A 144,179-nucleotide genomic window follows, 5' to 3' on the forward strand; every position below is an offset into this window, starting at 1 on the left:
ATAGTGATAGACCTTGATAGAGTGAATGTGGAGAGGACGTTACCACTAGTGGGAGAGTCTAGCACCAGAGACTCAGAAGAAAATGACATACCTTTAGAAAGGAGATGAGGAGGAATTCCTTTAGTCAGAGGGTGGTGAATCTTTGGAATTCATTGCCACAGAAGGCTATGGAAACTGTCAATGGGTATCTTTAAGGTAGAGATTGACAGTTTCTTGATTAGTAAGGGTGTCAGGGGTTATGGGGATAAGGCAGGAGAATGGGGTTATGAGGGAAAGATAGATCAGCCATGGTTGAATGGCGGAGTAGACTTGATGGGTCAAATGGCCAAACTCTGCTCCTACATCTTGTGAACATGAGCGGAGATATCATTTCAGCAAAGATCGATGCATCCGTGGCAGTGTGCAACATTGCAGAAGAATCACAGCAGCCGCCAAGTGGGTGGAGAGTTTTACTAACAGCTGATCGCTGACTGCCTTCCCATGCCATTCCCTTCATTAGAACTACAGGTGTCCACCGAATGAAACAAATTTCCTACGGCAGCTTCTATCTTTAACCATCTCTGATTCATTAAGCATATCTGCCCACTAGTTTATTATGCTTCAGCTATTCAACTTCACAGCTGTTCTCTGTTGCGCCTTCCACAGGTGCCACTTCACCTGCTCAGTGTTTCCAGCATTCTCTGTTTTTATTTCAGATTTGCAGCACCTGTGGTTTCTTTATTTCCATCAACTGTTTTAGCCGTGTCGTTTTGACTTTTAGTCTGACGTGTTGTTTCATTTTCCTCAGGGTATGTGTCGGGAGGGCTGTAATTATGTTTTACTTGCTTAGCTGTGCTAGAGGGAGTGGGTGGACATTATAAACATCAAGACTATTTCTTCTCGGGACTAAATGTTGTGCCTGAACAGGCCACCCACGGCACCCACACTGCGTGCTGTTACCATGAATCAGTTTACAAGCGTGTCTGTTCTGAGTTTTCCATCACACCTTTCTTCTACATCTTGTGGAATTTATGAGTCTTACCGTATTTTGTGGCTAAGCATAGTCTTACCCAGCACCCTTGTTCAATAACGAGGGAGATAAAATAAAGACATGTAGGACAGTTAGCCTGAAAACAGCTGCTGGGGATAGTCTGTAATCTCAGTCCTGGTGACAGGCCACTTAGAAAGTTATAAGAGTTACCATGCTTTTATGAAAGGAAAGTGTTGTTTCACAATCCTGGAAGTAATTTAGAAGATGTAACTAGATAAGGGATTTATGGTATATTGTAATTTTTTTAAACATTTGTTGAGATTCCATGTAAAAGTGGGACATGTACCAGTTTAGGCAGCAAGACTGAAAGTCAGAAAACAACTGAAGGTATTGAAAATCTGAAGCAAAAAGCAAAAAAACTGCTGGAAACTTTGAACTGGTCAGATTATATCAGCGTTGCCATTTCAGTTCAGAGACCCGCCATCGGATCAAGCAAGATTGGAGGATTATTTAAAGGTCAGAGAGCAGAAGCAGCTCACCTTCACTCTGGCAGTTTGCTGCGAGTGGAGTGCTGGACATTGCCCGGATCCTCCATATTAAGTTTGATAACAGTACAAAGCTAGTTGGGAGTGATTTCCATAAGGTGAACAGAGTCTGCAAGGAGAGAAGAAACTCTGCCAAAAGGTGTATGTAAGTTAAGCAAAAGGGCAAGAATAATTGTTGAATCGTAGAATGGTTATAACATAGGAAGCCATTCAACACACTGTGTTGGACTAATCGTGTGCACACTAGAGGTCATTGATGTTTAGAGGAATCTGAATGCACTAATTCATGCTATACAGAAAATTAACTTGCAGCAAATTAATACCAGTAATTGGGTACATGAAGAGTGCTAAAGTCCTGCTGGGGCTTTATAGGGCTTTGCTGCAAGCATCTCGATAGCACTGTGGGCACATTTGATCCCCACACATAGGAATGTAGAGGTGCTGCCCAGATCATGACAGGGTACTCATAGCAAAAAAAACGAGACTGGTGAAGGAACTCAGTAATCCGAACAGTTCACAAAACACAAATTTCAGTTGTCCAGCGATATATTTATACAATAGACAATAGACAATAAGTGCAGGAGTAGGCCATTCGGCCCTTCGAGCCAGCACCGCCATTCACTGTAATCATGGCTGATCATCCACAATCAGTACCCCGTCCCTGTCTTCTCCCCATATCCCTTGACTCCGCTATCTTTAAGAGCTCTATCCAACTCTCTCTTGAAAGCATCCAGAGAATTGGCCCCTACTGCCTTCTGAGGCAGAGAATTCCACAGATTCACAACTCTCTGGGTGAAAAAGTTTTTCCTCATCTCCATTCTAAATGGCCTACCCCTGGTTCTGGACTCCCCCAACATCGCGAATATGTTTCCTGCCTCTAGTGTGTCCAATCCCTTAATAATCTTATATGTTTCAATAAGATACCCTCTCATCCTTCTAAATTCCAGTGTATACAAGCCCAGTCGCTCCATTCTATCAACATATGACAGTCCCGCCATCCCGGGAATTAACCTCGTGAACCTATGCTGCATTCCCTCGATAGCAAGAATGTCCTTCCTCAAATTTGGAGACCAAAACTGCACACAATACTCCAGGTGTGGACTCACCAGGGCCAATAACAACACTGGCCATTCAAGAGTAATGTGTAGTTACAGCAGATAGACACAAAAAAATCTCAGCGAGACAGGCAGCATCTCTGGAGAGAAGGGATGAGTGATGTTTCGGGTCGAGATCCTTTTTCAGACTCTCAGGTAGTTACATGTGTAGATACAGCAGGTCATTTAACACAACCATTCAGATTCCCCTGCAATATACAATGGTATTGCTGCAAACAGAGTTCCTGCACTGGAGATAGATGCCTGTAGCCATGCAGCAATTGGTAAATCCATCCTGCCGGTCTCCCGAACATTGTTGGTATGAATGGGATGTAAGTCAGTCAGGTGGTTATGACAAGGAGAGGGAACTATGATTAACAAATCATAGATTGATGGTTGTGTTGATCGTGATACGGTAATTTTCAATTGCAAGAAGGTATTGATGATTTGATTAGATTGATAGACCAATGGCAGGGGAGATTTAATTATGAAAGTGTGAGGCACGGTGGCTTTGGGAGAACCGTTTAATCTCTGATATATGCAATGAATGATGGGGCTTTGGGAAGCACCGAGGGAGATGGACATTGGTGGACACATCCTTGAAGACAGCAATAAGGGTAGATTAAAAAAAAGACACAAAGTGTTGGAGTAACTCAGCGGGTCAGGCAGCATCTCTGGTGAATATGGATACGTGATATTTCAGGTCGGGACACTTCTTCAGACCTTCTTCAGTCTGAAGAAAATTCCTGACCTGAAATTTCACCTGTCCATGTTCTCCAGAGATGCTGCCTGACCTGCTGAGTTACTCCAGCACTTTATTTTTAATGCAAACCAGCATCTACAGTTCCTGTCATTTGAGATAGATGAGATAGTTTCCATTCCTAACCATAGCCAACACATTTTCACCGTGGACCTGCAATCCCATGATACCTCCATCATTCACAGAGACAGCATGAGCACTGTACTCCTGCTCCTGGAGCAGAAGTTCACTACCGCCATCTTCCTCCTTCTGGTGAAACATTCTGATATTCAACTCCGCTCACCTCTCCAGATAAATGTAGTATCAAGGAGAATCAGTCTGAGTGTCAACCATTCTTCTAATTTGGTTGGATACTCCTGGTTTCAGTTTTGCTCAGGCACCTCATCTTCCAGTACATGGATAACTGTATTGGAACAGCCCCTGATTTTCAACCTGGTCAAGAATGTTTAATCACCATTGCTGTTGTTTGATTTTGCCCTCCTCTGACTTTTCCTTCCATTTTTCTATGCAGAGAAGATATACGAGGATTTTGCCATGACTTGTGGGTCTCAGCTATAGAGAGAGGTCGAGCAGGTTAGGACTTTATTCGTTGGAGCTCAGGAGGCTGACGGGTGATCTTATAGAGGAGTATAAAATTATGAGGCAAATAGATAGGGTGAATGCACAGAGTCCTTTACCTAGAGTAGGAGAATCTAGAACCAGAGGATATGGGTTTAAGGTGAGAAGGGAAAGATTGAATAGGGGCAACGTTTTCACACAGAGGGCGGTGCATATATGCCACTTGAGACAAGTACTATAACAGCATTTAAAGGACAAATTGAAAAGTAAAAATTGGAAATATGTTTGTTGGAAGTAGAGATGAGTGGATACTGAAACAGGTGAAGTGTGAGCTGTGGAAGCCTTAAATAGACAGCTCTAGAAGCAGGTGGGTAAAAATACAAAAAGCAATAAAGAGTATGCAATGGAAGCAGAGAGACAAGGGCATGGAATGCAATGAAGAGTGAGTAATGTAGTCTATGAGGAGCAATCGTCAGTAGCAGTATAAGTGATGGCGGGATGCAGTGAAGAATGAACATGGCAAGAAGGGTGAATAATAAAAGTAATGGGGAGTGAAGGTTTGAAGCAGAGAGCAATGTGCATTACAAAAAATAGAGAATGTTAAAAAAGAGACAAATGAGCATCAAAAGCAGTGATGTGTGGGCAGTAAAAGCAGGGAGGAGTGCACAATGGAAGCAGAAGATTCTTCCCTGCTTCCAGTGCTCATTCTTCTCAATCTCCAATACTCACTCTAAACTGCATTCAATTCCCCTATCATGTATAGCGACTCTCGTCAGCAGCGGCCTCTGCAGTCCGTCTGCGTTTTTATTATTTTATGTCTTATGTTTTTATGTAGTTTTTGTTATTTTTGTTGGGGTATGTGTGTGGGGGGGGGGGGGGTGGGGGTGGTGTGGGGAGGAGGGGGTAACTTTTAAATCTCTCCCTGCACGGGAGACCCGACCTTTTCTTTGTCGGGTCTCCGTTGTCGTTGGGGCTGCAACAAGGAGCGGCCTCCAACAGGAAGACCGGGGGCTGTGGTGCCGACTGTGCGGAGCTGGCCGAGTCCAGAGCGGGTGGAGCTGTGGTGGACGCTGCTGCGGCCCGACCTCCGGAGTTCGGAGGCTGCAACTGCGGGTTTGGCGGACAGTGACACCGGGAGCCCGCGGGTCCCTGGAGGGAGACCGCTTTTCCGGGCTCCCGCAGCGGCGACTTCTCCCGCCCGAGTTGCGGGGTTGAAGAGCTCCTGGAGCGGGGCCTTACACCATCGCCCCGCGCGGCTTGGAATGGCCGCGGGACTCTGCGAGCGCGCGCCGGGGGCTCTAACATCAAGACCCGGTGTGCAACCTTGCATCACCCAGCGTGGCTTTAATGGCCACGGGACAATCGCCATCGCCCGCCGGGGGCTTTGACTTTGACTCTGACATCGGGGGGGAGAGTGCAGTGGAGAGAAAAGTTTTTTTGGCCTTCCATCACAGCAATGTGATGGATGTTTATGTGAATTATGTTGTGTCTTGGGTCTATTTGTTTGTAATGTATGGCTGCATAAACGGCATTTCGTTTGGACCTCAAGGGGTCCAAATGACAATAAATTGAATTGTATTGTATTGTATTGTATTGTATTGTATTGTATTGTATATCTCATTTGAAATGTAACTCTTTCACCTTTGACCAATATATATTCTTAATGCTCTTCATTACTGTACCTCTGTAGCCTCTGATCTGATGAAATGTAATTTTGTATAAACTTTTGGATTTGCTCTCAATCCACGGTTTCCACCTTCTCATCCTGCTCTTCACCACAGTTCAATTCTGCCGGCTCATCATTGCTTGGAAAAGCAACTCTCTGCTCTTTAAAATAATACATTCCTTTGTTTAATCAATTTTCCATGTCAAGTGGGAAGTAGCAGTATAAGTGATGGCGGGATGCAGTGAACGTCTTTCCCATTGATTGGGGGCCATCCATTTAATTGCCGCTGTTGGTTTCTATTCTATCCACCTCCTGTGGTCTTAACATTACTCCCTTCAAATTGTTAATCATCACAATTTCTTCCCTCTGTCCTATAGTAATTGATATTAATGACCATTTCCTGTCCAATCTCCCATGTTCTGGTGAGAATAAACCCAGCCTATCCAATGTCTCTTTGTAACTACAGCCCTTCCACCCCAGGCTACATCCTGTCGAATCTCTCCTGCACCTTTTCAATTGCTGCCACATCCTTCCTGTGGTGTGGCAACCAGAACTATACGTAGGGTTGCCAACTGTCCCGTATTAGCCGGGACAGCCCATATATTGGGCTAAATTGGTTTGTCCCATACGGGACCGCCCTTGTCCCGTATTTGACTGCTACTATTCGGGTCGAGGGGACTGTCAGGTCAGAGCACTGTGTCCGGCCCCGCCTCACCCATCCGGATGTAGTGCAGCCCATGGAGTGCAGCAGCACCTCGCCCGTGGTCCCGTCGGTTGGCAGCCCGGTCAGCTGCCCGACCTTTGGACATTCGCTTACCACCGACACCACCACCCCTCCTTCTCATGGCCGATCATTGGTTCATGAGTTGGATGGGGTGCTGAACCAAAACTCCTCCGCTGGCCTGCCGGTTGGGCTTTGTGTGCAGTCCAGCATGCGGGCCAACTCATCATTCACCCAGCCACGGCCGAGTCGGTCAATCAATTGCCGTCGGAAAATTGTCCCTTATTTTGACTTTCTGTCCCTTATTTGGGAGTGAGAAAGTTGGCAACCCTAACTATACATAATGTATAGTTGAAGAATAATCAAACCAATATTTTGCATAATTACAACACAGATAGCACCAGAGATCACAAAAGCATGACAATGGGAGCAGGAGTTCACCACCTGGCCCCTCAAGCCTGTCCCAGCATTCAATATGATTATGGCTGATCGGGCCTCAACTCTTCCACTGTGACAAATCCATGTAACCCTCAAAACTCACATCTTTCAAAAAATTATCTTTGGATCCAAGATGGCGCCAAACCCAGGCGACTCTTTGTGTGTTAGTCACAGAAGTGGATCTGCAATCACACATTACAATCGCTCCACACTTTCAAATCTCTACTCCTACAGCAATATTTCTTCCTTTAACAATGATCTTCTTCACTAAACTTTATTCCCTTATCATGTATCTGTACAGTGTGAATGACTCGATGGTAATCATGTATTGTCTTTCCGCTGACTGGTTAGCATGCAACAACTGTACCTCGGTACACGTGACAATAAACCAAACTAAACTTAAGGACTTTTAATTAGTTAACTTACGTAACGTTCTGAGGTAGAAAATTCTAGAGATTCATTACTACCGTCTCAATGAAAAATAATTTGACATACCTTGATTTTATATACCTGGAAGCTTATCTTGTATTTATATCCCTTTGTCTGAAACCCTTTCACTCATGAAAATATCTCCACATCTACTCTGTAACGTCCACTTCAGAGCTTTAATAAGATCACATCTCACTCTAAAAAGAATACAATTGCCACCCGTCTATTGATAGGAAAATCTTCTCATTCTAGGAATTCACATCCTTTGGGCTCCTCCAATGCTATAACATCCTTTCTTTGGTACTGCCATATTCCAGGCATGGCTTCCCCAACACCGTGTACCATTGTAACAAAACATCCCTACTTCTAAACTCCCAGCCCCTTTGATATAAAGGCCAACGTGCCAATCGGCTTCTTAACTACCTGCTGCACCTTGCCTGCTAACTTTTCACGATTCATGCATAAATACAGTTAGAACCCTCTGCACTCTTTTACAATCTCAGAATAATAATTTGCCTTTTGATTCTTCCCATCAAACTCACACTTTCATGAACTCTCATCTTCCCATGCTGAACTCTGTTTGCCACGTTTACACGTACTCATTCACTCACTCACTGTATTGAACCCTGGTCACTAGAGTAGTGAAGTAACAGCACAACTAGCTGTGCCTCTGCTCTGCCCTTTTCCCACTATTACTAGTTCACATTCACCCATGTCATGGAAAACTAATGGGCCTGTCCCACTTAGGCGAGTTTTTAGGCGACTGCAGGAGAATATGCAGTCGCCACATGGTCGCCACATGGTCGCCACACGTTTGCGGGCGGTTGCCGGGGATTCACCTTCATGGTCGTGAGGAGTTCCCGCATTCTGGGAACTAGTCGTGGCCTCATTATGGTCGCTGCGAATATTTCAACATGTTGAAAAATTAGCAGCGACCAGAATGAAGCCGCCATGGAGAGTAGCGAGAATTCTCATGCCGTAGGTGGGTCGTCAGGAGGTCATAGTGGGTTGCCAGGAGGTCAAAGGTTCTCGTAGGTTGTAGCCGGTGCTGACCAGTGGATTTCATTGGCTCATTGGGGAAAAAAAACGTCAACAGTAGTTTACAGAACCAAGGATAACCGACTGGTAATGTTAAATGTCCGCCGAGCTTCACAGCCGTGTATCTCTGGCTTCTTAAAAGTTGTTTCCACTCCTTCTCCCTCCTTCTCCCCCCTTTCTACCCCCTCTTTTAAAGGGCTTACCATACACTGTGCTTTAGCCATCTTAACTACAGCGCCAACCTTCCTGTTCATCGTGGTGTGTGTCTGTATCACATTGGTTTTGCACCGTGTGAATTTCACTCAGACAGCGCTCCCCCCGCTTGCCCTGTTCCCCACCTGCATAATGGGCTGGTGATGGAAGCGGTGTGTGTGTGTGTGTGTGTGTGTGTGTGTGTGTGTGTGTGTGTGTGAGTGTGTGTGTGTGTGTGTGTGTGTGTGTGTGTGTGTGTGTGTGTGTGTGTGTGTGTGTGTGTGTGTGTGCGTGCGCGCGCACGCGCGCGCTCTACTCTGACAGTCGCCGTTCCAGTTGGCGGTTTTTCAGGCGACTGCCGGCAACCTGACAGCCGCCGGCAATCGCCTGAAAAATCGCCTGTGGGACAGGCCCATTTACTGTTCAAAGTGGTTAACATTCCTCATCTGCATGATAGTACATTTGTGGAGTAAATTGCTGTCATTTATAGCACACCCCACAACCTTCTTTCCACTGATTGGAGTTTACTGTAGATTTACCGCACTGATCGCGACACTCAAACTAACATGCTTGTAATGGTTTGTCAGACCTGGGAAATCTGTGGCCCCCTTCAATTCTCTTGCCTGGAGCAGGTGGATCACTGAGCCAAACTAAATGCTGTTCATCGGTTCACCAGAGATTCATTGGACCAGAACATCATATTGCGGTGGCAAAATACATGCGTTTTTGTGAAACCTGAAAACAAGAACAATGACATGGCGCCATCTGTTTGATCTAAATGTAGATTAGCAAAGGGGAACCATTTAAATCTTTTTCAGAAAAGATCACCAGAAGCCTGCTCTCCTTCCTGCTTCTGTTGCTGGTAGCAGTGCCTATTATGAGGTTAATCTGACAAAGTAGTCAGAAGCGTCATTTTGCTTTGAAATCAACGCTTTGAGGGGGAATTGTTTCGCTTGACTCTGTTTCAGTTTTGTCATCAAGTATGGGAAACAAAACGTCACATCCTTGGGTTTTGGAAACCTGGAATGCTTTCTTCTTGAAATATTTTGATTGATTGAAAAAGTGCAACATGGAAACAAGCCCTTCGGCCCACTGAGCCCATGCAGATCATTGATCATCCGCTCACACTACTTCTATGTTATCCCACTACCTAGACACTCGGGGCAAGTAACCTATAAACCTGCACATCTTTGGGGTGTGGGAGGAGGCCCACATGGTCACTGGGTGAGTGTGTAAACTCTACAGACAGCACATGAGATCAGGATTGAATCTGGGTGCCTGGACAGCACCTGAGGTCAGGAGTGAATCCGGGTCTGGTGCTGAGAGGTGTTAGCTCTACCAGCTGTGCCACTGTTCTGCCCTATTTTGTGCCCAAATTTGAAAGTTTTGAAACAGGACTGATTGGTTAAACAAAAACAGAAAATGAGGGAAATATTAGGTCAAGCTGCATCTGTGGGAAGAGAAACAGTCAATGTTTCAGGTGAAAGACCCTTTGTCAGGTTAAGCAGCCATATCAAAAGTTACAAAACCAAAGTTGAAACAGATCAGTCACAGTCTAATTGGTACAGATACAAAGGGCTAAAATGCTTCCTCTTGTTCCAGTTTTTAGGCTAGGCAACTATGAGAACCAGAGTCAGTACCTTAACTCTCTGTCTCCCGTCAGCTGGAGGTTCAGTGTAAATGTTTAGTTTGGTTCTGGCTGTTGCCAAAGTTACTCTTAACTTTGGCTAATCCTAACTTCATGGATATGTGGGGAATGGAGAGATATGGGTCACTTGCAGACAGAGGATATTAGTTTAACTGGTCATTGTGTTCAGCATGGACAGTGTGGACCAAAGGGCCTATTCCTATACAGTACTGTTCTATGTTCTCAATTTATTTTTCCCAGACTACTACAATGTGACCTTTGACTCAGCTGTGATTCAGACAACATTTCTCACCTCACTCTGGTTGCCAGAGCTTCTGTCACTGGAGAACATTGCAGGTTCTTACTCTGATTATTGCTTGATCTCACAAAGATCTCTCAAAATGATTCAGGGGTCTGACATTTATTGGTAAATCTTTTGATGATTTGAAAGTTATAATGAAAAATACAACTTGGGCCTGGTTGTAACTGGTCTCTGCCCGCACCAGATCTTACTCTCAAATTTAGAAAATTAAATTTAAAGTTATACCTGATTTCAGCTAAGTAAGATCAGCATGCTTATGTGAAGCTTACCAAACCAGCACGGCAATAACACAGTCTCCAAATAACAATCTGCACCATTTTATTGAAAATTATTTTTTTAAATAGAGAACATCTTGGAACTTGATACAGAAGACTTTATAAATACAAGTAAAAACATAATGCTGGGAACATTTGAAGGTCAGGCAGCATCATTACTTACAATCACAAAACTGTCCTCTGTACAAATCATGGAGTGTGACCTTTAAATACACATAGAAGGACATTAAGCATAGTCACCCTTAACAAACAGCCCATGTTATGCAATAGATATATAAGTAATATAAAAGCCTCCTCTTGCTATTAACCCCCCCCCCCCCCCCACCACGTCCCCTGCCACCTAAACAAAGCAGCATTTGTATCCTGAGCAATAGCAGCCCCATGGCATGGATTGTAGTCTATAGCTTGGTAATCTTGGTGAACTGTTTACGTGCCTCCACACTCTGCTGTGTACATACAGCATCACTCACACAAAGATCAGCCTGTAGTGAAGTGCTAGCTCTTCCGTGATATATCTCATAGTCCCCCAGTCAATCCCTGAAGGCACCAAATCATGGGAAGGATTTATAGATAAATTCAGAGTGGGAATTAGGTTGGGCAAATTCCAGATTGGTCAAGGGTGGTAATTTCTGAACTGCAAGTTGTACTGAAATGGCAGGGAATGTATAGCGTTATACTGCTTCTTCATTAGCTTTCATCATCATTTTGTCGGTGTCATCCTATTTTCTGAATTCTGAACTAAAATAATATAGTTGAAAATTATTTACATCTTATTTCATTTCTTGCTTGATTCTGTTTAAACTATGATGGGTAGACTGCAGCCCATATCTTAACATATCAAAGCTTCATCTTGGTGAAATGTAACAGCACGCACATATTTCTCCTATTCATCGCTATTGCTTTATTCAGTAGCTGCACAAAAGATTCTTGGTTGTTCTGATATCCACTCTGTGCTGCCTACCTCCCTCTGGTGGGCGCCATATGCTCATACACAGGATTCACATTGGCAGTCTTCATTTTGCTCTGCAAAATAGAGACATTTACAAAATTATTATTAAAATACATCCAGTATGTAGTTCAAGAAAAACATTAATCTTTGTTATTGCATCGTCTTCAGATGAGGGGGACAATCTCATCGGGGTAGGGGGCAAAGTAAATAGGGGGTGTATGTAGGAACATAATTAAAGATCTTGTTGCAGAGAACCCTACAAGTGGTGGAGAAAAGTGATTCATCAAAATGAATCCTAAATCAAGATATTATTTGACTAGGAGCCAGAAATCAGAGAAACACTTGGTGAATGGGTCTTGATTCAAGCAGCAGTAATTTGGATAAATTCAAGATGTAAAGGCAGATGGAAAACACTGCAATAGTTGCGTCTGGTGGTAATGGAAAATGGAAGTTGTTTCCTGAGGATTGGGGCAATTGTTATGTTGGGCAGTTTAACGGAGGCAGAAACAAGAGTTGAGATAACATGGTTGATTAGATTCCTGAGTCCAGGCAACCAGACATGCAGGGCAAGGGAAGGAATCAGAATGAGAAAACTGTTGCTGATCAGGGGTGAAGACAATGGGTTTGTGTTGCCAAATGTTAACTGGTGTAGAGGGTTTACATCAGGCATGGTGAGTGAAACAAATCCACAATTATGTTAATCTTTGTAAAATGGCACCTTCACCAATAAGGCAGATGTTTCCAGTAAGGACTTGGGAAAAGGGGAGAGAAATCTCTCTCCTCAGTGCATTACCCTTTCACCCCATTTCTTTCCTCTTACCACTGACTATCAACTTTGTTGCCATCTCTATGGGTGGGTGGGGTTGAGCACCGTGGGAAAATCTGGGAAATGGTCTGTAAGTGGCATTACTGATCTTCGTCTGTGAAGGGGCAAGGGGTTGATGGAGGAGTAGCTTGGCCAATGATAACCTCAATCTTTGGCCTCCACCCTTCAGAGGATGGAGAAATAATTACACAGGAGATTGGTTCCTAACCAAAGCATCACCGGGATAAAAAACGCAGGGAAGTGGGGAATAACAGCTGTAGGTAATTACAGGCAAAAGACTTTAAAATTTCCTGCGTGTACACATTTGGCATGTGCCGGTCTAAATTGATGGCAGTGTCCAATATCTGTCAAATGGGGATGGATAAGGTTGGCATAGGAATTCTAATGGGAAGGATGCAATTGTAGAATCTCATAGGACTGGAAACAGGCCAACTCCAGACTACTATTTTCACAAATAATTAAACCCCCTGCTAACAATAATCAAACCTTCTGACACTGTTAACGTAGAAAGTCATGTTTTAACCAAATAAAAAGAATCCAGGAACGGTTAGAAACATAGAAACATGTTCATAGAAACAAGGTCATTTGGCCCTTCGAGCCAGCACTGCCATTCAATATGATCATGGCTAATCATCTAAAATCAGTTCCCTGTTGCTTCTTTTTCCCCATATCCCTTGATTCCTTTAGCCCTTAGCCCTAAGAGCTAAATCTAACTCTCTCTTGAAACCTTAAGAGCTAAATCTCTCTCTTGAAATCATGTTGATTGTGGGTTCACAAATCCATCCCAGGAAAGGAGGCCAGGGGTGTAGTGTTCAATACTGGGTGAGAACATGGTAAAGAGTTTCAGAGATTAATGCTGGAACAGCACACTGATGAAGAGTTCCAGAGGCTGACGCTGGGTATCCTCTACCACAGTTTATAGACAGCATGGAATTGAAGCAACGTACAATTTGCTCCACTGAGAATCCGACAATACTTAGCATTGATATTCTGTTTCTCTATTTGCAGTTGCTGCTTGAACTGATAAGTATCTCGTGATTTTCTGTTCTCACGTTTGAAGCTGTAGGGTGTCGATTCCTGGTAAAAGTCCTGTCTCAGTTCATCTCTGCTTATGCCAGTGATCACAGTAAAGTTTGCTTTGTTACTTACTTTAGTGGTCAGAAAGATTATGTTGATCATGCACAATATAAGCACTGGGGTTAAAATTCCCATGATCAGTAAGAATGAAAACCGAGAACCTGAAACACAAGAAAAATTCATGGATTATAAAACATGATGATAGTTTATCATCCCAGCAGTTTGAAGGCAAGGCGACTGGTCCTTGCTTCAGCATTCCCTCTTAAGGCCAAGTGCCTGACAAATAACCATATAACCATATAACCATATAACAATTACAGCACGGAAACAGGCCATCTCGACCCTTCTAGTCCGTGCCGAACACATAATCTCCCCTAGTCCCATATACCTGCGCTCAGACCATAACCCTCCATTCCTTTCCCATCCATATAACTATCCAATTTATTTTTAAATGATAAAAACGAACCTGCCTCCACCACCTTCACTGGAAGCTCATTCCACACAGCTACCACTCTCTGAGTAAAGAAGTTCCCCCTCATGTTACCCCTAAACTTCAGTCCCTTAATTCTCAAGTCATGTCCCCTTGTTTGAATCTTCCCTACTCTCAGTGGGAAAAGCTTTTCCACGTCAACTCTGTCTATCCCTCTCATCATTTTAAAAACCTCTATCAAGTCCCCCCTTAACCTTCTGCGCTCCAAAGAATAAAGCCCTAACTTGTTCAACCTTTCTCTGTAACTTAGTTGCTGAAACCCAGGCAACATTCTAGTAAATCTCCTCTGTACTCTCTCTATTTTGTTGACATCCTTCCTATAATTAGGCGACCAAAATTGTACACCATACTCCAGAATTGGCCTCACCAATGCCTTGTACAATTTTAACATTACATCCCAACTTCTATACTCAATGCTCTGATTTATAAAGGCCAGCACACCAAAAGCTTTCTTTACCACCCTATCTACATGAGAAATGCCAGAGTTGTCCTCAAAGTGTGCAGTATTCCTACTGAATTAACAAAGACAATCAGGGAATTCATTTAGCAGAGAGAGGTAAATCGCTACCTTCAGGAATAAAATTCCCCAGAGCAAAAAGAAACAACTTTACTATTGGAACTAAGCAGTTCAGAAATAGGATTGGGAAACACCATTCTCAGATGATAGTTAGAGTAAATAGGGAACTTGTTTATAACTGACTATGGATACTGGGACAAATATATTTTACAGACTGAGATTTGTGGACATTGGAGTGTTTTGGGATAAAAATGTTAAATGGAATTGTGATGCAGAAGGAGCATTACTTCATTGAGAGGCAAGTTAGAGTCCCATCTGAAAAATGGTCCCAACCCGAAAAGTAGCCTTCCATTCCTTCTACAGGTGCAGCCTGATCCCTTGAGTTTCTCCAGCATTTTGTCTATGTACAATATTGCAGCATCTGCAGTTTCTTGTCTGTCTGTCTGTCGTCTGTCTGTCTGTCTGTCTGTCTGTCTGTCTGTCTGTCTGTCTGTCTGTCTGTCTGTCTGTCTGTCTGTCTGTCTGTCTGTCTGTGTCTCTCTCTCTCTCTCTCTCTCTCTCTCTCTCTCTCTCTCTCTCTCTCTCTCTCTCTCTCTCTCTCTCTCTCGCTCTCTCTCTCTCTCTCTCTCTCTCTCTCTCGCTCTCTCTCTCTCTCTCTCTCTGTCATATTGATTTTATCTCGCTTCCTTTATTTCCTCCTATGTGAAGTGGTTTGAATTAAGTTCACTTGTGTAGGAAACAATTTGTACAGATCAAATTCCCATAAAAAGCAACTTGATTAACTCTCACAAATAATTTGCTTTGTGATATTGTAGCAATGTTACAAAATTTTGAGATTTTAAAAATCAAGTCTGCAATTTATCCCATCAGATAAAGCATAAAAAGAAGTTTAATTTGACACCTAATTCACTTTCATATCTCAAGTATTTAAAAAGTTATGGCCATTTCCATACTGGGAAATTAGCATCTTGTTCCCTATTGATTTTCTATGGACATAACAAAAAAGCTGTGATCGTGGACAGTCAAAAGCCCATAACCTTCTTAAAAATTAAGAGAACTGAATGAATTTTTCAGTTATCATACATTGAACCATTCTGAAACAAATATAAAATAATCTTACTTGGATGACCTGAAATTAAAGCATATAATTAGTTAGTTATCCAATTGTAGCTAATTTCAAACTTCAATTACTAGATCTAAACATCTATCCATTTCTTAATAAATGATTAACATTTTTAAATAGCCTAAGTGTCCAAATAATATTCACAAATAATTCACAATAAAACATGATTTTTAAATCTCATTTACATTAATTTATAGGCCAAATGGAAGGAATTTAGTGTTCAATTGCAGTAAATTAAAGTCCATTTAAATCAGCTTTCTAGGGGGATCCTGTGAACGCGCTGGTTTAGAACGATCACATTGCGGTAGATTTGTGCCCTCAAATGCCCAGAAAAATACTGCGGGATATAATGGGCCTAAAATTAGCTACTCGCAACATTAAACTTTGTATAAAGGGATCTTAAGAAGCCCTTTTTAATATAAAAATAAACAGCCTACCTTCTGTTGTCCCCTGTATGAGATCTGGCCGTTTGCCGGCCGTCGGGGGTTTAGAGGTTAATTTTTAAACTGCTATAACAATTTGATAAAGCCCTTAAAACTAATAATAGCTCAAGCGACGGAATCTGCCAGCGAATTTTCGTTAATAATTAACTAGGCTGAACATCCTCAATTTGAACAGCCTAGAGAAAATCGCGTTTTAAACCCGCCCCCCTCTAAACGGCGCCAAAATCGCGCACACGGGCTGGGACAGAATTTCAGCGACGCTTCAGGTACGCTTTGCAACATACCTAGATATTGTGTGTGGAATAAATGTACCTTGTGGCCAGTACCCACAAGGAACTGCAGACGCTGGTTTACAAAAAAACCCACAAAGTGCTGGAGTAACTTAGCGGCTCGGGCAGCATGTCTGAAGGACATGGATAGGTGATGTATAGGTTCAGAACTTTTCTTTTCCTTGGTCACTGTTGACCTAAAGGATCTTATCACCTTCAAGGAAGGACTGGGGCCTCTAATGACTCATCCAAAAGGACGTCTAATTGAGTGTAATTATTACACATGAGAGCCAGCCGAAAATATAAGAGTTCAAGCCTTTGGAATTGGATATCTGATCACAACCTGTAACCAATTGATCCACATTTGGCAGACTATCACAAGAGTTAACCGCTGATCTCTAAAACATTGTAGTCGCAATTTAGTTCAAAGATCGCTGGGCTTTTTAAGGTGGCCAATGCTCCCAAAATATTTTATTTAGAATTAAGAATAAAAATACTCAGGATAATCAAGCATGAATGGATTGTGTCTGATCATCTCAAGAGGGAGCATCCAAGCAATGGCCATCCATTCAATCGTGTGCCTCTGTTGCTCTTGCAAACTTCCTATAATGAGAACTGATTAAGCAAGACAAGATTAGAATGATTCTAAAAGTCATTCTTAGAAGGGAACCTAAAATGAAGGTTTATACATTCATTTGGTTCTATTGAATTAATATTTTGCAGCAATTTAATTTTTAAGCTTGCCACCAGCATTCTCGGTGGAAAGACCACGAGACAACAGATTGGGGAAGGGATAAATATACCTATGCAATAAAGGGGGTCATTTTCCTCAAATTATGGCTAGGGACATTGCCTGAACCGAGGAGGACATCTATCTCCCTAATTCTGCTGCACTTTCCCTTTGATAATTATGCCCATTGCGTTAAATTGAAAGTGTTCCATTGCTCAGTAGGTTTGCCTCATGTTGCCAACCACACAGATTAGCCCGGAAGCCAAAAAACAATGGCCAGTTTCATTTGTCCGTTACTTTTTTGCATATCTTTGATTCATTGTTCTTTATCTCAACATCATTGTCTATATCTCTCATTTCCCTTATCCCTAACCAGTCTGAAGAAGGGTCTCGACCCGAAAAGTCAGCCATTCCTTCTCTACAGAGATGTTGCCTGTCCCGCTGAGTTACTCCAGCTTTTTGTGTCTATCTTAACCGAAAAACAATATTAATTAGAAAATGTCCTCACATTTCATGTCCTTTGAACTCGGATAGATGATGGTCCCACTTCCCTCACTGGATTCAAGAGGTGGCGGGTATAACAACTCAATCTTGCAGAAATAAATATCAATCATCGAAGAGTGCAGTCCAGATATGATGACGGAGATTTTATTTGGTATTTGTTGAAACTGACAATTAAGTTGCCCATAGGAGGTTATATATAGTTCGGTTGAAGATATTACACCACGGCAAACTTCAGATTTGTTCAAGCCTTTAAGAATTGTTAACGCCAGTTCAGCAACATCGTCGGAGCTCACATTCGTGGAATGCTCACATTCCAGAGCAAATTCGTTCATGTTTGAAACTCCCAGACATCTAGGCTGAGAGACATTTAGTCCCACTGTAAGGAAAGAAATAAAGGATAAGCAATCACTATATGAATTTGTTATGCTCAGTACAAGCTGGTGGTGTCATGGGTCGTGCTGCTGCCTCACAGCCAGTGACCTGGGTTTGATCCTGCCTTTTGGTGGAGTTTGCACATTTTCCAAGTGCTCTGGTTTCCTTCTACATCCCGAAAATATACTGGTTGATTAATTGTCCACTATAAATGACCTCTTAGTGTATGTAAGCGACCAAAGAAATCAAAAGGAAAGTCAATTGGCATGTGAGAGAGTAAGATACAGGCAAGATAAAGTTAGGGGAGGAACAGACTGATATGTAGGAAGCTGGCATGGACTTGATGGGCTGGATGGCCTCCTGACATGCCATGGCAAGTAACTAACACATCACTTGTTTATAACTGTTCAGACCATGATTTTACACGCACATTACAAGCTGAGAGTTATACACCTCACCTGATTTTTCTCTTAACATTAATAAACACCACCTGGGCAAGGAATAAAGTTTGAGGCTGAACTGAACCTGTTGGGCCGTTTAAATAAATCTGGTCAATCCGTCAGCTTTAAAAAGTTCAGTGTGTGGAGTGAGGGAGTGAGAGGTACTAAAAGGGAACCTGCTAATGCTCTGGTGCAAAACCAGCGTTACAGGATGCCCACAGCTGGGGTGGTGCATTGTGCACTGACCACAACCTGAGAGCAGTCCTGCACTACAATCTACCGCATTGATGACTGTCGGACTATCTTTGATTGGACTTTACTGGTTTTATCTTGCACTAAACGTTATTCACATTATTCCCTTTATCATGTATCTGTACACTGTGGATGGCCCAATTGTTACAATGACTTTCCACTGACTGGTTAGCACGCAACAAAAGTTTTCACCGTACCTCAGTACACGTGACAATAAACTAAACTCAAACTCATGAGTGAACAACAAAGTTTCATATGTCGGTACTGGGTCTTCTTTCATGAAAATACTGAGAGAAGCAGAGGCGAGAATGAAGATATCGCCTGGACTGGGGATCTTGGTGACTAGGAGAGACTGTAGGTTTTTGGAACGGAGGAGGCTGAAGTGAGATGTACAGAATAATGAGAAGTGCGGATGGGGACTTCTTGGCCACATTATTTTCCCTATCTGACAGATCAATAATTGCGCTGGGGTGTCGGGGCAGGGGTGGGGCAAAGATAGAAACATTTTGAGAGGAGTTAAAGAAGCGTTATGTCAGCTAAAGAACGGTTGGGGTCTGGTGTGGTCTAAGTGTGGTCTCCATGCTACTTGACTTCCATGCTATGACTTAATGACTCTCTAGAGTATATTTTCGAGCTCTTGAAGTCAAAGTCAAAAGCAGTTGTAATAAACTGTTGAGACCCAGAGACCCCTTTGCGGCATTTTCCTTCAGTGTAGTGATGCTTTGCAAGCACCTGTAGCAAAGCCCTGCAGACTCTCCAGGCAGGCCGCAACAATCAAACCGCCCAAACATTAACAATCCTATTCTCTAGACTTGTGATAGCATGAGTTACTGATGTCCCAGCAGTGAAGCTATAACCTGGCATTCAAATTTCCCATGTCAAAAGACATTTGGACAAGTATATGGATAGCAAGGGTTAAGAGAGTTAGGGGCCAAATGCAGACAAAGGGGACGAGCCCTGAATGCCAACTTGGTCAGCATGGACAAGTTGGGCCGAAAGGCCTGCTTCCATGCCGCACAGCTCTATGACAATGAGTCTCTGAGTCAAGTGAGACCAGGTCAGCAGGGGACATGTTCACACTACCATCAGAATGGGTGGGTCTGGGGAGAAGCTGCAAGCAGCAATGTCAGGTGCAAGACCTGGCCAAAGAAGAGTTTGTGCACTTCAGAACTATCCAGAGCTCGCTAAACATCAGATAACAATCAGATTTGAATCTTAACCACAGTTTTTATAAGTACATTTTTGTCAGCGCCCACAATTACTCCCACCATTAATGAAAATATCTTAAAACCTGGAGTTGTGGGAAACCTGAAACAAGGACACAAAATGGAAACGCTCAGTCAGGCAGCATCATTGGGAAGAGACGTTTTTGATCACAAACGTTAACTGTTTCTCCTTCCATACAGTAGATGCTACACTGTGAAAGTGTGGCATTGAGCAAAAGCAGATAGTTTCACTCAGAATTGAACCAAGAAGAGAAAACATAGGCCACAAACAACACCTGGTAGAAAGACGCAGAGAGAACAAGGGGGAGGATGCAGAGGCGCATTTCATCTGTTATCACTGCATTAGCTTTGGAAAATGCAACAGGCTCTTTGTCTCTGTGGTGGAAGTGTGATAAGAACAAAGAATCTGTTTTTTGCTTATGTGAGAAAAATTGAGGAGAAATCCCCTGCTTTCAGTAAATGAAATTGAGGAAAAATCCCCTGCTTTCATGAAATCCTTCACACCTCAAGAGAAATAGAACATGGGCTGAGTATAACCATGTGTTAGAAAAAAAGCACCATTAACAGGGCAGCGCAGAACCAGTTTTATGTACCCACCTGGCGTTGGTGTGCCAGTCTTTTTATAAATTTGTCCTGGAACCTGCATCAGGAGCAGGATTGCCACCCACGGAAACAAGTTTGACACCCGTTCACTGCCCCCTGACCTTGGGTGGGAGCCGAGTATGCACATACTGAATGCCTGGTGATAGCAGGTCAGCTTTCACGAGCTTATCACATTTCTACCACTGAGTCAAAGACAATAGACAATAGGTGCAGGAGTAGGCCATTCGGCCCTTCGAGCCAGCACTGCCATTCAATATGATCATGGCTGATCATCCACAATCAGTACCCTGTTCCAGCCTTCTCCCCATATCCCCTGACTCCGCTATCTTTAAGAGCCCTATCTAGCTCAAGAGTCTGTTTAGTTTCCCACCTTTACCCGTCAGCAGCCGCTCAACACTCTGACAGGAGGGAAGATAGCAGTGGGCTGTTGGCTTCTTGTAAACTCACTGAGCTCACCCACAGACTATCAGCCACAGATAAAAACAACACCTGCCAGTCAGCAACACTGAAAATATGAGTGGCAGGTTTCGGTAGCAGACATTGAATGAAAGTCTGCAAAGCAAATACAGTAGATAATGGAATCTGAAATAAAACAGAACATTCTGGGGACATCAGCAGGTCAGACAGCATCTGTCGAAAGAGAAAAATAAGTAAATTTTCAAGTCTAATGATAGCCCACTGTATATCCAAATGTTCCATCAGTTACATTGTGCTGACTGCCCACAACTGGTTTCTTGAGCTGAGAGGCAATGACATTTTCTGATTGTGCACATCCATTGACTAATTCAGCAAATAAAGTTGTATTATCATCTCAGAGCATTTTATTTACTTCAGAAACAACACAGCAACAATTTTACAGATCGTTAGAAATGTTTCTTTCTTGCATGAATTGGAGGTCGGGGTGGAGATGGGCACTGTTGCATACAACTAATTCACTGATTTCTCTGTGTATAGCTGCCTATTCCACAGTCCCTCTCATTGACTCCGAGTGTAGTGTTTTCCTTGTTACAATAATGTCTAGACTTCATTTTCATCCCAGTGCCGAAATGTTTAATTTTTTTTCTTGAGACTCTGATCCCAGTCTGGCCAATTTGAAATATATGTTGGATTTTTTTCTTTTGTTGATATATTTGACCTTAAAACAATATTCATTACAGTGCACAATATAATTTGTCAGCCAAAGATTGATTAGGGTGGTTGACAATAAGAGGAAAGCGTTCAACTTCAGGAGCATAGGCATGGTTTGGAAAATAGGAAAGAAAGAAGGCAAATGGAATGTAATCCAGACAGGTGAGAGCTACACTTATATAATCCAGACCGATGTGAGCTAATGCTTTTGATCCAAAGAAGTGTGAGCTCGTATTTTTGTAGTGGTGTAACAAGACAAGTAGTGAACAATAAATGGGAAACTGAGAAGAATGGAAGAATAGTTGGATTTTATACATAACTACATGGAAGGTGGGTATTCAGCCCATCGAGTTCAATCCAGTGCCCAGGCAAGCAATTCCATTGATCCCACAACCCTACTTCTATTTCCCTGTAACTCCACAACCCCACCAACTTTCCTTTCATTCTTTATGCAATTACAGTCGTAATTATGCAATTCCAATAGCTAACTTACAGTGGATAATTAAGAACACACAATAAAGCTTTTCACTGTACATCGGTACGTGACAATAAATAAACTAAACTAAAACTTGTTACTAACCAAGATATCACTGTGATGTGGGAGGAAACCAGAGCACCCTAAGGAAGCACACAGGTTTACAGGAAAAATGTGCAAATTGCACAGAGCACTGGATGTCAGTAGCAGCACAACCCATGACGTCAGTGTCCCAACCTTGGAAATTATGTACAAAGAACTTTAAAAATAACAGATCAATAACGTGGTTAAAATGACATACAGGAGACTTTCCATTAGTGCCCGGGAATAGTATCTGAGAGATAGCTTTATACAAAATGATTGTCAGGGCACAGTTTAAATATTCCATTCACCACACTACAGAAAAATTGTGAGTACACAGAAGAGATTTATAAGGACACTTCCAGAACTGTAATATTTAGCTATGAGGAAATGGCAGCAAGAACAAATGAGGCTGAGGAATGATTAAATTGAGGTGTATAAAATGTGACAATACAAAGAGCAAGAACTTCTTTCCTCTTAGCAGAGGGAAATCCCTATTCAGCCGGAGGGTCTTCGGATCCAGAAACCACCACCTGTAAGATGGTAGAGCAGAACCCCGTTTAGACTGCCCTGTCATTCTCTTGGTTTATAACTTTTCTTTGATTCCAAACATTTCACCACTATTTGACTGAATTACACCACATGCTAGTGAAGTTCATTCACATAAAGAAATGTAGCGCTTCCTCATATTTATGATCTACTGTTCTGTATTCTCTCGCAACTGGGGACTATTTCCCCACATCCATCCTGCGGTCTATAGTTTTGGGTGATATATTTCTGGATGAGACCAAAGAGTTTGTTCACCCAAGTGTAAGAACTCCTGGAACCAACCAACATTCATCCCACAAACAACAAAAAAGATTGTGTAAGAAGGAAGGGCAGATGCTGATTTAAGCTGAAGATGGACACAAAAAGCAGGAGTAACTCAGTGGGACAGGCGGCATCTCTGGAGAGAAGGAATGGGTGAAGTTTCGGGTTGAGACCTTTTTTTTCTGGTCTCAACCCGAAACGTCAGCCATTCCTTCTCTCCAGAGACGCTGCCTGTCCCGTTGAGTTACTCCTGTTTTTTGTGTCTATCTTCAACATAAAAGGATTATCAGGTCAATCCTGGAGTTCGTGGCATTCTTAGAAAACTGTTGAATCCACTGGAATGTGGACATTGCTTTCAATGCTGGCATTTATTGTTCATCCCTACTTACCCCTGAAGGGCAGAGGCAGAATAGGAATGACCACATTGGTAGGTCTGGATTCACACGTGGACCAGACCGACAAGGGGTTATGAATTTCCTTTGCTGAAGGGCAGATGTGAAGTTGATGGATTTTTCTGACTAGTTTTGGGGTCCATAGCCATACGTGCCTTGGTAATTTAATACTTTACTTGGAATTTCTTAAATTCTGTGAGAGTATCTGCCCGCACCACCACTCAGTAAGCGTATTCTGTGCTCCAGCCACCTTCTGTGTGGAAAAATTCCTCCTTGGATCCCATTAAACCTCCAAGCTCTCGTCTCTTGTCTCAGGCAACCTAGCCATTGGGAAGAGTTTTACTATCTACCCAATACCCCTCATAATTTCATATACTTCTATTATCCCCCCCCCCCCCCCCCCCCCTCCCAGCGGGAGAATAAACAAACTATATCCAATCACTCATAATCGCAATGCACCATTTGGGACATTAATTGCTTGAATTTAAATTCCCTAGTGCTATGGCTGAATTTAAACTTGCATCACAAAGTCAATGGTCCAGACACCGCTTGACTCTGCACCTTCTAGATCTTGCTGTGCACCGTGTAATTGTTAGGGAACTCCTTTATCAGTCACTGCACCACTTAAATAAATCCAAGGCTATTTGGTTTTAATTGCACCAGGCTTCTAGTCTTCTGGAAGACAGACCCATTGCGTGGAAATCCAAAACAAAACTGCAGACGTTGAAAATGCTGGAAACACTCGGCAGGTCAGTCCGCATCTGTAGAGTGAAATAGAGTCAATGTTTAAGGTGAAAGCTCCGTTTCTCTTTCCACGTATACTGCCGGATCTGCCAAGTGTGTCCAGCATTTTCTCATTTTAATGCTAAGTCTGCGTACCTGTGCTGTCAGGGAGAAATCAGAGGGGATGGGGCAGAGCGGGAGAATTGGTTATTCACACTCCATAACCCCGAGGTTTTCCTACCCCGCTCTATCACACCGCCCGCTCCCCAGTCTAGACTTGGGAGCGCAGGTACTTTCGACATTAGATATACCTATGTTGGTATGCTAACGAAGTGTCCAGGAGAAGGCAATTCTTACCACTCGGCCTCCCGGTCATGCACATCCAAAGGAAAGCCAGGAGTAGGCAGCGGAGCAGCGCCATCAGTCTGGAGATCAGGGTCCCAGGCGCTGTCTGCTTCAAATGGCAGTGGATACAGCTGAGTCTATGGTTTAATAAGGTGATGCGCAGAAAGGAAATAGCTTCGCGCAAGTTACGGAAATTACAGCCTGCAAAGGAAGTATTGATGCTGAGGCTTACAATTCTGTTTGTAACTTACACACCCCTTCACTCACATGCTGCGGTACGTCGAGAGGTTGGACTGAGCTCTCCTCTGTTGAACTGGACCAAATCTATATGAGATGCCCAACGCTCCTCCACTCGCAGCCGGAGCCATGCAAACAAGCAGTTCTGAAGAAGAGGATGTCATGGTTCGAAGTCAAAGGGGTATAATATGAAATGCCACGCAAAAAGACAGTATGATAGGCGATAGGAACAAAATAATTATAGATAATGACGGAGATAAATATCTGGTAAATAGCTGAAGTTGATAGCAAAACAAGAGGAACTAACAGGAAACAGAAGAAAGAAAATGTTTTATAATACTTGATAGATAATTGGAGGGGGGGGGGGGGGTAGAGAATGGAAGAAGGTATGTGACAAACACTTGAAGATGGAAAGAACCAATGTGTAAAACAAGAGTGAAAGAAAGATCTTGACAGAGAGCATGAATATGATAGTCGTTGGCTGCAGAGCGAAAATAAAAATTCACGGAAAGAGAATGTGGTAAAATATATCACAGGAGAGAAAAATAGGCAGTAGCGGTAATAGAATGTGGGAGTATCCAAAGGAGCAGAGTAGAGAAAGAGGAACACAAAGGAGACTAGATTAGTTTATGTCATTTACACGATGGTGCATTGAAATTCCGTGTTCCCATAAAGCTCACAGGGTAAACAATACACATGACAAATACTGTGATTATTACAATGTCAAAGCAGAAGATCTATTCAAAAACTGCAATACAATCTAACTTAGTGCAAAAAAAACCCTACTGCAATGACGGTGAAACTGATTGAGGTAGAATGAAGAGTAGGAGCATGTGACAGCACTTCTGGGAATGGGTGTGAACGGAATGATACATTGCAGCGGGAAATAACCTGTTCTTAGACTCAAAGACATACAGCGTGGAAACAGGTCCTTCGGCCCAACTTGCCCATGCCGACCAACATCCCCCATCTAAACTAGTCCCACCTGCCTACATTTGGCCCATATCCCTCTAAACCTACCTTTTCCTTGTGCCTGTATAAACTTTTCTTAAATTTTGCGATGGTACCTGTCTCAACTCCCTCCTCCAGCAGCTTATTCCACACACCCATTGTCTAAAAAAGCTACCCCTCAGGTTCCCATTAAATAATTCCCCCCTCACCTTAAACATATGTCCTCTGGTTCTCGATTCCGCTACTCTGGGCAAAAGACTGAGCATTTACCCAATCTATTCCTCTCATGATTTTGTACAGCTCTATAAGATCACCCCTCATCCTCCTGTGCTCCAAGGAATAAAGCTCTAGCCTGCTCAACCTCACCTTATAGCTCAGACCTTCGAGTCCTGGCAACATCCTGGTAAATCTTCTCTGAACCCTTTCAAGCTTGGTGACGAAAACTGAACACAATACTCTAAATGTGGCCCCACCTGTTAGATGACCTCCCAACTTTTATACTCACGACTGACAGATGGAGGCTAATGTGCCAAAAGCCTTCTTGACTACCCTATCTGCTTGTGACACCACTTTCAAGGAAGTATGCACATGCACTCCTAGATCCCTCTGCTCCACAACCCTCCCCACAGCCCTACCATTCACCGTGCAGGTCCTGCTCATGTTAGATTTCCCAAAATGTTAGACTACCTCACATTCTCTATTAAATTTCAGCAACCATTCCTCCGCCCACCTGCCCAACTGATCAAGATCCTGCTGTAATCATTGAAATCATCTTCACTATCAACAAAACCACTAGTTTTTAGTTTTTAGTGTCATCTGCAAACTTGCTAATCGTGTCATGTATGTTCTCATCCAAATCATTGATATATATGACAACCAATGGCCCCAGCACCAAACCCTGAGGCACACAAATAGTCAGACTTCCAGTCCATAAATACACCCTTCCACCATCACCCTCTGCTTATGTCATAAGGAATAGGAGTAGAATTAGGCCATTCGGCCCATCAAGTCTACTCTGCCATTCAATCAAGGCTGATCTATCTCGTTCTCCTAATCCCATTCTCCTGCCTTCTCCCCATAACCTCTGTCACCTGTAATAATCAAGAATCTATCTATCTCTGCCGTAAAAATATCCACTGACTTGAATTCAATGTCGCAGAATGCTGTAGAGGCCAATGGATATTTTAATGTATATTTAAGTATATTTGATTAGTACGGGTGTCAGGGGTTATGAGAGAATGCAGGAGAATGGAGTTATGAGGGGAAGATAGATCAGCCATGATTGAATGGCGGAGTAGACCTGATGGGCCGAATGACCTAATTTTTCTCCTATCACATATGAACTAAAAAGCACTCAACCATTCCTTCCCCTCATTCTCACTAGTACGCCTATTTGCTCCCACCCACATTGTTCCACTTGAAATAATTCAACTTGCTATTTCACAGCTTTTATGAACCATTGTTTATTCTCCATCTCTAACTTCCTGCAATAATCTATCAACAAGATATCTTCAACAGCAGCTCATCAATGCAGCAACACTCACATCATCTTATCAGATACATTTCCCTTATCTTATCCATTGTCGCCATCTTCTACAAGTTAAAATTAACTTTTCTCTCTTTCCGTGGGTCAATTGAAACATTAATTCAGCTTTCTCTCACCGCAGATGCTGCCTAACCTGCTGAGTGTTTCCAGCATTGTCTGTTTTGTTTCAGGTTTCCTACACCTGCATTGCTATTAGCTTTCTGGTATAATGCACATCTTTGCTTCCTAATCTTCAAGTGATGTTGACTTGCATGCAATTTGTAGGAGTGGTTTAACACTTGTTTGTTCGCATAACTCCCTCAAATTCGCTTATCTATCAGGATTGCTAAAGAGTATAATTTTTTCACAAAACAGTTTGCTTAAACATCTCCCCATATCTCAGAATCGCAGAATGGTTACAACACTTGAGGCCAAAATCCTGATTAACCAACCCAGCGAGTTTCTTTTCCTTCCCTCTCATCATAGCCCTGCATTTTCTTCTCTTTGGAACACTTAGCATTTCCCTTTTTACCACTTTAGCAATGTAGTCCAGATCATAAGCACTTATCACTTCCCTTTGTCTCTTCCAGCTTTCTTTCCCTCCACCATCACAATCAATATAAAGTCTCCAGTTATGAAACATCACCCATCCATGTTGTCTGGAGATGTTACCTGACCCATTGAGTAACTCCAGCACTTTATGCCATTTTTTCAGATTTTTGGTTTTTAATAGCTCCTCAGCACTTAATTAATACTCACCAAAAGTGGCCCCCCTGATAGGACGCCTTTAAACTAAACCTAAGCTTTGATTTTTGTGCCTTCTTAGTTATTATCTCCACCCATAATCAAAAACTCCCCTCACCTGTTTCCACCTATCACCTGTCAGGCTTTGTCCGGCCCCCATCTTTTTTCCAGCTTTCACTCCCCCCCCCCCCCCTTTTTCTGATCTTTTTCTGCTAAGACAAGTCTCATATTTTCAAGATGTATCATCTCAGACATGTTTGTAATCCAGTTTGAGAGTAGGGGCAGATGTATGTTTCCAAAATTTGAGTATTAGCTTTTTCGCCATTATCAGACCATAATTGAGGAAACATATTGATAGCTCAGAGCAGACTTCTGACGTTCTTAGAATAATCAGTTCCATGTCGGGGTCGTTTTGTTTTTAATGTTTTTGAGAAATTTCAAAAATTCCTCTCCAAAAGTTATGTAATTTTATGCAAGAGGCGAAGGAATGTGTTATAGTTGCTTCTTGAAGGAGACATTTGTCACAAATAGGAGATACATTTGGAAAGATCTTATTCAATTTAGTATTTGAATAGTAGAGTCTGTGCAGTATTTTATATTGAATTAAAGTATGTCTAACGTTAATCGAACAATTGTGTATATATAAAAGGTTTTCTTCCCATCTATCTTTTGGAATTTTTAGGCCTAGTTTCTCTTCCCAGTCCCTTCTAATTGCTTCTGATGATGGGATTTCTATATTTAGAAGGGTGTTATACAAATATGATGCTAAGTTGTTTGACTCTGAATTTCTATTCATACATTCGTATAGTATATCTGGCAGCAGAGTTTGGTAGTCATGGGTATGTGTTTTCAGATAGTCTCGATTTTGAAGATATCTGAAATATTGATTACCTTTCAGGTGGTATTTTGACTGTAATTCTTGAAATGAGAGAAGAGTTCCCATCTCGTAGAGATCTCCAAGTTTTTTTGATTCCTAGTCTTTCCCAATAAGTAAATGTTTTATCTATGATAGATGGCTTGAACAAAGGGTTATTGGCTATTGGTGAGAGAAGAGGTAAATTTCTTAGTTTAAAAGTTGATTTTACTTGTCTCCAGATTCGTAGAGTGCTGTGAATAATCGGATTTTTATCATATAGTGTGTTCTTCAAATTTGTTGGGAGAAGAATCGTGCCTATATTAAAAGGTGAGCAATCCTCTCTCTCCATTGTTAACCAGTCTACCTGTTGGCATGAGTTATCCAGTCAGTAAATTACATTTTTAATATTTGTTGCCCTATAATAATAGCATAAGAAGATGGGGAGAGCCAATCTGCCCGTTTCTTTGGGTTTACATAGATGTCGTTTATGAATTCTATGTGTTTTATAATCCCAGATAAAGTTTGTAATCAGAGAATGAAGATTTTTGAAAAAATTCTTAGGAAGGTATATCGGTATTGATTGAAATAAATACAATTTGTGGGAGGAAGATCATCTTTATAGCATTTATTCTGCCTATTAGAGACAACGGGAGTGTTTTCCAAAATTGAATAAGAGCGTTTAATTTAGTAACTAAAGGCAGGAAGTTTGCATTGAATAGAGAGGTATATTTTATGGTTACCTGAACACGCAGGTATTTGAATTTTTCCATAGCAATTCTGAAAGGGAATTTTAGAAGGTGTGTCGACTCTTCAGGTTTTATTGCCATAATTTCACTTTTGTTCCAGTTTATTCTATATCCTGAAAAGGAACTGAATTCCTCTATAAGATTTAATATATTTGGAATACTAACTTGAGGGTTGGTGATATATAATAATACATCATCTGCATATAATTATATTTTATTATTGGAGTATTTAGAATTATAGCCGTGAATGTTCGGATGTACTCTTATACTTTCCGCTAAGGGTTCAATCGCAAGGGCAAATAACAGGGGTGATAATGCACATCCCTGTCTATTGCCCCATGGATAACTGGAATTTAGGAGAGAGTATATGGTTATTCAGTATTCTGGCAGTCGGCTTATCATATAAGAGTTTTATCCATGCAATAAAATTTTCTCCCATCTGAAATTTTTGCAGTACTGTGAAAAGATATTTCCATTCTACTTGGTCAAATGCTTTTTCTGCATCTAATGAGATAATTGATAAGTCTTCTTCTTTAGTTCTGTGTGAGTACATTATGTTAAAAAGGCATCTCAAATTATTAAACAAATGTCTCTTGGGTATAAACCCCGTTTGATCCGAGTGTATTAATTTATTAATGTATTGACTTAATCTTCTTGCCAAAGTTTTTGCATATATTTGCTGATCTGTATTTAACAGGGCGATTGCTCTGTATGATCCCGGGTCTTCTAGATCTTTATCTTTTTTGGGTATAAGTGTGATAGTTGATTCAGCTAGTGTTTGTGGTAATGTCTGTTCTTGAAATGCATATGTATAAAGGTTGTATAAACGCGGAGAAATTACCTCGTAAAATCTTTTATAAAATTCGTTACTAAACCCGTCTGGTCCTGGTGTTTTACCATTCTTCAGTGAATTGATTGTCTCTTCTATTTCTCTAATTGAAATCTGTGCTCCTAATTCATAGAAACATAGAAACATAGAAATTAGGTGCAGGAGTAGGCCATTCGGCCAGGAGGAGGAGGAGCCATCTTGGTGAACGGCTGCTAGCAGCAGCCGTCCGTCTTAAATTCGTTTTTTTTTTAGTTTTTAGTGAGTCCTGTTTTTTTTGTTTGTAGGGGATATGGTCTTTTAATGTGGGGGGGTAGGTGTTACTTTATTTATAGGTCCCTACCTGGTCGGTGTGGCAGCCTTTTTTCCGGGCTTCCCGTCGACCCGTCGTCGTGGCCTACCAGCGGGCTTGGAGCGCCGTTTCTTGGCGGGAACCACCCAGCACCTCGGCCTGCGTGGCGGCACTGCATTGGAGCGCTGGAGCGGAGCGGAGCGGGCGATGCCTTGCCTGGGTCGCCGCGCTGGAGCTCTGGTGAGCTGGACCGCCGTAAGCAACATCTCCGGGCTGCGGGTTTGCGGAGCGGAGAGGCGGCGTGCGGAGAGACGGCGTGCGTAGAGGCGGCAAGGCGGCAGTGAGGAGAGCGGGGCGCCGACTTTTTCATCTGGAGCCTAGGAGCGCCAAACCGGCGCGGCCTTGTCGGCTTCGGCAGCCGCGGGCTCCAACCAAGAAGCGGCCGTTCCAGGTGGCCCAGCCGCCGAAAGGACTCTCCCGACGCCGGGGCAAGACCACCCGGTGAGAACGGCCAGGGACATCGGGCCTCCGTAGAGGCAACTGCGGTGGCCTCAATAGGCCTGACTTTGGGGTGAACATGGGGTGGGGACTGGACATTGTGCCTTCCTCCACAGTGCTATCCACTGTGGGGGGATGATTTTTTTTTGTCTAACTGTAGTCTTGTAGGTCTGTGTCCAAGATGGCTGCCGTGAAGAGAGAGTGGACGCTGGCACGATTTGGTTGCCGCTGCTCTCTCTTCACACTGTGTTTTTGATTTTCTGTTTTTGGATTGAATTCTGTTTTTAATTTGTGTCATTGTGATGTCTTTAATTACTTGTTTTACTCCGATTATGTTTTTATTCCGATTACTATGTAAGGTGTCCTTGAGATTTTGTATGAAAGGCGCCCATTAAATATAAAATTTATTATTATTATTATTATTCGGCCCTTCGAGCCTGCACCGCCATTCAATATGATCATGGCTGATCATCCAACTCAGTATCCCGTACCTGCCTTCTCTCCATACCCTCTGATCCCCTTAGCCACCAGGGCCACATCTAACTCCCTCTTAAATATAGCCAATGAACTGGCCTCGACAGCCCTCTGTGGCAGGGAGTTCCAAAGATTCACCACTCTCTGTGTGAAAAAAGTTCTTCTCATCTCGGTTTTAAAGGATTTCCCCCTTATCCTTAAGCTGTGACCTCTTGTCCTGGACTTCCCCAACATCGGGAGCAATCTTCCTGCATCTAGCCTGTCCAACCGCTTAAGAATTTTGTAAGTTTCTATAAGATCCCCTCTCAATCTCCTAAATTCTAGAGAGTATAAACCAAGTCTATCCAGTCTTTCTTCATAAGACAGTCCTGACATCCCAGGAATCAGTCTGGTGAACCTTCTCTGCACTCCCTCTATGGCAATAATGTCCTTCCTCAGATTTGGAGACCAAAACTGTACGCAATACTCCAGGTGTGGTCTCACCAAGACCCTGTACAACTGCAGTAGAACCTCCCTGCTCCTATACTCAAATCCTTTTGCTATGAAAGCTAACATACCATTCGCTTTCTTCACTGCCTGCTGCACCTGCATGCCCACTTTCAATGACTGGTGTACCATGACACCCGGGTCTCGCTGCATCTCCCCTTTTCCTAGTCGGCCACCATTTAGATAATAGTCTGCTTTCCTGTTTTTGCCACCAAAATGGATAACCTCACATTTATCCACATTATACTGCATCTGCCAAACATTTGCCCACTCACCCAGCCTATCCAAGTCACCTTGCAGTCTCCTAGCATCCTCCTCACAGCTAACACTGCCCCCCAGCTTCGTGTCATCCGCAAACTTGGAGATATTGCCTTCAATTCCCTCATCCAGATCATTAATATATATTGTAAATAGCTGGGGTCCCAGCACTGAGCCTTGCGGTACCCCACTAGTCACTGCCTGCCATTGTGAAAAGGACCCGTTTACTCCTACTCTTTGCTTCCTGTTTGCCAGCCAGTTCTCTATCCACATCAATACTGAACCCCCAATGCCGTGTGCTTTAAGTTTGTAAACTAATCTCTTATGTGGGACCTTGTCGAAAGCCTTCTGGAAGTCCAGATACACCACATCCACTGGTTCTCCCCTATCCACGCTACTAGTTACATCCTCGAAAAATTCTATAAGATTCGTCAGACATGATTTACCTTTTGTAAATCCATGCTGACTTTGTCCAATGATTTCACCACTTTCCAAATGTGCTGCTATCCCATCTTTAATAACTGACTCTAGCAGTTTCCCCACTACCGATGTTAGACTAACTGGTCTGTAATTCCCCGTTTTCTCTCTCCCTCCCTTCTTAAAAAGTGGGGTTACGTTTGCTACCCGCCAATCCTCAGGAACTACTCCAGAATCTAAAGAGTTTTGAAAGATTATTACTAATGCATCCACTATTTCTGGAGCTACTTCCTTAAGTACTCTGGGATGCAGCCTATCTGGCCCTGGGGATTTATCGGCATTTAATCCATTCAATTTACCCAACACCACTTCCCGGCTAACCTGGATTTCACTCAATTCCTCCAACTCCTTTGACCCGCGGTCCCCTGCTATTTCCGGCAGATTATTTATGTCTTCCTTAGTGAAGACGGAACCAAAGTAGTTATTCAATTGGTCCGCCATATCCTTGTTCCCCATGATCAACTCACCCGTTTCTGACTGCAAGGGACCTACATTTGTTTTAACTAATCTCTTTCTTTTCACATATCTATAAAAACTTTTGCAGTCAGTTTTTATGTTCCCTGCCAGTTTTCTTTCACAATCTATTTTTCCTTTCCTAATTAAGCCCTTTGTCCTCCTCTGCTGGTCTCTGAATTTCTCCCAGTCCTCCGGTATGCTGCTTTTTCTGGCTAATTTGTACGCATCATCCTTCGCTTTGATACTATCCCTGATTTCCCTTGTTATCCACGGATGCACTACCTTCCCTGATTTATTCTTTTGCCAAACTGGGATGAACAATTTTTGTAGTTCATCCATGCAGTCTTTAAATGTCTTCCATTGCATATCCACCGTCAACCCTTTTAGAATTAATTGCCAGTCAATCTTGGCCAATTCACGTCTCATACCCTCAAAGTTACCTTTCTTTAAGTTCAGAACCATTGTTTCTGAATTAACAATGTCACTCTCCATCCTAATGAAGAACTCAACCATATTATGGTCACTCTTGCCCAAGGGGCCACGCACAACAAGACTGCTAACTAACCCTTCCTCATTACTCAATACCCAGTCTAGAATAGCATGCTCTCTCGTTGGTTCCTCTACATGTTGATTTAGATAACTATCCCGCATACATTCCAAAAAATCCTCTTCCTCAGCACCCCTGCCAATTTGATTCACCCAATCTATATGTAGATTGAAGTCACCCATTATAACGGTTTTGCCTTTGTCGCACGCATTTCTAATTTCCTGTTTAATACCATCTCCAACTTCACTACTACTGTTAGGTGGCCTGTACACAACACCCACCAGTGTTTCGCAGCTCTACCCATACCGATTCCACATCCTGCAAACTAATGTCCTTCCTTTCCATTGCGTTAATCTCCTCTCTAATCAGCAACGCTACCCCACCTCCTTTTCCTTTCTCTCTATCCCTCCTGAATATTGAATATCCCTGGATGTTCAGCTCCCAGCCTTGGTCACCCTGGAGCCATGTCTCCGTGATCCCAACTATATCATAGTCATTAATAGCTATCTGCACATTCAACTCATCCACCTTATTACGAATGCTCCTTGCATTGAGACACAAAGCCTTCAGGCTTGTTTTTACAACACTCTTACCCCTTATACAATTTTGTTGAAAAGTGGCCCTTTTTGATTTTTGCCCTGGATTTTCCGGCCTGCCACTTTTACTTTTCACCTTGCTGCCTATTGCTTCTACCCTCATTTTACACCCCTCTGTCTCTACGCTCACACATTTAAGAAACCCTTTCCCTTTAACTCCATCCTCCACTAGCCCATTCAACACCCCACCCCCCTTATTCAGTTTAAAACCACCCGTGTAGCAGTGGCAAACCTGCCTGCCAGAATGCTGGTCCCACACCTGTTAAGATGCAATCCGTCCCTTTTGTACAGTTCCCCCTTACCCCAAAACAGATCCCAGTGATCTAAGAATCTAAATCCCTGCCCCGTGCACCAGTTCCTCAGCCACACGTTCAGGTCCCGTATCTCCCTGTTCCTGCTCTCGCCAGCACGAGGAACTGGAAGCAACCCGGAGATAACAACCCTGGAGGTCCTGCAATTCCTCTTGTTCCAGCGGATTAAGTGTTGGAAGTTTACAGTTATCAAGAAAGTTTATAATTTTTCTGCTTTCTGTTGATGTTTTGGATGTGTATATGTTTTGATAAAATTGGGCAAATCTTTCATTAATGTCTTTTGGAAGCGTTAGCAATTCACCTTTATCTGATTTGATTTTTAGGATAGTAAGGTCCTTTACAACTTTTCTCAACTGGCGTGCTAAAAGTTTGTGTGGTTTGTCACCAAATTCGAGATTTTCCTGTTTTGTAATTTCAGTCAGTGGGGTAGAATATATCTCCCCAGAGACTATGACATACCTTCCATCTTAGTCTGCAATGGTGTGGAGGGGGAAGGGGGTTTAGGGAGGAATGGTGGGGGTGGGCAGGGGGTGGGGGAGAGAGAGGGAGGGGGGAGAGAGAGAGAGGGGGGGGAGAGAGAGAGAGGGGTGGGAGAGAGAGAGAGGGGGGGGGGGGAGAGAGAGGGGGGGGCGAGAGAGAGAGGGGGGAGAGAGAGAGGGGGGGAGAGAGAGAGGGGGGGGAGAGAGAGGGGGAGAGAGAGGGAGAGAGGGGGGGAGAGGGGGGGAGAGAGAGGGGGAGAGAGAGAGAGGGGGAGAGAGAGGGAGAGAGGGGGAGAGAAAGGGAGAGAGAGAGAGAGAGAGAGAGAGAGAGAGAGAGAGAGGGGGAGAGAGAGAGAGGGGGAGAGAGAGAGAGGGGGAGAGAGAGAGAGGGGAGAGAGAGGGGGGAGAGAGAGAGGGGGGAGAGAGAGAGAGAGAGAGAGAGAGAGAGAGGAGGAGAAAGAGAGAGAGGAGGGAGAGAGAAAAGAGAGGGAGAGGAGAGAAAGAGAGAGAAGAGGAGAAAGAGAGAGAGAGCGAGAGGAGGGCGGGGCGGCAGCCCGAGCGAGGGTGGGGGGGGGGGGGGATAGAGAGGGGGGAGAGGGAGAGAGAGACGAGGGGGAGAGAGAGAGTGGGGGGGGGAGAGAGAGAGAGGGGGAGAGAAAGAGGGGGAAAGAGAGGGAGAGAGAGGGAGAGGGGGTTGAGAGAGAGAGGCGGGAGAGAGAGAGAGGGGGGAGAGAGAGCGAAGGGGGAGAGAAATGGGGAGAGAGAGAGGAGGGGGAGAGAGGAGAGGAGGAGAGAGAGAGGAGGGGGGGCGGGGTGGCAGCCCAAGCGAGGCACTGAGCGATCTGAGGACGGTGAAAAGCAGCGGGGGGGACCAGCCGATCGTGGCTTCCGCAAAGGAAAGCGCACCCACCAGCGTGACAGAGCCGGGCCAGGAGGGGGGCCTCCCCGGAGAGGAGGTCATCCCCTGTGACGGTAGAGAGGAGAGGGGAGAGAGGGAGAGAGGAGAGGGGAGGAGGGGAACCGGGCGTGTGAGTGGGCTGCCAAATGCGGAGAGACAGAAGCGGCTTCTGACTCTCTGGAAACCCACAGCTGGAATGAGCGCACAGGGGATGGGAGGGGTGGGGCTACACAAGCTGCACGGGCAGCGTGGAGAAGTTTCAGCACGTGAGGTGCCGCTGACCCCAAGATCTGCAGAGCAAGGATCCTTTTGCGGAGCTGAGCTGTTCTGCAGAACTTTCTCAATCTTTCTGCGCCTTTTGAAGAACGGGTGGGTGGGCGAACATACCTCGTGGAAAACTGCGCATGCGCGTTGACAGCAGCTGCATTAATCTACAGCAGCGGGGGGCGGGGCCAGGAGGCAGGTGGGCCTTGATTGGTGGGCATGTGGGCATTGTGATGTCAGCAGCTGGCAAATTAAAGTGAATTTTGTGAACAATTGTATTCAAAACCTGGGGAAATAATTGAGCAAATTTAGAGACGAGTGGATTTCTGAAATCAAAAGTTAAATCCCTACGGAAATATGTAAAAATCTCTGCGTTTTTGTGTCTGGTTTTCGAGAAGATACATTTCAAAGGCAAAATGACACACACCCACACACACAGAGTTTTAAAAGTATATAGATAGATATATATGATATGATAGATATATATGTTAAAAAATGTAAATCGAAGCACAGATTATGCCAAACTCTTATTCAAAGTATTCTGATCACACATACCCCTCAGTGAACACAATTGCTTCTCATCAATTTATTTAACTTTCTCACAAAATGAAAATAATTCAAAAAGAGTAACGTTCTATAATTAACACAATTAGCAGATCAACATTAAAGAGCCTTGTGTCATAAATGTAGAATCCTCTTCAATTCTGGTAATTCCATCCAAGATTAAAACTAATTTGATGAAAAATGAAAGGCAAGGCAACGATTATCACACGTTTAATGGAAGCCTGGAATTATTTCTTAGTGTGATTTATCTTTCTTCACAAATGCTGAAAAGAAATTAAACAAGTATTATAGCAGTTAATTCTTCTTTCCAATGACACATTTCAAATATTCAACTGTCATGAACATAAACACACGTTCTTTACATGCTACCCTAATAACCCTGTGAGTTGTGCTAGCGAGAATATGCAGCGACATTTCGAGAGAGCCTAAAGGGCCTGTCCCACTTGGCCGTCATTTACGCGACAGGCCGGTATTGACTGACGCGCGACGGTCATGCGCCTCATCATACGTACGTACAGCGGTCTGGAGCGCGTGACGTCATTTGAAGATAGACACAAAATGCAGGAGGAACTCAGCGGGACCGGCAGCATCTCTGGAGAGAAGGAATGGATGATGTTTCGCGTCGAGACTCTTCTTCAGTCTGAAGATAGGTCTCGACCCGAAACGTCACCCATTGCTTCTCTCCGGAGATGCTGTCGGTCCCGCTGAGTTACTCCAGCATTTTGTGTCTATCTCCAATCGTCTTGGCCCCGCTCTGGGAGTAGGAGTGGGGGCGGATCCGGGGCCGCAACGGCCGTGAGCCCCAGGCCGAGCTCGGCGATCGTTTGCCTGCTTCTGCTGCTGTTGGAGGTGAGACGTTGCGCCGTGCCAAGGTCTCGGGCCTGTCCCACTTTGGACGTCAGTTACGCGACAGGCCGGCGGCATGCGAAGATTTCGTGCAGGACGAAGTCCACACTCCTCCATGCCACTCCACACTCCTCCACACCGCTCCATGTGCCCGTCCCGCGCTACTCACACGCTAGCAGGTCGCGTAAATGGCGCGCGAATGACTGCCAAGTGGGACAGGCCCTTTAGTCATTCAGCTCAGTCCCTTGTTAATGCTAAATTCACTGACCTTAATTTAAATTGTGGGAGAGATACCATAATTTCTCTCAGCACTCCTATTTTAGTCAAGGGAAACATTCAACTTGACTGTTGAATGAATACATATGAACTGATGTTAATCAGTAGTTTAAAACAGATTCATGGTAAATGAGGGGCACATAGATTGTGACCAAATATATTTTTTAGGGAGGCAGAGTGGCGCAGCAGTTGAGTTACTGTCTTATAGCACCAGAGATCTCGGTTTGATCTTGACTACAGGTGGTGTCTGCACAGAGTTTGTACGTTTTCCCTGTAATCATGTGGGCTTTCTCCGGGTCAGCTCCGGTTTCCTCACCTATTCCAAAAACGTGCAGTTTTGTAGGTTAATTTGCTTTTGGAAATTGTCCCAACTACGTAGGAGAGAACTAATTCCCAGGTCGGCACGGACTACGCTGTACCTCTAAACTAAACTAAATTACTCAAGTCTTCCATTGTCCATTTAATTAATACTTTTCGCTCTATTCTTCAGATTTCAATGGGCTTAATAATTTTTTATTATTTCAATTTAATTAAAAAAATAAAGTACATTTTTGTACACTTGCATTTATTCACATTAATCACACTTACATTTAAATACATACCATTTATTCTTTGCTATTTGGAGATGACTTTTTTTTCAAGATAGCAGATGCCAGTTCAACAATTGTGGTTAGAGCCAAGCCACTCAGCAAACCTTTATTATTTGCCTTTACTTCCTTCAATGCTTGAATGATTTCATTCCTAAGTAGAAATCAAACCATTAATTACTTCACCAATGCAATAACATCAAAATATTCAAAGTTAAATTATACATTGAACTAAACAAAAAACAAAGTGCTGGTGGAACTCAGCAGGTCAGGCAGCATCTGTGGGAGAAATAAACAAATGAGGTTTTGAGTCTGAAGAAGGGTTTCGGCCCGAAACGTCACCTACTTCCTTCGCTCCATAGATGCTGCTGCACCCGCTGAGTTTCCCCAGCAATTGTGTGTACCTGAGGTTTTGAGTCAGGACTCTTCTTCAAACTGGAGCATCAACTATCTATTTCCTTCCACAGATGCAGCCTGGCCAGATGATAGTACTTTGTTGTTTTGCTCAAGATTCCAGCATCTGCATTCTATTATCTTTTATACACTGCACATGTATCTTGTACTCTACTGTAAATCATGCAATACCTAATCTCCCTTAAGAGTTGCAAGGCCAAGATATAATTGTCATATTTAAAAAAAAAGTTACAGCATGGAAGCAGGCCCTTCAACCCACCATGTCCACGCCAACCATCGATCACCCATTTGCACCAGCTCCACGTTCTCCCATTTTCTCATCTACTGCCTACACACGAGGCACAATTTACAGAGGCCGCACCCAGAGGAAACCCAGGCAATCACAAGGAGAATATGCATACTCCACAGAGTTAGGGTCAAACCTGGGTCTCCGGTGCTGTGAGGCAGAGACTTTACCAGTTGATTCAGGTATTCAAAGGTCATAAAGCTCTAAAGCATGGTAACAGGCCAGTAGGCCCTTATGTCCATGACAACTAAATTGCTTAATCAAGGTACTCCGATTTACCTATGCCTGGCAGATCTTTCCTATTTATTTCCCGTCTAAGTATTTTTCAAACAGTAAACGCTGGGCCCTTCGGAGGGCTGTAAAACAGAAAAACCTAGGTGTGCAGGTACATAGTTCCATGAAAGTGGTGATACGGGTAGACCGTGTTGACAAAGGCGTTTGGCATGCTTGCCTTCGTTGATCAGAGTTTTGAATACAGAAGTTGGGATGTTGTGATATAGCTGTACAAGGCATTGGTATGGCCCAAATTGGAGTGCTATGTACATTTCTAGTTGTCCTGCTTCCACCTCCCTTCCAGACAATTTTAAGGCCACTCAAGTAATTATCCCGACATGATTTGAGTCCCTCTCCAGTTCAAATGCAATTGGTTTTTCTTGTAGAGGTCAATTTGTGCTGAGTTAGCCGACCAAAGTTGCAACATGAAGATTACTACAACTGGTCTCTGCACCCTCAAGCTGGAGAGGAGAGAATATGCCAGGAATCTTGCCATTACAGGTTAATTTCCAGTGCAAAATTAGAATGAAAACATCAGGCTAGAACTGACCTGGACTTGGCTACTTTTTCTACCACTACATTTTTAAACAGCCAGCCAAAAATCACTTCTTCATGTGTGCAGAATGTACAAGCATTGCTACACTGACATAAATTCTGGACGTTAATATTATCAAGGAGGAAAAACTAGAGGATACATTTATTATTGTTTCAATCAAAAATTTGCTGATTATATTGAGCATCTATGCTGTTTGCATTGGGACTATGATATGCAAGTCATGACATATTCATGGAAAATTCATAGTGCAAAACTTAATGGAATTGTATAGGTACACAAATTAAAGACTTTAAGAATGCAATAACATTTAAGAAGCAACAATTTATAGCGGTGATATATTTGAGAGTAAGTTTCTTAAAACAAAAGGTGTTGATAATATAGTGCAGGATTCTAGAGCAGGTATTGACTCTAATCATTACAAAATATTTCTGACCTGTTTGCTTCAGGGTACAATTCCAAGAGAGTCTTCATTAGTTTGTTGAAACTACTTAAATTGGCAGAATTTGGGGGGATAAATGTTCCTGTTGCTGTTGTGGTGTTCTGCAAACACTGCATCTGTTTATATTTCCTTCCGCTCATCTAATAAGATGCATACCAATTAGAAACCTCAATAGATTTGCTTGATGGCAAAAATTCTACATTTAAAAGAAAGATTTCCACTCGAGGTTTTTGTAACCTCAATTTCTATAATATTTTGTGTATTTACTGTTTAAATATTAGACATGTGGGAACAATTTAGAGATTAAGCTCCTTAAAACAACAATATGATGACCACCAATCAGCGTTTGGCTGCTAGTTGAGGGTTAAATATTAACATAGAAAATAGGTGCAGGAGTAGGCCATTCGGCCCTTCGAGCCTGCACCGCCATTCAATATGATCATGGCTGATCATCCAACTCAGTATCCTGTACCTGTCTTCTCTCCATACCCCCTGATCCCTTTAGCCACAAGGGCCACATCTAACTCCCTCTTAAATATAGCCAATGAACTGGCCTCAACTACCTTCTGCGGCAGAGAATTCCAGAGATTCACCACTCTCTGTGTGAAAAACGTTTTCCTCATCTCGGTCCTAAAAGATTTCCCCCTTATCCTTAAACTGTGACCCCTTGTTCTGGACTTCCCCAACATCGGGAACAATCTTCCTGCATCTAGCCTGTCCAGTGCTCGCTTCGGCAGCACATATACTAAAATTGGAACGATACAGAGAAGATTAGCATGGCCCCTGCGCAAGGATGACACGCAAATTCGTGAAGCGTTCCATATTTTTTAAAACAAATCTAGCCTGTCCAACCCCCTAAGAATTTTGTAAGTTTCTATAAGATCCCCCCTCAATCTTCTAAATTCTAGCGAGTACAAACCGAGTCTATCCAGTCTTTCTTCATATGAAAGTCCTGACATCCCAGGAATCAGTCTGGTGAACCTTCTCTGTACTCCCTCTATGGCAAGAATGTCTTTCCTCAGATTAGGAGACCAAAACTGTACGCAATACTCCAGGTGTGGTCTCACCAAGACCCTGTACAACTGCAGTAGAACCTCCCTGCTCCTATACTCAAATCCTTTTGCTATGAATGCTAACATACCATTCGCCTTCTTCACTGCCTGCTGCACCTACATGCCTACTTTTAATGACTGGTGTACCATGACACCCAGGTCTCGTTGCATCTCCCCCTTTCCTAATCGGCCACCATTCGGATAAAAGTCTACTTTCCTGTTTTTGCCACCAAAGTGGATAACCTCACATTTATCCACATTATACTGCACCTGCCATGCATTTGCCCACTCACCCAGCCTATCCAAGTCACCTTGCAGCCTCCTAGCATCCTCCTCACAGCTAACACTGCCCCCCAGCTTCGTGTCATCCGCAAACTTGGAGATGTTGCATTCAATTCCCTTGTCCAAATCATGAATATATATTGTAAATAGCTGGGGTCCCAGAACTGAGCCTTGCGGTACCCCACTAGTAACTGCCTGCCATTGTGAAAAGGACCCGTTTACTCCTACTCTTTGCTTCCTGTCTGTCAGCCAGTTCTCTATCCACATCAATACTGAACCCCCAATACCGTGTGCTTTAAGTTTGTATACTAATCTCTTATGTGGGACCTTGTCGAAAGCCTTCTGAAAGTCCAGATATAACATATCCACTGGTTCTCCCTTATCCACTCTACTAGTTACATCCTCGAAAAATTCTATAAGATTCGTCAGACATGATTTACCCTTCATAAATCCATGCTGACTTTGTCCAATGATTTCACCACTTTCCAAATGTGCTGCTATCCCATCTTTAATAACTGATTCTAGCAGTTTCCCCACTACCAACGTTAGACTAACTGGTCTGTAATTCCCCGTTTTCTCTCTCCCTCCCTTTTTAAAAAGTGGTGTTACATTAGCTACCCTCCAATCCTCAGGAACTACTCCAGAATCTAAAGAGTTTTGAAAAATTATCACTAATGCATCCACTATTTCTGGGGCTACTTCCTTAAGTACTCTGGGATGCAGCCTATCTGGCCCTGGGGATTTATCGGCCTTTAATCCATTCAATTTACCTAACACCACTTCCCGGCTAACCTGGATTTCACTCAGTTCCTCCATCTCATTTGACCCCCGGTCCCCTGCTATTTCCGGCAGATTATTTATGTCTTCCTTAGTGAAGATAGAACCAAAGTAGTTATTCAATTGGTCTGCCATGTCCTTGTTCCCCATCAATTCACCTGTTTCTGACTGCAAGGGACCTACATTTGTTTTAACTAATCTTTTTCTCTTCACATATCTATAAAAGCTTTTGCAGTCAGTTTTTATGTTCCCCGACAGTTTTCTTTCATAATCTATTTTCCCTTTCCTAATTAAGCCCTTTGTCCTCCTCTGCTGGTCTCTGAATTTCTCCCAGTCCTCTGGTAGGCTGCTTTTTCTGGCTAATTTGTACGCTTCATCTTTTGTTTTGATACTATCCCTGATTTCCCTTGTTATCCACGGATGCACTACCTTCCCTGATTTATTTTTTTGCCAAACTGGGATGAACAATTGTTGTAGTTCATCCATGCAGTCTTTAAATGCCTTCCATTGCATATCCACCGTCAACCCATTAAGAATCAATCGCCAGTCTATCTTGGCCAATTCACGTCTCATACCCTCAAAGTTACCTTTCTTTAAGTTCAGGACCCTTGTTTCTGAATTAACGGTCACTCTCCATCCTAATGAAGAACTCAACCATATTATGGTCACTCTTGCCCAAGGGGCCACGCACAACAAGACTGCTAACTAACCCTTTCTCATTACTCAATACCCAGTTTAGAATAGCCTGCTCTCTCGTTGGTTCCTCTACATGTTGGTTTAGAAAACTATCCCGCATACATTCCAAGAAATCTTCTTCCTCAGCACCCTTGCCAATTTGATTCACCCAATCTATATGTAGATTGAAGTCACCCATTATAACTGTTTTACCTTTGTTGCACGCATTTCTAATTTCCTGTTTGATGCCATCCCCAACTCCACTACTACTGTTAGGTGGCCTGTACACAACTCCCACTAGCGTTTTCTGCCCCTTAGTGTTTCGCAGCTCTACCCATATCGATTCCACATCCTCAAAGCTAATGTCCTTCCTTTCTATTGCGTTACTCTGCTCTCTAACCAGCAACGCTACCCCACCTCCTTTCCCTTTCTGTCTATCCCTCCTGAATATTGAATATCCCTGGATGTTCAGCTCCCAGCCTTGGTCACCCTGGAGCCATGTCTCCGTCATGAAATATTGATGACAATACCAAGAATGAAAAGTTTTGCTCTTTTGCAAAATGGATTCACTGCGGTCTTTTACAGCCCCAAAGGGCACAGATGGGCCGGCACTCTGTAACACCCTCAGTGCCACACTGGAGCACGAGTCAGAATTTTGGCTAAAATCTCAGCAGTGGAACAAGCCCACAACCTTCTGATTCAGATGATTGTACTACCAACCCAGCCACAGTTATAACTTGGCAAAGGGCACATTCTGAGGAGTATTTGAAAAGGAACAAAAGGTATGGTGGCACAACAAATAGCATTACTCTGTCACAGCTCCGGGAGCCCAGGTTTCATCCCGATCACAGGAACTGTGTGGATTTTGTACATTCTCCCTATACTGGCCTTTCTGTCCTCAGCCTCCTCCACTACCAGGGCGAGGTCCAATGCAAATGCGTGGAATAGCACCTCATGTTCCACCTATAATCCAATGGCATGAACATTGAATTCTCAAATTTCAGGCACCACTTTCCCTTCTTTTCTCTCTTCCATTTTACCCTGGTCCTCACACCCCCTTTTTCTGCCTTACCCCATTCCCGCCCCGTCAACCTGTTTCTTTCCCTCCCATAATCTCCTCCCATTGGACCCTCTCCCCCAGTACTCATCCCTCCCCTCCCTCTGTTCAGTTCCATTCTTCATTTCCCTTTCCTACCAGATTCCAGAATTTAGATTTTTGTTCTCCACTTACCATCCCCCAATCTCTGTTGCTTTATCCATCCACCCTCCCACACCCCCCCCCCCCCCACGACCCACAAATCTGACATTTATCAATCAATCCTTCGTCAGCTATGTCTACCAATTGCATGCTAGCTCATGCCCCATCCCTTCCTCCACCTCTAATGGCTACTTCCCTTATACTCTTTCAGTCTAGATGAAGGGTCTCAACCCGAAACATTTACTGTCTATTTCCTTCCACCGATGCTGCCTGATCTGCTGAATTCCTCCAACAGCTTTATTTTTCCTACGGTTTCCAGCTTCTGCAGCTTTTTGTGCCTCCTAAAAAGTTCAATACTTCTTGCTCTCTTAATTGATTGACTGAAATTGGGGTAGATTGGTACAATGGAGGTATTCAACATGGAGGGATTCCAAAAACCTATAGTTTTTGGTATCGATTGGACTTTTAGATTCAAAGACATTAACTTCATCAGTTTGCTTTTGATCTTTATGCAACTGCATTAAATTTGTTTTTATCCAATGGGTATGTCATTGTATAATAAAAGTTAGTGGTTAATTAATTTGAAATATGTAAGAGTAGTCTGGATGTTGTTAAGTGTAAAGAAACATTCTGGCACAAAATCAGGCTATGATTTGGGTTAACTTAACAGACTTATCAGAAAGAGTCTGGAACTCTCATGTTAGAAGCCCATCTGCAGCCTTTTATTATCTTCATTTATGACATTTGAGCGTCTGACTTTACTTCCACACTTCCCCTCCCTTTTCCTGGCTTCATCTGCCCATCATTCACATTACTACAACCTCCACTGCAGATCTTTCCTGTGTAGCAAGTCAAAGCATTTTGTTTTTAAAATATTCTTGCATTGCAGAAAGTTAAATCTCTCATAGAAACATAGAAAATAGGTGCAGGAGGAGGCCATTCGGCCCTTCGAGCCAGCACCGCCATTCATTGTGATCATGGCTGATCGTCTCCCATCAATAACCCGTGCCTGCCTTCTCCCCATATCCTTTGATTCCACTAGCCCCTAGAGCTCTATCTAAGTCTCTCTTAAATCCATCCAGTGACTTGGCCTCCACAGCCCTCTGTGGCAGGGAATTCCACAAATTCACAACTCTCTGGGTGAAAAAGTTTTTTCTCACCTCAGTCTTAAATGGCTTCCCCTTTATTCTAAGACTGTGGCTCCTGGTTCTGGACTCGCCCAACATTGGGAACATTTTTCCTGCATCTAGCTTGTCCAGTCCTTTTATAATTTTATATGTTTCTATAAGATCTCCCCTCATCCTTCTAAACTCCAGTGAATACAAGCCTAGTCTTTTTTAACTCTCAATTCTAGATGTTCTCTGGATGTCTTTTGCCTCCATTATCCCACAATCAATTTCACCTAAAAAGGATACAATTAGTGGATATCACAGTAAATATTTTTTTCCTGAATTTTCCTTGAAGTGTGGACAACTCAGTGACATTCTAAGCATAAGGATATCAAATCCTTTCTAAATGAAAATAACACATTATAATACTGGAGAAAGTTGAAGGGAGTAAGTTCCAGGGCACTTAAACATAGACTATTGCATCAGCCATGTAAGATTTAACTTCAATATGCCAGCCTGATTTCCTGTCGAACATACATGTTCCTGTAAGGATAATAGAATGGAGACTACAACATTCCTACTGATACATTCATGCTAGAAAACAAACTTGTTGTCCAGAGTACCTGCAGTGAAATCTTGGATCTACATCCCAAGTCTTCTCAGAAGTGAAATTGCTTGTGACCCAAGTGAGGAGATGTTTCAGAGATTAAAAATAGCAGAAATATTTAATGGCACCCCAGAAATGATAACAGAGAATGATCAGATCCATTAACCGACTTTGCATTTGCACAGATGCCTTCCTTATTAGTTCATAGTGCGATTGATGTAATAAGTATACAAATTAGGACAGCACAGTGGTGCAGATAGTAGAGCTACTGCATTGTAGATCCTGTGACCAAAGTTCAACCCATTTTGCCTCACCTCTCTTCTCTGTACCCTACTTGGATTTGCACCCATTTCTCTCTTTCCCCTCCCCTCTTTCCCCATCCTCCTTCTACAATAATTCCTCCGACTCACATTTCACACATTGAAGATAAGACACAAAAAGCTGGAGTAACTCAGCGGGACAGGCTGCATCTCTGGAGAGAAGGAATGGGTGACATTTCGGGTTGTGACCCTTCGTCAGACATCTTCTATTCTTATCTCGTCTCACACGTTTTGTCCTTTGACATGGCCTTTGTCCAACCATCTGCCAATCAAAAATCTCCCTCACCTGTATCTAACCATTACTTACTGGACTTTGTCCCAACCCCACCTCTCTCCCAGCTTTCTCTCCCATATTACATTCAGTCTGAAAAGGGACCCGACCCAAACGTTGCATATTCATGTCCTCCAGAGCAATTGTATGACTTGATGAGCTACTCCAGCATTTTGTTTTTTTTTGCAGATTGGTCTTCCCCTGTTTAACAATTAACAAGCATACAATACATAAAGTATAACGCTAAGAAAAGCCGCATAATGATAGTTAGAAGCGCTGAGGACAGGAAATCAACTTTTCCGACCTTTTATTTGTCAGACAGTCCTCTTGCTGTGTGTGAGGAAATTAAATACCTAGGTCATGTCAATATCCGATGACTGGACGGATGACAAAGACCTCTACCGACAGCGCTGTAAAATTTATCTTCAAGCTAACATGCTTATAAGGAAGTTTTCTATGTGCTCTGACTCTGTGAAGTGTTCCCTGTTCAGAACCTACATCACACCGTTATATACTGCTCAATTGTGGTCTACTTATAAGAAAAAGAGTATGCAGAGGCTCAAGGTAGCATACAATGATGCAATGAGGTTGCTACTTCGTGTCCCTAGGTGGCATAGTGCCAGTCAATTGTTTGTGTCCACTAGAGTGCCAACTGTGAGGCACTCTTAAGACAGCTGATGTTTAGTTTATGTGTCGCCTGGACAAGTCAGAGAACCACATAATTGAAGCCCTAGTCAGCCCTCTGAAAAGCTGCTATAGATTCACTTCTAGGCTAAGACGGCATTGGTGCAATAGCTTGTATATCTTATAGGCTAATATGCAATTTTTAATGTATTTTTGTATCTCCTTATACTGTTTGATGTGTTATATGGACCTGTGTCTGAAATAAAGCTTTAATAATACATATAATATTGAATGAATTTCATATTGAACAAAATATTCCTCAAGGTACACCTGGAGAGGCAGTAAACAAACCATAATTTTATAATGTGTGTTCAATACCTTTTGAGAACCTGCATTAAGAATCTTTGTAGATGCAGAATAAAACTCCTCTTGACTGTCCACTTTGAATTTGGTGTCCTTGGTAACATGATCCTGTATCAAATGCTGCCCCTTCAATGGTAGTTGTGTATGATTTTTAAGCACAAATAACATGCGATCTCCTGAGATTTTTGCCATGTGGACTTTAATGGACTTTCCATGATATTCTCTTCCATTCATTTCATCCACTGCTATCTTGGCAAAGTTGGGAGAGGCAACTCTTAGTACTCCACACCTGAAAAAGCAGAAACACAAAATACTCATACCATTTCCCCATTGTGCCAATCTAATATTAGACTCAAGAAGATTTCTACTATGCCTGAAGTTCCATGTCAAAAATAAAACAAATATCAGTAAGTGGATTTGGTAACCTATCCTTCAGCTTGAAATATTTTTGCCTTTTCCAACTGCAACCTGATATCCAGATCAAGGAAAATAGAACATTTGGAATCTGAATAAATGGGACTATCAAAAGAATGTCTCAATAATCAAATGGAAAGGTTTGTCGAGAAAACGGAAGATGAGTGCGGTGAAGTCGATACACTTGACATGACTTCAGTAAGGTCATAAGTCATAGGAGCAGAATTAGGCCATTCAGCCCATCGAGTCTACTCCGTCATCAATCATGGTTGGTCTATCTTTCCCACTCTACCCATTCTCCTGCCTTCTCCCCATAACCTTTGAAACCCTTAGAAATCAAGAATCTCTTAATCTCCCTGATAAAAATACCCAATGATGGCCTCCACAGCCGTCTGTGGCAATGAATTCCACAGACCAGCCTCTAACTAAAGAAATTCCTCCTCATCTCCTTTCTAACGGTATGTCCTTTTATTCTGAGGTTGAGTCAATAGACAATAGGTGCACCCTTCGAGCCAGCACTGCCATTCAATGTGATCATGGCTGATCATCTACAATCTGTACCCCGTTCCTGCCTTCTCCCCTGTCTTCAAGAGCCCTATCTAGCTCTCTCTATGAAAGTATCCAGAGAACTGGCCTCCACCGCCCTCTGAGGCAGAGAATTCCACAGACTCACAACTCTCTGTGTGAAAAAAGTGTTTCCTCATCTCCGTTCTAAATGGTTTACCCCTTATTTTTAAACTGTGGCCCCTGGTTCTGGACTCCCCCAACATTGGGAACATGTTTCCTGCCTCTAGCGTGTCCAAATCCTTAATAATCTTATATGTTTCAATAAGATTCCCTCTCATCCTAAATTCCAGAGTATACAAGTCCATCCGCTCCATTCTCTCAGCATATGACAGTCCCGCCATCCCGGGAATTAAACTTGTGAACTTACGCTGCACTCCCTCAATAGCAAGAATGTAATTCCTCAAATTTGGAGACCAAAACTGCACACAATACTCCAGGTGTGGTCCTCTGGTCCTAGATTCTCCCAGTAGTGATAATATCCTCCCCACATCCACTCTATCCAGGCCTTTCATTACTCAGTAAGTTTCCCCCTCATCCATCCAAGCTCCAGCGGGTACAGGTTCAGTGCCATTAAACATTCATCCTGCGTTAACCTAATCATCCCCAGGATGATTCTCATAAACCTCCTCAGTACCCTCTCCAAAGCTAGCACATACCTCCTTAGATATGGAGCCTAAAACTGCTCACAATAGTCCAAATGCTGTATACAGTGTCTGGGACAAATACCCATCATTTATTTATTTGCCTCGGTACTCCACAATTTGAGATTTGCAATAGAAAAAATCAAATGTGGTTAAAGTGCACATTGTCAGATTTTATGAAAGGACAATAGACAGCAGGTGCAGGAGTAGGCCATTAAGCCCTTCGAGCCAGCACTGCCATTCAATGTGATCATGGTTGATCATCCACAATCAGTATTTTTATACATTTTGGTTTCACCATGTAGAAATTACAGCTGTGTTTATACATAGTCCCCCAATTTCAGGGCACCATAATGTTTGGGACACATGGCTGCTCAGGTGTTTGTAATTGCTCAGGTGTGTTTAATTGCCTCCTTAATGCAGGCATAAGAGAGCTCACAGCACCTGGTCTTTCCTCCAGTCTTTCCATCACCTTTGGAAACTTTTATTGCTGTTTATCAACATGAGGACCCAAGTTGTGCCAATGAAAGTCAAATATGCCATTATGAGTGAGAAACAAGAATAAAACTGTTTGAGACATCAGCCATACTTAGGCTCACCAAAATCAACTGTTTGGAACACCATTAAGAAGAAAGTGAGCACTGGTGAGCTTACTAATCGCAAAGGGACTGGCAGGCCAAGGAAGACCTCCATAGCTGATGACAGAAGAATTCTCTCTATAATAAAGAAAAATCCCCAAACACCTGTCCGACAGATCAGAAACACTCTTCAGGAGTCAGGTGTGGATTTGTCAATGACCACTGTCCGCAGAAGACTTCATGAACAGAAATACAGAGGCAACACTGCAAGATGCAAACCACTGGTTAGCCGTAAAAATAGGATGGCCGGGATACAGTTTGCCAAGAAGTACTTAAAAGAGCAACCACAGTTCTGCAAAAAGGTCTTGTGGACAGATGAGATGAAGATTAACTTATATCAGAGTGATGGCAAGAGCAAAGTATGGAGGAGAGAAGGAACTTCCCAAGATCCAAAGCATACCACCTCATCTGTGATACACGGTGGTGGGGGTGTTATGGCCTGGGCATGTATGGCTGCTGAAGGTACTGGTTCACTTATCTTCATTGATGACCCAACACTTTCATTGGCACAACTTTGGTCCTCCTGTAGTAGCATAATGAATTCTAAAGTGTATAGACACATCCTATCTGCTCGTTCAAACAAATGCCTCAAAACTCATTGGCCAGCGGTTCATGCTACAGCAAGGCAATGATCCCAAACATACTGCTAAAGCAACAAAGGTAAAAAATAGTCAATTCTGGAGTGGCCAACTCAATCCACTCGATCTGAACCCAATTGAGCATGCCTTTTATATGCTGAAGTGAAAACTGTAGGGTACTAGCCTCCAAAACAAGCATAAGCTAAAGATAGCTGCAATACAGGCCTGGCAGAGCATCACCAGAGAAAAAACCCAGCAACTGGTGATGTCCATGAATCGTAGACTTCAAGCAGTCATTGCATGCAAAGGATACAGTGCATTCAGGAATTATTCAGACCCCTTCACTTTTTCCACATTTTGTTACATTACAGCCTTATTTTAAAATTGATTAAATTCATTTTTTTAATCATCAATCTACACACAATACCCCAGAATGAAAAGCAAAAATAGGTGTTTAGAATTTTTTGCAAAGTAATTAGAAAGAAATATCTGAAATATCACGGTTTCGGCTGCACAAGGTAGCAAACTTGGCTGGGGTAAAGTTGCGGGGAGGGCAGGAGCGTTGAGAAGATAGGGATCGGGGATCATGCCAGCAACTCGCTCAGTAGCTCGGGTAGCTGCCGGGTGGAGGTGTTGGTTGGCGGGTAGCTACTGCTCCGTTCCGGGCTCTCTCTCTCTCTCCGTTATGTGATCTCCCTGAGCCAGGAAGTCCCCGTCCCTCAGACCGGAACCACACAGCACATTGTGGGACAGGCGAGGATGGAGGCTCACCGGTTCTCATTGCCTCCTTGAAGGAGTTTCGCATCTTCCTTTCTATTGACTAAACCAAACCATTGATCCTGTCCCGCCAGCCTTTTTTCAAAATTTAGCAACTCAAAATGGGGGTGCGTCTTTGATGCAGGTGCATCTTCATTGCCTGGAAATACGGTATACTATGCTATTATATATATATAAGTTATTAAGGTTTAAAAATCTTTTAAAAACGCGCATGCGTAAGTTGGTCTCCTCTCCTGTCAGTCACCGCTGCGATCGGGACGGCGATGCCCCTTCCTGCACCATCGCCGCACTGATTGGCCACATCTGCTGTCAGTCAACGGCAGTGCCTGCCTCTCCCGGTGTTGCCCGCCTCGCCCGACATGACGCCCCTTCCTGCACCATCGCCGCACTGATTGGCTCCGTCCGTTGTCAGTCACCGATGGCGCCCGCCTCGCCCGGCAAGGAGAATATAAAGCTGAAGGAGCGGAGTAAGCATCACTAATGCTCCGCTGGGTGGGGAGCGGCTGGGTCTGCTTCTGTGGGCGCCGACGATCCTGGGCGCTGAATCTGGCTCTGAGGCCGATGACTGCAACCTCGAGATCCTGGCAAGGTGACGAGGGAGAGTTGGGGGGGATTGATGGAGAGGAGGGGGATTAAGGGAGAGGAGGGGGTAGGGAGGGAAAGTGGGGGAGTGAGAAGAGAGAGTGGGCAGGCATGAGATTTCTCCACGGATCTGCGGATTTTGAGGTTTGGTGGGGCATCACAGCCGCCGCCGTGGCCCCATGGTCGTGAGGCTTCACCGCTGTTGACGCCCCACTTCACGGCCTTGGTGGTGCCCAGCCGCGGGCTCTGTCGGCCGCTTCGTCCGACCCGGGCTTCTTCCCGCAAGGCCCCAGCTGGGGTTCTATGCGGCGATCCAGGAGGCATCGAGACCACAGCAGTGAGGCCTCGCGATGATGTGGCGGTGGCGGTGGGGTCTTGCCGAATTTCAAAATCCACGGATCCGCGGAGAAATCTAGAGGGAGGTGAGGAGTGGGGGAGGTGGGGGATAGAGGGACGGGAGGGGGTAGGTTGGGGAGAGGAGTTATGGATGGAGGGAGTGACTGAGGGTAGGGGAAAGGAGAGGGATGGAGAGATGGGGAGGGGAGGAGGAGAGGGGGAAGATCATGGGGAGGTGAGGAGGGAGTACGGGGGGGATTGAGGGTGAGGAGGGAGAGTGGGGGAGGAGGGGGAAATAGATGGAGAGGAGGGGGAGTGGGGAATAGGGCGAGGAGGGTAGTGGGAGAGATCAGGAGGAATAGTGGTGGGGTTGGGGAAGGTGAGGAGTGGGGGAGATAGGAGATAGAGGGATTGGAGGGGGGTAAGGAAGGGAGATGAGTTATGGAGGGAGGGCGTGACTGAGGGTAGGGGAAAGGAGGGGGACGGAGGGATTGGGGAGGAGAGGAGGAGAGGGAAATGAGCCGGGCCTGCGCAGTTAGGGGTTATGGGTGAGTGGTGGAATATTGCGTTGGGGGAACGGGCTGTGCTGGGGGAACGGGTGAGTAGTGGAATATTGCGATGGGGAGCAGACCCAACAGGTCTGCACTTAGTCCAGTTGTATCTTAAAAATACAGTCAGTTTCACTGTAGGTGGGCATTGAAATTGACAAGCAATCACTTCTATTGACATGTGCAATGAAACTCTATTAAACAATGTAACATACAGCCTTTAGTACTTGTAAATGTAAGGTTATATAAAAAAAAATTCAAATTCCTGCAGCGGTAAAAAAAAAGTATTTTCTGTAAATCTGAAATTCTCTAGCCCTTAACTCTCATTTTCCCCATTGACACGATTGTTTTTCTAATGTAGCTTTCCATTAGGAGGTTTATTAGCACTCCAATATACATACTTTAGTATGAAACAGTATATGGTTACATGCAAACCCTAACATTTTGATAAATTAACATCTTCCCAAAATATCCCATTAATACAACTTTTCAGAAATAATCTTGTAAAGTATGGTTTCAATATTACTAATGCGATGAAACACCCATCAAGATAAATTTAAATTTTGTTTTTGATTTAATTATCCCGAGCTGAAATGCTCAGCAAGTAGAATTGAGCAAAATAACCAACACTGCAGCTTTCCACAATGCTAAAGTAACTTGGATTGGCTTGAAAAGGATCAAAACACCTTTAGAAAATTGGTATTTTGCTTTTTACATTTGATTTTAGTTTGATGTCTGCAATATTGATGCTGTGTCCTCATTGTTGCTGGCACAATAAACAATATAATTCTCAGCAAAATAAATACCAAGTATTCAGATATAATGCCCTGAATTTTGGAAAACCTTACTTTAATGAACCTCCACCTGAACGTCTTCAATTCAACAAAGATTTTGATTCAGTATCATTGTACTGTTCAGACTGGTAGAGCATACATTCTTCTGAACTCAGCTCCAACTACAAAGAATAAACTGATCACTGAAACAATTACCTGTAATCACTGTGCAAATTGCAAAGCCAAATTCCTGACACCTGATACTTCTGAAAAAGCATTCTTAATTCTACCTGGTAAAAGTGGAAGATAAATTCATTGTTTTATGAATATCATGAGATTGCATACAAAACAATCAATCATCAGTGATGCTCTTCTGCTAGCAATCGGTAAATTTATATCAGATTAACTTTAATGCAACTACTTGTATTAACTGGATCAATATTTTGAATAAAACAACAGTATTTTGTTATGGGTTTACTTTATGGGCGAAATACAATTAAATGGTATGTAAAACATTCAGTACCTCTGTTATTATTCTAGGCAATCCATCCACATAAATGTAACTTGTTTGAGCTGTCTCCCTTTCCACAGATCTATCATCATGAACATCTACAAGAGAAGTACAGATCAATTATTACCCCTGACAAATAAACAGACAAAATTAATAATCAGTGTCCTCTGAATTACATTTTGGAAGACAGCAATGACCTGACAAAGTATTCAATTAGAGAAAACTACTAGTGACAAAAGTTTAGCAACTAAATTTATGAATTCTATAATGGAACAACAGTCCACATAAACAGACCAGTGAAGAAAAACAGAAGTGCTGCACTTAAAGTAGGAAATATATATGAACAGACATATAAACATAGAAAGTAGTCCACTCAGCTCCTCGAGCATGCTCCAGCATTTAATAACATTATAGCTGTTCTAACTGAAACCTCAACTCTGTGCCATATACCTTGGTATACCTTAGTAATGATCTGGACCCACTATAATTTGCCTACTGCCGAAATAAATCAACAGGGGATGTCATCTCACTGGCTCTCAACACAACCACTTGGACAATGAACACATATGCCAGGATACTGTTCACCAACAAACCAGTGTTCAACACTATCGCCCTCTCCAAACCTATGATAAAAATCAGCGGTACACAAAATTGCTGGGGAAACTCAGCGGGTGCAGCAGCATCTATGGAGCGAAGGAAATAGGCGACGTTTCGGGCCGAAACCCTTCTTCAGACGAAAAATCAGCGAACTGGATATCTGCTCATCCCTATGTAACTAGATCCTTAACAACTTATTCGGCAGACCACAATCAGCCCAAATTGGCAACACTTCCTCCTCGAACACCAACAACACAGGAGTATCTCAAGGTTGTGTTCTCAGTCCACATCTCTACTCCCTCTATATCCATGTGTCGTTAGACACAGTTCCAACGCCATCTTTAAATCTGCTGACAGTACCACTGTTGTTGGACGAATAACGGGTAATAATGAGTCAAAGTAAAGAAGGGAGATTGAATGTCTGATTGAATAGAACAATCGTGCTCTCACCATCAGCAAGACCAAGGAGCTGATCGCTGACTTCATGACGGAAATCGAGGATCCACTAAGCTGTTTTCATCGAAGGGACGGTGGTCGATGGAATCAACAGCTTCAAGTTACTGGGTATGCATGTCTCATAAGATCTATCCTGGACCCACAACATTAATGCATTCACAAAGGAAGCTCATCAATTACTCTGTTTCCTGAGAAGATGGAGATCAAATACTTTATTGAAATTCTGCAGGTGTGTGGTAGAGAGGACACTAACTGGTTGCATCACAGCCTGGTTTGGCAATTTGAATGCCCAGGAAACAAAGGAGGCTACAGAGAGTATTAGACACTGCCTGATCCATCACAGGCACTGACCTCACCACCATCAAAGGGATCTACAGGATGTACTGCATCAAAAAGGCAGTCAATATCATCAAGGACCCATATCATTTCGCTCTCACCATCGGGAAGGTGGTGCAGGAGCTCGAAACCAGTGACCACCAGTATCAAGAATAGTCTCTTCCCAGCAGCCATCAGGCTCTAGAACACTACACAACATAAACCTCATTAACTCTTAATTCTCTGTGGACTGTCTCAGGCAGCACTACGGACTTCATTTCACGATAGCCTGTGGCAACTTTTGACTACCAAGGTCGCTGTAAACTCCCAACTCCAAGGACTCATCAATACAGTTTAATTGAGCTCAAAAGGCTACTGCGATAGGACGAAGCTATATTCTTTAGAAAAGCTTTATTCTTTATCTTTACACTGCATTCACAAATATAAGAGTGTTACACCATGCACCAAATGTTCCACGTCATCACCCACACATAGATGATTTCAGTTAAATGGATGTAGCATTCTTCAGTGCACAGAACCATTGTGGCTGAAACCAGATTGCGCTGAAATTAAATCTTGGAAGCTGGTGCAAGCAATTTGAACCTTGGGATAAACACAAGGACAGGGTGAGAATATTTTCTGAGAAGCTGAGATGTCTCCACACCCTTTTCCCAAGCACATGGACTATCATAAGCATAAAATCAGAACAGATAGATGGACTGAATGACAGTAGGGAGAAGCAAAACTTGACCGCACACCAGGAAAGGCAAGATTATTCCAACATCATAGGCTTCAAAAATGTTCTCAAATGGTTACATTTTCTCTGTAAATGCTGGTGAAGTAAAGTGATGAAATTTAGCAAGTCTCAATCTTGGTATGCAAAATGACGCTAAGCTATGAAACAAACCAGACATACTGACTTTAATATCACTGGCTGAAAAATGTCCTCTCATCTTTAAGATCCAGAACATGGAAAAGGCAAATTATGCAGGAGAGGGGCACATTTAAGTTAAATTTACAAAGGGAGGAAGAGAGACGTGTGAGAAAATTCTAATTTGTTTTATTCTATTGGTGATCTGGCACCTCCTTTAATCTGGACAAAATTAATAGAGTGCACTTGAAATCCGCCCAGGAAGTCCCCTCAAAATTGTGTTGCCTAGGCCTGGCAAGGCGGCCGATCTTGACCTCATCGAGATCGGAGGGTCGAGTTTGCCCCGGGTTCTCGACCTCCGGTCAGGCTGGAGACGGCAGATCCGCCCCCATAGCTGATTTCCGAGGCTGTCTTGCGGGCCGGGATTTTGGCCAAGGCGAACCATTCCAGTGCCTCTCGGCTGTTACCTCTGTCGGCCCAGCAAACGGATAATCCAGAAAGGCTCTGGAACCAAGGTTGCCAGAAAGGCAGTGGTGGACTGTAGTTTATATCAATACAACCAATGTCATTTATAATTTGCTTGTAGTTATGTTCAAATATTTACATCACAACTCAAATGGGTTTTTTTGGTTCTGGAAAATACTACAGGTGCACAACCTTTTATCCGAAAGCCTTGGGACCAGACACTTTTCGTAATTCGGAATTTGTCGGCCTTCGGAATGGAAATTTTTTTAGCGTAGATTTTAATGGCTGGCTCAGTGGTAGAGTGCTCGGCTCATATCCACAAGGTCGCGAGTTTGCGCCTTGATCCCGGCAGTTCCTCGGTCGCGAGTTTGAGTCTTCAATGTAGTTTTTTCTTGCAGAATAAATGTCTGTATGAAATGCAGTGTGTTGAATGAATTCCTGAATTTGTAAATGTGACCGCAGCATTGAATCACCTCTCGCACTCATGTCACCCTAGCGGGGCTACATGCCCTTAGGCGGCCTAAGGCGACATTTTCACACTCTTATATCCGTGTGCAGCAGAGGCGACGTGCGTTTGGCGCCAAACGTGAGTTTTGGCGTGCCATGTTTAGCGCCAAACGTGAGCTTTGGTGAGCTTTGGTGTGCAGACGACATCCTGGAAAAAATGTCCGGTTTCTTCCAGGTAGGCGATATACCCTCCCGGGCAATATACCCTCCACTTCTCTTTTATGAAGGGGATTTAGTTCCCCTTTCTTCCAGGACCGACCGGAGGTTCCGCTGTCACCTCTGCGGGCCACCCTCGGTGAACGCTCACTCAACTTTGTCTTGGGATTCCTACTCTCCCGCGCAATGTACCCTCACCTTCTCTTTTATGAATGGGGATTTAGTTCCCCTTTCTTCGAGGACCGACCGGATGTTCCGCTGTCACCTCTGCGGGCCGCCCTCGGTGAACGTCCTGTCTCCCTGTCCATGGGATAGTAGGGGGCGATCAAACAGCACAATTCCCCCCTCCCCCTCCAACTCCAGAGGAATCCGCTCCCCGATGGGCCGCTACGGCGACAAGTGGCAGTTCGCCCACAGCCCGAGCTGCGCCACCCCAAGAACAAGACGTACCTTGCACACCATCAGCTTCTGCCCCTACGGGGAGCGTGTTCCTCTGGAGTTGGAACGGGGCTGGGCTGGAGTTGCTGATCTGGGATCTCCGTGCTTGCAGTGGGCCTGGGGGTCGGTGTCCCGATGAGGGGGCGCAGCTCGGGCTGTGGGCGAACTGCCACTTGTCGCCGTAGCGGCCCATCGGGGAGCGGCATCTGGTGGTCCTGACGTCTCCGGCCAGTTTGCAGTTTTCCTCTGGAGTTGGAACGGGGCTGGGCTGCTGCTGGCTGTGGGTCTCTGGGATCTCCGTGCTTGCAGTGGGCCTGGGGGTCGGTGTCCCGTTGGTCCTGACGTCTCCGGTGACTGGCACTGACCTGCTGGCATTGCCGACGTGAAGACAGTGCAAAGCCCCCGCGCCGGTGCAATGGGCTGTGTATCGTGAGTCTACCGTGGGAACTTTTTAACTCAGCGGGCAGGCAGCAGCATATTGTCAATTATTAACCCTCCCGCGCAATATACCCTCACCTTCTCTTTTATGAATGGGGATTTAGTTCCCCTTTCTTCGAGGACCGACCGGAGGTTCCGCTGTCACCTCTGCAGGCCGCCCTCGGTGAACGTTTTCAAGGACCTTTCTTCAAGGACCGAAAAAATGTCCGCTATTCGGAGGTTTTCGTTATTTGGATCTTCGGATAAAAGGTTGTGCACCTGTACCATCAATATATGGTTCATCAAATCGAGAATCCTAGTGAGAAAATACCACTCAGCACACTGTTCTGGAACAGTTGTGGGAAAGAGTTCATCAAAGCAGCTGTGAATAACCGGGGGGGACGACCATTTTTTGCCTTCTTTTAAAACTTGAATCGTCCATGACATGAAATATAGGATGAAATCTTAAGTGAACCTGATTACTGCGTGGAGGGGAAAAATGTGAGTCAGAATATGTAAAATTTTAAGCGCTACCGCATAGCGTTTTGACGAAGGTAGAAAAACACATAGGGAAACAGGCGCACACACACATGCACGCACACACACATACAAGATGAGACTTTTAGAAGTATACTAGACTAAGTGGGACCCGTTGGGTCCCAGCATCACACAGGAGGGCTGGTCATCCAACGCAATATTCCACCTCTCCACCAATTCTAATATTGGTGGCCAGTTGGGGGGGGGGGGGGCTTTCTGGAGCGCTAGTATGGGTGTTGTGGGCTGAAGGGACTGGTTTCCAGAGGGCTAGTATGCAAATTGTGCGGCAAATGGATTCTTGGGCTGGCGTCCCAGTCAATCAAGCCTGTTGTGCTGGCAACTCACTCACTCACGACTGGTGGGCTGGTAGTTGACTCACGGCTAATCCTCGAAATTCTATTTCAAGCAGGGTATAAGGCCACCAAATTCAAGTGCAGTTTCTTACCACTTCTAGCAGGGTGCAAGGCCACCAAACTCAAGTGCGGTTTCATACCATTTGAAGTAGGGTGCAAAGCCACTAAAGACAGCGAGTCGTGACCTCTCCCTCTTCCATCTTGCAGAGACTGAGCCACACCCACATTTCCGGGTTTTATAACCCCCCCCCCCCCCCCCACCGGAAAAGTCACCATTTGCAGTAAGTAGTACCTTTCAACTTCATGCCACCATTTGCAGTAAGTAATGCCTTTTAACTTCAAGCCATTGCATCCAAGCCACCATTTGCAGTATGTAGTGCCTTTCAACTTCAAGCCAAAGCAACCAAGTCACCATTTGCAGTAAGTAGTGCCTTTCAACTTCAAGCCAATGCACCCACGCCCCCATTTGCAGTCAGTAATGCATTTTAACTTCAAGCCATTGCACCCAAGCCACCATCTGCAGTAAGTAGTGCCTTTCAACTTCAAGCCACACGCAAGCCATCATTTGCAGTAAGTGGTGTCTTTCAACTTCAAGCCACACCCAAGCCACCATTTGCAGTAAGTAGTGCCTTTCAACTTCAAGCCAAAGCAACCAAGCCACCATTTGCAGTAAGTAGTGCCTTTCAACTTCAAGCCAATGCACCCACGCCACCATTTGCAGTAAGTAGTGGCTTTCAACTTCAAACCACACCCAAACCACCATTAGCAGTAAGAGGTGCCTTTCAACTTCAAGTCAAAGCAACCAAGCCACCATTTGCAGTAAGTAGTGCCTTTCAACTTCATGCTACCATTAGCAGTAAATAGTGCCTTTGAACTTCAAGCCAATGCACCCAAGCCACCATTTGCAGTAAGTAGTGCCTTTCAACTTCAAGCCACCATTTGCAGTAAGTAGTACCTTTCAACTTCATGCCACCATTTGCAGTAAGTGGTGCCTTTCAACTTCAAGCCAATGCACCCAAGCCACCATTTGCAGTAAGTAGTGCCTTTCAACTTCAAGCTACCATTTGCAGTAAGTAGTACCTTTCAACTTCATGCCACCATTTGCAGTAAGTGGTGCCTTTCAACTTCAAGCCAATGCACCCAAGCCACCATTTGCAGTAAGTAGTGCCTTTCAACTTCAAGTCACCATTTGCAGTAAGTAGTACCTTTCAACTTCATGCCACCATTTGCAGTAAGTAATGCCTTTTTACTTCAAGCCAAAGCAACCAAGCCACCATTTGCAGTAAGTAGTGCCTTTCAACTCCAAGCCAAAGCAACCAAGCCACCATTTGCAGTAAGTAAATAATAATAATAATAAATACTTTATTGATCCCCTCAGGGAAATTCAGATGTCCAGAAGCTCCCAACCAACAAACCCACAGATTCAAAACGAACGCAGACAGAAAATACATAGAATACAATGTGGACACTACCTGAGAGCAATAAATACTTAAAAAGACCAATAATTAACAGTTAAAAATTAGTAATTGCAAAATGCAAAGTAGTGCCTTTCAACTTCAAGCCAATGCACCCACGCCACCATTTGCAGTAAGTAGTGCTTTCAACTTCAAGCCAAAGCACCCAAACCACCATTTGCAGTAATAGTGCCTTTCAACTTCAAGCCAATGCTCCCAAGCCACCATTTGCAGTAAATAGTGCCTTTCAACTTCATTCCACCATTTGCAGTAAGAGGTGCCTTTCAACTTCAAGCCACACCCAAGCAATCATTTGCAGTATCTTTCAACTTCAAGCCACACCCAAGCCATCATTTGCAGTAAGTAGTGCCTTTCAACTTCAAAGCTCCCAAGCCACCATTTGCAGTGTGGTGTCTTTCAACTTCAAGCCACACCCAAGCCATCATTTGCAGTAAGTGGTGTCTTTCAACTTCAAGCCACACCCAAGCCACCATTTGCAGTTAGTGCCTTTCAACTTCAAGCCAAAGCAACCAAGCCACGATTTGCAGTAAGTAGTGTCTTTCAACTTCAAACCAAAGCTCCAAAGCCACCATTTGCAGTAAGTAGTGCTTTCAACTTCAAGCCAAAGCAACCAATCCACCATTTGCAGTAAGTAGTGCCCTTCAACTTCATGCCACCATTTGCAGTAAGTGGTGTCTTTCAACTTCAAGCCACACCCGCCACCATTTGCAGTAAGTAGTGCCTTTCAACATTCAAGCCAAAGCAACCAAGCCACCATTTACAGTAAGTAGTGCCTTTCAACTTCATGCCACCATTTGCAGTAAGTAGTGCCTTTCAACTTCAAGCCACACTTTGCAGTAAGTAGTGCCTTTCAACTTCAAGCCACACCCAAGCTTTAGAACCAATAGTCATTTTTTTGCAAGCTTTAGAACCAATAGACACTTTTTGCAAGCTTTAGAACCAATAGACATTTTTTTGCAAGCTTTAGAACCAATAGACACTTTTTGCGAGCTTTAGAACCAATAGACACTTTTTGCAAGCTTTAGAACCAATAGACATATTTTTGCAAGCTTTAGAACCAATAGACATATTTCTGCAAGCTTAGAACCAATAGAGACATTTTTTTGCAAGCTTTAGAACCAATAGAGACATTTTTTGCAAGCTTTAGAACCAATAGAGACCTTTTTTGCAAGCTTTAAAACCAATAGACACTTTTTGCAAGCTTTAGAACCAATAGACATTTTTTGAAAGCTTTAGAACCAATAGACATTTTTTTGTAAGCTTTAGAACCAATAGGCACATTTTTTGCAAGCTTTAGGACCAATAGACACATTCTGCAAGCATTGTAGAACCAAAAGAGACACTTTTTGCAAACATTTTAGAACCAATACACATTCTGCAAGCATTTTAGAACCACTAAGGACACTTACATTTGAGTAGACATGTGTTGTGTTATTCACAGCTCAGAGAAACGTGACCCTCTGCCTTCCTCCAGCTTGCAGACACTGATTGAGGCACACCACTTCCTGGTTTTATAGTCCCTCCCCCCTGCCGCCAGCGGGGGCAGCAGAGAGAATGGGGAATTTTGTAAACACATTGATATCTCTGTCATTTTTAATCAACGGTAAAAATCCTCGGCACACATGCGGCGGAGGGGGGCTCTGAGCAAGGTGGCCAAAAATGACGGCCGTAGGTGGCGGCGTTCTCTCGGAAATCGCAGCACAGATGGCCAAAACCGGTCAAGAACAGACTTTTAGTAATATATATAGATAGATTAATCGACGGGAAAAATCCTCGGCACACATGCGGCGGAGGGGGGCTCTGAACAAGGTGGCCAAAAATGACGGCCGTAGGTGGCGACGTTCTCTCGGAAATCGCAGCACAGATGGCCAAAACCGGTCAAGAACAGACTTTTAGTAATATAGATTAGACCAAGTGCAGACCCATTGGGTCTGCTCCCCCAGCGCACCCGTAGCCCCCATGGGAGGCGTGGTCTTCCAAGTCAACCCGTTGCCGAAGGTAAGATTCGAGCACGCCTCAGCAAAGATCATAGTTCGTGAGCCTCCCCCAGCACTGGAGTTGTATAATAGCATCTTCCCAATTGCAATACCAATTGACCCTCCCCCCTCCTGTCCTGCCAGGAGCTATGATGGCAACATTGTTGCAAATGTGCACTTGCTGTGAGATGCCTTTGAGCTGAAATGTTCAGAGTGTTCCTGCCAGAGTTCCTGTCTTGCAACTTTGTATCGAAGTGTGTTGGAAGCTGTGAGAAATGATTTTAACTGAAAAAAAACATTTTAAGTCCAAGTTTTGTCCGATCTTTGTACATTTTCATTAATAACTCGAGAAATAAAGAATGAATTTTTCAGATAAGCAGGGGAAAAATCTCTACCAAAATATGTAATTTTTTTAATCGTTACCGTGTAATTTTTTGCGAAGATGTGATCACACACGAACAAATAAACACATACAAGATCAGAGTTTTAATAGTCACTAAACCAAATGGGACCCATTGGGTCCCTTCCCTGTGGGGGAGAGAAAGGGTGGAGAGAAAGGGGGGAGAGAGAGGAGGGGGAATGAGAGGAGGGGGAATGAGAGGAGGGGGAATGAGAGGAGGGGGGGGGAGAGAGAAGAGGGAGGAGAGAGAGGGGGAGAGAGAAGAGGGGGGGAGGGGGTGGATGAAGAGGCCGGGGGAGGGGGTGGATGAGAGGCGGGGGGGGGTGGTGTAAGAGAGGCTGGGGGGAGGAGAGGGAGAGGTCGGGGGAAGAGAGAGGCCGCGGTGGGGGGGGGAGAGAAAGGAGCCGACCGAGGAGCGGAGAGAAAGCACTCCCAGAGAAAGCAACCCCGAACGTCTTTTGAATAATGAGGGGGAGGAGGGAGAGGTTGGGGGGAGGGAGAGGTGGGGGGTAGAGGAGGGGGGTGAGAGGAAAGAGGAGAGGAGGGGGGGAGAGAGAAGGGGGAGGAGGGAGAAGTGGAGGGGTAAGAAGGCGTTGTCTTTTGAATAACGGGGGGGGATATAGAGGTGGGGGGGGGGACATCACTCGCAGTGCACAGATCCAAGACGGCAGCACGCAGATCCATTGTGACGTCATCAGACGTTTTTTCCCCCTAAGTTTTTTCAGATTTTTGGACATTTTGATTAATGACTCGAGAAATAAAGCATTAATTTTTCAAATGAGGCGATTTCGGAGTCCACGGGATAAATCTCTACCGGAATATGTAAATTTTTTACCGTTACCGCATCGTTTTTTCGCGAAGATGTGATTACACACAAACACACAGACACAGACACATACAAGGTCAGAGTTTTATAGTTATACTAGACCAAGTGCAGACCCGTTGGGTCTGTTTCCCCAACGGCGTTTTGCAGGGGGGAGGGGGGGCTGCGGCATTAAACTCATATTAACCAACCCCCAAACACACAGGTGGGGGGATGGGATGAGGGGAGGGAGGGGAGAGGAGGTGGAGGAAATGGGACAGATTTGGGTGGGAAAGGAGAGCGGGGTAGGGGGTGAGAGAGGGGGATTGGGGAGAGAGATGTGGGGGAGGGGGAGGATGGGGAGGTAGGGGAGGAGGGAGGGAGGGGGAGAGGGGTGGGGGAGAGAGGGGAAAGAGTGGGGAGGGAGAGTGGAGGGGGAAGGGGGAGAGGTGGAAGAGTGGGGAGGGAGGTGGAGAGGGGTAGGGGGAGTGATGGAAGAGGGACAGAGGGGTAGGAGGAAGGGGGTGGCGTAGAGAGGGAAGGGGGGTGGGGAAGAGAGGGATGGGTGGGAGAGGGGTGCGGAGAGGGAAACATAGAACCATTGAAATTAAGTGCTGGAGTAGGCCATTCGGACCTTCGAGCCTACACCACCATTCAATATGATCGTGGCTGATCATCCAACTCAGTATCCTGTACCTGCCTTCTCTCCATACCCCCTGATCCCTTTAGCCACAAAGACCACATCTAACTCCCTCTTAAATACAGCCAATGAACAGGCCTCAACTACCTTCTGTGCCAGTGAATTCCAGAGATTCACCACTCTCTGTGTGAAAAATGTATTTCTCATCTCGGTCCTAAAAGATTTACCCCTTATCCTTAAACTGTGACCCCTTGTTCTGGACTTCCCCAACATCTGGAACAATCTTCCTGCATCTAGCCTGTCCAACCCGTTAAGAATTTTGTAAGTTTCTATAAGATACCCCCTCAATCTTCTAAAATCTAGCGAGTACAAGCCGAGTCTATCCAGTCTTTCTTCATATGAAAGTCCTGACATCCAGGAATCAGTCTGGTGAACCTTCTCTGTACTCCCTCTATGGCAACGATGTATTTGAACATTGGGCATTGTGACATCACACAATGGAACGTTCACCAAGTGCTTGTGCTCCTGCAAAGGCATATGTAAATGAATCCATTCCGATTGGACATCTGTGAGCATAGGGCATTGTGACATCACACGATGGAACGTTCACCAGGGGCTGGGGCTGGTGCTGATTCTATGGGTGAGAAGCCAGTTTATTTTTGAAATATTGGGGGGGGGGTGAAGGATCTGATTAAAAACGTGCACTTAAACACGACGACCAATGGCAAACCCGTCGGGTCTGATCCCCCAACGCAGCCGTTCCCTACCCGTAGCCCCCACTGTGGGGGGGCGGCATCACACACACTAACCACCCCCACACACAGAGTTGGAAAAGTGTATAAACACCGTTCCCAACCTGTAGCCCTCAGGGGAGACGTGGTCGTCGAAGTCGGGTCCCGGCCGTCTTAAAATAGCGTATCTTGAAGTCGTCGAAGTCGGGTCCGTCTCGGCAACTCGGGGGGGGGGGGGGGGGTGGCGGGGCGGCATCACACACACGAAGCATCCCCACACACAGAGCCTTAAAAGTGTAATGCCCCAACGCAGCCGTTGCCTACCCGCAGCCCCCACGGGAGACGTGGTCCTCGAAGTAGAGCAGTTCCCGAAAGGCCGTTTTTAAATAGCGTTGCGTGTGGTTGTGCTGTGGGCGCCAGCAACCGTTATGGTCGCTGGCCAGCAGGAGGCGACAAAATGAGTGGGGGGAGGGGGGGGGGGAGGAGAAGGTACATAAACATAACGAAATGTAATGAGGAGTGGATAGCTGGAAGGGAAAGTGAAATGTCTACCGAAATGGCTGCTTGTATGGGTGAGAAGCCAGTTTTTATTTGAAAAACTGGGGGGGGGGGGGGGGGGGGGGGGGGGGAGGAGGCATTACACTTTTGCGTTGGGGCATTACACTTTTAAGTGGTGAAAGTTCTGACATAACAGGAATCAGTCTGGTGAACCTTCTCTGTAATCCCTCTCTATGGCAACGATGTCTTTGAGCTTCGGGCATTGTGACATCACACGATGGAACATTCACCATTGGCTGGGGCTCCTGCATAGGCATATGTAAATGGATCCATTCCGATTGGACGTATGTGAAGATCGGGCATTGTGACATCACACGATGGAACGTTCAGCAGGGGCTGGGGCTGGTGAAGCTTCTGTGGGTGTGAAGCCAGTTTAGTTTTGAAATATTGGGGGAGGGGGGGGGGGGGTTAGGATTTGATTTAAAACGTACACTTAAACACGTCGAAATGTAATGAGGAACGGATACTTAGAAAGAAAAGTGAAATCTCTACCAAAATGGAAAAGATGTCGGCGATTCAGCGTTCCCCCTTATCCTTAAACTTTGACCCCTTGTTCTGGTCTTCCCCAACATCCGGAACAATCTTCCTGCATCTAGCCTGTCCAACCCCTTAAGAATTTTAAACGTTTCTATAAGATACCCCCTCAATCTTCTAAAATCTAGTGAGTACAAGGCGAGTCTATCCAGTCTTTCTTCATATGAAAGTTCTGACATCCCAGGAATCAGTCTGGTGAACCTTCTCTGTACTCCCTCTCTATGGCAATAATGTATTTGAGCATTGGGCATTGTGACATCACACGATGGAACGTTCACCATGGGCTTGGGCTCCTGCATAGGCATATGTAAATGAATCCATTCCGATTGGACATCTGTGTGCATTGGGCATTGTGACATCACACGATGGAACGTTCAGCAGGGGCTGGTGCTGAAGCTGAATCTATGAGTGAGAAGCCAGTTTAGTTTTGAAATATTTGGGGGGGGGGGAAGGATTTGATTAAAAACGTGTACTTAAACACGACGGAATGTAATGAGGAGCGGATACTTAGAAAGAAAAGTGAAATCTCTACCGAAATGGAAAAGATGTCGGCGATTCTGCGTCCGGTTTCGGAGTTGCAGGGAATCAATGGAAGAAATGTGGCCGGAAGCCAGGCCGGAAGCCGTACATGTAAATGGATCCGTTCCGATTGGACGTCTGCGAGCCTCGGGCATCGCGATTGGACGTCTGCGAGCATCGGGCATTGTGACATCGCACGGCGGGAACGAATCGAAAGGCAGGCAGGCAGCCGGACGGAGTTCCGTTTCGGAATCTGGGGCGAGAGTTTTATATAATAACTAGACCAAGTGCAGACCCGTTGGGTCTGTTTCCCCAACGGCGTTTTGCAGGGGGGGGGGGGGGGAGGGGGGGCTGCGGCATCAAACTCATATTAACCAACCCCCAAACACACAGGTGGGGGGAGGGAGGGGGGATGTGAAGAGGGGAGGGAGGGGAGAGGAGGTGGAGGAAATGGGACAGATTTGGGAGGGAAAGGAGAGCGGGGTAGGGGGTGAGAGAGGGGGATGGGGAGATAGATGTGGTGGAGGGGGAGGATGGGGAGGTAGGGAAGGAGGGAGGGAGGGGGAGAGGGGTGGGGGAGAGAGGGGAAAGAGTGGAGAGGGAGGTGGAGAGGGGTAGGGGGAGTGATGGAAGAGGGACAGAGGGGTAGGAGGAAGGGGGTGGCGTAGAGAGGGAAGGGGGGTGGGGGAGAGAGGGATGGGTGGGAGAGGGGTTTCGGAGAGGGAAACATAGAACCATTGAAATTAAGTGCAGGAGTAGGCCATTCGGCCCTTCGAGCCTGCACCACCATTCAATATGATCGTGGCTGATCATCCAACTCAGTATCCTGTACCTGCCTTCTCTCCATACCCCCTGATCCCTTTAGCCACAAGGACCACATCTAACTCCCTCTTAAATACAGCCAATGAACAGGCCTCAACTACCTTCTGTGCCAGTGAATTCCAGAGATTCACCACTCTCTGTGTTAAAAATGTTTTTCTCATCTCGGTCCTAAAAGATTTACCCCTTATCCTTAAACTGTGACCCCTTGTTCTGGACTTCCCCAACATCTGGAACAATCTTCCTGCATCTAGCCTGTCCAACCCCTTAAGAATTTTGTAAGTTTCTATAAGATACCCCCTCAATCTTTTAAATTCTAGCATGTACAAGCCGAGTCTATCCAGTCTTTCGTCATATGAAAGTCCTGACATCCCAGGAATCAGTCTGGTGAACCTTCTCTGTACTCCCTCTATGGCAACGATGTATTTGAACATTGGGCATTGTGACATCACACGATGGAACGTTCACCAGGGGCTGGGGCTGGTGCTGCTTCTATGGGTGAGAAGCCAGTTTAGTTGTGAAATATTGGGGGGGGGGGGGTGGGTTAGGATTTGATTAAAAACGTGCACTTAAACACGACGACCAATGGCAAACCCGTTGGGTCTGATCCCCCAACGCAGCCGTTCCCTACCCGTAGCCCCCACTGGGGGGGGGGGTGGGGGGCGGGCGCCTCACACACACTAACCACCCCCACACACAGAGTTGGAAAAGTGCATAAAGACCGTTCCCTACCTGTAGCCCCCAGGGGAGATTTGGTCGTCGAAGTCGGGTCCCTGCCGTCTTAAAATATCGTATCTTGAAGTCGTCGAAGTCGGGTCCGTCTCGGCAACGCGTGGGGGGGGTGGTGGGGGGGTTAGCGGTGCGGCATCACACACACGAAGCTTCGACACACACAGAGCCTTAAAAGTGTAAATGCCCGACCTCTTTTCCGTTTTTCTCTAATTTAATTAAGATGTGCAGGTGGTGTTCTTATCGAGGTTCAGGGGTGAATGACGTAAATATTTTCACACAATATGGGAACATCTCATGTTGTCTTGAAGGCTCCTCGGCCCACATCTGACTCTCTGTACTGTCACTATGGCAACGATGTCTATGAGCACTGGGCATTGTGACATCACACGATGGAACGTTCACCATTGGCTTGGGCTCCTGCATAGGCATATGTAAATGAATCCATTCCGATTGGACATATGTGAAGATTGGGCATTGTGACATCACACGATGGAACGCTCAGCAGGGGCTGGTGCTGGTGAAGGTTCTGTGGGTGTGAAGCCAGTTTAGTTTTGAAATATTGGGGGGGGGGGGGGGGGTTAGGATTTGATTAAAAACGTACACTTAAACACGTCGAAATGTAATGAGGAACGGATACTTAGAAAGAAAAGAGAAATCTCTACCAAAATGGAAAAGATGTCGGCGATTCAGCGTTCCCCCTTATCCTTAAACTTTGACCCCTTGTTCTGGTCTTCCCCAACATCCGGAACAATCTTCCTGCATCTAGCCTGTCCAACCCCTTAAGAATTTTAAACGTCTCTATAAGATACCCCCTCAATCTTCTAAAATCTAGCGATTACAAGGCGAGTCTATCCAGTCTTTCTTCATATGAAAGTTCTGACATAACAGGAATCAGTCTGGTGAACCTTCTCTGTACTCCCTCTCTATGGCAACGATGTCTTTGAGCATTGGGCATTGTGACATCACACGATGGAACGTTCACCATTGGCTTGGGCTCCTGCATAGGCATATGTAAATGAATCCATTCCGATTGGACATATGTGAAGATTGGGCATTGTGACATCACACGATGGAACGCTCAGCAGGGGCTGGTGCTGGTGAAGGTTCTGTGGGTGTGAAGCCAGTTTAGTTTTGAAATATTGGGGGGGGGGGGGGAAGGATTTGATTAAAAACGTGTACTTAAACACGACGGAATGTAATGAGGAGCGGATACTTAGAAAGAAAAGTGAAATCTCTACCGAAATGGAAAAGATGTCGGCGATTCTGCGTCCAGTTTCGGAGTTGCAGGGAATCAATGGAAGAAATGTGACAGCCGGACGGAGTTCCGTTTCGGAATCTTGGGCGAGAGTTTTATATATTAATAGATAGATGGATATGATAGATAGATTTTGGTTATGAGCTTTCCTCTTACATTCATTGCTTCTTTGGTCATCTGTTGCTGTCACAGCTTCAAAGTGACTATTTATCTTCCCTTCCATGCAGTCAAGGCCACCAGAGGAAGTGAATGTTTCTTCTGCATCAAACCAATCATCAGTTACTTCAAGATCGTTGGCTGTAACTGCAGAATAGACAGCAGACATATATTAGGAGAAAAAAAAAAAATGAAACTTCACAAAAGCTACAGTACCTTTATTTGAATTACTTAAAATGATCAGGCATAACACAATAAAAAATGTTGTCGTAAATTTCATTATAAAACATTGCCAAAGTTGGTTGGGTCTCACTGACAGGACCCAAGTTGGAGAAAAAAAGTACAGAAACACTTGTGGATGAATTTTTTTGCTCAGTGTTCTACAAATGCCTTTTGAGCAAAAATAGAATGCAACTAAATTGAATTCAAAGCTAACTATCCAATAGAGTTCATTGTTTGATTTGAATACTGTGGAAAGACTCAGGATTCAAAAAGGGTAGGCAATCATTTATCAGTTATTTAATCCTGGAGTTGTCCATGAAAGAACATGGAATATTTAGTCATAGAGTAATACAACATGGAAACAAGCCTATTTTCCTAACTTGCCATCCCATCTAAGCCATTTCAATTTGCCAGTGTTTGGCTCATATCCCCATGAACCCTTTTCTAGCCACGTGCTTGTCCAAATATGTTTTACGTTGTTATTATGTCTGCTAAATCATTTTCTCTAGGAACTCATTCATATACACCGCATCCTCTGTGTGGTCGACCCTCAGATCCCTTTTAAACTCTCCCCTTAAACCTACAACCTCTAGTTTCTGATTCCCCTTCTCCGGGATTCACCCTATCTATGCTCCACGTGATTTTATACAGTTCTCCAAGATCACTCCTCATCTTTTATGTTCCAAGGAATAAAGTCCTAGCCTGCCCAACCTACTCCTATAATTCCTGATAACAATTGCCTTAGAGTGTTTCAAAGTTTTTGTTAATCTTCTTTGCACTCTTTCTAGCTTAACAATGCCTTTCCTATAGTGTAATCAAAGCGCTACACAATACTCCAAGTGCTGCCTCACTAATGTCACCTTCAACAGCATCATAGGCTGAGACATTGAGTAGGGACGTCATGTTGTAGTTGCACGAAAAAATTAGTTCGATCGTACTTGGTATCTATCTTCTATATAACTAAAAGTCTCATCTTGACCACTTCCTGTCTGCGTTGTATATTGATTTTAGAAAAAACGCTACCCTATATCGCTATGATTTTTGGCCATCTTACTCACGTCCTCCTCCGCTGAGGCAGCCCCAAGGATTTTTCCGATCGATGAAAAATAAAAAAGTTATGAGTGTTTAAAAAAATCTTGAGATCAGCTGATTGGTCCTCTCACCTGTCAATCACCACGATGAAGGTAACGCCCCTTCCGGTGGTGGGGGGGGGGGGGGGGGGGGCAGGACTATAAAACCCCGGATGCCTGGATGTGAGTCAGTCACTCTGGAAGATCGCGAGGGAGAGTCCATGACTGTGATTCTAAGCTGTGAATCAACTGAACTGTGAGTCTGCAATGTACTTGCAATAAATGATTATTTTAGCCCTTAATGACGATGCAATGAGTTGTTTGGCAATTTGGTGGCCTGCACTCTGCTTGAAATGCTATGAAATTGAATGTGGTGACCTGTACTCTGCTTGAAATGCTATGAAATTAAAAGTGGTGGCCTGCACTCTGCTTGAACTGTTATGAAATTGAATGTGGTGGCCTGCGCTGCTTGAAATGCTATGAAATTGAATGTGGTGGTCTGTGCTGCTTGAAATGCTATGAAATTGAATGTGGTGGCCTGCACTCTGCTTGAAATGCTATGAAATTGAATGTGGTGGCCTGCACTCTGCTTGAAATACTATGAAATTGAATGTGGTGGCCTGCACTCTGCTTGAAATGCTATGAAATTGAATGTGGTGGCCTGCACTCTGCTTGAAATGCTATGAAATTGAATGTGGTGGCCTGCACTCTGCTTGAAAAGGAATTTCAAGAAATAGCCGTGAGTGAACTTCCAACCCACCAGCCCTGAGTGACTGATCTTCCAGCCCACCAGCCCTGAATAACTGAGCTGCCAGCCCACCAGCCCTGAGTGACTGCGCTGCCAGCCCTCCAGCCCTGAGTGACTGAGCTGCCAGTCCATCAGCCCTGAGTGACTGAGCTGCCAGCACATCAGCCCTGGGTGCCTGAGCTGCCAATCCACCAGGCCTGAGTGACTGAGCTGCCAGCCCACCAGGCCTGAGTGACTGAGTTGCCAGCCCACCAGGCCTGAGTGACTGAGCTGCCAGGTTATGTGGTTATACATATTTATGAAAAAGAAAGCTTCTCACCCTGTGTTACAAATTCTTCACAGACACCCTCTGCTTTATCTGGCATATGTTGATAATGTTCACTGTGTAGCTGTAACACAATACAAGATTTATATTATTAAGTAGTTTCCAAGATGGAATACAGCAAGGGAAATTAAATTACTTCTACACATTGTGGAACTTTAACCAAATATTCCTCATAATTTGAACCTGTTGTGGCACCATCTGGTGGTGAGGCCAGTGATAGATCAAACCCTCGTTAGTAGATCTGGATCAGGCACGTGATTGTGTTTGGCGGGAAGATGACGTCATGAGTCACGGGTGTGCCCAACTGCAACTGCAGGGACTCAGTTAGTGCTCACTCTCAGCGCGCGAGTGTCTGACTGTATCTGTCAATAAAGATCACTTTGTTCTCAAACATTTGTCTCGCTATATTGGTGACCCCGACGATCCAAAATGGTTATTTTGGATTCTCACGATGCACGCAGCCGACAACCTACTTCAGCAACCCGAAGCAGCCGACATCCTGGCTCAACGGGTTGCCGTTTCTCTCAAGTTGCCCATGTTCTGGACATCACAGCCACAGGTGTGGTTTCAGCAAGCTGAGGCCCAGTTCCATGTTCGACGCATTACAGCCGACGACACAAAGTGCTATTATGTGATCGGCGCGCTGGATCAGGACATGACGGTCGCCTCGTACATTTCATGCACCAGACGGCAGCTGCCGACAAGTACTAGGGCCTCAAGGAGCTCCTCCTGCGTACCTTTGGTCTCAGCCGCTGCGATGGGGCGGCGAGGCTCATGCACATGGTGATCGCAAGCCGTCCGTGTTAATGAGCGAGATGCTCACTTTGATGGATGGTCATCAGCCCTGTCTCCTTTTTGAGCACGCTTTCCTGGAGCTGATGCCTGAGGACATCCGACTAGTCATTGAGGGTGAGAACTTCGCTGATCCCTTGCAGCTGGCTGAACGGGCGGACGACCTGTGGCAGACAAAACAGCAGGGCGGTGCTGCTATCGATCTGGTGTCGGCGGTGCCTCGGTGGGCCCAGCGGCGAGTTCCTGCTTCCACCGGGGGTTCGGCTGTGAAGCTGGGCACGATCAACGGCGGTAAGAAGTCGTGGTGCTTCCATCACCAGCACTGGGGTTCGGAGGCCTGTCGTTGCCGCCCACCCTGCACGTTTCCGGGAAACGCCTCGGCCAGCCGCCAGTAGTGGCTGCTGAGGTCGTCCTGAAACATCGCCTCTACGCCTGGGGCCGCTATTCAGGGCGGTACTCCTCGTCTACATGGGCGCAGAGGTCAGCTTTTTGCCCCCGTCGGGTCCTGACACTTGTTCCGGTAAGCGGGGACCTTCCCTTACCGCGGTTAATGGCAACTCCATCTGGACGTATGGAGTCGCACGGTCCCTCTCATCTTCAGCTCCTGCCATTTTACTTGGAGTATTACCGTTGCTGATGTTTCCCAACCATTGCTGGGCGCCGATTTCTTCCGGGCTCAATCTGCTGGTCGATGTGAGAGGGCAGCGCTTCGTTCAAGCAGCAACTTTTTAAGCGATCTCCTTACCCTTGCTGTTTCAGCCGTGTCACGCTGAGACCCAGTATCTTCAGTGGACAATGTGTATGCCCCGAATTCCCCGACATATTAAACCCTCAGTTTCACTCGGCCAGCCCCAAACATGGGGTGGTGCATCATTCTCATTTCTGGACCACCGCTCCACGCCCGAGCGCGACAGCTTTCCCCTGACAAGCTCCGTATTGCCAAGGCCGAGTTTCGGCAGATGGAGGCCATGGAAATTTTCCTTCTCTCCGACTGTCTGAGGTGGCGTCCGGTCCCGAGGCCACTCTCAGCCACCCGAGCTGCTTCCCTCCCCGGCCACAATGCGGTGGCTCTGCGCCCGGAGCTCCGTGGCAGCGGTGAGTGAGTGAGTTACTGGCATGATCCCCGACCCCCTCCTTCTCAATGCTCCTGCCCTCCCCGCAGCTTTACCCCTGGCCAGAGTTACCGCTGTGAAAGGAACTCTCCCCCCAATTGGTCCCTTGAACAAGTATTGTCATTCAATAAGATTACAACTGATTCAACTTGTCCCGGTGTGCTCCCGTTTTTCCCACCATCTCTCCACTTGCTGTCACCCTCCACCCCCCACCCATTCAGTAATTCAGAATTAAGGAGATTTGGACGCCTTGGACAAATTATTTCTTTATTTTTATTTTTTTGGGTGTGAGAAATTCTATGTCCCACCAGCCTTCTTTAAAAATTTAGTATCTCAAAATGGGGGTGCATTTTCATTGCCGGGAAATACGGTACTTTATTAAGAGATTTGGCTTTTGAAGACTTTATAAAAGTGACATCTTACGGAGAGAACAATCTGCACATGCGCGGTTTAAGATTTTTAAAAAGCCGACTGACTGCCTACCCTGAGTAATTACTCACGGCATGTGCCCGTTCACACCATAGGGCAGCTTTGTAAATGAATACAAGCCGTTACGTGTGCTGATAGTCAAATATCGCTGACTTTCCTTGTCGACATTGAGTTGGGCGTAAGCGTGAGACAAATCCAATTTTAGTGAAGACTCTTGCTCCGCTAAGTTCTGCGTACAGATCTTGCGATGTTGGTAACGGATATTGTTCGTCGTCAACGGCTTGGTTGATTGATCATCACACAGTCAAACAGTTTTGTCGGCCTTGGGAACGGCCCCAATTGGCGTTGCCCAGTTGCTCTGGTTTGACTTCACGAGCACTCCATTCTGTTCTAACCTGTCGAGTTCTTCCTCCACTTGTTGCTTTAGTGCATATGGTACAGGTCTTGGTCGACAATACACAGGTCTCACATCTTGCTTGAGTCGAATGTGTGCAGAGTGCTCTGTTATTCCCGTGTAACTGCCAGCAAAAATGTTTGCATGTTTGCTTATGACGTTTTCAAGACGTGATTTGGACAAATTGACGCTGAAAATGTTCTTCCAGTCTAACTCTATTCTACTCAGCCAATGCTTTCCAATGAGGGTTGGTTTATTTCTGTAGCTGGCCACTATGATGGGCAGTGCTACTGACTGACCATTATGATGAACTTTACAGTTCATTTCTCCACATGTCTCCAAAACCTCACCCGAGTAGGTTCTCAGCTTGACCTTACTCTCAAACAATGGTATCTGTGGGAACTTTGTTTCGTACAGATCTTTGCTCATGACTGAACAATCTGCAGCCTTGTCAATACACATATCGATTAACTGTTCATTTATCAATAGTTTAGTTCGAAAGTCCTTGCCTTGGCTGGTTGTAGGCTTATCGATGTTGGTTGCATAAATGCTGTACAACCCAAGTTCATTTCTATCTGGGTTCATCTCCAAGTTATGAACTCCTTTCTGGTGTTGTCGCTTGTTTCCCATAGGTTGTTGGTTTCCTGTTTTAAGCTTGGCCCGACATGCTGAGGCGTTATGGCCTTTCTTCTGGCAGTTGACTAATCTTCTTGAATTTTTTGAAGAGGTTACTCGGGAAATTGATGAGGGTAAAGCAGTGGATGTTGTATATATGGACTTCAGTAAGGCCTTTGACAAGGTTCCTCATGGAAGGTTGGTAAAGAAGGTTCAATGGTTGGGTATTAATGGTGGAGTAGCAAGATGGATTCAACAGTGGCTGAATGGGAGATGCCAGAGAGTAATGGTGGATGGTTGTTTGTCAGGTTGGAGGCCAGTGACTAGTGGGGTGCCACAGGGATCTGTGTTGGGTCCACTGTTGTTTGTTATGTACATCAATGATCTGGATGATGGTGTGGTAAATTGGATTAGTAAGTATGCAGATGATACTAAGATAGGTGGGGTTGTGGATAATGAAGTAGATTTTCAAAGTCTACAGAGAGATTTATGCCAGTTGGAAGAGTGGACTGAAAGATGGCAGATGGAGTTTAATGCTGATAAGTGTGAGGTGCTACATCTTGGCAGGACAAATCAAAATAGGACGTACATGGTAAATGGTAGGGAATTGAAGAATGCAGGTGAACAGAGGGATCTGGGAATAACTGTGCACAGTTCCCTGAAAGTGGAATCTCATGTAGATAGGGTGGTAAAGAAAGCTTTTGGTGTGCTGGCCTTTATAAATCAGAGCATTGAGTATAGAAGTTGGGATGTAATGTTAAAATTGTACAAGGCATTGGTGAGGCCAATTCTGGAGTATGGGGTACAATTTTGGTCGCCTAATTATAGGAAGGATGTCAACAAAATAGAGAGAGTACAGAGGAGATTTACTAGAATGTTGCCTGGGTTTCAGCAACTAAGTTACAGAGAAAGGTTGAACAAGTTAGGGCTTTATTCTTTGGAGCGCAGAAGGTTAAGGGGGGACTTGATAGAGGTCTTTAAAATGATGAGAGGGATAGACAGAGTTGACGTGGATAAGCTTTTCCCACAGAGTAGGGAAGATTCAAACAAGGGGACATGACTTGATAATTAAGGGACAGAAGTTTAGGGGTAACATGAGGGGGAACTTCTTTACTCAGAGTGTGGTGGCTGTGTGGAATGAGCTTCCAGTGAAGGTGGTGGAGGCAGGTTCGTTTTTATCATTTAAAAATAAATTAGATAGTTATATGGACGGGAAAGGAATGGAGGGTTATGGTCTGAGCGCAGGTATATGGGACTAGGGGAGAATACGTGTTCGGCACGGACTAGAAGGGTCGAGATGGCCTGTTTCCGTGCTGTAATTGTTATATGGTTATATGGTTATAGCACTTGGCCATTTTGAACTGACAAAATTGGGATAAGTGATTACCGTTAACAACTATAACAACTGGCTGAACTCGGTTTCCCGCCATACTTTGGTTTTGGTTTAGCGCCTCTTGGTTTGGCCATAGGCACTGCCTTGTGACTGTAAATGGCCACTGCAGTCCGTGGTGGACGAAACACGCGAGCATTCTTTGATGCCATCTCCATTGTGGTAGCAATCTTGCATGCTTTCTCGAATGTCAGAGTGTGCCGTACACTTCAGGACCGATCTCCGTGAGCAGAATCGCTTTCATGCGTTCGCAAACGGCCTTATTTGTTTCAGTCACTATCTCTCCTTCACCACTAATCTCCATTATGTTGTTGGCCGTGAAAAACATGTTTGCTCTCTCCATATAGGAGCTGAACGGCTATCTACTCTTGTCAAAAGTGCCAAGGTTTCCGATGTAGCCCGTGGACGCTGTCATCGTGTCGTTCTATTTTTTTTAAGTCCGGTCAAAAACCCCGACTTTCCTGTCTGTTCTGGTGTAACAATTCACCTAAAACTTAGCTGTACAAAGGCTATCCAGCTTGAGGAACTCGACAAAAAAAAATCTTATACAATCCCAAGGACGGCATCTTGACACGAAGACACAACATAAAGATACCCTGACAAACTCTCGATGATTTGTCCAGCTGCTGTTTTAAACTACAGTCCCCTGCATAGAAGGATCTGCGGCTCGCAAACAACTCCATATTTACTGTTTAAAATGTTAAACAATACTGCATGTTGCAAATCAGTCCTGCACTGTATTTAAAGGATGAGTTCACAAACTCTATCCCATCCTCGTCGCCAATTTTGTTATATTCTGGACGGCTGAATGAATAACAACTTACACGTTGGTTGCCTGGATCGCGAGAGAGATTTATTACCCAACCTTCGCTGCTTATATTGGACACCGACTCATTAACATATACATGAATATGTATGAATACATTACAGATATCTAGTCTTCCACTTGTCCCACGTCTATAGTTATGGATTGCAAATCTCTACACAGCACAACAAAGACTTGCAGAAAAATCAAAATTACATCAACTGCATCACCATTATCTGTTACTCTATCTACAGTGGTTTTTTAGAATTTATTTTAGAAAATGAATTTTGGAATTAGTACTATCTTTCTGATATCCAGATGTCATTTTGTTATGTAACTGAATAAATATTCCACCATCTTTTCTGCCACCAATGTTAACTAATTTGGCCTGAAAGCTTCTGCAGCTTACACAGTGATGCTGAAATTGTAATATTTAACTTAAATATTTACTTCTTCAGATGGCTTTTCAACTTTGTCATCATCTCCGTGATGTTTTCTAAATAGGTCTTCACACGATGGCTCTACATTGAAAGCAACTTCATTGCTAGACAGAATATCCAAATTAATTTTTAAAACAAGTCAAACTTCATCAAAAAACAGATACATTTCTGATATTTTTGAAATATTACATTTTAGCATTTGTATTGCAACAATAGTATAAACAAATCCGAACTAAAACATTTGCTTTGAAAAAAATATTTATTTAATATTTAAGAGGGAGTTAGATGTGGCCCTTGTGGCTAAAGGGATCAGGGGGTATGGAGAGAAGGCAGGTACGGGATACTGAGTTGGATGATCAGCCATGATCATATTGAATGGCGGTGCAGGCTCGAAGGGCCGAATGGCCTACTCCTGCACCTATTTTCTATGTATCTACGTAAATCTGGAAAGTAAGCCGGAGTTACTGTTAAGATTTATAACACAGATGAAGTGTCTCATAAATGGATTTCAAATTCCATATCATGCTGTAACCTCCCCCTTTCCTATCCAGATCACCAATTATTTTAGATACTTCTATCAAATCTTTCCTCATCATTCTCCAAAGAAAATAGTCCCAATATCTACAGTGCATTCAGAAAGTATTCAGACCCCTTCACTTTTTTCACATTTTGTTACGTTACAGCCTTATTCTAAAATGGATTAAATTCTTTTTTTTAAATCATCAATCTACACACAATGCCCCATAATAAAAAAGCGAAAACAGGTGTTTAGAAATATTTGCATAGTAATTAAAAAAATTAACTGAAATATCACATTTACATAAGTATTCAGACCCTTTGCTATGGCACTCAAAATTGACACCCATGTTCATCCCGATTATCCTTGAGATGTTTCTACAACTTGATTGGAGTCCACCAGTGGTAAATTAAATTGATTGGACATGATTTCGAAAGGCACACACCTGTCTATATAAGGTCCCACAGTTGACATTGCATGTGAGAACAAAAACCAAGCTATGAAGCCGAAGGAATTGTCCGTAGACCTCCGAGACAGGATTGTGTCAAGACACAGGTCTGGAGAAGGGTATAAAACAATTTCTGCAGCATTGCAGGTCCCGAAGAGCACAGTGGCCTTAGTCATTCTTAAATGGAAGAACCACCAGGACTCTTAATAGAGCTGTCCGCCCGGCCAAACTGAGCAATCGGGGGAGAAGGCCCTTGGTCAGGGAGGTGACCAAGAACCCGATGGTCACTCTGACAAAGTTCCAGAGTACCTCTGTGGAGATAGGAGAAATTTCCAGAAGGACAACTATATCTGCAGCACTCCACCAATCAGGCCTTTATGGTAGAGTGGCCAGACGGAAGACACTCCTCAGTAAAAGACACATGACAGCCCGCTTGGAGTTTGTCAAAAGGCATGAGAAACAAGATTCTCTGGTCTGATGAAACAAAGATTGAACTCTTTTGACTGAATTCCAAGCATCATGTCTGGAGAAAACCAGGCACCGCTCATAACCAGGTCAATACCATACCTACGGTGAAGCACGGTGGTGGTAGCATCATGCTGTGGGGTTGTTTTTTAGCGGCAGGATCTGGGAGGCTAGTCAGGATCGAGGGAAAGATGAATGGAGCAAAGTACAGAGAGATCCTTGATGAAAACCTGCTCCAGAGCGTTGTGGACCTCAGACTGGGGCAGACGTTCGCCTTTCAACATGACAACGACCCTAGGCACACAGCCAAGACATCGCAGGAGTGGCTTCGTGACAAGTCTGTGAATGTCCTTGAGTGGCCCAGCCAGAGCCTGGACTTGAACCCGATCGAACATCTCTGGAGGGCCTAAAAATAACTGCATCGACGCTCCCCATCCAACCTGACAGACCTTGAGAGGATCTGCAGAGAATAATGGGAGAAATTACCCAAATACAGGTGTGCCAAGCTTGTAGCGTCATACCCAAGAAGACTTGAGGCTGTAATCGCTGCCAAAGGTGCCTCAACAAAGTACTGAGTAAATGGTCTGAATACTTATGTAAATGTGATATTTCAGTTATTTCTTTTCAATTACTTTGCAAAAATTTCTAAACACCTGTTTTCGCTTTTTTATTATGGGGTATTGTGTGTAGATTGATGATAAAAAATGAATTTAATCTATTTTAGAATAAGGCTGTAACGTAACAAAATGTGGAAAAAGTGAAGGGGTCTGAATGCTTTCTGAATGCACTGTATAATCTTGCAATTGCAATACCAGACCCATGAAACATTATTGTAAATCTTTCTGGACATTCTCACATCCTTCCTATAATGTGCTAATCTGAATTGAACCTGAATATAAATAGACCCAGGTTACAAAATGGATGCTATTTTATCGGACACTCATAAGTTGATTTTGTTTGCAAGTTAGAAAACATACACAAAAAAAAATCACTATATGATAACCATACCTTCACAGTATTGTAATGAATGTCATCAAAAGGTATATGATACTGATAAGAAAGAACAAGTATAAAAGGTGGAGAGAGGGGAAACTAGTTGTAATGATCACAAGAACAATATACATATATTAGACTGTTGAATTGAATACTATAACGGGAGCTTGTTTACATGTATGGGTGAACTTAAATCAAGTGTTCATAACCCGGAAAAGACATATGCTCCAGTAGAGGCTGGACCACAGTTTTAAATAGTTTCAGCCATGACCAATTTGTTTTTACTTTCTATGCCTCTATTAAAAACGCATAAAATTGTTAATGTATTATTAACCACCTTTTCAACCTACCCTTCCACTTTCATTGATTTATAGTCACATAACTCCAAATCCCTCTGCCCAACACACCCTTTGGAGTAGCATCCATTAATCTACATTGAATTTTCTCATTGTTGCTACCAAAGTGCATCAGCACACATTCACTTGCCACCTCTATGGCCATTATATTGTCTGTCAATATTCTACTATAATCTATCACTGTTCTCTTCGTAATAATACCAAGGTTTTTTCAACTGCAAATTTAGAAAATTAAGATTTATAATAATAAAGACATAATAATAATACCAGATACCAGATCTGTAGTGAGTTTGCTGGCCTCCACTCCGGTGACAGGTTTGACAATTGACCTCAGCATCAAATATTAACTTAAAGGAATAGGAAATAGCTTGCAGCCATATTCTTGATCATGGCCTACTGCAAAATGAATTTAATAAGCTGGGCTAGGATCTCATCATTATCAGACAGTAAAATGTGCCCAAGTCTAGAATGGCACATGATGCCATGGATAATGTACTAGAACTGGCATGCTACTAGTATTGCCTCCCAAAATCTATGATTTTGAGAGAAAATAGAAATAAATAAAATGAATGACTCACCATATTCAAGTTGAATGAGTTTTGAAAATTACCTGTAATTTGAATTGCTCTGATGCAGTGAAGGTGATTTTTCTCCCAACTGAAATAGTAAAAAAAAAAGATATAATAAACTATCAAAAAATGATACTGAGCTGCAATCTTTCCACTTAAACCTTCCACATACGAATAATTTATGTGTGTCCACTGTAGTTGATCTTCACTGCTTAACTGAAATTGTGCCTCACTCATGACCATGGAAACATAACTGTTAAACCAGCTAACCTAGGAGTGAATCAGAATCTTTCTAGCCTTTGTTGGTCAATAGTTTATTATTTTAATTAGGTAACCCATCAATAAAGCATTCACATTTTATAACTGGAAACTCAAAACTTTTCAAAGAACTTACTAACTTGAACCCTCATGCCAGTAAATGTCCAAGACTCATGGAAGCTGCAGACTGACCATCAAAATAATTTGGAGAAAGATCTTTGTGGATTGAAATTCTACACAATCAGTCCCAGATAACCATGTACGTCAATGCCCAATAATCTGGATCATGTTGGTTTAGTAAACCACAGGAAACTCTAAAATGTAAAATGTAAATAAACAGCATAATTTCAAATTGGCTAAATTCAGACATTAATTGCACAACATCTGTATATCAGTGATCCAGACTTTTCAGATATGTAATCAATTGCATTGTTATGGGAGGTAGAATATATTCCACAAAAAGCTAAGACATTCCAAGTATATGGATAGATCTGAAGGATGTTAAATGTGATTATGGTTTTTTGATCGTTTTAGAAATCTGGCTCTTCAAACAAGATGGGATTTGCCTGGTATCAACTGTACAAATATTGTTTTAAGTGAATTCATACCATAGCAGGAACAAATGTACCATATGGCAGATTCAACTCAACAGACAACAAAGGGAGACTGTCCAAAGATATTCCTTCCAGCACTTTCTGCTTCATGCCCTCATAGTTATTTTTAAGCCCTTGTAACACAGATGATAATGCTGTGCCATTGTCAGTGCCGTCTTCCAATCTTGGGAACCTTTGATTTAAGAAAAATATCAATTAATTTGCAGCCAAAAGAGGATTGGATAAATGCTGAAAACCTAAATTAACAAATAAAAGGAATAACATAGCAATTTAATCAAGGTGCTAGAAAGTTTTGTTCTAAACTCTTCTGATGGATTTGTTTCCAAACTTAACAGGAAAAACTTCACCAAGAAGTGGATTGTATAGCTCAGAACCCAATAAGACTTCAAAGACAACGTTGAAGTAATCCATTAAGCCTGAAATACTTCACCCGATTACTTTGCTGTTGAACTAGTCAGCCAACAGTTGGATACCATCATCCCCAAAGGAAGTGACAAAATCCGTGAAAAAAATGGAAAGAATATCAGTGATTATCATCAAATTATGTCTTATTACTTTTTCAGGAAGTTTTACAATATTTTTGTAAAATGTTAACATGCTTGAGAGAATGATGGAACCAATGAGTTGCAAGTTTCAGTCAAGCTGATAATGTTCACATGTTGAAATAGTGGAGAATGAGTTTTAACTACACAGTAATTTAATTTGAGTGTGGTAGTTGTGAAGCAGCTTGTCATGTCTATATATTTCTGAAAAATTGCCTGTAAATTGATTTTTTTAAATATCCTTCACAAGACTGATATATTGATTCAGATGGAAGAATGCAAAGATAGCTGATATTGATATAATTGAACAGAACTGCTTCATAAACAGCAAAGAGTAGCCGGAAGCCAGAGGATTGGGAAACTTTCATAGGACAACAGAAGGAAACAAAATGGGCAATACGGGCTGAAAAGATGAAGTACATGGGGAAGCTGGCCAGGAATATAAAGAAGAACAGTAAAAGTTTCTTTAGATATGTTAAGGGAAAAAGAGTAGCAAAGTCAAATGTGGGTCCCTTGAAAGCAGACACGGGTGAAATTGTTATGGGCAACAAGGAAATGGCAGAAGAGTTGAATAGGTACTTCGGATCTGTCTACAGTAAGGAAGACACAAACAATCTCCCATATGTACTGGAGGGCAGAGGATCTAAGGGGCTTAGAGAAACTGAAAGAAATTTTCATTAGGCAAGAAATAGTATTGGGTAGGCTAATGGGATTGAAGGATGATAAATCCCCTGGGCCTGATGGTCTGCATCCCAGGGTCCTCAGGGAGGTGGCTCTAGAAATAGTGGACGCATTGGTGATCATTTTCCAATGTTCAATAGATTCAGGATCAGTTCCTGTGGATTGGAGGATAGCTAATGTTATCCCACTTTTCAAGAAAGGAGCGAGAGAGAAAACGGGGAATTAAAGACCAGTTAGCCTTACTTCGGTGGTGGGAAAGATGCTGGAGTCAATTATTAAAGAGGTAATAATGGGGCATTTGGATAGCAGTAAAAGGATTAGTCCAAGTCAACATGGATTTATAAAAGGGAAATCATGCTTGACTAATCTTCTGGAATTTTTTGAGGATGTGACAAGTAAAATGGATGAAGGGGTGCCAGTGGATGTAGTGTATCTAGACTTTCAGAAAGCTTTTGATAAGGTCCCGCACGGGAGACTGGTGACTAAAATTAGAGCACATGGTATTGGGGGTAGGGTGTTGACATGGATAGAAAATTGGTTGGCAGACCGGAAGCAAAGAGTAGGAGTGAACGGGTCCTTTTCAGAATGGCAGGCAGTGGTGAGTGGAGTGCCGCAAGGCTCGATGTTGGGGCCACAACTGTTTACCATATATATTAATGATTTGGAAGAGGGAATTAGGAGCAACACTAGCAAGTTTGCGGATGACACAAAGCTGGGTGGCAGTGTGAACTGTGAAGAGGATGTTAGGAGGTTGCAGAGTGACCTGGAAAGGTTGAGTGATTGGGCAGATGCGTGGAAGATGAAGTATAATATAGATAAATGTGAGGTTATCCACTTTGGCGGCAAAAACAAGGGGGCAGATTATTATCTCAATGAGGTTAGGTTAGGTAAGGGGGAGGTACAGCGAGACCTGGGTGTCCTTGTACACTGGTCACTGAAAGTTGGCGTGCAGGTACAGCAGGCAGTGAAGAAAGCTAATGGAATGTTGGCCTTCATAACAAGAGGATTTCAGTATAGGAGTAAAGAGGTTCTTCTGCAGTTGTATAGGGCTCTGGTGAGGCCATATCTGGAGTATTGTGTACAGTTTTGGTCTCCTAATTTGAGGAAGGACATCCTAGTGATTGAGGCAGTGCATTGTAGGTTCACGAGATTGATCCGTGGGATGGCGGGACTGTCATATGAGGAAAGATTGAAAAGACTAGGCTTGTATTCACTGGAGTTTAGAAGGATCTTATAGAAACATATAAAATTATAAAAGGGCTGGACAAGATAGATGCAGGAAAAATGTTCCCAATGTTGGGCGAGTCCAGAACCAGGGGCCACAGTCTTAGAATAAAGGGGAGGCCACTTAAGACTGAGGTGAGTAAAAACTTTTTCACCCAGAGAGTTGTGAATTTGTGGAATTCCCTGCCACAGAGGGCTGTGGAGGCCAAGTCACTGGATGGATTTAAGAGAGACTTAGATAGAGCTCTAGGGACTAGTGGAGTCAAGGGATATGGGGAGAAGGTTGGCACAGGTTATTGATAGGGGACGATCAGCTATGATCACAATTAATGGCGGTGCTGGCTCGAAGGGCCGAATGGTCTCCTCCTGCACCTATTTTCTATGTTTCTATGTAACTGGACAGCAGCTGAAAAGGAGAGGAAAGTAAAAAAAAAGTTATCCCATGACAGTCATTATAAATTGAAACTGCATAAATGGATTACCAATATTAAGTTCCAAACTAAAAATAACTTGCCAATACTCATTGCACACCTCTTTTCCCCCATTCAAATAAAAAAAAATAGCTAAGCCATGTACTGGAGAGCAGTTAATATCTATGCAAGGTAACTGATGTTATGTAAAGAATTCTGGGTTTACCATTTTAATCTTTTATTTGTGGACATGGTCTTGACTGTGCTGAAATAAATGTTTATTGTATGGTACTACTTTGAAAACAAATTCAATTCATATTGGATATGACTATAAAGCATCTACAGCGTTTCACAAAAAGGAAATCAAACGAGATGCTGTCCATTATTGTCGATTGTCCGCTATTACCGAGAAAGGTATTATTATAGTATGCATTAGAAAGAAACAACTGCAGTTGCTGGTTAATACACACAAGGACACAAAGTGATCATCAGGTCAGGTACCATCTCCGGACAACTGTAGATAGGTGATGTTTCAACTCGGGACCCTTCTTCAAACTCGAACGGGAACTGGGCCTGGAATCCAGGTGAGTTGAAAGTTCCAGCCTGCTGGCGGCCAGGGGAAATGCGAGGATCAACGGAGTCAATGGTTGCAGACGTAGTGCAGGTCGACAGTGGCAGTTATGAAGCTGGGGGCGGCGGTGGCAGGCACAACCTGTGAATGGCTGGCGTAGCGGTGACAGTGGTAGAGACTGTGGTGGTGGGGACATGGCGGTGGCAGTGGAAGCGGCCAGGTGGCGGCAGGAGCGGCGTGGGAGGTGGTGGCGGGAGCAACTGCGGAGGCAATGGCGGCAGGCGCGGAGTGGGAGCAGCCGGGGTGGCGGTGACAGCAGCAGTAGGCACAGCTGGGGAGGCAGCACAGTCCGAGGGTGGCGTCAGCAGCCCGGCTTGGTAGTGAAGTTCGATAGGTCAGTCTTAACCGAAATCCATCATAAAGAGGTCCATAAAAACGAGGGTTTACTGTACCATACTGTAAACCTTTATGATAAATGCAGGATCTATCATTGTTACACTCAAAACTCTTCCTGATCTTTTCCCCCACCTTAAAAAAAAGTCTGCAAAGCATCTGTTATTTATACAAATAAAAAATGTCTTGACTATGCTGGTCCTAAAATTTTGGAAGTAAGACTAATTCAGTAATAGTATGAAAATATTATGCATGCTTTATAATCAGTGTTTTGGAGCCTTTTAGTTGATCACAAAGCAAGTGCATTAGACAGGGACTATTTTTAAACTGAATGAAATATGCTAGATACATGAAGTTCACATTACACTCTCTAAATGCACCTACCCTGAGTCTCCAGATATATTATTTTCAATATATACACTGTGAACTCTCCAGCAATGCTGTCGACACATCAAGTATTGCATTTTCAAAAATTGTAACTCTGCCTTTATAGCTCGTTGCTTCATATAACTACAGCAGTCTGATGAATAACTTCCATCTTCGCTGACAGTCAGGTAAACTGGACGCTGTTGCTGCAACTCTGTTCTGTAAAAGCATTGTAAAAGGTGGTAATTATCAGAACATTTCGTATGTTCAGTATGCCACCAAAGATTTTGGAACACTAATTGAAAACAAGTTAATCACTTACATTTGTTTAAAAAGATAAATTCTTGTCAGATATTTCCACAACCAGATTCAACTCTTATTTCTAAAATATTATATTCTTTATGACTTCCCACCATCATCCACTCACCTCCAAAACATTTTTCATAATTTCCAAGAGTTTTGTGCAGTTCATATGCATCAAGATGTTTCTCAGCACACAATGTAGAAAAATGTCAATTACTCCTAATAAATAGCTTTTGAAAATGAATCCAAGCTTACAACGTTAGAGTAAAAATGAAGAGAGTCAGATCAATGTGGGGAATACTAAAATGATAGGGCAGTTGAGATCAAGAAGATAATGTTGGGGCTCTTGAAGAACATTAAGGTGGATAAATACCCAGGGCCTGATGGATCCATCCGGGATTATTAAGAGAGGCAAGGGAACAGATTGATCTTTGTATCTTCGCTGGCCACAGGCAAAGTTCCGGAGGACTGTAGAATAGCCAATGTTGTTCCTTTGTTTAAGGAGTTTGAAGAAGAATCAACGAGGTCAAAGAGGTGTGGAGCCAAGGGAGATGGAGAAGGTCCTCAATGAGTATTTCTCCTCTGTTTTTTACCATAGAGAAAGCTAAAAGGACGGAGGAACTTGGGGCAGTCAATGGAAATGTCTTGAGAGCAGTCAAAGAGGCGCTGAAGGTCCTGACGTGTACGAAGGTAGACAAATTTCCCGGGCTGGATCTATAGGAATGTGTAAAAACTCAGAATCCATACTTGAGTATGTTGTTTATTTAAGAAAGCACACATAGCTCAAATACATAGGTGTTGTAAGCTCAAGCTCAACGACAAATCTAACTAGAGGCTGGACTAACAGGCTAGATAATATGAGACACTCAACCAGATAGCTGTTTGAGTGTACAGTGGTATGCAGTAAAACATGACATTGATCAGATCAACTAGTACTGACTGTTCTACATCCTCCTTCTTAAGTATAATAATTCATGCAACAAAATAAGCATACAACTAAAACTTCCAATGTATAGTAGGAAGATACAGTGCTTTATAAATCGTGACTAAGCCTTGAAGAATATGAATAAGGAGGAGTACAAGGTGGCCTAGGTAATGGAAACCTGTAATCAGTATTTAATACAGTCTTTGTATTTAGGGTTAGGCCGTCAAACCCGTCCTATACGCTTACGGTACAGGCCCTCTGCTGGAGGGCCGGGTGACATCAGATCAGGTGGTGGTTCCATAGCCTTTGTGGGAGACTTCACGGGTGACACCACCGGCAGTTTAATAGGTGAGTTCGCCAATAGTGCTTGTGGCTCTTTGGCCATTGGGGCGCCATTACGGTTTGAACCCACAGTCTCTCCATTAGTCTTTGGCACAAAGTCCGGGACACTGACGTAGCCATACGAGAACTGCTGAGATGGTCTTGATTTGCTCACTGGCAGAATATGTTTTCTATTTCGCCTGTAAATTCCTCCTTCGGAACGGACTAAATAGGAACGTGGTTCCAGGCAGGTTTCTACCACTACGCCTATGCGGTCATGTCCTTTCTGTGTTTGTAAGCGGACCGTTTGTCCAGGAGACAATGGCGAGAGGGGGCAGCTGGTTTGGTCGTAAAACATTTTTGAACTTGCCGTTTGTGTTGTAGTTGGGCCTGGATTGCGTGTGGATCACGAACCTGAGGTGTAGCAGTTGCTTAGCTACTGGAAGGGTAGTGCGGGTTTGTCTGGACATTAAATGCTGTGCAAGTGAACCTAACACTGCCTCCCGCGAAATGTCGCATGTTGAGAAGGTCCAGGAAGACATCAGATCCCGCTCTTTTAAATTTTTCCATCACCTGTTTCGCACAGCGAACGGTTCTTTCCGCTAACCCGTTCGATTGCAGATATTCTGGGCTGCTGGTGACATGTTTGAAATCTCAGCGTTGGGCAAAGTATTTGAAGGCTTGTAAATTGTCCTGCATTGTCTGACATGAAGGAGAGAGGAGCCCCGTGAACTGAGAAGTGTCTTGCAAGTTTCTGAATAACTGCCGCCGATGAGGCAGTGCGGAGCAAATCAATCTTAAACCAACCAGAGTAGGAGTCCACTAGAACCAGGTACTGGTTGCCATTCCAATCGAAAATGTCAGTCACCAGGGTGGTCCACGGTAGATCAGGAACCGGGTGATGCAGGAGCGGTTCCTTCTGCTGGTGCGGTGCTAGACTGTTACATAACGCACACGACTGCGTCCTCTGGCGCACATAGTCCGACATGGCAGACCAGAAAAACATGCTCTTGGCCCGTTGCACTGTTGCCTCTGAACCAGCTTGCCCTCTATGTATGGCATGAAAGTACTCCTGCTGCAGTGAAGCTGGGACCAGTGCTTTATGGCCCTTCATATTACAGGGGCGGAAATCGCTATCAAAACATGGGGGGGGGGGGGGGACACAATTTGAGGCCCCAGTTTCTTGGTGACCGCCCGCAAGCGCACACACACACGTGAGGCTTCGAAGTCTTCCGCTGTGGGCCCTGTGAACGGTAACATCGGGAGCTGACCTGGTTGGTGACCGACTCCGAACTGCAACAATAGCAGCTTCGTCCACCCCGAATCATGGGGCTTGAATCGCCCCATTCGTGGGGCCATTCATCGCCCGGTGCGGCTCAAAATCGTCCGGCAGTGGCTTCAACATCGCGAACCTCAATCGCCTTGACGCAGTAGTTTGATTTTAAGCTGCGCTGGGTAATGAAAGTCCCGCAAACGGGCCGGTTCAGCCCTTAGAAAGCATCTGATACCCGCTTGAATCTTTCAAAAGCTACAATCTATCTATATTACTAAAAGTCTGTTCTTGACCGGTTTTGGCCATCTGTGCTGCGATTTCCGAGAGAACGCCGCCACCTACGGCTGTCATTTTTGGCCACCTTGCTCAGAGCCCCCCTCCGCCGTATGTGTGCTGAGGATTTTTCCCGTCGATGAAAAATGACAGAGATATTAATGATTTTACAAAATTCCCCATTCTCTCTGCTGCCCCTGCTGGCGGCGGCAGGGGGGAGGGACTATAAAACCAGGAAGTGGTGTGCCTCAATCAGTGTCTGCAAGCTGGAGGAAGGCAGAGGGTCACGTTTCTCTGAGCTGTGAATAACACTGAACACATGTCTACTCAAATGTAAGTGTCCTTAGTGGTTCTAAAATGTTTGCAAAAAGTGTTTATTGGTTCTAAAATGTTTGCAAATAGTGTCTCTTTTGGTTCTACAATGTTTGCAGAATGTTTCTTTTTTGGTTCTGCAATGTTTTTTAGGTTCTCCCCCCCTCTCTCTCCCCCCCCTCTCTCTCTCTCCCCTCTCCCTCTCTCTCCCCCCTCTCTCTCCCTCTCACCCCTCTCTCTCCCTCTCACCCCTCTCTCTCCCTCTCTCCCCCTCTCCTCTCCATCCCCTAAACCCCCTCCCCTCCACACCCCCTACCCTCTTCCCTCCCCCCTCCTTCCCCCTCCCTGCTCCCCACCTCACCCCCCTCTCTCTCCCCCTCACCCTCTCTCTCCTCCCCCACCTTTCCCCCCTCACCCACCCTCCCTCTAATCCTCCTCTCCACCCCCCCTATCCCTCTTGCCCCTCTCTCTGTGTCTCTGTCTCTCTCTCTGCCTCTGCCCTCTCTCTGCCCTCACTCTCTACCCCCCCTCTAGATTGGGGGCTATGCGTCAGTAAATAGGGTGGTTATGGGGTAAAAGGATAAAAGGAGCAAATTAATAATATTAATATAATATCAAGGGGGTAATTAGCGTGAGTGCGGGGGGGGGGGATAGTTAGTGTGTGTGACGCTGCGTGCCGCCTCCCCCCCCCCCCATTTGTTATTAAACAAATAAAACTGAAGCAAATGAAGGCAAACAGAAGAACGAACCTTGCAGGGGGGAGAGAGAGAGATGGGGAAAAAAAATACTAAATAATGTGAGTGACCGTGAATGAGGGACTTACCTGCAAGCCAGCCAGGAAACCCGTTCGACCGGTGCCCTTAATGACCTGACCCGTTTAAATCCGATACCGTTTAAATCTTTCCCATGCACCAATACATCCAATTAGTTCAAATAGTAATTGTACCTGCATGAAACAGCTTTAAGAAATTCTCCATAAATACCTTCAGTAATACTTGAAGGTCAAAACACAATTGGTGACACATCGTGTTAATACGATGTTAATAGAGACATTTAACAAGCGCTTAACAGTGACACCCCCACTGTCTCGTGGAAATCGGAGATTTTAATTAAAAAAATTTCACCGAATTTCAAAATCCGGATTACAAAACATGGGGGGGGGGGGGGATTGTTCCCCACCTCTCAAAATACGGGAGGGACGCGTTCCCCCCCCCCCCCCACCCCCCCAGGGATTTCCGCCCATAATAACTCCGCTCGATTACCAGTTCGTTCCTGACAGGAAAGTAAAAGTGAGTGCTGCTTGTAAGGCCATCCGCGTTTAATGATAGATGCGAGTACCTGTAGGGCGTTATATTCAGCCATATGGCTGGTGAAAACATGACCAACATAGTTAACTTGGTTGACTCGCAACCTGCATTTATTGGGGTTAAGTTTTAAGTGTACCTCCCTGGCGCCGCGGTTGAGCACCTTTTTCAAGTTGTCATCGTGCACCTGCAGGTCTTTACCCACTACGATAATATCATCCACAATGATCGCGTGGGGGTATCTTTCAAAAATTAGCTCCATCGAGCGTTGGAATACTTCGCTGGCAGAATTGATGCTGAACGACATGCGCAGAAATCTGTAGCGTCCGAAGGCTGTGCTGAAAGTAGTGAGCAGCTATTGATTGTCAAGAGGAATTTGCAAGATCGAGCTCTTGGCATTCAACACAGAGAACACAGTAGCCTTGCCTATGTGCGCAGCCACCTCTTCCACAGTACGCATGGGGTGATGAGGTATCTTTAACGCAGTATTTAGGTCACTAGGGTTGATACATATACGTATCTTCTGCTTGTTCTTTTTAGTGGTGGCTACCATCGAGGATACTCAATTCGTGGGTTCAGAGACTGGCGTGATGACCCCTAGGGCTTCCATTCTATCGAGTTCAGCTTTAACTCGGTCTCGCATGGCAACCGGAACGCGATTAGCAGGGCGAACAACAGGCTTGACGTCCAGGTCTAAAATCATTGAATACGTGAGCGGCAGTTCGCCGAGTTCATAATTGAAAAGGTCTTTGTAATCCACCAAAATGTATTGTGTAGAGTCGGGGATTGGCATTAGTTGATGAACAGCTTTGCTGAATGAAACCAGCCCCATGTCAATACAAGCATCTACACCCAGGAGTGGTACCACTTTGCCCCTCACAATGTAAAATAGCAGTTTGTATGACTGTGTCGCTGCGTGGCACTGCAGGTCGACAACTCCAATGGGAATTAGTTCGCTTCCGCCATAAGCGAGTAACGTGGCGATGCTTGCTTTTATCTTTTCAGCATTTATTTGATTTTTTCAGCATTCCGAAGCTTTGAAAAATCCATCTGAGACATAACGTTACAGCGAGCACCTGTGTCAATTTTCGCCACCACTGTTGCATTGTTTACTTTAAGCGTGACCATGGGATCTCTGTTTTTAAGATGGGGTCTGTTTTGTTTCATTAGGCTGATAAGGTTGTCGATTTCTTCTAACATACGGTCGCGCAGCATCGATGCTATATGCAGCCTGTGGTGTGGTCCGTGTTTTAGTGAGCGCTTCGGTCACCTCATTAACTTGACAAGACCCGATTGCTCTAGCCAGCGTGAGGTCGGGATCGCGTAAAAGCTCTTTCTTCAATTTGTCATCTAAAATGCCACACACAAGCCTGCCCTTGACAAGTTCATCACAGAGGGCACTGAAGTAGCAGCGCTGTGCTATATGTTGTAATGAGCATACATACGTTTCCACTGGCTTCCCTTGTGTTTGACTGCACGTCAAGAATTTATGTCGCTGCATGATGAGATTGGTATGAGGGTCGCATAGCTCGCAGAACATTCTCTTGAGGCATTCAGGGTCGTACTTTGATTCAGCAGGTGTAATCTCTTGACCTTGCGCTATCCAGTATTGCAGGGGTATAAACAAACAACGTTGCCCGATGCACAGCATCATGTCCCGCCAGATAGAGGAATATAGATGCTTGGGTGTGAACAGTCTTGCCTTGGTGCATTGCAGCCATGTTGATATCGTAGTCCTCCTCGAAAACTCGCCATCGCTCTTCGATATCCCCATCAAAGACCAGTGGTTCTGGCTTGCAGAATTAATCATGGCAAAGACTGTGAAAGGTCCGGAAAATCACTGAAGACGTTGATCCAAAGCGTTCCTGTGACTTCTGACACCATATAGGAATGTGTAATAACTCAGAATCCATACATGAGTGTAAGTTGTTTATTTAAGAAAGCACACAGAGCTCAAATACATAGGTGTTGTAACCTCATGCTCAATGACGAATCTAACTAGAGGCTGATTAGCAGGCTAGATAATATGAGACACTCAACCAGATAGCTGTTTGAGTGTACAATGGTATGCAGTAAAACATGACATGGATCAGGTCAACTAGTACTGACTGATCTACAGGATCAAATATATCCGAGGACACTGTGGGAAACTAGAGAGAAAAGTGCAGGAGCCCTGGCTGAAATTTTGAAGTCATCATTAAATATAGGCGAATTACCAGAAGGCTGGAGGGTGGCAAATGTTGTGCCTCTATTTAATAAGTGCTGCAAGGAAAGAGCTGGTAACTACATGCCAATGAGCTTAACATTTATAGTCGGAAAGTAATTAGAGAGTATTTTGAATGATAGGATATACATGAATTTAGACAAAGGCTGATTAAGGATAGTCAGCATGGTTTTGTACGTGTGAGGTCGTGTCTCACAAATCTGATTTAATTTTTTTGAAGACATGACCAAAGAGCTGTAGATGTTGTATATATGGATTTCAGCAAAGCATTTGACAGGGTTCCACGTAGTAGGCTGCTCTGGATGGTTAGATCACATGGGATCCAAGGAGATAGCTGAATGGATAGAAAATTGGCTTCATGGAAGGAATTAGGAGGTGATGGTGGAAGGTTGCTTCTCAAACAGGAGGCCTGTGACTAGTGGTGTGCCTCAGGAATCAGTGCTAGGCCCCTTACTGTTTGCATTTATATCAATGACTTGGATGAGAATGTAGATGGCAAAATTAACAAGTTTGCAGATGATGCAAAAGTGGGTGGTATTGCAGATAGTGAAGATGGTTGTCATAAATTGCAGCAAGATCTTGATCGGTTGGCCAGGTAGGCTGAGGAATGGTTGATGGAATTTAATACAGAGAAATGTAAGGTGTTGCATTTTTGGATGTCTAACATGGCAGGACCTAGACTATGAATGGTAGGGCTCTAGGAAGTATAGGGCAGAGGGATCTAGGAATGCAGGTACATAGTTAGATACATAGTTATAACATAATTAGCTTAACAGTAACTTTGCCCAATTCATTATTATTGATTTGGATGTGAATTCCTGGATGTGCACGGATGGAGAAGTGGTTGGCAGACAGGAAACAAAGAGTAGGGATTAACGGGTCCCTTTCAGAATGGCAGGCAGTGACCAGTGGGGTACCGCAAGGCTTGGTGCTGGGACCGCAGCTATTTACAATATACATCAATGATTTGGATGAAGGGATTCAAAGTAACATTAGCAAATTTGCAGATGACACAAAGCTGGGTGGCAGTGTGAACTGTGAGGAGGATGCTATGAGAATGCAGGGTGACTTGGACAGGTTGGGGGAGTGGGCAGATGCATGGCAGATGAAGTTTAATGCAGATAAATGTGAGGTTATCCACTTTGGTAGCAAAAACAGGAAGGCTGATTACTATCTAAATGGCATCAAGTTGGGAAAAGGGGAAGTACAACGGGAACTGGGGGTCCTTGTACATCAGTCTATGAAAGTAAGCATGCAGGTACAGCAAGCAGTGAAGAAAGCAAATGGCATGTTGGCCTTTATAACAAAAGGAATCAAATATAGGAGCAAAGAGGTCCTTCTGCAGTTGTACAGAGCCCTAGTGAGACCACACCTGGAGTATTGTGTGCAGTTTTGGTCCCCTAATTTGAGGAAGGACATTCTTGCTATTGAGGGAGTGCAGCGATGGTTTACAAGGTTAATTCCCGGGATGGCGGGACTGTCATATGCTGAGAGAATGGAGCAGCTGGGCTTGTACACTCTGGGGTTTAGAAGGATGAGAGGTGTTAAGTTGGAACAAATGCAGAGAAGATTTATAAGGGCGTTGCCAGGACTCGAGGGTCTGAGCTATAGGGAGAGGTTGAGCAGGAGGATGTGGGGTGATCTTATCATTAGATCATGAGAGAAATAGATTGTGTAGATGCACAGAGTTTCTTGCCCAGAATAGGGGGATCGAGAACCAGAGGGCATAGGTTTAAGGTGAAGGGGGAAAGATTTTATAGGCATCAGAACGACACATTTTTCACACAAAGGGTAGTGGGTGTATGGAACGACCTGCTGGAGGAGGTAGTTAAGGCAGATACTATTGCAACTTTTAAGATAGATTAAGACAGATACATGGATAGGATAGGTTTAGAAAGATATGGGCCAAAAGCAGGCAGGTGGAACTAGTATAGATGGGACTTGTTGGTTGGCGTAAGCAAGTTGGACCGAAGGGCCTGTTTCCATGCTATATGACTTTTTGAATGCATACAAACTCTGGATTAATTAAAGAAAATTAAAAAAATGATATACTGAAAATCTAAAAATAGAATAAATAGAAAGTCCAGGATGTACTCAGCAATTCAGGTGTCATTTGTGGAAAAGGAAACAGAGTTAACGTTCCAGGTGCAAACCTTTTACCAGTAAAGTCTTCTGGATTAATTTATAGGTAACTAGATCTAGAAATACCTTTTACACTTTTTTTTCAGCTGATCAAGTTCACCGAGAACTTTCCTCAATTTGGTTTTGCATTTATTATTGTCCAATTCCTGCAAGAAAAAGGTAATTTTGGATATAGTTTAGTTCAGTGTAGTTTATTGTCACGTGTACCGAGGTACAGTGAAGAGCGTTTGTTGCGTGTTAACCAGTCAGCAGAAAGACAATATATGATTACAATCGATCTATTCCAGTTCATAGATACACATTAAGGGAACATTCATTTTAGGAATGCTGAAAGGAGGTTGATGGGACAGAAGGTGGGGGAAAAGAGGGGGGGGGACCTCTTGTACCTTAATCTCTTGTACCTTCTAAGTAAGCAGCACTGTCATCTGCATAACGGTTCTCTCCAGAGATGCTGCCTGTCCCGCTGAGTTACTCCAGCATTATGTGTCTACTCTTGGTTTCTAGTCTATTATAGGCATTCCCTTGCATTCTTTCACCACTTGCCCTTTTCTGTAACTCAAAACATGCTTGGTTGCTAACTTTTCCCGATTCTGATGAAAAGTTGTTGACTTAAAATATTGACTCTGTTTCGCTCTCCTTCAATCAATCAATCTTTATTGTCATCTTGCAAAGCAACAATTGTACAGTGCAAAATGAGAAGACGTTTCCCAGGGAATACCGGAGCATCGCACATAAATCTTAAACATTTCACACATAATAAAACAATAAAAACAATCCAGTCCCTGATGAAACAGTATAAATAGTTAAAAGCAGGTAAAACAGCAACATTAAAATACAGTAAAAACACTCATTAAAATGTCCAGGGCAGCTGATTTGAGTGGCCAGTGCCAGAGTTATTAAATTGTCAGTGCAAAGCAGCAGAATCAGGTGGAGTGACTGTTTAGCAGCCTCACAGCCTGATGGCAGGAGATCCAGATGTGTGTGGAGGGGGTGCAGTTTGTCCTTAGCTATTCTCAGTGCTTTTTTCAGACAGCGGCTCTGGAACAGTTCTTGTACCGAGGGTAGGGAGACGCCAATGATCCTCTCTGCTCCCCTCACTACCCTCTGCAGTACCACATGTTCATGCAGTACGCGAGTACAGACTCCACCGTGCCCCTGTAAAAGGTCCTGAGGATGTTGGTAGGGAGTGATGCCTGTTTGAGTTTCCTCAGGTAGTGCAATCGCTGATGGGCCTGTTTGACAATCCCAGTGTTGTTCCTGGACCAGGTGAGACTGTCTGTAATTTGCACTGTCCAGGTGAGACTGTCTATAAAAATATAGAGTATTTTTATATTATTTTCAATAACTAAATACAGAGGCCCGGGATCGTTGGAGCGAGTGGAGGAGGGTCAGGGCTGTGAGTATATAAATCGAGCGCGGGGCTTGCTTTTACAGAGGCCCGGGATCGTTGGAGTGAGTGGAGGAGGGTCAGGGCTGTGAGTATATAAATCGAGCGCGGGGCTTGCTTTTACAGAGGCCCGGGATCGTTGGAGCGAGTGGAGGTCAGGGCTTACAGAATCTGTAACGTTCCACACTCCATAGGGAGGGTTCTGGTGGAAGCCGCTGATTGGTGGAAGCAGACTAGAGGAAGCAGCTAATTGGGTGCAACCTCAGGTTAGCATTTCTGCTTTCTGGTTAAAGGTACAGTGCTTTAGTAAAGGTACAGTGAGCTAAGGGTACAGTGCTTTTTGTTTATATAATAAAGGTGCAGTTTAAAGGTCAAGAGGGAGCAGCTGTTGTGAGTCAGATACCTGCTGATTTCTCCCAGCAGTTTCTATTGTATTATACTTGTATCGGATCCAGGGTAAGGCGGGAGAATGACAGCCAGAGCAGTGTACTGTTCGGGATGTCAGATGTGGGAGGTCATGGTGTCGGATGGCCCTCCAGACGTCCACATCTGCACCAGGTGCAGCGAGATGGGGCTCCTAAGGGACCTGTATTAGCATCCTGGAGCAGCAGCTCGATGACCTCTGTCTGGTCAGGGAGAGTGAGGAGGTCATAGAGGGGAGTTATAGGGAGGTGGTCACTCCAAAACCACGGGAGAGAGACATGTGGGTCACGCTAAGGAAGGGCAAGGGGCAGAGGCAGGGACGAGTGAGTACTCCAATGTCGGTACACCTTGGAAATAAGTACTCCTTTTTGAGTACGGATGGGGGTGACAGCCTGCCCGGGGGTAGCGAGAGCGGACGGGCCTCCAGCACAGAGACCGGTCCTGTTGCTCCTGAAGGTAGGGACAAAAAGAAGAGGGCAATAGTAATTGGGGACTCTATTGTTAGGGGGTCGGATAGGCGATTCTGTGGACGCAGTCGGGAGACCAGGATGGTGGTCTGCCTCCCTGGTGCCAAGGTCTCGGACGTGTCTCAACGCGTCCAAGATATCCTGAAATCAGAGGGAGAGGAGCCTGAGGTCGTGGTACATATAGGTACCAATGACATAGGTAAAAAAAGGGAAGAGGTCCTGAAAGGAGGATTTAGGGAGTTGGGAGGAGAGTTAAGGAAAAGGACCAAAAAGGTAACAATCTCAGGATTACTGCCTGTGCCACGCGACAGTGAGAGTAGGAATGGAGCGAGGTGGAGGATAAATGCGTGGCTGAAAGACTGGTGCAGAGGGCAGGGATCAAGTTTCTGGATCATTGGGACTTCTTTTGGGGAATGTGGGACCTGTACAGAAAGGATGGGTTGCACTTGAACTCGAGGGGGACCAATATCCTGGCGGGGAAATATGCAAAGGCTACTGGGGAGACTTTAAACTAGAACGGTTGGGGCGAGGGACTCAAATAGAGAAAGCTAGTAGACAGAATGGGAGGCAGGAAGCAGAAAAGGGAAGCACTCGGGCACAAGAGGAGAAAGAAAAAAAAGGAAATAAACAGAGAATAAGAGGCGGGGGGTTTCTTAAATGTGCATATTTTAATGCTAGGAGCATTGTAAGAAAGGTGGAGGAGCTTAGAGTCTGGATAGACACCTGGAAGTATGATGTTGTGGCGATCAGTGAAACATGGTTGCAGGAGGGCTGTGATTGGAAACTAAATATTCCAGGATTTCGTTGCTTCAGGTGTGATAGAATTGGAGGGGCAAGAGGTGGAGGTGTTGCATTACTAGTCAGGGAAGATATTACAGCAGTGCTTTGGCAGGATAGATTGGAGGGCTCATCTAGGGAGGCTATTTGGGTGGAACTGAGAAGTGGGAAAGGGGTAGCAACACTTATAGGGGTGTATTATAGACTGCCAAATGGGGATCGAGAATTGGAAGAGCAAATATGTAAGGAGATAGCAGATATTACAAGTAAGCACAAAGTAGTGATTGTGGGAGATTTCAACTTTCCACACATAGACTGGGAAACACATTTGGTAAATGGGCTGGATGGTTTGGAGTTTGTAAAATGTGTGCAGGATAGTTTTTTGCAGCAATACATAGAGGTACCTACTAGAGGAGGGGCAGTGTTGGACCTCCTGTTAGGAAATGAGACGGGACAGGTGGCGGAGGTATGCGTTGGGGAGCACTTCGGGTCCAGTGATCACAATACCATTAGTTTCAATATAATTATGGAGAGGGTCAGAACTGGACCTAGGGTTGAGATTTTTGATTGGAGAAAGGCTAACTTTGATGAGATGCGAAATGATTTAAAAGGAGTGAACTGGGGCATTTTGTTTTATGGGAAGGATGTAGAAGAGAAATGGAGGATATTTAAAGGGGAAATTTTAAGAGTACAGAATCTTTATGTTCCTGTTTGGTTGAAAGGAAACAGTGAAAATTGGAAAGAGCCCTGGTTTTCAAGGGAAATTGGACATCTTGTTCGGAAAAAGAGGGAGATCTACAATAATTATAGGCAGCATGAAGTAAATGAGGTGCTTGAGGAGTATAAGGAATGTAAAAAGAATCTTAAGAAATAAATTAGAAAAGCTAAAAGAAGACATGAGGTTGCTTTGGCAAGTAAGGTGAAAGTAAATCCAAAGGGTTTCTACAGCTATATTAATAGCAAAAGGATAACGAGGGATAAAATTGGTCCATTGGATAGACAGAGTGGACAGCTATCTGCAGAGCCAAAAGAGATGGGGGAGATATTGAACAATTTCTTTTCTTCGGTATTCACCAAGGAGAAGGATATTGAATGATGTGAGGCAAGGGAAACTAGTAGAGTAGCTATGGATACTATGAGTTTCAAAGTAAAAGAAGTACTGACACTTTTGAAAAATATAAAAGTGGATAAGTCTCCAGGTCCTGACAGGATATTCCCTAGGACATTGAGGGAAGTTAGTGTAGAAATAGCCGGGGCTATGACAGAAATATTTCAAATGTCATTAGAAACAGGAATAGTCCCCGAGGATTGGCGTACTGCGCATGTTGTTCCATTGTTTAATAAGGGTTCTAAGAGTAAACCTAGCAATTATAGGCCTGTTAGTTTGACTTCAGTGGTGGGCAAATTAATGGAAAAGATACTTAGAGATAATATATATAAGCATCTGGATAAACAGGGTCTGATTAGGAACAGTCAGCATGGATTTGTGCCTGGAAGGTCATGTTTGACTAATCTTCTTGAATTTTTTGAAGAGGTTACTAGGGAAATTGACGAGGGTAAAGCAGTGCATGTTGTCTATATGGACTTTAGTAAGGCCTTTGACAAGGTTCCTCATGGAAGGTTGGTTAAGAAGGTTCCACTGTTGGGTATAAATGCAGGAGTAGCAAGATGAATTCAACAGTGGCTGAATGGGAGAAGCCAGAGGGTAATGGTGGATGGTTGTTTGTCGGGTTGGAGGCAGGTGACTAGTGGGGTGCCTCAGGGATCGGTGTTGGGTCCTTTGTTGTTTGTCATGTACATCAATGATCTGGATGAAGGTGTGGTAAATTGGATTAGTAAGTATGCAGATGATACCAAGATAGGGGGTGTTGTGGATAATGAAGAGGATTTCCAAAGTCTACAGAGTGATTTAGGCCATTTGGAAGAATGGGCTGAAAGATGGCAGATGGAGTTTAATGCTGATAAATGTGAGGTGCTACACCTTGGCAGGACAAATCAAAATAGGACGTGCATGGCAAATCAAAGGTTCAAAGGTTCAAAGGTTGATTTATTGTCACATACACCTAGATGTAGTGAAATTCCTTTTGCCAATGCAGCACATAAAAAAGAATACAAACATAACAATAATAAATAGCTTTAACATAAAAACATCCCCCCACAATGGTTCCCATTATGGGGGAAGGCACAAAGTCCAGTCCCATCCCCAATGTCCACCCATAGTCGGGCCTATTGAGGCCTCCACAGTTGCCTCTACGGAGGCCCGATGTTCCAGGCCGTCCTCGCCGGGTGATGATGTTCCGGCGTCGGGAGAGTCCTCTCAGCGGCATGGGAACCCTGGAACGGCCGCCTCCCTACTCGAGACCGTGGCTTCCGGAGCCGACAAGGCCACGCCGAATGGAGCTCAACTGGCGATCTCGTCGCGAGATCCCAGGCTCCCGATGGAAAGTTTCAGCGCCGCCGCCCGCAGCTCCGCGATGTTTTTAACGCCGGTCCCAGCTCACCGGAGTTCCAGCGCGGCGACTCAGGCAAGGCACCGTCCGCCCCGCAATGGCGCTCCAGCGCTGCACCGCCGTCCTCACACCCGCAGCTCCGCCGCCGCCGCCGATGCCGGTGCCGCCGCCGCCGATGCCGCCGCCGCCGATGCCGAGGCTCCGGGCGGTCCCCTCGCTCCTCGGACCCGCAGCTCCGCAGCCGCCGCCGCCGATGCTCCGGGCGGTCCCCTCAGGAAATACCGCTCCAGGCCCGCTGGTAGGCCGCGAGGACGGGTCGAAAGTGCAGCCCGGAGAAAAGCTGCATCTCCGACCAGGTAGGGACCCTGAAAATTAGTTTCCCCCTTCCCCCCACACATAAAAAAGCTAGAACTCCTTAAAAACAAAACACTAAACTAACTAAAAATAAGAAAAAAGAAATGAAAAACAGACAGCTGCAGGCTAGGCAGCCATACCCCCTACAGGTCGGTGCCTGGTAGGGAATGGTAGGGAATTGAAGAATACAGTTGAACAGAGTGATCTGGGAATAACCGTGCATAGTTCCTTGAAGGTGGAATCTCATATAGATAGGGTGGTAAAGAAAGCTTTTGGTATGCTAGCCTTTATAAATCAGAGCATTGAGTATAGAAGCTGGGATATAATGTTAAAATTGTACAAGGCATTGGTGAGACCAAATCTGGAGTATGGTGTACAATTTTGGTCGCCCAATTATAGGAAGGATGTCAACAAAATAGAGAGAGTACAGAGGAGATTTACTAGAATGTTGCCTGGGTTTCAACAACTAAGTTACAGAGAAAGGTTGAATAAGTTAGGTCTTTATTCTCTGGAGCGCAGAAGGTTAAGGGGGGACTTGATAGAGGTCTTTAAAATGATGAGAGGGATAGACAGAGTTGATGTGGATCAGCTTTTCCCTTTGAGAATAGGGAAGATTCAAACAAGAGGACATGACTTCAGAATTAAGGGACAGAAGTTTAGGGGTAACATGAGGGGGAACCTCTTTACTCAGAGAGTGGTAGCGGTGTGGAATGAGCTTCCAGTGGAAGTGGTGGAGGCAGGTTTGTTGGTATCATTTAAAAATAAATTGGATAGGCATATGGATGAGAAGGGAATGGAGGGTTATGGTATGAGTGCAGGCAGGTGGCGACGCGAGCAGATGGCTGCTTAATTTCGAGCTCCCGATAGCAAGTTTAAAACTAGCCTCCCTTAATTCACTAATTGCTACATAATTCACAGTTTTCTGTTTTGGAATGAGTGGGGGAACGACAACTAGAAGTCAAAAGAAACGTGACGGACGAGAAAGAAAGAACTCACCGGAGATGGACAAAGCTCAAAGCTCAAAAGATGACTCAGCAGAAACCGTGCGCTCAATGCTACACAATATCAGTAAGGAAATACATGACTTCAGGACTGAATATAAAGTGGACTTACATAAATTTAAAGAAGGGATCAAAGAAGACATGAAAACCGAACTCAGAGTACTGAAGCAAGAAATTTATCATAAACTTTCTGCAAACTCCAAACAAATCCACGCCCATGAAACTAGACTAAACAAAGCTGAAGCACGAATTGAAGAGGCTGAGACAATTAACATGGCTGTGAAAAATGTACTGTTTAAATCTATGAAAAAACAGAAAGCCATGCAAGAAAAACTGACTGATTTGGAAGGACGGTCTAGAGGAAATAACATTCGGATCTACGGCGTACCTGAAGAGAAAGAAGGCAAATCTATGTCTGAATTTGTGGAGCAACTTTTAAAAACTCAACTCGTAATAACAACGGACACCAACGTACGGATCCAGTGCGCGCACAGAGCTTTGGCTCGCAAACCGGAAGGTAATTCACCACCTAGGTCTATAGTGGTAAATTTCCTGGAGTTTAATACCAAAGAAATGGTATTGAAAAAGGCCTGGGGAAAGAAGATAATGATTGATGGGCGACGTCTATCATTTGACCACGATTATGCAACGGAGGTTGTCCAGAAGCGCAAGGCATATAAGGGAATAAAGAGGGCCCTGAAGGAGAGAGGTGTCCGCTTCCAGACCCCGCTGGACAAGATGCGTATTCACTGGGACTCAGGAACATGCACATATCATAGTGCACAAGATGCAGCACAGGAATTGAGGAGGAGAGGCTACTCCGTGGAGACACCTGATTACAGCGCTGAGGAGCTGGCGGACCCAGAGATGGAGCGTCTTCTCCAGGCTTTGACATGGCAGAGAGTTGGAAAGAGGAGCGAAGATGAGAGTGAGACAGCAAGAGAGCGACTACAGGAGTCTGAGCAGACCCCATCCAACTAGCTTTTATTCTGTCACAAATTCTTTTGGACTAAAAAATAAGTGCTATCGGATGACGTTGGACGATACTAGGATGCGTGAAATGGAGTGTTTCACCTCTAGTGAGGGGCCCTCTGGGAGGAGGCTTTCCCCTATACCTGCCAACGGGGACTCAGGGTGGAAAGGAATCACCCTTACTTGGAAGTCAACTGATTTTTCTTTTCTTTTCTTTTTTTTATTTGGCACATGTTGTCCAGATGTTCAGACCTGCACAGTTTCAAGTTATCTGGAGATTTATGAATGCAAAACAGGAGTAGGTAAATTAAATGTCACGTAATACTATCAAATTAGTGTCACTCAATGTAAATGGGATGAATAATCCAGTTAAAAGGAGCAAGGTCCTGGCTAAACTGAAAAAAGAAAAGGCCACCTGCCTCAACAAGAACATGAGAAACTAAAACGCTTTGGCTTTAGAAATGCATTTTATAGTTCCTATAAAACTAGCCAAAAGAGGGGAGTAGCTATCCTTATTACAAATGCAGTCCAATTTGAATGCCATAAAGAAGTCAGGGACAAAGAGGGAAGGTATGTATTAGTTAAAGGAAAGTTGGAAAACAAAGTTGTGACACTGATCAATGTATATGCCCCCCCCCCAGAGAGTACCAAATGTTTTTTCAAAACTCTGTTTGACATTATTGCTTTAGAGACTGAAGGTATTTTGATATGTGGAGGGGACTTCAATGTGGTCATGAATCATAATTTGGATAGCCTAAAAAAAACCAAGATGCATCTGACCAAGTTTATTAACACATCAGTACAGGAAATGGGCCTAATTGATGTTTGGAGAGAACTTCACCCTTTAGAAAGGGACTACACACACTATTCAGTACCTCACTCAGTCTACTCCAGGATTGACTACTTTTTAATGAATACGGGTGAAAGTCACAGGATCACAGAGTGTAAAATCGGGGTGGCAGATGTATCTGATCACAGTGCGATCAGCTTGACAGTACACCTGAATAGTAGAAAAAGAAATACTGTTTGGAGGCTCAATGTGGGTATTTTGAATAATAAGGCAAATGTGGAACAAATAAGGGAAGAGATAAAAAGGTACATAGAAGAGAATGATAACGGGGATGTGGATCCTGTAATACTGTGGGATGCTATGAAGGCAGTTATACGTGGAAAGCTGATCGCCCTGACATCATCACAAAAAAAGGCTCGGCTAGCTACGTATGAACATAAAGTAGAAAAACTGAAAGAATTGGAGAAAAAACATAAAAACATACAGGATCAGTTGGTACTAAAACAGATTAAGGAAAAAAGGGGGGAGATAGATGAGATCCTCAGGGGAGATATGGAAAAAAGGGCAAGATTCGTAAAGCAGACCTATTATGAAGCAGGTCCAAAAGCAACTAGACTCCTGGCCAGACGCCTGCGTAAACAGCAGGCCTCTAATACAATTCATCAAATAAGAGATCCTAAAACCAATCAATTATCACATGAGCCAGATGAGATAGAAAGAATATTTGAAGAATACTATAAGAAACTCTATTCTAAACCACCATCAGCTGACGAAAGGACAATGAGAAGTTTTCTTAACTCACTTGATCTGCCATCAATTGGTGAGACACAAAATAATACCATTACGTCACAATTTACGGTTAATGAGCTGGAAGCTGCAATCAGTAGACTCAAGGCTAGTAAATCACCAGGCAGCGATGGGTTTCCACCAGAATGGTACAAGGCCTTTAAGAAAGAGCTAACACCTCTGCTCCTGTCTTGCTTTAACTGGACCCTTAAAGAGGGCAGGGCTCCCCCATCATGGAAGGAAGCAATTATTACCATTTTACACAAAGAAGGCAAAGACAAAGAGCAATGTAAAAATTTCAGGCCAATCTCAATTTTAAATGTAGACTACAAACTATTTACCTCAATCATTTGCAAAAGACTCGAGACTTTTGTACCAGATCTGATTCATGAAGACCAAACTGGATTTATTCGGGGGCGTCAAACACAGGACAATATTAGAAGAACCCTCCACATTGTGGATAATGCTCAAAAAAAGGGTACAAATATGGTCCTGGTCAGGTTAGATGCAGAAAAAGCCTTTGATTGTGTTAGTTGGGTATTCTTATATGAAGTACTGAGGAGATTTGGTTTCAATGAAGATGTATTAAAACAATATATCAGGAGCCTACAGCTAGGATTAAGGTAAATGGAAACATATCAAAAAGGATCCAGTTGGAGAGGGGCACAAGGCAAGGATGCTGTCTTTCTCCTACTCTCTTCGTTTTGTATATCGAACCCTTAGCACAAGCAACAAGGCAGAGAGAAGACCTGCAGGGGGTCAAAATAGGGGGGAAAGAACATATAATTGGTCTTTTCGCTGATGATATCATTATTTTTCTTGAACGACCAGATATATGTCTCCCAAATCTAATGAACCTATTTGAAACATATGGATACTACTCAGGGTATAAATTGAATATAACAAAAACACAAATTCTTTCATTGATTCAAACGATGCAGTATCTTGGTGTAACTATAACCAAAACACTTTCCAACTTGTTTGAAGCTACTTATAACAAAATTGAAGAAAACATCAAAAAGGATGTTGAGAGGTGGTCGACCCTTCCTCTAGACTTCAGTGCCAGAATACAAACGGTAAAAATGAATATCCTACCTAAACTACTATATTTATTCCAATCTCTCCCAATTAATGTCCCCCGGGATAAATTCATAGCCTGGGATAAAATGATCTCTAGATTCATTTGGAATAGCAAAAAACCAAGAATAAAACTAACAACACTTCAACTGCCGAAAAGCAAGGGTGGAATGACTTTACCAATTCTGATGAAATACTTTTATGCAGCTCAACTCAGACCTCTGGCTTGTTGGTGTAGACATGATTATGAATCTCGATGGAAAGAAATGGAAAGGGAGATACAGGGTTACCAGACCCAGATTTTGGTGGGAGACAAAAATCTGAGAGGGGCTTTGAGACATGCTATGGATCCAATAGTAGCATTTACGTTAGAAATATGGAATGTTATAGTGGAAAAATACAAATTAAAAAGAGGGGTTCACGCATTGAAGTGGTTCGCATATGACTCAAAGTTTAAGCCAGGGGTGTATGATTCAAAATTCAAAGAATGGGCACAAAAAGGCATAACGGCAATGTATACAGTTTCAGAAAATGGCGAGTTTATGAGCTTCCAAGATTTAAAGTCAAAGTATGGTCTTGAAAACAAAGATTTTTTTAGATACTTGCAATTAAGAGACTACTTTATAAAAGAGATAAGGCCAGAACTAGATGAAACTTCAAATAATGTGATCAAGGTGATTGTGGATGCATACAAACAGAAGGGGTGTCGGGTCATCTCTGCTTTCTACCAAGCTCTGGTGGAAAGCGGGGGAGAATCAACGCTCTACATAAAAACAAAATGGGAAGCAGAATTAAAGATTCAAATAACAGAAGAAGAATGGTATCAAATGTGTGAAACACAATGTTCATCCACAAGCTCACTAGTATGGAGAGAATTTTGCTGGAAGAATCTATCTCGCTTTTTTATAACACCCAAAATAAAAAGCAGACAACTTGCTGTCCAACAACACTGTTGGAGGCTGTGTGGGAGTACGGAGGCAGACCACTCGCATATTTTCTGGAACTGTGTAAAGATAAGGCCATACTGGGAAAATGTTAATGCAGCTGTAAATAATATCTTGGGTTATAAAATCCCAAATACTTGCCCTGTGATGTATCTGGGGCGTATTAAAGATTGTGTAAAAATAGAAGATACATATTTGATTAAAGTTTTGCTTGCAGCAAGTAAGAAGGCTATTACCAGGCAGTGGCTTAATGAAAAAAGTCCAAAACAGGAACAGTGGTTAGAAATTGTGCGAGACATCTTTAATATGGAGAAATTGACATATTCCTTGAGGGTCAAGGAGAATTCATTTGAGACGATCTGGGAAAAATGGACTGTTTATTTGAGCCATGACACCAATTAGATAAATGCCGAGCTAGATATGGGAAGATTGCGTTATATAGAACTAGATGGTATGTTTGTGTGAATGTTGAATTATCTCCAGATAACTAATCAATGTAATGGTTTTTCTTTTTTTAATTTGGTAAGTGAACCACACGGTCTTATTTCAATTTTTTAAATTTATTTACTTTTTTTTCCCCCCCCCCCCCCCATCTACTGATTTTTTAAATTTTGATTGCTGTTTTTCTTACTTTGTTTTATTTATGGTGATGGTGTTGCACTGTTTTGAAAATATCTCTTAAAAATCAATAAAAATTTAAGTGAAAAAAAAAAAAAAGAAGAAGTTTAGGGGTAACATGAGGGGGAACTTCTTTACTCAGAGAGTGGTAGCGGTGTGGAATGAGCTTACAGTGGAAGTGGTGGAGGCAGGTTCGTTGGTATCATTTGAAAATAAATTGGATAGGCATATGGATGAGAAGGGAATGGAGGGTTATGGTATGAGTGCAGGCAGGTGGGACTAAGGGAAAAAAGTTGTTCGGCACGGACTTGTAGGGCCGAGATGGCCTGTTTCCGTGCTGTAATTGTTATATGGTTATATGGTTAAATAGCTGCTCAACATTCGGAGAGCTGTCATTGAAAACAATGAAACTTTCTGCCAGGAGTAGTGGTAAAGGGAGATACAATAGTGACATTTACGAGGCTTTAAGCACATAATATCCAGGGAATAGAGGGTTATGGATCACATGCAGGCAGAGTCGATTAATTTAGCATGGTATCATGTTTGGGATGAACATTGTGAACCAAAGGGCCTGTTCCTGTGCTGTATTGCATTATGTTATTATATGTTTAATTCTTGGAGAAATCTGATGATTTAATTTAACACTAATTGACCACTGCCACCACAAATAACCATACTGGTAGGCAAGTTTCAAAAAAGGATTGAGAAAATAACAGAAGCCAACAATAATGTCTTCCATTTTGCAGTCAATGGTAAATTAGTGCTTGCCGCATACCCCATGAAAAATCTAGTGATCTTGGTGGCATGATGCCCTTTCTTTCCCTCCGTCACAAACAAATTATCATACTTTCCCACTCATTCTATAGTTTGTTCCCTCTCCATCCCTTTTATTTCCCCTGCTTCAAATCTCTACTTCTTTCTTATCACTACTTTCTTCCCTCCTATTCCCATGCAACCTTCAGTGTCCAAATGACATGAAGCAGTCAACCACACTGATGATTCCTCAGAGAGGAAACTAATATAAATAATTTTTTTAACAGCCTTTTAAAACATTTTTATAAAAGCCAAATAAATATGAACACATGCACATGGGATTAAGATAGAAACTGAATTAACACTAATCACAAATAAATGAAGACAATACCATGGACTTCCTGAAATTGAACTCTACACAAAATTTCTACCTAAAATAAAGCAGCTGTACTTCATCCTACTAGGTTTAAACTTTTTCAATGGTCTTTGTAGCAAGAATGGCAAGAGTAATATTCAAGTTTGCATCAGTGCAGTGACGTCAGATTTTCATACATGAACAAGAATAATGATACAAGCGCAGGGGATCATCGGATTCCCACATAAGGAGACTCCGGAAATTACCATCAATCAGCAGATTGATAACAAATCCAGAAGTTCAATGTCATCACAACTACAAAATCCAGGCTAATAGAGGAGGGAGATTACATTTGCGATTATCTTATTAACAATATAAATTCAATAAACGTAAATTAAACAACCTTAAGTGTATATAAAAAGCAAAAATATTAAAAATTCAGGTATAACAGAAAAAAAAAACAACAAAACGGTTGAGCTGCTTCAAAGGAATACCATTCTTCCTTTTGACTCACTGGATCCCTCGTCAGAGTCAAAAAGTACAGAAATCCGCTCTTCAGCACAATTTGTCCATGCTGACCAAGATGTCCCATTGACACTAATCCAACCTGCCTGCGTTTGGCCCATATCTCTCTAAATCAGGGATGTCAAACTCAGTTTAGGTCACGGGCCGGATTGGGTAAAATGCGACTTCATGCGGGCCAGATCAGTTGTGCACACGCGAACGTCAGTCAGCCAGCCCGAGGCCAAGGGGAGCTCAGCGCCGCCATCTTGTCTGTTTGACAGCGGTTGCCGGGGGCAACCATCCCCATGGCACCTACGGGCCAATCACGGAGAGGAGGACAGGGGCGCCCCGCCGCCACCTGCCTCTTTGACTGTTGCCCGGTGCAACCGTCCCCATGGCAAGCCAATCACAGAGCGGAGGACGGGAGCGCCCCTGCCGGCGCAGCAGGTGGCACAGACAGTGGTGGAGGAGAGAGCGGCGAGGGGGAGTGGCTGCCATACAGATACATAATAAATGGTCATGAATATACTTTTTCTTTCCCCAAATCATCCCGTGGGCCGGATTGGACCCCTTCGCGGGCCGGATGCGACCCACGGGCCAGCAGTTTGCCACCCCTGCTCTAAATGTTTCTTATCCATACACAGTGCATTCAGAAAGTATTCAGACCCCTTCACTTTTTCCACATTTTGTTACATTACAGCCTTATTTTAAAATTGATTACATGCATTTTTTTAAATCATCAATCTACACACAATACCCCAGAATGAAGAAGCGAAAACAGGTGTTTAGAAATGTTTAGAAAGTAATTAAAAATAAATAACTGAAATATCACATTTACACAAGTATTCAGACCCTTTGCTATGACACTCAAAATTGAGCTTAGGTTCATCCTGTTTCCATTGATTATCCTTGAGATGTTTCTACAACTTGGAGTCCACCAGTGGTAAATTAAATTGATTGGACATGATTTCAAAAGGCACACACCTGTATATATAAGGTCCCACAGTTGACAGTGCATGTCAGAGCAAAAACCAAGCCATGAAGACAAAGGAATTGTCCGTAGACCACTGAGACAGGATTGTGTCGAGACACAGATCTGGGGAAGGGTATAAAACAATTTCTGCAGCATTCCAAGTCCCGAATAGTACAGTGGCCTCCGTCATTCTTAAATGGAAGAACTTTGGAACCACCAGGACTCTTCATAGAGCTGGCCACCCGGCCAAACTGAGCAATCGGGGGAGAAGGGCGTTGGTCAGGGAGGTGACCAAGAACCCGATGGTCACTCTGACAGAGCTGCAGAGTTCCTCTGGAGAAGGGAGAACCTTCCAGAAGGACAGCTATATCTGCAGCACTCCACCAATCAGGCCTTTATGGTAGAGTGGCCAGACAGAAGCCACTCCTCAGTAAAAGGCACATGACAGCCCGCTTGGAGTTTGCCAAAAGGCATGAGAAACAAAATTCTCTGGTCTGATGAAACCAAGATTGAAGTCTTTGGCCTGAATGCCAAGCGTCACATCTGGAGGAAACCAGGTACCACTTATCACCTGGCCAATACCATACCTACAGTGAAGCATGGTGGTGGAAGCATCATGCTGTTTTTCAGTGGCAGTAACTGGAAGACTAGTCAGGATCGGGGGAAAGATGAACCGAGCAAAGTACAGAGAGATCCTTGATCAAAACCTGCTCCAGATCGTTCTGGACCTGACTGGGGCGGAGGTTCACCTTCCAACAAGACAAAGACAACGCCGGAGTGGCTTTGTGACAAGTCTGTGAATGCCCTTGAGTGGCCCAGCAAGAGCCCGGACTTGAACCCGATCGAACATCTCTGAAGGGACCTGAAAATAGCTGTGCATCGATGATCCCCATCCAACCTGACAGAGCTTGAGAGGATCTGCAGAGAAGAATGGGAGAAATTACCCAAATACAGGTGTGCCAAGCTTGTAGCGTTATACCCAAGAAGACTTGAGGCTGTAATCGCTGCCAATGGTGCCTCAACAAAGTACTGAGTAAAGGGTCTGAATACTTATGGAAATGTGATATTTCAGTTATTTATTTTTAATTGCTTTGCAAAACATTTTAAACATCAGATTTTGCTTTTTCATTATGGGGTATTGTGTGTAGATTGATGATATTAAAAAACAAAACAATTTTAGAATAAGGCTGTAACGTAGTACCTGTCCAAATGCCTTTCAAATGTTATTTACAGTACTTGCCTCAACTACCACTTTTGGAAGCTTGTTCCATATACCCACCAGCTTCTGTGTGAATTTGTTGCTCCGTAGGTTCTCATGAATCTTTCCCCTCTCACCTTTAAGCCCATGTCCCTCTGGTTCTTCTGTCCCCTACTCTGTGCATTCACCCTATCTATTCACCACATGATTTCATACACCTATATACAATCATCCCTCAGCCTTCCGTGTTTGGCTACAAAATGTTTTTTCTCCACTTTGCTTCCAGCTGAAAGCTCTCCAAAGTCACATAGATTTTGGTTTCATGTGTTACCCCTTAATTTAACTCTTAGAATATGTCTTAATGGCAAACATTTAAGTGATTAAAATAGCCATACCTTTTCATCTGAATTACAATCTGATGTCTGCGAGACAGTATTGGTGCATTTATCCACTGTTCCAACCATATCCGTCTGAGTGCTTTGTTGTTTCATGGTTGATTCAGCAATGGACCATTTGGTATTACAAGCTACAGTTTCGTAGGTCTTACTTTGGCCTAGAGTTGGTCTATTTTTGCTCATTAAAATTATATCTGTATTGTTAGCTCGATCAATAACAGAGACCATCGCTGTTGTGGCTTTTTCCGTGGTGAAATCAGCTCTGAAATCAGCACTAGCATCAACAATTTGATTGACGGTGGCAATTAAATTATTAGTGTCTTTGTTAGAAAAGCAATCACGTTTCAACTGGGTATCAATGCATGTTCTTTGAAATATGGAAGCATTTCCTGAAGGTGTTAAATCTGGTGTTTGGTAGACACAGCCGGTAGATTTATTATTGCCCCCATCTATGTCTGGTGATCCAAAAGCATCATTCGTTTGAACTGTCACATTGGTATACTGCTCTGTCACCAACACACCTGTAATACTACCACCAACAGCTGACACAAATGAGTCGTCAAACAGATTTAGCTGATCTGAATTGTCCAAAAGTTCACAGGACTTTCCGAATCCTTGATTTGAATCCACCAATCTGGATACTCTGTTATTTTGGTTTTGGTTACCTTGATTCTGTAAGACAGGACTAATAGACCCAATCTCATTAAGTGCCTCCAATGGTGCTTGATTGAAATTTTCAATTTCTGTTGATGTCCTACAAGCAAATTGATCTTTAGCAAACTCTGCTGTTTGGTAAGGAAAACACTGTGCACTTTGATTAATATTTTCCAATAATACTGCAGTCTGATGGTAACTGTTATGATTTGCTTGTTCAAACTTATCCCCATTAAGAACTTCAGTGCTGCTATCACTGAATACTGCCTTGTTTCCATCTGAGAATTCTACAAGCTGTGCTCCATCTGACTTTTCTGCAGATTCAGAAGATATCCCATTATTTTCAAGTGCAAATGACTTCTGTGTTGAGGTAACAGCAGAAAGGAACAACGTCTCATCTATGTCTTCAACTGGATTAGAGTAATGTGCAAATTGAATTGATTCTAAAGGAATGCTTGGATATGCTGTTGGACTTTGTATTTTGGGAGAAATGTCTCCGTATCTCGAATAATCAACAAAGTCAGAAATATCGTGGCTTGCTGTGCTGTTTACACTGTGATAACAAGAAATTGGTTCCACATCCAAGGCTTCCGATGTCGCAGAATCCTTATACTCAGGAATGCAATGATGTAGAGTTCTTTTCTCCAATTCATGAAAGCAGTCACCAGAAGCTTGTTGCAATGACATTTCACTCAGTTTCCTGTACATCTCAAATTCTGTGTCCAAGGACAGGTTAGTATCATTTCCTTTCTCTTTCATCAAATCCATTTTGCGAGTATATTTTTCTTGTCCATGATCAGACAGTTGGCCAGTTCCCTTGGTTGTCAGACTGGTAAATAGATTCTTTACACATGAACTTTCATGGGGAGACCCAAATTCATATGCCGACACCAAATTAGTTGAAGGCGGGTGTTTTTCTTCAACAATTTCTTCACCAGATCGAATCTGTAATCCTCTATGAAGGGCATCGGATTTTATTCTAAATTCCAAAAGTTGTTCAATGGCTTTGTCAGAAGCAGTTTCGTAATTTGCCTTCTCGCTTACAAGATGAGATCCATCAGCAACCTTGAAGTACGGATGCTCTTTTTCAGTAGTGGAGCAAGTTGCAAGGATTCTTTGGTTGTGCTCAAGAAGCAAATTCTTATCTATAAAATTTATAACAATTATGTAATTAACACTTGATAACACCATTATCATTATTATGGCCCAAGAAGCAATGACTTGCTCTCAGTAACCATCCACCAATACCAAATTATTTAATTAGAACTGGGATAGTTATTTAGGAACTGCAGGGGTTGGGTAGGAAAAATAGTCAGCATTGTAGTTCACTATTATAGCTTTTCTACATAGGGGAGATATCTAAAATTAGAGAGTATCGGTTTTGAATAAGGTGCAAGAGGAGATTTATGGGAGAACTTTTTCCATAAGTGGTTGGAATCAGGAACATGACTTGTAATGGAGACAGGTACTCTCACATTTTAGTATTTCGGTGAACACGTGAATCGCTGAGGCATGAAAAGCTACAGACCAAGTGAAGTTAAATTGGATTATTGCAGCGAGAAACATGGTTGGCATGGACATAGAGGGCAGAAAGGCCAATTTCTGTGCTGTATAGGTAGGTCTGTTATAACATGACAGCACAAAAATTGGTCCTTCTGCCCTCGATGTCCATGCGACCATAAAGTATTTCAAGAGTTATGAGTCAAGATAGTCGTGTCCCAGATAGAACAATGAAATTCTTACTTGCTGCAGCACAACAGAATATGTAAACATAGTACACTGTAAACAATATGATAAACGAGAGAGATAATCTGTCTGTATTAATCCCATTTAACTGCTATAATGTGGTTGAGCTCCCGAGAAATCTTGCATTATATAAAGTTGCATAAAGGACAATTATGTCAATGGGGAAAAGGGGGTTGGGGCTACAGAATTTCAAGCTTGTAATAACATTCTTTCCCCACAGGATTTTCAAAAACAAGTGTCTTTTCAATACCAATATGTTTACGTTTGTTTCAGCAAATTAAAGCTTATACGTTACATTGTTTAACAAAGTATCCGTACGCAAATGTAAATAGAAGCAATTGCGAGTAAAAGTAAATAGAAGCATCAATTTCAATGGCAACTCACAGTTAAAATAGGAGCTGTTTTCTTAAGAGCCATTGATGTCTGATAATTGTGAGGAAGCTACATGGAAACTGAGTTTTTGCATTCTCTAAAGGCACAAAGGCACTTCTCTAAAGGCATTCTCTTCATAGTGGAAACATTCTCGCCACATCCATTCTACTCAGGCTTCTGCTGGAATAACTCAGCGGGTCAAGCAGCATCTCTGGAGAACATAGATCGGTGACATTTCGGGTGAGACCCATCTTCAGACTGATTGTGGGGGTTGGGGATTGGGAGGGGAGAAAGCTAGGAGAGACAAGAGGCAGAACAAAACATGGCAGGTAATAGATGAACATAGGAGAGGGTTTCATTGGATTATGATGATGGTTTGACAAATGCTAGAGATGAAAAAACCAGAAGGTGTGAAACAAAAGGATGGAAGAGTTGAGAATTGTGAAGCCACTTGAATTGTGAGTTCTGAATTTTTTTCTGCTTGTCAATTTCCAAAGTGACTTAAGTGGTTCTCCAGTTTCCTGATTAACATCATGTCATAACTAATTCAATCTGCCTAGACAATTAGGGTTCCCCAATTCATCACTTGCATGATATCCATGCATGATTTGTGTTATGTAAGCACGTGTATTAGCAGAGCTACCTGCATTTGGAATCTCATTATGAAAGAGAAATGTCAAACTGGCAATAATGGGCATGAGATCATGTAATTAGAAAATCCTGAATGTTCCCAACTTTTATTTAAAACATGATCCAAGATGTTTTTAATGCTCCCCCTATAATCTGTGCACATTAAACACACTATCGAAAAGACTAAAACCTTCATTTGTACCCATACTGAATCTGAAATGTGATGTCTTCACCAAATTGGTAAAGTGCAGATTCCATTGGCAAATACAGCAACAAAAGTTATCCCAGGATACTTTATAAGCAGTCAATATACTAGTCTAACCATTCCTTCAGTAACATTGCTCAAATGTTTAACAGACAATTTAACCATTGCCATTTTAAGACCAAAAAGGGAATAATTTTCCACTGCCCCAGGTGCTCCTAGGTAGCTAAAATTGAATTTTATTGGAAGCCCTCTCAGCTGAATTGTTGACAATTTCCCTTCCCCTTGGTGCTGTCTGACCTGTTCAGTATTTCCAGCATTGAGGTTTTTATTTCCCGAGCTGAATATTAATTTTATTTGTGTTTAGTGCAAGTCACTAATTTAGTAAAGGGGTTAGTGCTAGAAACGGATGCCTGGAGGATGTGTTGGAAAGAACAACAGATGCTGGTCTGAAGAAGGGTCTCAACCCGAAACGTCATCCATTCTTTCTCTCCAGAGATGCCGCCTGTCCTGCTGAGTTACTCCAGCATTTTGTGTCTGCCTGGAGGATGTGTGATGTACTGGCTCATTACCAGTTATATGATTTGCTGCAAAGCACCGCAGAAAATCATTCTTAACTTAATTCTCTTACCTAGCAATTGATGAAAAAAAATCATTGTTGAGAATTGAGAGTACAACTTAAAGCATACTTCTTTTACTATTCATGAAGATGTTTGATGAGAATGTCTTTGGAGCATTTTTAAACTACAAAACAGAAGTAATAGAGTCACAACCCTCACAAGAAAATCCTTCTCATTTACATCTTAACTCGAAAGCCTTATTCTCAGGCCACAGGGGAACCAACCTAGCCTCAAAATTTTGGACGTTTTAGTAAAATCCCATCCAATTCTCCCTTTTTCCTAAACCTGCAAATGTCCAACCAGGTATGTCCAACCTGCAAAACCTATCCTCATTGCTAGAGGAAGTGGTTAAGGCAGATATAACAACAACATTTATGGGACATTTGTGCAAGTACAGTAAATCCTCGGACTTCTTTACAGTAAACGGACTACTTTATAATGGATTTCGGTTTTATAGACTGAACTACCAATGGTTGCCACTCCCACCGCTCGCAGTGCCAGCCGCCCCCGGCTCTTCTGCCGCTCCATTCCATTCCAGATCTTGAATCATGATGACATGGAGTATTACAAGAAGATAAAGAGCTTATTAATGTGGTGTTAAGATAACAATCCTCCTCAATGAGAGCAAATAGTCAAGATGGTCGATAGTTTCAAGTTCCTGTGCATCAATTTGTCCTAGACAAACCATATTGAAGCTATTACCAAAAAAAAAACCCACTAATGCCTCTACTTCCTCAGAAGACTAAGGAGATCTGGTAGGTTTCCAAAAGTTCGTAATTCTCAACTTCTACAGATGCACCCTACAAAGCATCCTATCAGTTTGCATCATAACTTTGTTTGGCATCAGTTCTGCCTAATGCCTCAAGGAATTGCAGAGAGTTGTGGACAGTGGCGGTCTGTCCAGGGTGTCAGCTTGCCCGATGGCAAGTGGGCCCCTGATGAAGTGGGGCCCCTATATCAAGTGGGCCCCTGATGAAGTGAGCCCCCTTTGTCTCCTGGCAACCAATATTTTTAGACCCAATGGTTGTGGATGAAACCAGCCTTCCCCCATTCCCCCTCCCCCCCCATAATCAAATCCTTCTAGACATCATGCTGCCTTGGTAAAGCAACCAGTATAATTATAGACCATTTCCATCTCAGTCATTCCCTCTTTACCAATCCCCCATCAGTCCAAAGATACAAAAGCTTGAAAGCTCCAAAATCTAATTCAGGAACAGCTTCTTCCCCAGTGCGAATAAACTAGTGAATGGTTCTCTCGTTAGGTAAAGTTGTATTGCCGACCTCCCAAACTGCCTTTGCAGCCCTTGCACTCTTTATTTGATCTGCACTTTCTTTATAGCTGTTCACTAAAACACTAGTCTGCACTTTGGCATTTTTCTCTTTGCACTAGCAGTCGTACTTGTGTATGGTGACTTGATTATACTTGTGCATAGTATTTGACTAGATGGTATGTGACAATAATAATATCAATATTATTCACAGTGACAATAATAAACCATTTCAGAAAACGTCACAGATTGTTGGGATAAATTTGGTGAAAAGTCAAAATAGTCACTGTATATTATGCTAAAATGTTGCACTGGGCCTGTACTCGCTGGTGCTGAGAAGAATGAAGGGGACCTCATTGAAACTTACTCAATAGTGAAAGGCCTGGGTAGAGTGGATGTGGCGAGAATCTTTCCACTATTAAAAGTCTAGGACTAGAGGGCACAGTCTAAGAATAAAAGGATGTACCTTTAGAAAGATTCCTTTCAGGAAGTCAGAGGGTGGTGAATCTGTGGAATTCATTGCCAATGGCGACCGTGGAGGCCAAGTCATTGGGTATTTTTAAGGCATAGATTGACAGATTCTTGATTAGTAAGGGTAGCAGGGGTTTTGGGGAGAAGGCAAGAGAATTGGGTTGAGAGGGAAAGATAGATCAGCCATGATTGACTGGCGGAGTAAACTCGATGGACCAAATGGCCTAATTTTGCTCCTATGACTGATGAATTTAAGGTTCAGAAACCAAGAAGGGATCACAGATGAAGTCAGCATCAATAAGCGAATTTGGTATTTCAACTGCGCATGCCCAGGTCATAGGTCACTCGAGGTAAACATTCTCGGCAGTTGAGCTGCTGCGTGTATACAGACCTGCGTTTCTTCCGTAATCAGGATCGAACCCGGGTCTCCGGCGCTGCAAGTGCTGTTGAATTGCTACTGGAGCTGGCGACACTATTTCTCTCTTCTCCACTGCAGTAGTGACAATCTAATGTGCACAAACTGCATGTGACAAAATCGTGCATGAGAGGGCCAACATCTCGGCATTAATATCGGCGTTTGGGTGGAGGTGATGACATGCCAGATGGTGGGAAGTGAAAGGCCTTAGAGTACAAGCCAGAACCAAGGGCCTGTTTCCGTGCTGTGTCCCCAAACCAAATTAATTTAACTAGGTAAAGGCAAGTCATGGGAGGACGCAGGAAGGGTGGACACCGGAACAGGTGGGGTTGAAGGGAGAAAGGAAAGTTGTCTGGGACCAAAAAGAAATAGGGGGCTTAGGTGTGAGGGGAAAGATTTAATAGGAACCCGAGGTTCAACTTTTTTCACACAGTCAAAGTTTGTTTCTTAAAAAGCAGATAGCAACAAACGTTAAAGGTAGACCATGGCAATCTTTAATTGATTCATCAGACGGGAGTGGCAAAGGTCTGAATGACAATAAAGGAATTCAATTCAATTCAATTCATTGCTCAGTGGTTCTCGGGCTCTCACTCACAGAACAAAGGACAGCTAGCACAATTATACATTTTTCTTGTCAGTAAAACACTCCTACCAAGTCTGAATATGGCATGACTGAAAGTTTTTATAGCCTTTCAGAATATAAGAAAAGCTGGGTCCAAATCAAGCTCATCCAATAACAAGTTATTACTTATCTCGGGAGCGTCAGCTTTTCTTTCCAATCTTGACTTCTTTATGGCCTTGAATGAAGCACGTTATTACTGCAGGCTGCCATCTTAATGTCTTTATTGAAAAGACAACCTGTCCTCCATATTGTGTTCCATATAATTTACAAAGTCATTCAGACTTGGCACCGAGCCATTCTTTTGTTCTACTAGATCATGCTTTTGTAGAAGAACTCCATTTTAGATTTGACTATTAGCTCTTTCATTCCCTCCTTTTTATCAAACATAACATTCACAGTCCTCGGTAGGTACACACAATGGTCCCAAGCATTAGAGCAATGATTAGCCGAATGATAAAGCCATAATGTATCACAGTATCCCAAAGTCCACCAAACCAAAGGTATGGCTACCAGTTCAATAGAACCCCAAAGTCCATCAAACTAATGGCATGGCAACCAGTTCTCACTCTCTTCATTGACAACCATCCTGATGAAGCTTGTTTAGAGTCGATGGTTCTGGTGCCACTTGTAGGCGGTGTAATCATTTCAGCCGATATTGGGGTTGTGCCATAAAGTTTGCACCCGTCCGAGGGTGTGCCAGTCTCTTCGTAGGTCGTTGAACAGGTGAGGTGTTCTCCCACTCTCGTCCTGTGGTGGGATTTATCACCTTGATCTAGACGCTAGCGTATCCGTGGGTTTGGACAGCTTCTCCTCCCAGGTGGCCTGCTTCCACATCACCACGTAGAAGCGGCTGCTGGACTAGAAGCCAAAGACAAAGCCAGCGTAGATTGCAGTCTGTGTTGATGTAGAAGGTGCCACTGAAGTTGATGGCGTTGTACTCCTCAAATCCGACAGCAAGGCCAGGGTCAGAGTTGGCGGTCTGCAGTAACTCCCTGCCCTTGTTGCGCACTACCCAGTTAGGAACGATCTGCATCGTCCCCTTTGGAACTTTCTCAGGTCAGTCTCACTGATGGCGCTGTTCTCGGGGCACATGTCATAGATATCTGGGATGTTGTTGTCAAAGTCGTCCTTGCAGTTGTCCCTCTGCTGTCACCATCGGCTTCGATCTGGTCAAGGTTGGGAACAAAACGGCAATTGTCCTTCTCAACAGAAACACCATCATTGCCGTCCTCATCAATGTCCTGATTATCATCACACTGATTACACACCAGGTCTGAGTCATTGTCTTCCTGGATAGGGTTAGGCATAATCTCTTTCAATAGGTCCATCTGTTTCAAAATGTTCAGCTTCTCTCTCTCTACCCTTCGTCATATGATAGAGCTCAAAATGCTTCAAGATTGTTGATCAAATGTGGTTTGTCTTTCCGAAGTTGTGACCAAAGGCTTTGCACTTCCTCCTGATCTGTAAAGATGTTCTTTCTTCTATATGGATCAGCTTTACATGGCGCTGCTGGTAGCGATCAATCAGAAACACCTTGTTACATCCTGGGTGGGGGCAAGGTCTTTCACGTACCTCTTCATGTTGCTCTTTTATATGTTTCTTAAGTCCATCAACTCCTCTGTAAACAGCACTGCAACCCTTATACTGACATCGATACATGGTGGGGAAATCTTCCCTTTCCAAGTTTTACTTCGGTTTCCGGCCACGTTTTTGTCCAGATTGTTTCTTCACATCCTTAATATTGCACTTCTTAACTGGTAACTAACTATTCTTCTTCCAATATGATTGAAAAGACTCATCTGAATAACCATTCTTAACTTTTGTTTCTCTGTCATCTTCACTTGATAAATACCTTTCAGAAAGATAACTCCAAGATGGCGGATGTGCGGGAGTGGGCGCCGTCTGTGTATGGCAGCCTGCCCGCAGTCCGTCTCTTCACCTTTTTTTAATTTTAAGTCCTGTCCAAAATGTTAGTGGAGGTCTTCTATGTGGTGGGTGGGGGTGGGGAAGGGGGAAACTTTAATTCTTAGTCCCCTACCTGGTCGGAGAGGCAGCATCCCTCCGAGCTGCTTCTTCGCCCCGTCCTCGCGGCCTACCATCGAGAATGGAGCGGCGTTTCCTGTCGGGACCGGCCGGGACTACAGCTTCGGTGGCGGCGCAGCGCAAGGACACCATCACGGAACGGAGCCACGGAGCGGGCGATGCCTTGCCGGGTCGCCGTGCGGTAAGCTCCGGAGCGCTGTGGCCGTCGATTCAAACATCGCGGAGCTGGGGCTGCGGGCGTCTGGCCGCGGGCGGCGCTGGATTTGGAGCGCCGCAGAGCCAGGGATCGAGTTCGCCGGGGTCGGAGCTCCAACCGGCGCGGCCTGAAGTCTACGAGTGCCCCGGTCTCTGGTCTCCGGTGAGGAGGCAGCCGCTCCAGACTTTCCAAGCCGCTTGAGGAATTGTTTCACCCGACGCCAGTGTTCCATCTTCACGACAAGAGGGCCCTGAAAATCATCGGACTGGCTGCAAGGCCACAAATGGGCCCCGACCTCGGGTGTTTCAGAGGAAGAGGACTTAACTTTCTGTTGCCTTTCCGCACAGTGGAGATTTTTGTTTCTGTTGTGGGGGGATGTTTGTGTTGAACTCTATATAATGTGTTGTGTCCATTTTCTTTCTTTCTTTATTTTTAACCTTTTTCTATGGTTTGTATGTAAACTTATTATTTAATTTATGTAAAGCACTTTGGTGTCAATGCAAGTTGACTTAAAATGTGCTATATAAATAAAGCAATAATAATAATCACTGGACTCCAATCCATCCACAACATAATTTCTTATAGAACAAGATGCTTCATTGCAGTTAACTGGTTTTTTTTCACATTTAATGGTTGAGTTGCATCTTGTACCTGACCGCAAGAACATATCCTTCTTCAATTATGATTCCGAGTTGTCCACATCCACTGACCGCGAAGTGGCTCCACTGCATGTACAAGGCTGAAAGTTTGCTAACACTGGGACAGGTTGAAGCTTCACAACATCACCCTCACCATTTTCAGTCACTGTTCCACTCCGAGGTGAAAGGGTTATTGAACCATCCAGAACTTCGTCCATTGAGTCCTTATTTCTACTGGATGGGCACTGTCCCTCATTCAAAACAACGCTGCGACTTAAATGCCCGTCCAGGATGTAACTGTGGCTCTCTGTTATCAGAGTTCTGAACAGTCCTTCCAATTGCTAGGATTTTGCCTGATTCACCTCTACCCCATTGCAGACATTGGACTTTATCTCTGGAACTGGTGTGCTATAATACTCAGAGCTATATTCTCCACACTAACCTTTCCTTTGCTCTACCTATTTTAGGTGAGCCTGGCTTGATTGCATTTATTCATTTTAGGCCTTTGTGTCTTGCTGACATTGAAAAAGGGTTCAAGATTCTTTAGACTCATCATTTAGCTGTTGAATAACTATTAATTGGGTTCCTGCTTAATTAATGTTTCCAAACTTAGCCGACGATTCAATTTCAATAGGTTTGTTTTTATCTGTATTCTGGGTCAAGGGATGAACCATGGACATATGAACATTCAAATTGTGAGCCTTCTCGAACCGCTACTCACATTAGTCACAAGCAAATTCAAGTTCAGCTTCTGTCTTGTGCTTGGTCATATGGTATTTCAAGGATGCTCTTTGCCTGTTTTTAGCTCTGGGATAAGCTGCCACCTTTTTCTGATTACTTCAAGAACCTGTGGTAATGGATCCACCTTGGTCAGTGTTATAAACGCAAGGACAGTTGTGAGCCTTATTCAGGACGTCTTGGTGCAGGGGTGTTTCCCCAAGTCCTGCACATCTGGGCCAACCTCAGGATAAAAAGTAGGGTCAATAGCCCCATTGTCCTTTCTTGGTTCTCCTCCATTTACAGTCAATTGTATCAGATGTCTCCAATGGGAGTAATCTTCAATTTTCACGGCGGTTGGTATCGTAGAAGCACCTGGTACAGTCCCTCCAACATACTCCCAATTTTGTCCGATCCTAGTAATATGGACTGTGAGTGTGTTCAACTGCCAGTGGCTTCTGCGTTTTCAACCCCTGTGAATGCAAGACTGACAAGGTTGTGCTTAATTGCTGTGCGTATTAATTGCTGTGGGCCTGTAGGTCATAACTAACTTCCACACTCTTTAGTGTCCTATTCATTCCCTCCACTAATCCAGAATTCTACGGGAGATAGGGATGTGAGATCACTATTTAACTACCACAAGGCAGACCCTTTAAAAATAGATCATTATTAAAACAAAAACAATTTTAAAATATTCCCAATTGTTCCAATCTATCTCCCCAAATTTACAATTTCGAATTAACACATTTTGTTCTGAGATAAAGGCATCTCTAATCTCATCTAACACATCTAGCTGGATGCCACGTGGCCATCGTGGAATTCAGGTCACTATTTGAACTCAATTCAAAAGGTAAGAAATAGGGGAAAAAAATAAACTTAAGAGAAAACAAAGAATAAACAATTAATTTTCATAGATTGCAAGCTCATTCAATGACATCCTATTTCATCTGACATGGACCATTTCATCAAATGGGGTATATATCTATATTACTAAATCTCTTCTTGACCGCTTTTGGCCGTTTGTGCTGCGATTTCCGAGAGAACGCCTCCACCTACGGCCGTCATTTTTGGCCACCTTGCTCAGATCCCTCCTCCGCCACATGTGTGCCGAGGATTTTTCCCGTCCCTCCCCTAAACCCCCCTCCCCTCCACACACCCCTACCCCCTTCCCTCCACCCTCCCTCCCCCTCCCTGCTCCCCACCTCTCCCCATCCCCTCACCTCACCCCCCTCAGCACACCCTCTCCCCCTCCCTCCCCCCCACCCTCTCTCTCTCTCTCCCCTCCCCCACCCTCCCTCCCCTAAACCCCCTCCCCTCCACACCCCCTACCCTCCACCCTCCTCCCCACCTCCCCCTCACCCCCCCCAACCCACCCCCTCTCTCTCCCCTCCCCTCCTCCCCCACCTTTCCCCCTCACCCACCCTCCCTCTTTTCCTCCTCTCCACCCCCCTGTCCCTCTTGCCCCTCTCTCTGTGTCTCTCTCTCTCTCTCTCTCTCTCTCTCTGTCTCTGCCCCTTCTCTCTCTGCCCTCACTCTCTACCCCCTCCCCCCCCCTCTCTCTAGATGTGACTGCAAGTTGGGGGCTATGCGTCAGTAGATAGGGTGATTATGGGGTAAAAGGAGCAAATGAATAATATTAATATAACATCAAGGGGGGTAATTAGCGTGAGTACGGGGGGGGGGGGGATAGTTAGTGTGTGTGACGCTGCATGCCGCCTCCCCCCCACAACCGCACGTTGGGGGAACAGACCCCAACGGCACTTGGTCTAGTATGAATATATAAATATAGCCGGGGACTGGATGTCAAGTATCCCGATAGACTTTGGGAGAAATTAAACAGACATAGTGAAATCCTGAACACGGTAGGATAGAGCTACCATTATCTTGGCGGCATAGCCTTTAAAAGAATACTAAACTCTCTAGTTAGATAAGAGACATAACTTGGACGAGTTATGACAACTCGAAAGAACTTCCTAGAATATTTTTGAAATAGCTTTTCGGTTTTAACAAATACTAACCTTCGAACATTGAAAGGAAACTAGTACAAAAAACAGGCAAAATACACATCAGGTACACAAATTTAATCCGAGAGGAGTTAGCCAAAGTAGCGCAGCCGCCTCGCTTCCAAAAAATCGTGCAAAACATTAGAGACGTCTCTCTGTATTAATTTTATATTCCCCTCCCTTATCTGACAAAAGCTATTCTGTTTAAAAGAATCTTTGTTTCTGTGGGGACCAATTTGCAGAATTTGTGAACTAGGACTGGGAGGTTTAAGGCTTGCAGTGCCTTTAAATTGCAAAAGTCGTCTTCTGTTGGAGTGAGAATTTAAAATGAACAAAGGGAGTAGTTTAATGTAATGGTGGGTGGGCTAATGTTCAAAATGGGAGTGGTCTGAGCTGTGATTGGACAGTAATCCAGATTGTGATTGGCCACCTCCCCCTTCTTCTATAGACAGGGTCGCCATTACCAGACATAGGGTCTCGAGAGGACCTCGAGAAGACTTACTGGTACCGGCTTTCTTCGCCAACTCTTATCAGCGCTTTCGTTCTCTGCCTTAGCCCTTATCTATTCCTCCGCCCACTGACATTCCATCTGAAGTACTTTCATCTTTTAATAGTTCAGTCTTTATTCCACAATTCAATCCCTCTTTTACAAGCATAATCCATCCAACCTCACATCTCCACCCAGTTCTTTTCTGCCTCACTCTCTCTCTCTCTCTCTATCTCGCTCTCTCTGCCTTCAATAGTCTCCACATTCCATATGCCTCCTACTGGTCAAGACACATCACTCAATCAAGACACATTACTGCCGTGTCCAATCCTTTATACATTTCCAATACACAAGACAATCCTTTACTCATTTCCAATACACAAGCCAATCCTTTACATAAGTGGTCTTACCTTCGCTGTCTGCTTCTAAGGATCTTGTCTGGAACCAGACCAACCTCAGACTGAGGGACCTTAGTTTTTTACTGGGAGCTTATTCGGGAGGCCAGACTCAAAGGGTCCGACTAGAGCTCAGTTTTCTCCCTTTCAGATCCCAGTCAACTGCACCCTCTTACTCAGTCATCTGTTGCTGGTCCCAGCGAGACCCTGCCGACTAAGCCAAATATCAACGTTTGTTTCATAAAAAACGGATAGCAACAAACGTTAAAGGTAGACCATGGCAATCTTTAATTGATCCGTCAGATGGGAGTGGCAAAGATCTACAATGAGCACAAACGTTGCTCAGTGCTTCTCGGGCTCTCACTCACAGAACAAAGGACAGCTAGCACAATTATACATTTTTCTTATCAGTAAAACACTCCTACCAAGTCTGAATATGGCATGACTGAAAGATTTTATAGCCTTTCAGAATATAAGAAAAGCTGGGTCCAAATCAAGCTCATCCAATAACAAGCTATTACTTATCTCTGGAGCGTCAGCTATGTTTTTTAAATCTTGGCTTCTTTATGGCCTTGAATGAAGCACATGTTATTACTGCAGGCTGCCATCTTAATGTCTTTATTGAAAAGACAACCTGTCCTCCATATTGTGTTCCATATAATTTACAAAGTCATTCAGACTTGGCACCGAGCCATTCTTTTGTTCTACTAGATCATGCTTTTGTAGAAGAACAACTCAATTTTAGATTTGACTGTTAGCTCTTTCAGGTGGTGGGGAAATTACTAAAGCAGGTATAATAACCTCAATTTGAAAGACATTTGGACATGTGCATGGATAGGAACTCTCTCTCCATCCTCTCTCTGTCCACCGTGCCCATAATTCCCCACTGTCCCAACAGATGAATCATGGTCCGGTCCCCCTCAGCCTGGGTGTATGGGTTCCATTCCCACTCGGGCTGCCCTCCTGGGTTATACAGGGTTATTATACAGCGGCGAACCATGCACCCCTCGCATGCATAACCCCAGGAGACAGATTCGTGAGCGGAGTCTCACTACCGTCCCCGTCCCCTCCCAAGTGTCCCATTCCTGTCCGGGGAGCGGCCAGAGATGTCCAGGGTAACCCTGGACTGACGGGACACTTGCCCGGAGCAGTCGCGGCCCCAGGCTTACAGCCAGCGCGGAAAAGAAGCACTAAAGCCAGCTCAACTCTGCTCCCGACCGGCCGGGGACCGTCAGCTGCACCTCTCGAAACAATTCACCACTTTACACCATCAGTGACCTCATCCACCTCGCACTACTCTCTTTAGCCACTATTATACATCCTTAAACTATGTACTTTGCACAATCCTCAAAGGCAGTTCACCCCTAACTTACACCTGATATTGAACTTCTGCACTAGCACAACTAAAAGTCAATGTCATTTTTGCAAAATAGAACAATATGAGAGTAGTAGCCCTTGCAGAAATACCAGGAAATTAAAGATTTTAAATCGAGAGATGGCTCTTGATCAGCAGAATGAGAAAGGTCTCTCAAAATTTGCAATGGCAAAGCCAAGAGTCATGCAGAGAAGAGTGACAACATAAATGCTTTATCTGCCATAAAACAGATATTTGAAAACAGATGATTCAATACTTTATTGTCACATGTACCGAGGGTCATTGAAATTCTTTTGTTTTTGCATACAATACACAAAGAACGCAAAGGGTCGCCACGTATCTGCGCCAACAAAGTTACAAAAGTACTCATTAGAGTCCCAATGGTCTCTCTTTGTTCTCGCCGCCCCCTACCCCCTTCCCCCTCCTCCCCCAGTCCCACTTTGTTCTCTAATTATAAAACTACAGAGTGTACTTCTGAAATGTATCCGTTCTCTTGGAGCGCAGGAAGCCAAGGGGTGATCTTACAGAGGTTTAGTTTAGAGATGCAGCATGGAAACCGGCCCCTCGGCCCGCTGAGACCACACCGACCATCAATCACCCCGTTCATGCTTGCTCTGTGTTATCCCACTTTCTCATCCACTCCCTACACACTAGGCCATTAAGCAGGATAGATAGAATTGCTCAGCTAGGAGCCAACACAGAATCAGTGGGCCAAATGGCCTAATTCTGTGCCACAATGATTCTACGATTTCCAATTTAAACTAATGTTGGACCAAAATCCTACAGCACAAATATACGGTCTGGAGTGGCAGACAAGATTCTGTAATGAACATACAAATTCGAAAGGAAAGCTCACAAAATAAAGATGATTCCGGAACCGGAAGTGGCGGCACTGTTGAACGGCTGCGGCTCACCTGCAGTCCGTCTGTTTTTACTTTTTGTTGTTGTTTTTTTTGTCTTGTTTAGTTAAATTTTGGTTATTAGGTTGTGTTATGTGTGTGGGGGGGGGGGGGGGGGACAGTGCTTTCTGTCTCTCCCTTCGGGGGAATGCAACTTTTTCTTGTCGTATCACCCTTCTCTGCCTCCGTCTGCGCTGAGGCCTAATGGCAGAGCTGGCGGCCTCCAACCTGCGACCGACCTCGAGGCTCCGGAGGTAGAGCCAGCCAGGACTCACCAATGCGAGGCTGGCCGTCTTCAAGCTGTGGCAGCGTTCGGGCGCTCCAATGGCAGCGGCACGACTCGGCGCTCCGGTGAGGGCGGCCCGGCGCGGGGCTGAGACGCTCCGGTGGCAGCGGCACGACTCGAGGCGGGGACGGCGCTCCCGTGAGGGCGGCCCGGCTCGGGGTTGAGACGGTGCTCCGGTAGCTGAGGCGGCGTCAACCTGAATCCGGGGCTCGGCCGCGGGCCAGTGGACGACATCGTCGGGAGCTCGCAGGTCACAGGCTGGTGCCTGTTTTCCGGAGCTCCCGTGGCAACAGCTGCGTCCGCTGGACTGGAGGGCGGCAGCTTCGACCACCCCGGGCCGCGGAGATTGAACCGGCCCGTTCGCGGAGCTCTGTGAGCCATGGGACTGACTTACCATCGCCCGATGGGGTATCGCCTCAGCGCAGAGGGAGAAGAGGAGGGAAGAGACAGTAACTCTAAGATTTTTGCCTCCATCACAGTGAGGAGGTGCCTGGTGAACTCACTGTGGTGGATGTTAATTTGTGTTTATTGTGTGTTTTGTTGTTTATTATTACATGTATGGCTGCAGGCAACGACATTTCGTTCAGACCGAAAGGTCTGAATGACAAATAAAGGGTCTAATTCTAAGTCTAATGATTCAGGTAGTCAACATTCAGAGAATTGGGAACACACCTAATGAATTGCATGACCTAAGGGGCAAGAATAGAGAATAATAGAACTACCCGGAGAGAAAAAAAAAAAACTTGCTGGAGGAAATTATCAATGCCAAACTATGTTTTGCAGGACTGATGTAGAATTCTTAAGCCAATACCAAAAAAATATATATCTAGATGCTCAATGAAGTATTGGCAGGTACAGTACAGCCAAGTTGATCTAGTTTAACTCAAACATCTGTGGTGACCACACAAGGATTTTCAAGACTGCTTGTGACAGATCATTAAATTGCAGTCTACACAAGTCAAAACAAGTGTATGTGTGTTTGTGTGTAAAATGTACCCCTTGCATCCTCTTTAAATCTCCTTTCTCTCGTCAAACCTATGCCATCTTGTTTGGATACCCCAGGGGAACAGGATTTTGACTATTTGCCCTATTTATGCCTCTCATGATCTTATATCTATTCCATAAATATTCCAAAATGATTCAACTGAAAAAATCTCTAATCTGTATTGTAAATAGGGTGAATTCCCCATTACTCAACTTAATTAAACCCCAATGTGTGCCTTTCATTTTATTTCAAAATTTATGCATTCAAGCTAGCAGTGAAAATATAGACAAAATGACCAAACCTTTAAAAAAGTCCTGTGTTTAAGAAGGTAGCCAGTTGGTCCCTTTATTTAAAAAGCTTAAAAAAACACTAATCTAGATGACAATGGCAGAGAAAAAATATCATGCACAATTAACTCAAATATTATTTTTCATTAAGTCACGTATTGAGCACAATTATTGTCACTCACACCATTTCACCAGTATCAATAAAAAATCATATGAGATGTTCATGCTTTCACGGACAATTAAGTCTTTAACCCACATATTTTCAATTATGAATGCCTTATGATTGCAATCTAGCATTCTGTATATCTTAACTATAGCTCTGAAGAATTCAAAGCACATACCTTCCAAATACAGAGGCTGCTCTGCGTCTCTCATTGTTTCACTACAGTTCCTACATTTTCTTGTACTCAATACATTGCAATAGCTGCACTTTTCACAAGGCCAAATGCAGTAAAATGTAGGCATCCCGGGCCTAGATGGAAAGATAATATGGGAAATTAATGGATTGGAAAAGTTTTGATGCCATGGTTCAAACGTGGGCAAATGAGACTAGCTTAGATGGGTATCATGGTCAGCAGAGATAAATTGGGCCAAATAGCCTGTTTCTATGCTGTATGATTCCATGGCTCCATAACTTAAAGCAGTTGACATTCCCAGTAAATCTTGCATTTCTTGCTCATGAACTGTACAAAAAATATTTTAACAAAGATCTAAATCACAACAGATATAAATCACTACTTTCAGATTTCTATGTTCCAACAGTTATCATCATTTAATAAATGCTTTCAATTTCTTTTTTATTTCTAATATTAAATAAAAATGCAGAAAGTAATACAAAAAAAGACAAAAAGTGTTGGATCAGGCAGCATCTCTGGAGAACATGGATAGATGACGTTTTGGGTCAGGAACTTTCCTCAGACTGAAGAAGGGTTCCGACATGTCCATTTTCTTAATGCTGCCTTACCCACTGGTTTACTGCAGCATTTTCTGCCTATTTTTAAAGTAAACTAGCATCTGCAGTTCTTTATTTTTAGAAAGTAATTGCCTTATTGGTCTTCTTCTTATCAGTTCCACACACAAGATTAGAAGTTGTTCAGCTAGAACTGAACACACGTCTCGGCATCTGCATACAATGGTGTCTGTCTTGTCGCATCTTGTGCGTGGTGGTGGAAAGATTGGTGGAAACAGGGCCGTGACGTGAACGCTCTTTCCTTATTAGTAAATCCACAAAGTTTCCTACCACACCACTTGATCAGATTGCAGTTGTCTGATCATATTCATATAGAAAACAGCTGTATAAAAATTGAGTGTTCCTAAGGAGTCCTACGGGTGGTGGCGGTGGTGGGGAAGTTGGCAAAAAAATAGAAAAAGACAAGAAAATGGGGGGGAGGAGGGTACCCAAAATTGGAGAATACCCATGTGGAATAAGAAATGCTGTTCCTTCAGTTTGCGCGTAGTCTTACTTTGGCAATGGCAGACGTCCAGGACAGAAAGGTCAGTAAGGAAATAAGAGGCAGTTAAAATGGTTAGCAACCGGGAGATCCAACCGGCTTGGCAGACTGAGTGCATATGTTTGGCAAAATGTTCACCTCAGGGAGGAGGTGGCGTGACTGGTGTTACATCTCCTGTGGTTGCAAGGGAAAGTACCTGGGTAGGAGACAGTTTGGGTGGGAAGGAATGAGTTAATCAAAGAGTTGTGCAGGGAGTGGTCTCTCCAGAAAGCAGAAAGTGGTGGGGAGTTGCAGGAGAGGTCTCTCTGGAAAGTGGAAAGGGGTCGGGAGTTGGATAGAGGGGTTTCTCCAGAAAGCGGAAAGAGGTGTGTAGTTACGGAGGGAGTGGTATTTCTGGAATGGGGCAAGGTATTGCATAGGGAGTGGTATCTCCGGAAAGCGGTGGGGAGTTGCAGAGGGAATGATCTCTCTGGAAAGCCATGGGGAATTGCGGAGTGAATGTCTATGGAAAGCGGAGGGATTGTGGAGGAAGTGATCTGTCTGGAAAGCGGAAAAGGGTGTTCTTTTCCCTCCTCCCTCTTTTTCTCTGTGGCCACCCTTCCCTCCCCCAACTCCCCCCCCCCACCACCACATCCCCTACTACACCCCTTGTGCCCTTCCACCTAAAGCACTTCCTGACTTTCCATTTCACTCCTCTTTTCTCCTAATCTGACGCCTCCTTTCGTCTCCTTTTGTAAATCAAAATTCCTCCTCACCAGAAACATCAAAACAAAGAAATATAAGGAAATATCTAATCATCTGAAATTGATGAAATTAATTATTTGAATGTAAAGTTGTAATGGATGAGTCCAAAGATGGGGTGCAATTACTTGAGCTCACATTTTGTTGGGAATATGAAGATCAAAGACAGAAATTAGCACGTGTGAGTGATAGCGAATCGCAGCTGTAGATGAAGCTCTGTGTCACCATTGTGGAGCTCACATAATGCTCCAAATACAGTGGCTTGCAAAAGTATTCATACCTTGAACTTTTCCACATTTTGTCACGTTACAACCACAAACGTAAATGTATTTTATTGGGATTTTATGTGATAGACCAACACAAAGTGGCGCATAATTGTGAAGTGGAAGGAAAATGATACATGGTTTTCAAATTTTTTTACAAATAAAAAACTGAAAAGTGTGGGGTGCAAAAGTATTTAGCCCCCTTTACTCTGATACCCCTAAATAAAATCCAGTGCAACCAATTGCCTTCAGAAGTCACCTAATTAGTAAATAGAGTCCACTTGTGTGTAATCTAATCTCAGTATAAATACGGCTGTTCTGTGAAGGCCTCAGAGGTTTGTTAGAGAACATTAGTGAACAAACAGCATCATAAAGCTCAAGGAACACACCAGACAGGTCAGGGATAAAGTTGTGGAGAAGTTTAAAGCAGGGTTAGGCTATAAAAAAATATCCCAAGCTTTGAACATCTCACGGAGCACTGTTCAATCCATCATCCGAAAATGGAAAGAGTATGGCACAACTGCAAACCTACCAAGACATGGCCGTCCACCTAAACTGACAGGCCGGGCAAGGAGCGCATTGATCGAGAGAAGCCAGAGGCCCATGGTAACTCTGGAGGAGCTGCAGAGATCCACAGCTCAGGTGGGAGAATCTGTCCACAGGACAACTATTAGTCGTGCACTCCACAAATCGGGCCTTTATGGAAGAGTGGCAAGAAGAAAGCCATTGTTGAAAAAAAGCCATAAGAAGTCCCGTTTGCAGTTTTCCACAAGCCATGTGGGGGACACAGCAAACATGTGGAGGAAGGTGCTCTGGTCAGATGAGACCAAAATTGAAGTTTTTGGCCTAAATGCAAAACGCTATGTGTGGCGGAAAACTAACACTGCACATCACCCTGAACACACCATCCCCACTGTGAAACATGGTGGTGGCAGCATCATGCTGTGGGGATGCTTTTCTTCAGCAGGGACAGGGAAGCTGGTCAGAGTTGATGGGAAGATGGATGGAGCCAAATACAGGGCAATCTTGGAAGAAAACCTGTTAGAGTCTGCAAAAGACTTGAGACTGGGGCGGAGGTTCACCTTCCAGCAGGACAACGACCCTAAACAGACAGCCAGAGCTACAATGGAATGGTTTAGATCAAAGCATATTCATGTGTTAGAATGGCCCAGTCAAAGTCCAGACCTAAATCCAATTGAGCATCTCTGGCAAGACTTGAAAATTGCTGTTCACAGACGCTCTCCATCCAATCTGACTGAGCTTGAGCTATTTTGCGAAGATGAATGGGCAAAAATTTCAGTCTCTAGATGTGCAAAGCTGGTAGAGACATACCCCAAAAGACTTGCAGCTGTAATTGCAGTGAAAGGTGGTTCTACAAAGTATTGACTGAGGGGGGCTGAATACTTTTGCACGCCACATTTTTCAGTTTTTTTTTTGTAAAAAAATTTGAAAACCATGTATCATTTTCCTTCCACTTCACAATTATGCACCACTTTGTGTTGGTCTATCACATAAAATCCCAATAAAATACATTTACGTTTGTGGTTGTAACGTGACAAAATGTGGAAAAGTTCAAGGGGTATGAAAACTTTTGCAAGCCACTGTACACACAGTCTCTTCTACCTTCCTAAGATTAACAAGCAGTACAATTTTTTAGGACATGAAAAACACTGCAGATGCTGGAAATACTAGAATACTCAGCAGTTCAGACAGTTTAGAAAGGGGTATAATTAATATTTCAGGTTCAAAACCCTTTGTCATGACTGGGAAAGAGAGAAAACAAATTAAGTTTCAATAATAAATAACATTTCAGCATATTCTTCCCTGTAGAACTTATTTCTTTCCATCTTGATTCTTTATTTCCCTCAGTTACTTTCCACTTATGTCCACAATATTTCTGGCATCCTCCTCCACTTTAACAGTGGATGCCCAATTTCTTTATACCCCGCTCCTATCCCAGCTATTCTGACAGATCCTTGCCACTTACGTGAAGAAAATATCTTGGTGTGAAAGAATATTAAAACATTGGTAAGGTTGACTACATAGAAAAGTAAAAGTAAAATAAAATGAATAAGGCTGAATATTTGGACAGCAAAAGGTGAAATTGTTTTATTGACAACTTGACTTTCACAACTTTTCTCTCCAGATAAAAAATTTCATAATTTCCTAGGTTTAAGTTTATTAAAGTGGCAGAGGATGCCAGACATATCATGGACATAAGTGAAAATAGACTGAGGGAAATAAAGAACCAAGATAATACAGATATAGTTAGATAACACGTCATCATTTCCTGAACTCAATTACACCACAATATTTTCTTTTTTCTCGCCATATTTCTATTTCCATCATTGTTCATTCACATACAAGATATTGTGTAAAGATTGACATTAAATGCCTCGGCATCATCTCCTACCAACATGGGAGGTGCAGCAAAAACACGAGCTCCTCAGATTTGTTCCACCGTTCAATAAGATCATGGTTGTTACTTTAGTTGAGTGCCGCTTTCCTTCACTAACTCTGCATCCTTTGATTCTCTTAATATCTAAAAATCCATTAATTTTTGCTTTGAACATTCCCAGCAAATGTCTATCCTGCCCTCACGTAGAGAATACCCAAGATGAAATAAATTATTATCTGTCCTAAATGGTGACTCGTTATGTTAAGACTGATCCTTTGCTTCTATGTAACTCTGCAAGTTGGGATGAAGGGCCTGTTTCCATGCTGTATGACACTAATCTATCAAGCCTCATTAGAATTTTCTGATTAGTAATGAAAAACTCCTTTTTTTTAGAGGGCTGGTCTCAGTCTACTTAATCTTTCCTCATATGTCAAATGTGCTATTGTAGGAATCAGTCTCATGGACCTTTGCACTTGCTTTATTGTAGGTATATCCTTCCTCGTAGAGAAAGCAGAATATACAATTTGGACTGAGGTCTAATAAGGAGCAAGTTAAGTTCAAGTCTATATGCATAAATACAGTGAGGTACAATGAAAATCCTGCTTGCAGCAGTATCACAAGAACGTAGACTGAGACAAAAACAAATTATACATAAATTACACGTCAAATTCTGAAGGACAGTGGAAAAAACAAGACATTAGTGTAAAAACAACATAATTAGAAAAACAAGTCATCTCTCTTTTAGTAATCAAATCTTTTTACAAAAGACAACATACAATTTTTACGTTTGCAATTTTTTGTTGATTCAACATGTTAACTTCAGTGGAGACACAAGAAACTGCAGATGCTGGAATCTTGAGTATAAAACAGGGAATATAAGTACATAAATACAATTGCGTATAAGCATCTGTGGAAGGAATGGACAGACGTTTCGGGTTGGGACTCAAACGTCGTCTGTTTATTCCCTCCACAGCCACTTCCTGACCCAGAGTTCCACCAACGTTTTGCATTATTGTGTTATCATTGATTTCTGTACATGGACACCTAACTCTCTCTCTCTAAGCACCACCATCTTCTGATTTTTGCTCCATTAAAATATATTCTGTGTTTCTATTTTTCTCCCAAAATAATTTTAAGTCCGTGCATCTTTCACAGCTCATACTGTTAACTACCTTTGTATTATCAGCAAATTTGGATATATTACACAATTATATCACCTAAATCATTAGATTAAATAGTTGGATCCCCAGAACGAATTTGTGGCAATAGTTACTGCCTCCCAACTTGAAAATGATCAATTTATTTTTACTCTCCGTTTTCTGTCCAATCCTCAATATATATTCTGTTTATCATTCCCAATTGTATACATTAAATTTTATCTCATGTAACATTAAAGATTTTTGGAAAGTTCAAATACACCCATCAACTTCATTACTTTCATCTATTTTACTAATTACAACCTCGCTCTTATCCATTTTACTGGGTAGAACCTCAAAAAAATGTAATTCATGTTTTGTCTATCATTAATCTACACTCTTCTCATTTCTAAACTCATTTGCCAGGTGTTCTATTACCACTTCATGAATAAAACATCCCAATATTTTCCATAGATATCTGGCTAATTGATCTACAAATCCCTATTAATTTTTTCTTATTCACTCAAGGAGGAGAAGGGATGAAAAGAGGTGGTTGGGAGATAGGGTGGGAGGAGATGTATTGAGGGAGGATGAAAGAGGATGTGGGACAGTTGGACATTACTGAGTATAGGGCTTGTCCCAAATGGGCGTCATTTGCGCGTAATTTACGCGACATCATTTACGCGTCACTACACATGACACGTGGTGACGTAGGCAGTGACGCGCGGTTGCGCACGGCGCCCCAGGTTTTGGGATGTACAAAATCTTCGCACGCCATCTGCGTGACGCGCAAGTGACGCCCAAGTGGGACAGGCCCATAAGGAATTATAGTTTGATGTAAGGTTGGCAATCTATTCAACTGCTTCAAGTTAATAGGATACCAGCAAAAAATGATCCTGTGAAAAGTTCAATACGTGGTGATCCGAGTTTGATGGTTACAGTCATAATTTGGGGTATTCTACATATTCCATTTGTGCAACAGGTGACGATATCTTTCCTGGCCTGTACTCGAGCAGTTGAGCCTTCCAAGTTATCTCAGAAGGTTAAAATTTGTAATTTCATTGCTCAGATCAGTTACCAGTGTGTAGGTCGGTATATATGCAGTAAACTAGAGGGTATTCCATCAAGCAGAGCTATCATTATCTTTTAGGGTGGAAGAAAGTTGGAAGAGAGGAGGGCAGAAGAGGGAGGAAGTTTTTTAGAACTGTTCCAAAACTCTATTTTACTTTAAACTTTAATTTCAAAAATGTCTTAGGAGCTTAGAAAAGTAAACTAAATTCCTGAGTAAATAAACAATCTAAATTATGAATAGAATTTTAATTAAATAATCACTTGCATAACCAAGTTTTTTTTTTAACGCTTGATTTACTGTTTACTGTATTGATTTACTGCGTGCAATTTGTGGCCAAATAATGGTTTCATGTTAAAGAATCCTATTTCATACCTACTTGTTTTGCTGTGAAAACTTTCCAAGCTCTTGTGGATCATCCATATTCAGACTGCACTCTGTAAGAAATGAATATATTTTCAAATTAGGAAAGCTACCAGGCTGTGGGCCGAGGAGTTTTTCCGTTTGTGACCCAACTTGCGGAACTACCTGAATTTTTAACATATTGTGTAAAAATATTATATAAATCATGCCTGAAACTCGTCAAGAACAAAATCTGCACATTTTGTTTAAATATGACAAAAACTTCAAATTTTCCGAGTAGTAATTGTCCAATCAATGCACGTTTGACATTGAGGTCAGATGCAAATTGACCAATCCCACACTTTGTTTTATGGTCGCTAGGCAGCGAGGACTTTAGGATCATGGTTGCCTCCTCATTACATCAATAATAATAGCAAGGTTTCCAAGGATAAACGTAATGCTAACCTTGTTGATCATTTTGTTTTTCAATTGATTTATCTTTATAAAGTTATGATGTGAACTGTTAAATAAAAATGATAAATAACAAATGTACAGCTAGGGTTAGGTTTAGGGTCAGTCAGTAGGCTGATGGCTGCTGTGGAGGATCGGTCAGGCTGTCGGTCCGCCGGTAGATGGTGAGAGTGATCGGACGGCCGATGAGTGCTGCGAAGGGTCGGTCGGGCAGTTGGTAGGCCAGTATGTGCTGCGAGGGGTTGGTCGGCCTGTCGGAAGGCCGGTGAGTGCTGCGAGGGGTCGGTCGGGCAATTGGTACGCCAGTGAGTGCTGCGAGGGGTCGGTCGGGCTGTCCGCCCGCCAGTGGATGCTACAAAGGGTTGGTCGGGCTGTCGGTAGGCTTGTGAATGCTGCGAAGGGTCGGTCGGGCAGTTGGTACGCGGTGGATGCTGCGAGGGGTCGGTTGGGCAGTTGGTACGCCGGTGGATGCTGCGAGGGGTCGGTCAGGCAGTTGGTACGCCATGAGTGCTGCGAGGGGTCGGTCGGGCAGCCTGCCAGTGGATGCTGCGAGGGGTTGGTCGGGCTGTCGGTAGGCCGGTGTTGCAGCAAGGAAGCGGGTGGACTGACGGAGCCGGTGCTATGGAGATGCTGAAGGCGGCCAGGGCGGCGTGCAAGGCAGTGCTGCTCCCCACCATCATCACCACGATGAACCAGAAGGGCATGCTGGCCGAGTTGGACTTGCTGAGCGGCCACATGTACGGTGCCCGCAGCCGGTCCCAAAGCGGCTCCAGCTCCAGCCATGGACAGCTCTGGAAGGGAGGCGAGTTAGGGTTAGTATAGGGTTAAGCTTCCTCTCACTGGAAGATGCCTTAGCCTTCCCCCAGCCTGGCACTGCACCATTCGTGGCCGTGACCCCCACTCTGCACACTGGTAATCAGTGCGGTTCAGTAAACGGGGGAACCCAGAAGAACTGCCCTCACCCATTAATTAGGCTGGTTCAGGAGCCGGACCTCTGCGGCAGTCTCATTCAAAAAACACACACAATTTTATTAATTATATTGTGGCGTCACCTGATAGCAACCCATGGTCACGACGGACCATCGGCTCAAGAGGGCGGCGTCTTGGTGGGGGAGGCGCGAGTCACGGGGTCGGTATCTGGGTTGGTATTTAAGGCCGGGTAACGCCTGTGTTTGGTGAGGAGTAGGGAGCTGTATTACCGAAGAATATTAAAGAATAAACACCTCTAGTGCGCACAACTTGTGTCCGGCTAGTTTTTGGCTGAACTCCTGCGAATCCCCGCCACAATTGGTGACCCCAGACGCCCAGGAGTGTAATCTTGGAAGGGAAATTTAAAGAAATGCATTCTGCCATTGTCGCCTACGAGGCCAGACTCAACGCAGTCTCCCTGAAGCTGCCTACATTTTGGACCTCGCAGCCCAGGGTTTGGTTTCGACAGGCCGAATCCCAATTTCACATCCGCGGCGTTACAGCTGACGAAACTCGCTATAACTATGTGGTAAGCTGCAGCAGATGGTCGGTCGGTCATTTCTTACCTGGATATCCAGCCGGGCGTGGGGAAATACACAGGCCTCAAGGAGCTGTTGCTCCGGATCTACGGGCCGAGCCGAATGCAGCGCGCCTGTCAGATCCTTAACATGGGCGGGCTCGGCGACCGGATGCCCTCGGCCCTCATGAGCGATACGCTAACGCTCATGGGCGACCACCTGCCCTGTCCGCTCTTTGAATTCACCTACCTGCAACAGTTGCCATGAGACCTCCGCCAGCAGCTCGTGGTGGAGAGTTTTGAAGATCCCATCCGGCTAGCGGCTCGTGCTGACGAGCTGTGGTTCTCTGACCGGCAGCAGGTGGGCGCGCTGGAATACCTGGCGCTGCTGGAATCCCCGGAATCGCTGGACCGGATTGATTCAACACCCTGGCAGGCCCAGCAACCCAGGACCACGGCCACAAGAGGGCCACGCCCACAGGAGCCACAGACAAGACAAGTGGCACAGGAGAGGAGGATGGCTGAGCCACAGACCAGACAAGTGGCACACGAGAGGAGGATGGCTGAGAAGGACCCAGGAGATCCTAGGTGAAGAATGTTGCGTTTTTACCACCAGCGCTGGGGTTCAGCAGCCCGCCAATGCCACCAGCCATTTTCGTTTCCAGGAAACGGCAGCGCCGGCCGCCAATAGTCACTGCGGTGGCCGGCAGGATCCATCAACAAGGTCCCACATAAGAGATTAGTATGCAAACTTAAAGCACACGGTATTGGGGGTTCAGTATTGATGTGGGTAGAGAACTGCAGACAGGAAGCAAATAATAGGAGTAAACGGGTCCTTTTCAGAATGGCAGGCAGTGACTAGTGGGGTACCACAAGGCTCAGAGCTGGGACCCCAGCTATTTACAATATATATTAATGATTTGGACGAGGGAATTCAATGCAACATCTCCAAGTTTGCTGATGACACGAAGCTGGGGGGCAGTGTTAGCTGTGAGGAGGATGCTAGGAGGCTGCAAAGTGACTTGGATAGGTTGGGTGAGTGGGCAAATGCATGGCAAATGCAGTATAATGTGGATACATGTGAGGTTATTCACTTTGGTGGCAAGAACAGGAAAGTAGACTTTTATCTGAATGGTGGCCGATTAGGAAAAGGGGAGATGCAATGAGACCTGGGTGTCATGGTACACCATTGAAAGTAGGCATGCAGGTGCAGCAGGGAGTGAAGAAAGCGAATGGTATGTTAGCATTCATAGCAAAAGGATTTGAGTATTGGAGCAGGGAGGTTCTACTGCGGTTGTACAGGCTTGCACTCGCTAGAATTTAGAAGATTGAGGAGAGATCTTATAGAAACGTACAAAATTCTTAGGGGGTTGGACAGGCTAGATGCAGGAAGATTGTTCCCGATGTTGGGGAAGTCCAGAACAAGAGGTCACAGTTTAAGGGGGAAAGTCTTTTAGGACCGAGATTTGAAAAAAAAAATTCACACAGTGGCGAGTCTGTGGAATTCTCTGCCACAGAAAGTAGTTGAGGCCAGTTCATTGGCTATATTTAAGAGGGAGTTAGATGTGGCCCTTGTGGCTAAAGGGATCAGGGGGTCTGGAGAGAAGGCAGGTACAGGATATCTAGTTGGATGATCAGCCATGATCATATTGAATGGCGGTGAAGGCTCGAAGGGCCGAATGGCCTACTCCTGCATCTATTTTCTGTTTCTATGACTGTATGGCTGGGACCGGCGCTCAGATTCTTGGTGGATACGGGGACGGAGGTCAGCGTATTGCCCCTATCTGGACTCGACATTCTTGCTGATAAGAGGGCCCCCCCGTTAACTGCTGCGAATGGCAGTTCAATCCATACATATGGCGTCCGCACGGTTCCTGTCATTATCGGCGCGTGCCATTTCACCTGGTCTTTCATCATCGCGGACGTGGCCCAGCTGCTGCTGGGCGCAGATTTCTTGCGGGAGCAGTCGTTCCTCGTGGACGTGAAGGGCTAACGTCTCATCCACGCGTCAACTTTTGAGAAGATCTCCTTGCGCTCCACTGCGCCCACCGCGCCGGTCAGCAACCCTGTAGCGACTGTGGACAATGTTTACGCCCAGGTACTGGCTGAGTTCCCGGACATTGTCACCCCCAAGTTGGGCTCAGCCAGCCTGAGGCACGGTGTCATGCAGCATATTCTGACATCGGGTCCACCTCTCCACGCTCGCACCCGTAGGCTCGCTCCTGACAGCAAAGGCTGAGTTTCAGAGTATGGAGGCCATGGGTATCGTTCAACGCTCCAACAGCCCATAGGCTACCCCGCTGCACATGGTGCCGAAGGTGTCCAGTAGCTGGAGGCCATGCGGGGACTACCGCTGCCTTGAGGCCACGACCGCTGACCATTACCCTATTCCCCACATACAGGACTTCTCAGCCCATCTGGCTGGGGCTAGGTCCTTCTCTAAGATCGACCTAGTGCGGGGATATCACCAGATCCCCGTGCGGCCGGAGGATGTGCCCAAGACGGCAATTATCACCCTGTTCGGGTTGTTCGAGTTCCTGTGGATGCCCTTCGGCCTCAAGAATCGAAAATCGGCCTCGACTTCCTGTTTATCTACTTGGACGACATCCTCGTGGCAAGTCGCTCACGTGAGGAACTCTGCTCCCACTCTTCCAGCGCCTCAGTGACCATGGCCTCGTAATTAACCCTGGCAAGTGCCAATTCGGCCTTCGGGCGATCAACTTCCTGTGGCATCGGGTGACACGACACGGAGCAGTACCTGTGCCGGACAGGATTGAGGCAATCCGCCAGTTCCCATGGCCTGCTACGGTACGTGGCCTCCGGGAGTTCATAGGGATGGTCACATTTTATCACCGGTTCGTTCCGGTGGCTGCCGAACTTTTGCAGACGCTTTTTCAGTTGCCGACGGGCAAGCAATAGCAGATACAGTGGGACGCTGTCGCCATTTGAAAGGGGGAAGGAGGCCTTGGCTTGAGCGACTATGCTCGTGCATCCGTCGGCCGACGCCCCCACAGCCCTTACCGTGGGTGCTTTGGAGTCTACGGTCGGCGCCGTTTTGGAACAGTCCGTTAACGGCCTCTCGCCTGCTTTAGCTATCACCTGATGGTTACGGAGCAGCGCTTTCAACCGGGAGTTGCTCGCCTTACACCTCGCAGTGCGGCACTTCCGGTACTTCCTCGAGGGCTGTTCCTTCGTAGCCTTCACGGACCACAAGCCCCTCACATTTGCATTTGCTAAAGTTTCGGATCATTGGTCCGCCCGTCAGCAGCGCCAGCTGGCGGCTATTTTGGAGTATATGATGGATGTCCGGCACATCGCTGGGAAATGCAACCTCGTGGCGGATGCTTTGTCCCGCCTGGCAATTACAGCCATGTTTAACCCGGCCTCGGGGACAGATTACTCCGACTTGGCGGTGGCCCGGCTGGTGGACGATGAGATGCCGGCGTACCGCACCACGATCCCTGGCTTGGTGCTTGAGAACGTGCCGTTGGGTCCCTCGGGTTCCATCCTCTGTGACGTATCCACGTGTCAGCCTAGGCCTATCGTTCCGGCGGCCTGGCGCCGTCGCGTGTTTGAGGGATCCATGGGCTGGCCCACCCACCCATCCGGGCCATGGTCGCTATGGTGGCCGCAAGGTTTATGTGGCACGGACCTCGGAAGCAGGTCACTCGCTGGGCCCGGGCGTGCGTCCCGTGACAGACACCAAGGTGCATAGACACGTCCGGGCGCCTGTTCAAGAATTCGCAGTGCCACGCCGGCGGTTCGATCACATACACGTGGACATCGTGGGGCCGCTGCCTCCGTCCCAGGGTGTTTCACACCTGCTTACGGTGGTCAACCGTTTTACGCGGTGGACGGAGGCCATCCCGCTCACGGACACTTCAACACAGTCGTGTGCTTGTGCCCTTGTAGCAGCCTGGATTGCCCGCTTTGGGATTCCACAGCACATCACATCTGACCGGGGCGCCCAGTTTACATCTGAACTGTGGTCCGCCATGGCCCGCCTGTTGGGAATGCAGCTCCACCACACGATAGCGTACCATCCCCAATCAAATGGGTTGGTGGAGCGGTTCCAACGCTGTCTGAAGGTCGCCCTGAAGGCTCGTCTCACAGGCCCTGGGTGGGTGGACGAGTTGCCGTGGGTCCTGTTGGGGATTCGGACGGCCCACAAGGAGGATCTGTCAACGTCCTCTGCGGAGTTGGTATATGGTGCTCCGCTCACCGTACCCGGGGAGTTTGTCCCTTCTGCTGATGGGTCCCAGGATGGGTCATCGGTGCTGATCCCCTTGTGGGAGAGGGTCGGCGCCCTATCTCCGACCCAACGTTGCGTCATGGAGTGGCCCCGTCCCATGTGCCACTGCCACTAATGGGCTGCCCATACGTTTTTCTGCGCCTTGACTCCCACAGGTCACCCTTGCAGCGCCCGTACAAAGGTCCCTTTCTACAGGGATTGTATCTATGCGTTCGAGCCGCCTCGTGTGACGTCCTGTGCAGTTCGGTGCCTCTGGTTCTGAGGGGGGTCATGTGGCGGCACCTGATAGCAACCCAAGGCCACGACAAACCATCAGCTCTAAAGGGCGGTGTCTTAGTGAGGGGGTGCGAGTCACGGGGTCGGTATCTTGGTTCGTATTTAAGGCCGGGCAACGCCCGTCTCAGGTGAGGAGTAGGGAGCTGTATTACAGAAGAATAAACACATCTAGTGCGCACAACTTGTGTCCGACTAGTTTTTGGCTGGACTCCTGCGAGTCCCCGCTGCAATGTTATTTTATATAATGTAATTATACATAATTATATATGATTAGTCATATTCACAAGATATATATATATATAATATTATATAGGTATAATAATATATAGTTTAAATAGACTGCAACACGGAAATAGGCTCCCCATGGTGTAATATGGGCATTGGACACTAGATGGCGTTTACTTTATTGATCTAATTTTCTAATTAGTTTAATTAATAAATGTGCAACTTTTGGCACTGACGCGTTATGACTTCCTTCTCAATTATATTTTATCTAAATCTGTGCAAAATTTCATGTAGTTCCGAGACATGGGTCACGAAAGTTGATTTCTAGACACATTTTTGATGCTCGGCCCACAGCCTATATATCATTTTTGTAAACCTTCAAAAGCCGAGCTTTTGGCCGATTGTTTCATGACTCTCTGCCAGCATCTACCTGTAAATCCAAACTTGTTGACATATTCACCAGGGGGAATGTTTAACAAACATAATTGGATACTCCATTGAAGATAAGAATTAGGTAATTTTCTTGAAATAGTAATCTTGCAGTAAAATTGGAAATTATCTCAATATTTTGTGGTTTATTGTTTTCACACATTTTATACTGCAGTTTATATCATTCTTAATCATTTTTTAATGTTTCCAAATTTCCCTGACAAGAGCATGAAATAATACCAATAAAAAAAGATAGTCATCAAAAACATCAAGTTCATTTGAATGCAGGGCTTGAATAATTATTTAATGTAATCATTCATGTAATCGATTGATACCAGTCTCATTAACCATGTTA

The 144,179-nt window shown here is 44.1% G+C and overlaps 2 protein-coding genes and 1 non-coding gene across 3 annotated transcripts; 1 reads left to right on the forward strand and 2 right to left on the reverse strand.

Moving 5' to 3' along the window:
- Nucleotides 1–10,725: 10,725 nt before the first annotated feature.
- Nucleotides 10,726–24,513, reverse strand: LOC116974840 (cytotoxic T-lymphocyte protein 4-like). The gene is made up of 4 exons (XM_033023476.1): nucleotides 24,423–24,513; nucleotides 17,568–17,939; nucleotides 13,560–13,648; nucleotides 10,726–11,658 (listed from the first exon to the last, which is right to left on the reverse strand). Exons 1-4 carry the CDS (start codon nucleotides 24,484–24,486, stop codon nucleotides 11,593–11,595), a joined length of 591 nt encoding a protein of 196 aa, XP_032879367.1. The 5' UTR covers nucleotides 24,487–24,513; the 3' UTR covers nucleotides 10,726–11,592.
- A 12,397-nt stretch (nucleotides 24,514–36,910) lies between these two features.
- rbm44 (RNA binding motif protein 44) lies at nucleotides 36,911–78,366 on the reverse strand. Its single transcript, XM_033024280.1, has 9 exons — nucleotides 78,277–78,366; nucleotides 72,284–72,353; nucleotides 69,925–70,071; nucleotides 54,228–54,313; nucleotides 53,921–53,994; nucleotides 47,866–48,139; nucleotides 40,567–40,712; nucleotides 38,620–38,758; nucleotides 36,911–37,158 (listed from the first exon to the last, which is right to left on the reverse strand). The coding sequence occupies exons 2-8, from the start codon at nucleotides 72,327–72,329 to the stop codon at nucleotides 38,623–38,625; spliced, it is 909 nt and encodes a 302-aa protein (XP_032880171.1). The 5' UTR covers nucleotides 72,330–72,353; nucleotides 78,277–78,366; the 3' UTR covers nucleotides 36,911–37,158; nucleotides 38,620–38,622.
- On the forward strand, nucleotides 41,294–41,400 carry LOC116975705. The gene has a single exon (XR_004412708.1). It is a non-coding gene; the product is annotated as a U6 spliceosomal RNA (small nuclear RNA).
- Nucleotides 78,367–144,179: the final 65,813 nt, after the last annotated feature.

The sequence above is a fragment of the Amblyraja radiata genome, chromosome 7 (genome assembly GCF_010909765.2).
Source record: "Amblyraja radiata isolate CabotCenter1 chromosome 7, sAmbRad1.1.pri, whole genome shotgun sequence".
Classification (NCBI taxonomy): Eukaryota; Metazoa; Chordata; class Chondrichthyes; order Rajiformes; family Rajidae; genus Amblyraja; species Amblyraja radiata.

Bases quoted from the DNA above. Each gene is read 5' to 3' on its own strand.
- rbm44 (XM_033024280.1), bottom strand. From the start codon at position 72,329: ATGCCAGATAAAGCAGAGGGTGTCTGTGAAGAATTTGTAACACAGG. The intron at 70,072-72,283 runs GTGAGAAGCTTT...TCTATTCTGCAG, and splicing joins TGAAGAATTTGTAACACAGG to TTACAGCCAACGATCTTGAA. The intron at 48,140-53,920 runs GTAATTGTTTCA...CTGCTTTTTCAG, and splicing joins AATTTGCACAGTGATTACAG to GTGTGGAGTACTAAGAGTTG.
- LOC116974840 (XM_033023476.1), bottom strand. From the start codon at position 24,486: ATGGCGCTGCTCCGCTGCCTACTCCTGGCTTTCCTTTGGATGTGCATG. The intron at 13,649-17,567 runs GTGAGGACATTT...CTTGTGTTTCAG, and splicing joins GAGTTCAAAGGACATGAAAT to GTTCTCGGTTTTCATTCTTA. The intron at 11,659-13,559 runs GTAAGTAACAAA...TCTATTTTGCAG, and splicing joins TAATCTTTCTGACCACTAAA to AGCAAAATGAAGACTGCCAA.